At 47.2% G+C, this 144,179-nt stretch overlaps 3 protein-coding genes and 1 pseudogene across 3 annotated transcripts; 2 read left to right on the plus strand and 2 right to left on the minus strand.

Moving 5' to 3' along the window:
• The first annotated feature begins 23,142 nt into the window (after window positions 1-23,142).
• LOC130119862 (centriolar coiled-coil protein of 110 kDa-like) lies at window positions 23,143-28,512 on the plus strand (annotated as a pseudogene).
• A 1,589-nt stretch (window positions 28,513-30,101) lies between these two features.
• On the minus strand, window positions 30,102-67,958 carry LOC130119340 (nuclear GTPase SLIP-GC-like). The gene is made up of 19 exons (XM_056287801.1): window positions 67,787-67,958; window positions 58,933-58,956; window positions 58,730-58,825; window positions 57,518-57,623; window positions 55,605-55,827; window positions 55,160-55,363; window positions 54,730-54,933; window positions 53,444-53,607; window positions 53,320-53,362; window positions 53,099-53,203; window positions 52,462-52,543; window positions 45,538-45,668; window positions 45,224-45,391; window positions 39,333-39,487; window positions 39,131-39,242; window positions 35,016-35,124; window positions 34,697-34,830; window positions 34,387-34,471; window positions 30,102-31,419 (listed from the first exon to the last, which is right to left on the minus strand). The coding sequence occupies exons 2-19, from the start codon at window positions 58,943-58,945 to the stop codon at window positions 31,349-31,351; spliced, it is 2,205 nt and encodes a 734-aa protein (XP_056143776.1). The 5' UTR covers window positions 58,946-58,956; window positions 67,787-67,958; the 3' UTR covers window positions 30,102-31,348.
• Window positions 67,959-104,400: 36,442 nt separating this feature from the next.
• Window positions 104,401-127,317, plus strand: LOC130119863 (nuclear GTPase SLIP-GC-like). Its single transcript, XM_056288452.1, has 15 exons — window positions 104,401-104,572; window positions 107,518-107,541; window positions 107,649-107,744; window positions 108,851-108,956; window positions 110,637-110,859; window positions 111,101-111,304; window positions 111,533-111,736; window positions 112,859-113,022; window positions 113,104-113,146; window positions 113,263-113,367; window positions 113,908-113,989; window positions 120,782-120,912; window positions 121,059-121,226; window positions 126,952-127,106; window positions 127,197-127,317. The coding sequence occupies exons 2-15, from the start codon at window positions 107,529-107,531 to the stop codon at window positions 127,315-127,317; spliced, it is 1,815 nt and encodes a 604-aa protein (XP_056144427.1). The 5' UTR covers window positions 104,401-104,572; window positions 107,518-107,528.
• A 7,178-nt stretch (window positions 127,318-134,495) lies between these two features.
• Window positions 134,496-143,700, minus strand: LOC130119318 (centriolar coiled-coil protein of 110 kDa-like). Its single transcript, XM_056287777.1, has 14 exons — window positions 143,633-143,700; window positions 142,618-142,790; window positions 141,301-141,429; window positions 138,689-139,868; window positions 138,345-138,466; window positions 137,784-137,961; window positions 137,501-137,607; window positions 137,256-137,372; window positions 137,005-137,106; window positions 136,787-136,903; window positions 136,564-136,637; window positions 136,344-136,409; window positions 136,159-136,218; window positions 134,496-136,026 (listed from the first exon to the last, which is right to left on the minus strand). Exons 2-14 carry the CDS (start codon window positions 142,762-142,764, stop codon window positions 135,951-135,953), a joined length of 2,475 nt encoding a protein of 824 aa, XP_056143752.1. The 5' UTR covers window positions 142,765-142,790; window positions 143,633-143,700; the 3' UTR covers window positions 134,496-135,950.
• Between the last annotated feature and the right edge of the window lie 479 nt (window positions 143,701-144,179).

Raw genomic sequence — 144,179 nt, forward strand, 5'->3', positions numbered from 1 at the left:
GTCAAGCGGTTAAAAGCGAATGAAGCAATCCACCCCGAGTCTTTCCAGGTAACGTCTCTGCCGGTGAAGAATCCGTCGCTCCGGGGGCCCTTGGCAGGTTCAAAAGTTCAAGTCTCACGCGGTACCTGAACTAGATGACCTGCGGGGCTGCGGCTCCGCCGAGCGACTCGACAGCAGGAGAGCCTCTTGCGCTCGTGTATTCGGTGTTGGACGCCGAGGGCTCCTCCGGTGACCGGTACGACAGTATGGCAACGCGTGGCTGTACCGCAGGGTGTGTCGTGCCGATGACACGCCTCCCTGAACCTGCCGACCCCGGAGGAGATTATAATCTGGAGTGATCGTCACGTCTGGGCCTCACACTTGGGTGGGAAACGCAAGCGAGTCAGTCGTTTACCCCGAAAACCTTTGGTTGAGCTGTTAGCTAGCGTGCACACATGCATATGCATGTGTGTACGTGTGCACGTATGTATGTGTGTGTGTGTGTGTGTGTGTATGCGAGTGTGTATTCCTATGTGCATAGTCTGCTTACAGACATCTCTTGGTACCCCCCCCTTCTTCTTCTTCTTCTTCCACTGTTCATCAATGGAGTGGAAAGTCCATAAGTGGAAGCTGGAAACTACGACCACAGCCGGGTCTATGCACAGGACACTTGCGCGCACACACACACACACACACACACGCACACGAACACACACACTGGTCGGGAAGAGGGAGCAGTGGCAATGGCAGTAGCAGTAAATTGGTACAGGCATCTGTCAAAAGCCCCATGAGTCACCCACTGGAAAACCTTTGGGTCTCCCAAGCCAGAGTAGATATCCATCAAAAGTGATTGCGGCCTGTGCAGGGTCCTGCAAAAACATAGCTATATATATATATATATATATATATATATATATATATATATATATATATATATATATATATTGCATGTATGCATGTTCACATAGAGACACAGTGGGGACGATGGTGTGGAGTTCATGTTAAGGTGGAGGGATAATTTGCCAAACATGGGGCGGGGGGGGGGGGGAGGCGGAGAGAATAGGGCAGACATCTGCAGCCATTGTTTTGGAGTCCCCGGCCTGGGTTCACTAGAGTAAGACTCGCACAAGCCTGCACGCTTGGCACTATCGGCAGCGACTTGAGAACCGGCTCGTTCCGTCAAAGGTCCGACGGCGTTCTGCTCCACGTTTTGCGTGGAAGTGCTCAGAATATATACGGGAGACGGAGCACCGCCACCCGAGGTTGTGGCGGCGGACAACCATGCGGACGAACACAGAGCCGGTCACTTGTTGAGCCAACAGATTTCAGATGATGTAATCCACCACACAAAAGAGCCGCAGATCTCGCCAACCAGCCTCTGGCGAAAATAATTGGAGAGCAGTTTGATATGTAATGAGCACATGCTCCAAACCATATGTGCACGCGCACACACGCACACACACGCTCACAACCACAAGGAGTGGATATCCCGGCCCAGGCAATCCAGGCTCGTCCCGGGATGAAAGTGTTAAGGGTGCGATATGAAGAAAACATGCCTGTCTGGGTGGGAGGTGGAGGGCTGCTACGGGATTCACAGTAGTGTAGGTCTTTCCCGAGGGCTTTCTGCACTGCTCACCCTATAGCTTCATCCACCTCTGCTCGAACGCCGCAGGTCAGACCTGCCAGACGCCATTCTTGGATACCGACGCTTTGCATTTGAACAAGAGGACAGGAGCAGAGCCCTCTGCAGAGGTGCACGGGTAAGGAAGCGAGGGCTATTGCCCGTAACGTCAAAATCATACCGCTTCCAACTTGCACCCTGCTGCTCAGCTTGCAGAGACTCCTCTCTCTCTCTCTCTCTCGTCATTCTTCCTAACCCCCATTCTCACTTCCCCCCCCTTTTTTTTAAAGCGCCAACCGGTTTGGAGACCCCCACTGCAGACCCTGTGCGGTGCTGAGGGGCCGGGCAGGGTGGCGCTGGTCGGATTCCTGAGACGTCAGACATTCTGAGGCCGGTGGGGAGGCCGGGTCGGTGGCAGCAGCAGCAGCCTGCGCCTCACACATGACCTCCGCAAGGTCAGCAGGTCAGATGGTGCGATAATCCCGTCCGCATAGCTGCATGGCATGCCCCTATATGTTTGTCCTCTCCCGAAGCCGTAAAGCAGGGAGGATCATGTGCGAGTGTGCTTTTTATGTGTGGGTGTGTGTCTGTCTTGTCTGTGTGTGTGTGTGTGTGTGTGTTGAGCTTGTTGCTATTGTGGATCACTCCTTGGCCTGCCACCCCCATGGCTAACAGTTGTGAGTGGGAGTGTTTGCATCTAAAGTTTCTGTGTTTTTAGGTTTTCATGGTGAGGATGGAGAACACAGTGAACGCTTTATTTGGCACACAACTGCCTATCTCATCTCTCCACACCCACTCTATCCGCCCTCGGAAATCACGTCCGCGCCGTGTGTGCGGTGTGTGTGTGCGTACTAGCGTGCACGCGCTTGACAAACTAGTGCACACGCACATGCTTATGCATCCACTGCACATGTGCACACTGCACAAGCGAGCAAGCACGTAGGTATACTTGGTGCATACTGTGTGTGTGTGTGTGCGTGTGTGTGCGTGAGAGAGAGAGAGAGAGAGAGCCAGTATGCGTCCAGTTTGACTCCCAGTGGACTCCCAGCATCCCACACCTGCAGGAGATCCGCGGAGAGCATCACAGAAATCTGGAGGAGAGACAAACAGAGCGAAAGAGACAAAAGGTGAGGGAACAGAGGGGTTTCTCACGGCCCCCCCGGACAATATTAAAGTTTTTTTTTTTATCCTTGCACTAAAGGAAGACATGCATGTGCGCAAGATTACACAAACACACAAGCCTTAAGTTTGACACGGCGGATTCCCGTGGCCAGCACAGGCGGCGCTCTCGAGAGCCAGAGCGAGGGGAAGACGTAAAGACGAGGCTGAGGGAGAGATGAGGCGAAAGATGTTATTAGGCGGCGTTGCTGATAAAGTACCCTCATACATAAAGGCTATACCCTTCACCCCTCCTCTAATTTTACACCGGTTCGGTGCAAAACATGCAGTGACACGAACTGAGCTAGAGGCAGGTTTTTTGGTGCCTCCTTATTTTTCCTCCAATAGTTTCCCCCCCCCCACCCCCCCTCCTGTTTCTCTACAAAACATAAGAGACGGAAAGAAAAACAGACAGTGGAAACCGTCAAGAACATCCCAACACGTATCTGAGAACAAACCGCTGTCCCCGTCGTTCTGTATCATGCTAGAAATCGTATGCAAAAATAAAAAAATAAATATATATATATATAGATGCTGCATTGAGACTGCCATGGTGTGCACTTTTGCACCGTTTGGGTCGGAGTGAAACGCGGTTTCAACGGACCAAGTGCCCCCCCCCCCACCCCTCCCGCGCCAGCTTGGCAGCACGTCTCTCACCTTAGTGCAAACTGTATTTCCTAACATATTCAGAAACGTCCCTGTCAGTCTAACATTAACAATTACACTACTGTTGCTGCCCTGAGTCACAGAGATTTATTGTCTTCAATATATTGGCCCTTCCCAGGCACACTCACTTAGCTCATCTGCCTAGAATGGAAATAAATCACTTTTCAAATATAGTGGTCTCCAGCTATGACGTTTTTCCTCTCATGTCTCAATCCTTCTCTTCTCTCCCAACCCCTTGACCCCCCCTCACAGTTCTCCAGTTGTTAGGAAGGAATGCTTCTCTGGTAGATCCACGGAGGCAGTTGGGATGATTGATCAGGTGGCAAAGACACTAGAGCCATGATGGGGTTGACTATATATATATATATATATATATATATATATATATATATATATATATATATATATATATATATATATATATATATGTGTGTGTGTGTGTGTGTGTATGTATGTATAATTTACCCCGGTTCTTCTGCGCATCTGTACATGTGTGTGGCATATATACAGTATATATGTACAGTATATATGCATTTGCATATTCTTAAGCACTGTATGCATACCAGTCATATGCGTCTACTGTGTGTGTATTTTTGTGTACGTGTGTAGGTGCATGCACGCCTTATCTGTATGCGTTTGTGTGTGCACATGCCTTACGCACACATGTGTGCGTCAGTGTAGTTTTGGACACTTGGCACCACACTGATGTGACCCGACGCTCGACCCCCGCGGGACAGCACTGACAGTCCCCAGTGACAGATGAAGCGCACCACAAGAATAACAACAGGGAACCAGCAAACTAACACCAACTCCCTGGTCTACTGGACTCCATCAGCGTCGTGGGCTCCAACTGCATGCGTTCGTGCAAACATTTCACTGTGTTGATGAACAGATGTGGCCGACTGGAATGGAGAGCTGGTGGAGACGGTCCGCGTATCGAGTGGCTGACACCCTCTTGCAGACATTTTCATTTGTGCAGTCTTCCGAGGCTTACAGGTGTGTTGACGATTCACAAAAGCAACCCCCTTTGAACCTCAATAACTTTCCTACTGGGTAGAAAGAGAGAGAGAAAAAAAACACAAGCTAAAGACAACTTTGGGCGCTTGTGTAATAGACTGCAAGAAGAAACATGATATCTGTGCGCGCTTTCCTCTTGGGAGCCATCCAACGTTGAGTCGTTTTGATGCTTGTGCTCTTATTGGCCGCGATATGCTTCTGTGTACATAGTCTTCTCGACTGGCAGCCCTCCCTTCTGCTTCTACGAGTTTTTTCTCAAAGAAATATTTGTTGGCGGGGTTGAATTAGACCTTGAATAAGCTTCAATAGGCTTGGGATTTTGGCACGAGGCCACCGGGCTCAACTCGTCTTGGCATTTAACCCCCCTCTGTAGGAGAGCAGCGCTCGCCTGCTTCTCAAGGCTTTTACTGAGCAACACAAGCTGCACCGCTCGCATGTTTTGAAGCACAATGTCCCTTCCCCCCGGAGGTTTCGCCCTATAACGCCAGCCTCTCGCTGGCCATCTAGAGAAGGTCTGGTATGACGGACATCTGCCACCCTCCTGGTCAGTACTGGCACTCCTCCTGAAGATAATTTAAATAGGTATGGGGATGAGGACCTTGGACAGACTGTTTCAGGACATCTCCCCCCCCCCCCAACGCACTTCAACCCATCTACAAGAACTGACATTGACATTATTTCATTGACTACACACCAGCATCTCCATCTCTGAAGACTCATCTCCACCAACTACCCAACTCACCCAGCTACTGAAACCTTTTCACGCGTCAGAAGGATGCAAAGACCCCCGCACAGGAATGTTAGCCCTGTGGAGGAAAACGTCAGAAGTCTGTGATCACATACAGCAGATAATAAACACGTCTCCTGTTACATAATAATACATTTATATCAGTACTTATAAGAGACTTCTTAATAAGTTATAGACCGCCTAAGAACGTTAATAAAAGCCTTGAGTTTTTTTATAATTGTTTATAATAGCATTATAAACACATTTATTGAGTCTTACTAACTTACTAACTGTTAAACTCAAGCTTTTTTTTGTTGCTTTAGTAAGTTCAAAAACTCGGTTATTAATTTATTAGCAGTTAACTTACACTTATTAGAGGACCGTAATATAAAGCGATACCGTTTCATTCATTATGTCCCGTCACGTGACACCTGGGGGTATTATTGTTGTTATTTTTTCTTTATTGACTAATTGACAACAAGTTGTACACACGTCACGTTTTTACAACATGAGTGTCTACAGAACAAACAAACATGCCGGGGGGACTTGGGAGTGTTATGGCGCTCCCTGCCTTGGCTTTTTGAAATGACGTCGTCTGTTGTTCCTTGGTTACTCGTTTGCCGTTATAGGAAGAACAAAAAGAAAACGAGGAAGAAGAAGCAGAAGAAGAAGAAGGAGGAGGCGAAGAAGAAGCAGCAGCAGCAGAAGACACAGAAGAAGAAGCAGCAGAAGAAGACGGAGAAGAAGAAGCAGCAGAAGAAGCAGAAGCAGCAATGGAAGACGGAGAAGAAGAAGAAGAAGACGGTGAAGAAGACAGAGAAGAAGAAGCAGCAGAAGACGGAGAAGAAGAAGAAGAAGCAGCAATGGAAGACGGAGAAGACGGAGAAGAAGACAGAAGAAGAAGAAGAAGCAGCAATGGAAGACGGAGAAGAAGAAGAAGACGACAGAGAAGAAGAAGAAGCAGCAGAAGAAGACGGAGAAGAAGAAGAAGAAGCAGCAGAAGAAGCAGGAGAAGAAGACGGAGAAGAAGAAGCAGCAGGAGAAGAAGACGGAGAAGAAGAAGAAGAAGAAGCAGCAATGGAGAAGAAGAAGAAGAAGAAGCAGCAATGGAGAAGAAGAAGAAGACGGCGAATAAGACAGAGAAGAAGAAGAAGCAGGAGAAGAAGAAGACGGAGAAGAAGAAGAAGAAGCAGCAGAAGAAGCAGGAGAAGAAGACGGAGAAGAAGAAGAAGCAGCAATGGAAGACGGAGAAGGAGAAGAAGATGGAGAAGAAGGAGAAGAAGAAGCAGAAGACAGAAGAAGAAGCAGAAGGCAGTGAAGAAGAAGAAGAAGAAGAAGACGAATTGGGAGGAGGAGGAGGAACAAGAAGAAGAAGAAGAACTCGTGAACTTGTAAACCAAAATAATTCTGGGGATGATTAACCCTTTCCTTACTGACTCATGTCAGTCCAGTTATCCAGTCTTGTCGGTCGAAGATGTAGATGTCGGGATCGGTGAGCAAATAATGCTTGTCCCTGCCTGCTTTTTCTACCCCCCCCCCTCTCTGTCTCTCTCCCTCCCTCTCTCTCCCTCTCTCTCTCTGTCTCCCCCTCTCTGTTTTCTGTTTCCATTGCCTACCGTTGCTCCATGATGGCCCTGACATTTTCAAGCCCTGGGACAGTGCACTGATGGTTAGCTAGCAAGCCTAATGGGCTGTCAGCTAAAGAGCCAGTGTTTACAGAACCAAGCTTTATGACTCGTGCATTGATCCCACACACACACACACACACACACACACACACACACACACACACACACACACACACACACACACAGACACACACACGACTGTCTAAAGTGCAGCTGGCTGGACACGCTTAAGCTCGAATTTAGAAATATCCACTGAAACCGAGGGACAGGAGAGAGTGGGACGGGGGAGGACGCCAGGATGGCGGAAAACCTAAAACGAACAACCAAGATCTAAACAACAACATTAAAATCCCGCTGCGACGACACGACCGGATGTGTTTCACGGTGTACCTGTAGAGTCCCGTCCTCCCGTGTGACGCCAAAGTTTCCGCTCCCCGTCACTCCTCTACCCTCAGGCCGGTGAAAGGCCAACACCTCCCTGCCAGGAGGAACAACTCGTCTGAGTGTCTCCCTTCATTCGTCTCTTTCCTCACACCGATGGGTCGGTTTTTTAGCAGGGTTTAAAGATAGCAAGGCCTGCGGCGAGCGAGCGAGCGAGCGAAGCGGGCCGGCAGAGAGACAGCTCACCCACACAATAACAGGGAGGGAAGCCTGCACTGGTACAGCAAATATTGATACTGACCTGCGGGTATACTGGTTAGTGTGTGTGTGTGTGTGTGCGTGTGTGTGTGTGTGTGTGTGTGTGTGCGTGCGCGGTAACAGCTGATGCGGATTCCACATAAACTTTCCGCCCTCTCCTCTCTCTTTTTAACCCGTTCGCTTTCCTGCTCGCTTGGCTTTTTTTTCATGCCTCCTCTACTCACACATCCTCTCTTGTCATGTTTAGTTTTCCAGTTGGCTTGCACTCGGCCGCCGATCACCACCCTCTCACGACCCTCCTCCTCCTCCTCCTCCTCGCTCCCCCCCTCAGCAGAAACCATATCAAACACTTGGTCTTCCTTTAGGTCTCCTTTCATTTACGGAGGAGGAGGAGGAGGAGGAGGAGGAGGCCGCTGAAGCTGGCTACCCAGCACCCTGGCCCCCCGAGCCCGGCTTTCCCCTCGGCTAACACCGCTACTGTGCAGGGGACACACGCGGGACTCTGACGTCCCGAAAGGAGCTCCAGGGGCCGCATGTAGCTTTGAAAGGTTTACCCCGGGGGGGGGGGGTGAGAAGAGGGCTGCAGGGGGCTGCAGGGGGGGGGCTGCAGGTGCAGCGTATACCCGGGGTTTAATGCAGTGCAGTAAGTGTGTGTAGCCAAAGTGTGTTTGTCTTGTGTCCGTTAGTTTGCTGCCCACTGACCTTGTGAGTAATCTTTCCACTGACCTAATAATCTCCCTTTGTTTTTCTACCACACTACTGGAGGTGTGTGGCTGAAATCAACAAGGGTGTGTGTGTGTGTGTGCACGTGTGTGTGTGCACGTGTGCACTCATGCTTATGTGTATTTGTGTGTACTACGGGCTATTACAGAGCAAGAAGAGGGTCAGTGTTTGTCTCCCTGTGAGTCAACTTTCCCAGCAGATGCTGTGATGTGAGCAACACACTTTCTGACACACACACACACACACACACTACATTGTCATATTGACAGTCGTACCAGTGGCAGATTCTCTTTTGGAGATGATGCATTTATTTAAAAAAAAAAAAAGGGAAAAGAAATGGTCACATATCCTCAAACATACACACAAAGGCACATGGAGATAGTCCCTTCTGCACTTTCCCCTCGCACCGCTTATGGCGGCCACGACGATCTAACCGTGGGTTTCTGGCGCCATCTGTAGGCCATGAAAGATAAGTCAGTGAACGTCGGCGCAACCATTCCGTCCACTACCCCGACCCGCGCGTCCCGCTCTCGGGGTCGCGGGGATGCTTGGAGCCTATCCCAGCAGCCACCGGGCGGCAGGCGGGGAGACACCCTGGCCAGGGCCGTCCCCGCCGCCGCAGGGCCTTGTGGGCCAACTGGCTGCAACATCTGTCGCCCCGTTGATTCGGCTGGTCTGGCTGGCTAGGCAGGTGTCTCCCCCCCTACTCCCTCACCGCGCCATGTGCGTCCCTCCCGAAGCTCCGCGCTCGGCCGGTGAGGACGATCTCCCCCCCCCCCCGGGCGGACGAGCGTCGATCGTAGGCGTACTAGTGGAACCAGTGCTTATCATGGCACAAGTCTTAAGTCCGAGGGACAGGAGAGGATGGACTCTCCTCGCTTCTCCAGTGACGGTGGACTTGCAGTTAAATCGGATGCACTTCCGCCCTCAACCCCCCCCCCCCCCACCGCGCACCTTCACAAGGAGATATGATAGTAAAGGGCAACTTCCATACTGTGATGTAACGCGACACACACCGAGACGGACACACGAAGTTCTGCACAAACACAGCCACGCACAAGCACACGCAGTGACACACACACACACACACAAGACACGTGTGAAAACCCGCAAACGCAGTTGTTTTTCTGCACCGGTAAGGACCCTCATCCGCTACGCTCGCCCACCAGCCCCTGACCCTTCACCTTTGACCACCTGCGCCACACGGGCTAACCTTAACCCGACCCTGCTCCCAGCCGTAGCCCGGCCCCAAGTTAGACCCTGAACCCAAACGCCGAGTCTCGGCTCGAAAATAGTACCTCGAACCGGCCCAAAATGTCCTCAATTTGCAAAAAGTGTCCTCAATCTCAAATTGCTCCTCACAAATGAGCCGAACGCGCACGCGCGCGCGCACGCGCGCACGCAAATTTGCACCCGTGGGACGGTCCCAGGCAACACCCTCGTGCATATCTCACCCTGGCGCAGAAACTGGACGGAGGAGTCACTGTTCAAAGTCTGGCACCAGTTCGTGCCAGGCTTACCCTGTGCGCGCGCGCGCCCGAGCGAGACGGGGCAGAAACGCTTCCTCCCTCCCTCTCCCGACAGCTCGCGCGGCCCCACGGGCGAACGTGAGTTTTCCTCAAAACATTGACGCCGCCGATGGGAAAGTTCGAAACAAACCTCAAAATGAAGGCAAACACGGTCCCCCCCCCCCCGCTCCGGGACGGGGTTTTCCCCGGGAAAGGTGCCCGGGAGCCGGCCGGGCACCTTGTGCTTGGTGTGTCCTGTCCGGCGGTAAAGTTCCATATGCCTGCGTTTATGTTTTCCCACCGCGGGTAACTTGGGATTTGTTTTTGGCGTTAACGACGGCAGGGGAGGGGATGACAAGAGGGAGCGGGGGAGGGAGCGGGGGAGGGAGCGGGGGAGGGAGGGAGGGAGGGAGCGGGGGGAGAAAAGGTCAGGGAATGAATGGGGTCCTTAAATGCGTTTCTAAGCTGCACTGCTAATATTAGACATAGTGCCTTTTAAAGTATATTTTGGCTTTGGCGAGGTAGCCCATTTTAATATCCTTTAATAACGTGTCACATGTAACGGTTTATGGGTTGAATCGGGGTAAACCAGCCGGTTTCCCTCCCTCCCTCCCTCCCTCCCCCCCCCCCGCCTCTCCTCTCTCTCTCTCTCCCCCCCTCTCTTCCGTTCCCTGCCTCCCCTTCATCCATTTGTCAGGGGAGAGCTTTAATAAAGCCATCATTCAGGATGACCCGTAGGTCTCGCTCCTCCTGCTCCGCCCCTCTGGGGCGTCCGGAGCTTTTTCCGAATGTACAGCGATGCGACCCCCACCCCACCCACCCACACCAAGTCCCCGTGACCTCTACACCCCCCCCCCATCTCCACTGCCATCCTCGCGTTTACGAACCACGTTGAACCTGCCGTCAAAATGGCAAGCGCAGGGCAACGCTGCGCGTGCCGGACATGAACGCTAGGCGGCGTAGGCGGCTTTACAGCGTCCTCACAACCGAATGCGAGCCTTCCCGGTCGCTACTCCACCCCCCCCCCCCCATTTCTGCCGAGCCGGGGGGAGGGGGTGGGATGCAGACTACCACGTGCCTCCTCCGATACGTGTGGAGTCGCCAGCCGCTTCTTTTCACCTGGCAGTGAGGAGTTTCGCCGGGGGGGGGGACGTAGCGCGTGGGAGGATCACGCTATCCCCCCCTCCCAAACGGGCACCCCGACCGACCAGAGGAGGCGCTAGTGCAGCGACCAGGACACATACCCACATCCGGCTTCCCACCCCGCACACACCTTGCCCGACCAAGCCGGACGTCACACGGGGATTCGAACCGGCGATTCCATGTATGGAAGCTACTGACCACGTTAGCCCTCCCCGCCCCCCACCCCCCCCCTGGTGTCCGCTCGTGTCTCTGCACCGGTCAGTGTGTCTTGTCAGTGAACCCCCTGCAAGGTGGGCCGAAAGGTCTGGCAGACATCTCTTAACCGGAAGTGGCGCTGCCAGCTCTTCCCCCCGCGAGTCCCCCGGGGGGGGGGGAGAAGTGGGCTTGAAGGGGGATTTTCTTCCTTTCCTCCTTTGAGAAAAGAGAATTTTTTTTTAGTTTTTCGAGCGGTTGTCAGACGTCCCTTAAAGCGCCACGTGCTGCAGGTCCGAGCCTGTTGCAGAAATGCGGGCGTAGCGGGGGGGGGGGAGAGGGGGAAAAGCTCCCTTAGATCTGTTTTTTCTTCTTCTTCGCTTTTCCTCGATAAGAATTTTGTTTTTCACATTCTCGCTCCCCTCTTTTTACGCGCGCGCCTGCGCACGCGCACGCTCAGTAGCTGCTTTTTGCGTCTTCCGCATGTGAGTGAATATCCTCTGAAACATGTGGAAGATGAAATGTGGGAGCCCCGGTCCGGTGCGTCTGTTTCCACGGCTGGACGGAGGGAACTCTACCCTGCAGCACCTGTTCCCCCGTCACACTAATACGAGCCCCAACCCCGAATTAAAATTCCTCCGCAGCAGATTTAGGGAAATAAAAAACCTGAAGGCCCGCAGAAAAAGGGGAGACAGACGTGTGTGCGTGGGGAGGGGGGAGGGGGGAAGGGAGGGGGGAAGGGAGGGGGGTTCCTCTCCTATGATTATGCCCATGCAATCGAGTGGCTGTAGATCACTGACATCAGGGCGGGGTTTCGACCAACCGACAGGCGAGAGGAGAAGGGTGTCCCGCTGCGTCTCGCGCCCCCTGCGGAAGGCGAGCCGCATTTTCTCCCGTGTCTGAGTTACGACGCGGCTAAAAGAAGCGAACCGCGGCCGGGTGACGCCGCGCGGGTGCAGAGCTCGTGCCCTGCCGGACACGGGACGTCCCGTGACAACCACCTTCTTCTTCTTCTTCTTTTTCTTTTTCTTCTTCTTTTTCTTCTTCTTCTTCTTCTTCTTCTTCTTCTTCTTCTTCTTCTTCTTCTTCTTCTTCTTCTTCTTCTTCTTCTTCTCCTTCTCCTTCTTCTTCTTCTTCTTCTTCTTCTTCTTTTTCTTTTCTTTTTGCGGTGATCCGGCGCTGTTTCATCTCATTTAGTTCTGTTTCAGCAGCGGCGTTTGGTTTGAAAAGCACAGTATGGGCTTGTCCGGGGTTCGAGCCCCGGGGTCCTCTGTGTGGAGTTTGCATGTTCTCCCGGTGTCTGCGCGGGTTTCCTCCGGGGGCTCCGGTTTCCCCCCACAGTCCAAAGACATGTAGGTCAGGTGAGTCGGCCATATTGAATTGCCCCTAGGTGTGTATGTGTGTGTGTGGGGGGGGGGGGCTGTCCAGGGTGTCTCCCCGCCTGCCGCCCAACGACTGCTGGGATAGGCTCCAGCATCCCCGCGACGCTGAGAGCAGGGTGAGAGGTCGCATCATGGGTGGATGGATGGGATATGAGCTTACGGCACTTACAGTACACACCCGACAGACTCGACAGAGTCCCGTGACGGCGGGTGTGGCGGTACATTACAAAGCGACTGGAAGAACCCCGCTACAATGTAGCGGTTTGGTTCTCCACCCGTCTAAATGTCCCTCCTCTTCATCCTGCCAGCTAACCGCCTTCCCCCTGCCCCTAACCCCCCCCCCAAATGCTCAGAATCATCCGAAATGCCGAGAAAAGTGGTTTTTAGCCATTTTTAGAAAATGAATATTTTGCATAATTATGCATAATTATTTTCATTTTCTGCTATTTTTCTGGTCCTCTCTGGAACAATACCTACCACCTCCAAAAAAAATTAGGATCATAAGTGCATTTTTGCAAAAATGCATATATTTTGCATAATGCCAAAACATTTCTAAAGTCCCAGAAATTTTTTTTTTACATAGGTGAAAAAATCGAAGATGCTCAGAATCGTGTGAAATGCCGAGAAAAGTGGTTTTTAGCCATTTTTTTTTAGAAAAATGCATATTTTGCATATTTATGCATATTTATGCATAATTTTAATTGTCTGGGATTTTCCCCTTACTCTCTGAGACAATACCTACCACCTCCGAAAAGAATTAGGCTCATAAGTGCTTTAGTTTTCGGTCCCGCTATCCACACTAACACCACACACACACACACACACACATAGCCACGCTGGTGGGGTGAGAGAGCATCCCCGCTGCCAGGGGTGGAGGATGATGCGGTACCACGCGGGCGGCCCATAAGCCATTCTGCCTGCACTCTCGCTCCGGTTGGACACAGGCCACGTGGGACGATTGGTACCATACGGTAACGTGACGAGCGTGTGCATACGCGGACAGACGGGTGACAAGTTGAAGTGCAGCATTACGGGTCCTCGTGAGGTGCTGGTCCACCACGCGCCTTCCAGAACAGCTTCGGCGCTCCTTGTCGTAGATGCTGCAAGTCTCTGGACTCCTGATTTACGCCGCTCACCAAACCGTTCAGTGACCCCCTCGCGCCCCGCGGATGGAGGCACTGTCATCCTGGAAGAGGCCACTCCCATCAGGATAGAGATGTTTCGTCATAGGCGTCCGGGTGGCGCGGCGGTCTATTCCGTTGCCTGGCAACACGGGGACCGTCGGTTCGAATCCCCGTGTTGCCTCCGGCTCGGTCGGGCGTCCCTACACACACGATTGGTCGTGTCTGCGGGTGGGAAGCCGGATGTGGGTTTGTCCTGGTTGCTGCAATAGCGCCTCCTCTGGTCGGTCGGGACGCCTGTTCGGGGGCGGCGATAGCGTGATCCTCCCACGCGCTACGCCGCCCCACCCCCCCCTGGCGAAACTCCTCACTGTCCGATGAAAAGAAGCGGCCGGTGACTCCACATGTGTCGGAGGAGGCATGTGTGGTAGCCTGCAGCCCTCCCCGGATCGGCGGAGGGGGCGGAGCTGGGGAGGGCGGGGTACAACTGGGAGAAAAAGAGGAGGAAATCCAAAAAAAAAAGAAAAACTCATAGGCTAAAGGTGATCACTCAGAATAACTTTGTGCTGATTTGCAGCGACCCTTCCCTCTAAGGGAACAAGTGGACCCAAACCATGCCAGGAAAATGCCCCCCCCCCCCACAGCATAACAGAGCCCCCAGACCCCCCTCACATGCATTCAGGTTTTTCCTTTCATTTGTCACCCGTCTCTCTCTCTCTCTCTCTATATATATATATTAAAGAAAGGACCTGGGAAATGTATTTTGGATGGTAGATTCAAGGCGGGAGCTGGGGGTGGGGTGGGGGGGTATTGACCAGCCGTACGTCTCACGACCGTTGCTTGAATTTGGCTCCCCTCAAAAGAACTTTCCGGGAACTTGTAAATCAGAGCGCCCGGGGATCAACCGAGACGACAGTCATCGTGTGGGGGGTGGGGTGTGGGGGGTGGGGGTGGGGGTGGGGGGAGAAGCAGAGAAATTATCTATGTTCTGGGTAACCAGCGGCGGTGGGATGTGGCGGCGAGAAAAGGAAAAGATGCATTGATGTTGGGATGGGAAAGGGAGGGGTGGGGTGGGGGCGGGGGTGGGGGGGTTGTTAGTTTTCCTAGAATCCTGTGGAGCTGTGGGACAGCCTCGGCTCCATCAACACTTGTTAGTGGTGTGCGTGTGTGTGTTGTACGCATATATGTGTGGCACGCATGAATGCATGAATGCATGTGTGTGCGTGTGTGTGCGTGTGTGTGCGTGTGTATGCGTGTGTGTGTGTGTGTGTGTGTGTGCCCTTGGCTGTGTGTGCGGTAAGAGCTTTTCCACTCAGGGATATACGAGCTGTCAACCACACGGCACTCAACTCGTACAATCCCGTCCAGTCAGATTTATAGCACTGTTTGATATTAAATAAGCAGCAATACGGGAGGTGGAGGTCAGGCCGGGTCACGCCCACACGTCGGGCTGAATAGGGCCCTTGATTCCGTGCGGAAACGTAAAGGGCGGGCGGACCGGGTCCGTAAGTCGGCGCTCTGTTTCTGCGTCTCAGACGCCGTTCGGCGGCGTTATTTACTGCCTCCCCGGGCCTCCTCGCCGCCGTAACGTGCCGCCGGCGAGGAGGCCCGGGGAGGCGAGGCGAGGAGGCCCGGGGAGGCGAGGCGAGGAGGCGCTGCGTAACTCGCACGCACGGAAAGACGGGCTTTGCCTCGCTTTCGGCCCGCGGAGTTAGCGTGTGCATGCGGCCCGCATGCCCGGGGGTGGGGTGGTGGGGGGTGGTGGGGGGGTTCTGAGTCGGGATCAAACAGCTCGCTCGGTTTCCATATGAGGCAAAGAGCCGCGAGCGAAAGAGCCGGGGCACCGGCGCTTAATCTCCGCCGTAAAGAATGAGGCCGGTTGTAGATGTGCCGCCAGGGACGGGAGACTCTCGCTGCCTGCGGCCCGGTTGCCAGGGAGAAGTTGAACACGGTGAAAACAAAAACCGAGGTCCTGTCCCGGGGTCTGGATGTGGGGGGGGGCGTTGTGAGAACGGGGGGGGGGGTGAGTGATGTGTTTGCTCCGCGGGAGGAGAGGGGGGTCCCCCCCCCCCGTCTCCTCGGTACGTGGAGCTGAATGGAGAAACTGCAGGAGGCTGTACCGGTGGCACCGCAGCTCCCCGCTCAGTGACTGGACTCTGTTGTCCCCCTCCTGCCATCCATCACACACCATCCAGGCCCTTTTATGGTCGCGCAGAAGGGGAGCGCCGGTGAGGAAGGGACCGGAGAAGGAAAGAGAAAGAAATACACTCGGCTCTCTCCCGGGGCCTATCCCGCCACCTCGTCCTCTTGTTTTGCCGTTGCTGTCGTCTTGGTCGGAGTCATATGTAAAGCAGTGGAAGGGAACAAGAGACGTGTGAAAGAAAGTAACTCTCTCTCGAGCAAGTTGCCAGCGTGGGGTTTGTGGCGTTGGTTACCAGGTAACGGGGCTAATCACTTGAGCGGTAGGAGACGTCCTGAAGCTCCCTCCCCCCTCCCCTCCCCCCCGCAGTTAAGATCTCAGCCCCGGTGTCTCCTACATCCCCTCCCGCCGCCGGCTTTGTGGTAGCATCGTTCCGGTCGTGCTTAACAAGTCGGCATCCTCTGCGGTGCGTCTGTAGATGAGACCCCGGCTCACCTGGGAGACAGACGCCCGCTCAGCTTCCACTTACTTACACACATGCACACAGGAAAGGAATGACTGACATCCAGTTGGACAAGATGAACGGTAGAGATGAGGCGTAGAGAGGGGGGCTGGGGGTAGAAAAGAGAGATGGGGTGGGGGGGAGGAGGAGGGACAAAAGCACAAAAGGTTACAGAGGGCACAGAGAAAGGGTTAGGGTTAGGGTTAGAGTTAGAGTTAGGGTTAGGGTTAGGGTTAGAGTTAGAGTTAGGGTTAGGGTTAGGGTTAGGGTTAGGGTTAGGGTTAGAGTTAGAGTTAGAGTTAGAGTTAGGGTTAGAGTTAGAGTTAGAGTTAGGGTTAGGGTTAGGATTAGGGTTAGAGTTAGAGTTAGAGTTAGAGTTAGAGTTAGGGTTAGGGTTAGAGTTAGAGTTAGAGTTAGAGTTAGGGTTAGGGTTAGAGTTAGAGTTAGACGAATGGTAAAACAGCCGTGCCCAGAAGGCCGGATGTGCGGTCCTAAAACAAGCTAATCAGCCGTCAGGTTCCAGACAGGGTTGGTACGAGGGAGGATCCGTGTCCCGGGGGGCGAGGGACGGGAGGGTGTCTGATCCCAGCGATTAACTTTATGGAGACTGTTTAATCTCACTTTTACATCTGCCTCGTGGCACATCTGTGGCGTTTAATGAAGAGGTGTAGGAGGGATACCTGCGGCGGGCCTTGTGCCGCCGCCGCCGCAAAGCCAGCAATATGGACGGGGCCAGTTGTACTCGCCATTTTCTGAAGCGGTATCAGGGAGTACCAGTTTCCCTGATACACCGGCAAACTGCACGATGTTAGAACAGCGTCGTGCAGACAGACCGCCTGGGGGGGGGATAAAGCTAAACCCTGAACACCCCTCGAAAACACACGTCAACAGTCTGGAGCGAATATGAAATCTGCTCAACAGTGTAAAACTCTCTGCCTCCAAAGTGACTACTGGGCCGAATTAACACGGAACGTGAGGAATAGTCCAGGTTTTAGTATTTTGACAATTAAAGCGATGCAAAGGTGTGCCACTATGGGTATACGTCAACGTGACTGTCATCCATTCCACCCCTCCATTATCCAAGCCGCTTACCCCAGTTGGGGTCACGGGACGCTGGAGCCATCATGATTATCATTGATTATCAATGATAATCATCATGATAATCAATGATTCAACATCATGGGACATGATTATCAATATGTACCAATTACACTGAAATTATGTACTGTGACTATAGTATATACACACACACACACACACACACACACACACACATATATATATAGAGTTATATATAGAGTTATATATAGAGTTATATATATAACTATAACTATATATATACACATATAACTATATATATAACTATATAAATATATATACACACACACATATATAACTATATATATATAACTATATGTAACTATATATATACACATATATAACTCTATATATAACTATATATATACACACATATAACTATATATAACTATATATATAACTATATATAACTATAACTATATATATATATACACACACATATAACTATATATATATATATTTTTCTATATACACACATATAACTATATATAACTATATATAACTATATATAACTATATATATATAACTATATATATATACACACACACACACACACGCACATATAACTCTATATATAACTATATATATATAACTATATATATATATAACTATATATATAGCGCCATCCATCCATTATCCAAACCGCTTATCCTGCTCTCAGGGTCGTGGGGATGCTGGAGCCTATCCCAGCAGAGTAATGAGTAGATTTTGAACATGCTCAGATAAATTGAGAAATAAATAAATAAATGAGTAAATTAATTAACTACACAATGAATAAACAAAGAAGATGCTCGAATAAACGGGGAAACGAATGAGTGAACGAATAAAGAAAGCGCACAAAGAAATTCAGAAATGACTTTATAAAAGTGTACGTTTGTCTGTTCCACATTATCTATTTTGTCATCCTTCACCGTCGTCTCATCATTTATTTCCCCTCAGCAGGGTTCTCCTTGTGGGCGTGGCCTAATCTGTTTTACCTCCAACATGCAAATCATGCGTTGTCCCAGATTCGTGACTGGACGATCTATGGCACAATATTTGGTTCAGTTACTAATGCCCGGTTGTGATAACGCTCCCAAAAGAGAAAAACTTACCCTCCACAACGGTGTCCAGCTCGTTTGTGTCCATGTACGGCGTGGCCCAAATCAGAGACTCTGGGTATCGTAGCCTCATGTGGTGCAGCTCAGGTGTTGAGACTGGGGGCTGCAGAGCTTGCATGAGCAAGGGGCATGTTGCTACCTGCTAATCCTCATACTCCTATCTGGGCATTAGCCGTCGAGCCAGACCCTGGGCCACGGATCATCCAATCATGAATCTGGGACAACGCACAATTTGCATGTTGGTAAAAGTAACATAGACTAGGTGCCCCCCCCCCCAGCCCCAAGGCAAATCCTTCCGCAAGGGGAAAATAAATTCTGAGATGGTAGTGAATGAAAAAATATGAAGGACGTGACATAAATTATTTGACACATCTATCATTTCTCAATTTCTTCGTGCATTCTCTGTCATCGTTCACCTATATATCAATTAACTTATGTCCCAGTGTATTTAAGTATTTTATTTATTTATTCATTCGCCGTTCATTTATTTATTTCATCTTGAGTATTCTAAAATCGGTTCATTGCTTTTATTCATTCCCCAATAAGTCGGGTGCAGTCCTGCACAGTCGGGTCCAGAAACCCGTTTGCTTATTTACACCTCTTATAACTCCCGCCTCTTTTGTCAGAGCCGAGCATTATTGTCAGCTCATTCTAACGCGGCCAGGTTGACCACGGAGGTTATCGTCTGTTTTCCGGGATTTTCCCCATGATCCCAACTTAACCTGTCAACAGGGAAAATTTCCCCACCACTCAGCATCGGCTCACGATTACAAATATAGAGCATGAGCCTTGGGGAAATGAGGTGAAATGAGGTAAACAAGTGGTAAACAGGGGAGCCATTGTCCCGGGGTGACTAGCAGTCGGTCACACCTGGGTGGCTGGGGCTGAGTCAGGGCCCTGTCCGGCTCGAGGCAACATCTGCCCGCCTGTCCGTCCGCATGAGTGGTGGGGCCCGGTTCTGAACGGACTGTTGTTCGGCCCGACAGATGCCTCTTTAGGTGCTCCATGTGGGTTGGGTGCAGTTTTCACCGCTGACCAGGTCACAGAAAGGTCCAGTCAGCTGGGTCTGGGATCGGGAGACAAGTGAGAAAGAACACTGTGCCGCTGAGTCACCTGGACACTGGGAGTACACGTTCGACCCCGGAGGCCTGTCGCGGCCTCGCGGACTGGACCCACTACTTGCGTGTTTCTGCTTCCTCCCCCGCCCCTTTTCTCGTCCTCCCTTCCCCCAAAACTAGACACGGTATCGCCTCAACAGTGTGCGCACGACCCATCCGTTTTGGTATTTATTTATTTTTTTGCGTGGTCTCGATCGTTTAAAATAGCGTAGAGAATAACGCAGAAGCCCGGTATCGGTCCAAAACGTGAAGATGATTAAGAGCTTAGGCTCATCCTGTGCCCAACAAGTGACAGTATTCCTAAGTTCGTCGAGTCAAGCCGACAGTACAGCGGTACGGCGACGAGCCCTGCACTAGCTCTTCTGAACAGGAAACAGGCCCCGGCGGTACCGAGACAGATCTCTGGCTGCGGCATCGAGACTGCTTCCTGTCTGCTCTCTTCATACCTGCTCTAAAGATAAATCACAGACACTCTGACTGATTGGTGTTGTGCACCAGTGGATTCCAGCTGCTGGTGTTGGTTTTATTTTCGGCACTGTCTGTTTTATTTCAATACTGACGCTACTTGGATTAGGGGGGGGGATAAATCTCTAAGCACAAATATCTTATGTCCAGGCACAGGCTAGGGTAGGCACACACACACACACACACACACACACACACACACACACACACACACACACACACACACACATTATTTGTATATCCTCCGTATTGTTTGCATTCCATAACATGTACAGCTGGACGGTCCTGTCCCACTTCTCTGTTCCCCCTCCCTTCTTTGAGCTTTAATTCTGCTCTACCGCTCTTTCACCCTACTAAGTGTCCTTTCTCAGGCTCTGGAGAGATGCTGCACGCAGGCAACGTGTTTCCACGACGAGAGACGGATTTAACGGATAACTCGGCGGAGCAGCGGCGAAGGCAGTGCATTGGTTGGCGGGGTCGTAGCACTGCGATCTGTTGTCAGATCTTAAAAAGCACCATCCTGTGTTTTTTCCATCACGTTGTAATACAAATACTATACCAGGGCTCCTGTGTGTACCCAAAGTTAAAGAGAAGTCAGCTGGCGGCGGCAGGGCCTTTTCCTATCGGGCTCCGTTGTTGTGGAATAACCGGCCTGCCTGCCGTCAGAGCATCGGAGTCTGTTGAGTCCTTTAAATCCAAACTTAAAACTCATCTTTTTGCCTTAGCTTACAATTAGTTGCCTTTAAGTTGAGTGCTTCACAACCTGTACTGGATGGCGGGTTGGTTTGCTGTCTCAATGAATTTACCAACCACTCTTCTGCCGACCAGATTACAGAGTAGAGATTATGACGAATTGATGACTTCATTGATTATGGCTAATGACTATTGCAAACTGTTCTCTTCTCTAACATGTCTTTTCTCTCTCTCTGAACGACGTCTTCTCCTTTCTCTTTCTCTGTGTTTGAATGGTGCCATGTGAGTCTCTCTTGCGTGCATGTGCGGTCGGTTCTCCTCTCAGGTCTCCATGGTGATGGTGGCCATCATTTGGATGCTGCCTGCCCTTCCTCTCCTCACCTAAGTTTTTCTTATTACATGATGATGCTGGTCGCGTGGCTTGGGTCCTGGACTGCTCCGTTGGCACGTGGACACTGCTTTGGCATCCTGCGCATCACGTTCTTCATCAATTTTATGTCCATTACAATTCTGTTCTCCTCTTTCAATGTTGTATTATGTAAATTGCGTGAACACGACATCCATTGCACGCTGTACGTCTTGGGAGAGAGATCCCTCCTCTGTTGCTCTCCCTGAGGTTTCTTCCTGTTTTTTCTCCCTGTTAAAGGGGTTTTTTAGGGAGTTGTTCCTTATCCGATGAGAGGGTCTAAGGACAGGATGTTGCGTTGCTGTTAAGCCCACTGAGGCAAATGTGTAATTTGTGATATTGGGCTATACAAATAAAATTGATTTGATTTGATTTACTACTTCTACGGTGTAAAAAGTGCTCGTATTGTATTTACTGTAGGAATGTTGTGGTCCATACTAATGCCATGCTCATTTTCTATTTCTGTGTTTTTACTACAGTAAGAGTTCACCGGTTCCTCAGGTTGAGGATCAACTAAAGCCGTTTTGTACCTCTTACAGACAGACCTTTAGTTCTTCTCATAATTTGCACTGAAAGAGTTTCATTTTCTTTGTCATAGACTATTCTAACATATTCCCATCTTATGAACATGCTCTAGGGCAGTGGTTCTCAACCTTTTTGGGGTCCTGGACCCCCTGCGTATTTTTGATCTACCCTGAGGACCCCTCCACCTGATCTTGGGGGAGGGGGGTTTCAATTTGGTAGAAACAGTAGAAACTGCATTTTAAATTGCATTATAGCATTTATTCACTCTTTGGGGCAAAAATAAGAGCTTTCAGTTGTAACTTAAAACAGAATTCTTATGCAGTAACTTTCAGATATATGTAACAAAACAGAATATGTATTCAGTAACTTTCAGATATATGTAACAAAACAGAATATTTATTCAGTAACTTTCAGATATATGTAACAAAACAGAATATGTATTCAGTAACTTTCAGATATATGTAACAGAACAGAATATGTATTCAGTAACTTTCAGATATATGTAACAAAACAGAATATGTATTCAGTAACTTTCAGATATATGTAACAACAGAATTTTTATGCAGTAACTTTTAACAATGCAAACGGGAGCGAGATCTCATTAAAATACAATAAATTACACTTGTGAAACAGATGTAATTAGAGAAAAAGTGCTGTTACCCTTTATAGTTTAGGTAGATAAAGGTCTCAGTCACATTTGAGTAAAATAATCCTATTTCTATAAATGTCATAGGATCTTTTTTTTAAAAGATATTTTATTTTCACGGACCCCTTGCAATTACACCACGGACCACTAGGGGTCAGCGGACCCCCGGTTGAGAAACACTGCAGTAGCCTATTCTTTATAAAAGTCATGACGTTACTCACTCCGGTACAATAGGTGGCGGCATGCAACTTTAGTCCATCCCGTCAGTAAGAGAGAAGAAGAAGGAGGGACCCGCGCTTCTTTGCCGACCGCCAATAAACCACGAAGAAGAAGAAGAAGAAGAAGAAGAAGAAGAAGAAGAGCCCGCGATTCACTTCAAAATGGACCGTTGGTGAATTTCATGGCGCAGATTAAAACCACAAGTACGTTGAAACGTTAGCAAAGACATTTGCTGAATGTGCTGAGAACGTTGGGTCAAATTGGCACCATAACAGAAAGTGTCTGGACTAATTATTGTTCCATTTTATGTCAAAGAACATTAGCTGACATAGTCCGCTAGACTCTAGCGGACAAGCAGGCTAGCTTAGAGAGCTAACATTAGCCGATAACTGTTAGCTGGAAACGGTGCAAGCAGGCTAGCTTAGAGAGCTAAGGAGCTAGCTGATGTTACAGTGGTTTTATGGACAGTGGATTGAAGCGTTGCAACAAACCCCTGACTCGTTGGAAATGTCTGTTTTTTCATAGATGGATATACGGTTGTTTTTTTTAAAGGAGGACAGCCAGGTTCAGGTGAGAGAAACGTCAAAACGACATCTCATTGTATTGCCCACAGCAATCCATTCATCTTTTATAAGATTATAAATTCTCTTGTTTGGCTGTTACGTTTGCCTTTTGGTTGACAGCACAAAGAGGGGGAGAGGAGGATAGAGAGGGAGAGAAAGCAGGATGGAGTCAGCAGAAAGAGAGAGCAGGAAGAACCAGGTGAGAAAATGGGACAGGTAGTCAAGAAAGACCTTTTATAAATGCCAAGGCGGCTGCTGTTTTGTTCATATTCATTGCAGTGGACTCTACAATGAATTCACAAAACTAAGCAGTGTGTTGATATTCTGTTATTAAATGTGTATTCTCCCCAACCTCCCCTTACATTGATTTACACCACACATAGTCTGTTAATAAATAAACCAACGGTCAGGGTCAGGTATTTAGCAGACGCTTTTATCCAAAGCAACTAACAGACACAAACAAACAGAGTATAGGCCAATATCATTTTCTAGTTGAATACATTTTTGTGTGTGACTGTCAGTGCAAAGAGGGAGAGAGGAGAACCATGGGGCAAAGTAGACTAAAGCGCTTTGAGTGGCTGTTGCAGCTACAAAAGCGCTATTACAAAAAAACAACAAATTGATGATTGATTGACTCCAGCACTTGGCTATGATGTCAGTCGAGAACGAGGTGCTTGAGAGAGTCAGCTACCAAAAAGTGATAGATTTGCCACCCTCAAGGTGAGGCGACACAGCATAATGTTTAAGCGACATTGCACTTTAGGGTAGGATGGGTTGGGTTTTGGGGTGAATTGAGCCAATGTTAAAACAATCTTTTTTCAATTATTGTTTACCCCTCATTATCTTTTATTTTGATGCTGGTAGTTAATGAAGAAAGTGACTTTTTAAAAACTTTTTTTTCCATTTAGTCAATATTTTTCTACCTTTGTAAACTAAGTGATGGTTTTGTGGCTCAACATTAAAGTAAGTTTTCTCAGATTTGTTGTCTTTCTAGTCACATAATTGAATAATTGATGTATAAGAGGAAATGCTTTTATTAACAGGTCTAAAATGGTCAGCAGAGAGTAGCCGGACAAATTACAGTAACACACACGCAGTTGTCTGCATATTGGCAAGTCAGTTTGACCTCTATCAATTTGCTTGTACTGCCCTTCTATAAATAGCATTTTCCAAGTCTCAGAACAGACTCTTCCTAACATTCTAAACATGGCTTGAACTGTATCACTGCCACTTGAAGATTGAAGCGACAGAGTATAAATCTATTCTTCACTTTTGGGATTGGGGCATGTGGGTGATTGAACACTTTTGCAATGCACTGTATGCATGTTGGGAGGCACGGTGGCACAGTGGTTAGCACGGTCGCCAGCCTCACAGCAAGAAGGTCCTGGGTTCGAGCCCCGGGGGAGTCCAACCTTGGGGAGTTGTCCCGGGTCGTCCCTTTGTGTGGAGTTTGCATGTTTTCCCCGTGTCTGCGTGGGTTTCCTCCGGGGGCTCCGGTTTCCTCTTACAGTCCAGAGACATCTAGGTCAGGTGAATCGGCCGTACTAAATTGCCCCTAGGTATGAATGTGTGTGTGTGTGTGTGTGGGTGGGCCCTGTGATGGCCTGGCGGCTTGTCCAGGATGTCTCCCCGCCTGCTGCCCAATGACTGCTGGGATAGGTTCCAGCATCCCCGCGCCCCTGAGAGCAGGATAAATGGTTCGAATAATGGATGGATGGATGTATGCATATCATTCTCATAAGGGGCTGAGCCCCCCTGAAGGTCTGATCCTAGAATCGCCCCTGTCTGGAGAGCCTTTTGAGGAGGTCTAGGGAGTACGTAGAGAGGGAGCAGAGTCGGCAAGAGTCAAAAGTCAACATTGGGCTCACCCCTACGCCCCCACCCGAGAGCCTCTCTGACAAGGAGAACGAGAGTCGTAGTCCACTGGGAGAAAGCAGAATTGAGTTTGGATTCAGCCTGCGTCACAGCCCTGTGGGCCCACCTCACACCCAGACCCAGCAGTCTGGCTGCCTCTCACCTACTGTACCTGACCCTAATGGCAGCCTCCATAGTACAGAACCCAGCCTCAGTCCTCATGCACAGACCCCGCCCTGTCTCTGCTGGTAACATCCATTTCTGCTTCCCCGCTGACCCAGCAGACCTCATACCCAGAAGCCCAGTAAGGTCAGGGGAGCCTGCAGCCATGGCGGCTTGGGGAGAGTCACTGTTAGGGGGCACAAGGTCCTCAGGTCACTGGGGCCTGGTAGGGAGTGGTGGTGGTGGGGGTAGTGGGAGTAGCAGTCGTCGATCCAGCCACTGTGGTAACAGTCCGGTTCGGGAACTATGCAGCCCTGTCAGAGCCTCAGGATCCAGCCTGATGGGCCACTATGACCATCTGGCTTTAGGGTTTCACCGGCGCTGTCACACCCTTGACAGTCAGCTGCATCCCGCCCACTCCCCTTCTGGAGTTGATTACATAGACCGCAGCCAGGAGAGGGTTCCTCGCTTTATGGCGGGGGTTACTCGCTTGGCCCCTAACCGTCGGTCCCCTGTGGCCCCCTTGAACCAGTCATATGATGTAGAGAATCCCTCACCGTCTGTGCTAAGGCCCCATGTGACCCATGACCTCTCCCAGGTGAACCTCAGGATGGAGCCAAATGGTCTTCAGGAGCCAAACAATCGCAGAATGGCGCAAAACAAAAATGGAACTGAGCAGCTGGACAGGAAGAAAGGTAGGACTGAGAAAATATGAACATGGTGTTAAACTATTCATGAAAGCTCATTTGTTAAAAGTCTCATTCCCACTTATAAATCAATAGACATGTGAAAGGGGGATAGGGAAACAACAAATGTAAAAGATGGAAAGGTAAGGGTTGCATGCACGCATTCAGTCTTTGTGTGTGTGTGTGTGTGTACATGTACTTCCTCAGAGGACACTGAGCGGAGAGTGCAGGCTCTTGAGGAAATGCAGAGGCGTCTGGAGGAGGAGCATGCCTTGCAGATGTCTCTCCTGGCTGAGCAGGAGAAAGAGCAACAGCGCCTTCTACAGGTCAGCATATTGAGTTACACCAAATCTTTTGAAAAAATTTGGGGGGGGGGTAAAGGGGGGAGGGGTTTCCAAACACGCATATTGTTCCAGAGTGCCTTACATTTAACGCCTCACATATTTACCCACCCACACAGACACTCATACACCGATGGTGGTGTCAACCATACAAGGTAACGTTCAACTCATCGGGAGCAGTTACGGTTTAGGCGTTTTGCTCAGGGACACCTCGACATTTTTGCAAGGAACTGAGGATCGAACCAGCAACCATCCAAATACCGGATGACCTGCTCTACCTCCTGGGCCACTGACACCCTACCCCCTTTGAAAATACCCTTGATCTCATTTTGTTCTATTCTTTTCCAGAGTGTGAGAGACACTAGGATGTCGTTCTTTTCTGTGTGTGTGTGTGTGCTTAGGAACTGGAAGACAAAGAGAGGAGACCGAAGGAGCCCAGGTGTGACAGAAACATGAGTGAGGATACTGGGGGGCAGGAGCAAAGGTCTGTGAGTGACAGCTATGCTGTTGTAAGCCCCTCCTGCCCTAGACTCAGCCCTGCCCACACCCCAAGTGTACAGTCACCTGGACACAGTATAGGTAGTTTCATTACAGGTAATTATTTCTGTTTGTGTAAATGAAATAGCGGCGATGAAAGGTCAGTAAGCATGAGGGTCTTGATGCTGATGAAAATGTTCTGGTTGAACAGAAATTACTGTCCGTACAGAACAGTGAGTCGCCATCGAAGTGCTGCGTCTCTTTATTACCCTCTCCAGGTTCCCCCTCTCCTCTCAGTTCCTGTGTGTCCTCTCCTTCTGTCCAGCCCCCTGTCTATCTGTGGGGACCCAGCTGGGGGACTAAGCCCCGGGCAAGACTCAGTCAGGTGGGTACGCGCCGTCCGTCATATGTGTGGAAGCGGGTTGTGCGTGTGTTTGTTTGCAGATTCACCTTCCTCCTTTTTAAACGTCCTGTCTTTCTTTAGAAGTTATTTTACATTTACGCACCAGCCCAAAATTTTACTTTCTCCATCAGCGTCCCTGTGAAACATCCGTCTGAACTATATTCGCATGCCTTTGCTGTGTGCCCGCTGCTTTTGCTCCAGATTCTAACTGCAAAGCAGCAAAGGGCACTCTGTCGACTTGGTGCCATCACCCGCGGTTTCCTCACCCGCAGACTGCTGAAAAGGAGGTCAAACACCTACGTCAGACTGTGTCGGTGAGTGCGCACAGGCGAGCCTGCTCTCAACGTGCAACGTTATGCGCGACCACTTCAGAGAAGCGGTTCCCAGGTATTTAGAAAGTTATTTTATTTACGTCTCAAGCCGCTGATTAGCACACCCGTGTCCATGTGTTTTGCGTGCTCAGGACACACAGGAGTTCATCCACTCATTCAGGACTCACAGTCCACAGAAGAAAGGCGCTATCTCAGCACAAGAACTCTCCCTACAGGAGAGAGTCAGAGCCCAGGTACACACACACACACACACAAATAAAAATTCACACAAAGAAGAAAACTATCCATCTATATATGTGTGTGTGTGTGTGTTTGTGTGTGGTCAGTTACGAGCAGCCCTATATGACGTCCATGACATCTTCTTTGTGATGCCTCTGGAGGAGCGGTTAGCACTGCTGCAGCAGGACAGGGAGCTCTGCGCAGAGAGGAAACTGCGGGAGTTGGAAACCCCGCGTCTCTTGTTTACTTCGAAAAATCAGAACCTACTGCTTCACTCGTGTACTCTCAGCATCACTTGGAAGTGAACCACATTCTGCCGTAAAGTTTAAAAATACACTTGTTCTCTCATGGCATCAAACTCACAGGAGAAAGCCAAGTGCCCCAAGGAGAGAGTAGCGCTATCCTCTGCAACACGGAGGTCACTGGACAGAAAAAGGAGGTGAGATGAGCAGGGTGAGAGCTCCTATAAATGTGGATTTACTGATTTACTGCAACTGGATTTAGTGGATTTACAGTCTTTAGAGCTTATAGTTCTTATGGTATGGTAACCTTTTCATAACCGCCAGTCCTCTTATTTTGTGTTCTTGCTGTATCTTCAGGGTTGGGCAATCCCCGGCCCAGGTTAGGAAGACGCAGCAGAAGCCAAAAAGCCCAACTGCTAATAGGTACTGAACCCGGCTGGGCTTTTTAGTAACCCTGCTGTTTAGGAAATATCAGCGAGCTCCTTTTTCCTGCTCCGATTTGACCAAAAGCTAGTCTCCCTCACGCCCTCCCCCCCTCTCCTCTCTCAGGATCCTGAAACCGAGCCAAGGCCAAAATGCCCCTGTCCCGGGCCAGCTAAGTCGCCAAGGGTGAGTATAACCATGGCTTCTCCATACATGATGTATGTGCCTGAGCTTATTTTACATTGATTATGAAGTAATGAATATCGTCCAAAGTAGTTTTACTGGACGCCTTCAAACTTTTTGGGGGTTCCCTATCAGGAGCTGGTACAGAAAAACCCCAGAGGAAAGAGTGAGGCGTGCTGACAGCCTGAATAAACAGCACTCCCTGGGTTAAGAGGGGGCTCCAACACACCCCCACCTGTCAACTTGAAGCCGTCATTTTACCGGCAGAGTTACACCATCACAAATCCAATTAAAGCTGCCAACAGTACGATGGTCTGTAGTCTGCCTTCTGAGGTCCTACCGGCTGTAGTTAACACTAAACACTACCTTGGGGATCAATATCATGATGCCATTGTTGTTGGTTGTTTTGTTCTTTGTGTCAGTCTAGTTGTGGTTTGCCGAAATGATTTCTGTGTGCCATGGCTGTTCGTTGTCCGCAGCATTCACATGGTGCTGGAGGCCTCGTGTAGGGTTTTTAAATCGCCAGATAGCAGAACTTAAAGGTTTTAAACGGTAGGAGAACTTGTGAAATACTTGATGTACTTTCATGCAAGCTAGAGAAGAAAAAGTTTTTCAAAAAAGGAGGGGTGGGGGTAAAAAGACAAATCGGTGCCTAAGAGAAACGATGACGCCTTCCCTCCTGCCTTTAGTAACCTGACACGGACGCCTGTTGTGTTTCTGAATTGTTCCTTGCCTCCGGTGCAGCCGCCTTCACAAACACCAACGCCATGCTGGTAGTTACAAACTGTAGTTGAGTTTATTTGCATGTATAATTGATGACATATGAGAATCCCATTAAAGGGTTCTGGACTCCTCTCTGCAGCCCCTCCCGTACATAACGGTGCCGACATTCGATCAATTCATGTAAACACTTGCACAGATTTCAACATGCTTTAACTGTTTGGCATAGATCGATGCCAACTGTATAAAAAAATGAATATATTTATGCACATAGTTGAGTTCTGTTTTTGGAGATATTTGCTGATGGCAACCAGACTTCACGTTTTAATTATAGCAAGATGCACCGCTGACGGTGGATCTTAAATGTTGGTGTTTGGCGGGGAAAAAAAGAAGTTCAGATATCAAAACCATTCAGAATGCATGAAGAATTCACAGAAGTGTCCACTGTGTAACTGTCTAACAACGCTGTGCGTTAATAAAGCCAAAACTCAGAATACAGTTCAAATTGTAAAATTGACATTAATAAAAACACTTACTCGCTGCTGCGAAAGCACTCCTTTAGCCTTCTGCTGTGGTGGCACCATTACTGAGTTAGTGGAATCAGTCATCCATCAGAGGATGGTGGCAGATGTACTCTTAGCCCCCCCCCCCCCCCCATTTCCATCTATGTGAGGAGGGAACAACCATCCCTGACCCAAAAGAGTACATCTGTCACCATCTTACCGTGATTGCAACTATTCCCCAATCCTCTGTGAGTAGTACACATGGCCGTTGTAACTCTGGTTAATGGTCACGCCAATTTGCATATGAAACAGGTGGTTGGTTTGGGTCGTTATGCCACTGTATTGTTTATAAGGGTGGGGATACCTGCAGTCAGATGAGACTGGAGAGGTCACTTAGATGAGTGATGAGACGTTTCTCTCAATAAACGTTGTGTCCAGATGAACTGATTCAACTTTCTGTGGTTTCCTTACCTGGATTATTGAGCATGCATAAAGACATATTTATGTCATTTACTGTTATTGTTTTTCTTGTAAATTTCAAATGAAGGTTTTTTTTGGGGGGGGGTATTTCCCCCCCTTTTTCTCCCCAATTGTACTTGGCCAATTACCCCACTCTTCAGAGCCGTCCCGGTCGCTGCTCCACCCCCTCTGCCGATCCGGGGAGGGCTGCAGACTACCACACGCCTCCTCTGATATGTGTGGAGTCGCCAGCCGCTTCTTTTCACCTGACAGTGAGGAGTTTCACCAGGGGGACGTAACACGTGGGAGGATCACGCTATTCCCCCCAGTTCTCCCCACAAACAGGCACCCCGATCAACCAAAGGAGGCGCTAGTGCAGCGACCAGGACACATACCCACATCCAGCTTCCCACCCGCAGTCACGGCCAATTGTGTCTGTAGTGGGACGCCTGACCAAGCCGGACGTAATACAGTGATTCGAACCAGTGATACCCGTATAGGTAGACAATGGAATAGACCGCCACGCCACCCAGATACCCAGTCAAGAGGTTTAAGGAGCTTTCTCTTCACATAATATTTTCTGAACTGACCACAACTTTCAGAACACACGCTGACATTGGTTTACTAATAGAAGAGTACTGCCAACACGATAAACATAATAATGATAACAACGAGGATATTATTCTTCCTAGCTAAGCCATATAAGAGCATAATTGTAGGGATCAAACATGTTTTGGGACAGGCAGAATTGGGACATAATTAGATATAGATGAATCAAGAGGCATGTACATAAGTATGGAAGGTGCCGCATATGATTGATATATAGAGGGGCAGAATTTGGGAAAGCTGGATGAGAATGAGACCAAAAGGATCTGCATATGAGCATGGAATATAGCTGATGATGTCATCACACAGTAGTGAGCGCACACTTTGCAAAGCATACATAAGGTCAAAGTAAACACACAGACCCACTAAAAACCAGTACAGAAAATGTTATAAATGAGGAACTACCCCTCTTGATTTCAAAACTCTTGTAGGTTGTAGTTGCCCTTCGGCCTTTTTAGAAAGACCTCACAGCTACGATGCATTTAAATTGTCCTGCCGGCTGTTATAAATTCATGCCTTAATTTTTCTCTCAAAGTGCCAACAGGAAAAACTTTTTTTCCATTATCGTTCTGCTGATAAAATGCCAATTTGGTTGAGATTTGACACGTTTTAAGAAAAATGCAGTTTATTGTAGGCAATAAACTGCATTTTATCCATGAAACTACGGTGTCCGAATGAACCGATTCAACTCTCCTGGGATTCATACACCCGGATTACTGAGCACGCGCCGAGCTCGTCATTTCATGGGCGACCTTGACTTCACTGATGACTCTCGTCTCCCAGACAATCGTAGTACCTCTTCTTCATCTTCTCGTAATATTCATCGACATCTGCGGAAAAGAGAAGTCACCTTAAAAGATTCCTGTGTGGCCACATTGCACATGATTTACAAAACGGTTTGCAAAAAAACTGGTATTTTCACAGCTGCCGACAAAATCCATGATGCAACCATCATAATTCACAAGTGTCCCTGGATCATCTTTGTAGGTTATTATATTATAAGGTATATTGTTTTTGTATAAGAACATACATATTCCCAATTGACCAGTGAAACCTGTACTCTATATTATGAGTAACCAAAAGGGTACAGGTCCATTGTGTAGCTAGTAGTAACTTGTAACCAGCCCCCACCTGGCTATATTATGAGTAACCAAAAGGGTACAGGTCCATTGTGTAGCTAGTAGTAACTTGTAACCAGCCCCCACCTGGCTATATTATGAGTAACCAAAAGAGTACAGGTCCATTGTGTAGCTAGTAGTAACTTGTAACCAGCCCCCACCTGGCTATATTATGAATAAGCAAAAGAGTACAGGTCCATTGTGTAGCTAGTGGTAACTTGTAACCAGCCCCCACCTGGCTATATTATGAGTAACCAAAAGGGTACAGGTCCATTGTGTAGCTAGTAGTAACTTGTAACCAGCCCCCACCTGGCTATATTATGAGTAACCAAAAGGGTACAGGTCCATTGTGTAGCTAGTAGTAACTTGTAACCAGCCCCCACCTGGCTATATTATGAGTAACCAAAAGAGTACAGGTCCATTGTGTAGCTAGTAGTAACTTGTAACCAGCCCCCACCTGGCTATATTATGAATAAGCAAAAGAGTACAGGTCCATTGTGTAGCTAGTGGTAACTTGTAACCAGCCCCCACCTGGCTATATTATGAGTAACCAAAAGGGTACAGGTCCATTGTGTAGCTAGTAGTAACTTGTAACCAGCCCCCACCTGGCTATATTATGAGTAACCAAAAGGGTACAGGTCCATTGTGTAGCTAGTAGTAACTTGTAACCAGCCTCCACCTGGCTATATTATGAGTAACCAAAAGGGTACAGGTCCATTGTGTAGCTAGTAGTAACTTGTAACCAGCCCCCACCTGGCTATATTATGAGTAACCAAAAGGGTACAGGTCCATTGTGTAGCTAGTAGTAACTTGTAACCAGCCCCCACCTGGCCATATTATAATAAACCAAAGGGGTACAGGTCCATTGTGTAGCTAGTAGTAACTTGTAACCAGCCCCCACCTGGCTATATTATGAGTAACCAAAAGGGTACAGGTCCATTGTGTAGCCAGTAGTAACTTGTAACCAGCCCCCACCTGGCTATATTATGAGTAACCAAAAGGGTACAGGTCCATTGTGTAGCTAGTAGTAACTTGTAACCAGCCCCCACCTGGCTATATTATGAGTAACCAAAGGGGTACAGGTCCATTGTGTAGCTAGTAGTAACTTGTAACCAGCCCCCACCTGGCTATATTATGAGTAACCAAAAGGGTACAGGTCCATTGTGTAGCTAGTAGTAACTTGTAACCAGCCCCCACCTGGCTATATTATGAGTAACCAAAAGAGTACAGGTCCATTGTGTAGCTAGTAGTAACTTGTAACCAGCCCCCACCTGGCTATATTATGAATAAGCAAAAGAGTACAGGTCCATTGTGTAGCTAGTGGTAACTTGTAACCAGCCCCCACCTGGCTATATTATGAGTAACCAAAAGGGTACAGGTCCATTGTGTAGCTAGTAGTAACTTGTAACCAGCCCCCACCTGGCTATATTATGAGTAACCAAAAGGGTACAGGTCCATTGTGTAGCTAGTAGTAACTTGTAACCAGCCTCCACCTGGCTATATTATGAGTAACCAAAAGGGTACAGGTCCATTGTGTAGCTAGTAGTAACTTGTAACCAGCCCCCACCTGGCTATATTATGAGTAACCAAAAGGGTACAGGTCCATTGTGTAGCTAGTAGTAACTTGTAACCAGCCCCCACCTGGCTATATTATGAGTAACCAAAGGGGTACAGGTCCATTGTGTAGCTAGTAGTAACTTGTAACCAGCCCCCACCTGGCTATATTATGAGTAACCAAAAGAGTACAGGTCCATTGTGTAGCTAGTAGTAACTTGTAACCAGCCCCCACCTGGCTATATTATGAGTAACCAAAAGGGTACAGGTCCATTGTGTAGCTAGTAGTAACTTGTAACCAGCCCCCACCTGGCTATATTATGAGTAACCAAAAGAGTACTGGTTGTGTCTGGGAACACAGGCCGGGATAATCCCAGCCTGCCTTCCACCATGAAACATCCGCTCTGCACTCGCATGTTTGCCAAACTTGAGATCATTCTTCACCGTTATAAATCCATTTTTTTGTCAACTATACACAACCAATTTTATATTGTCTCAGTGAAGAGGGTTAAGGCCACAAATTTTCTGGAAAAAATGCAGTGTCCTTCGAGTTGTCTGGAATTCTGAATTTGGTATAACTGCATATGTTGTTAAAAAAATATACTCTAGAAAAGGTTAAACAAAGCAACAGGTTCTTATCTGGCATGTCGTACTGTTGTGCAGCCAAACTGCAGCACGCTAAACCAAGGGGGAGGACAAAGGATTCTAGGCTCCTTTGTCCTTGGAGGTCAGATGGATGCCCATTTCAGCACAGAGCTAGCCACCAAACTCTATGACCTCAGCTTGCCAGCACCAGCGTCACGCCGGGGAAAACACAATTATTGGGTTGTTGTCGATTAAAGGCCATTTCCTCGGCATCTCCTTTGTCATCGGGTATCAAGGACAATAATAAAGCCTCTTTAATGTCCTGGACTCTATTATGAGTTTATCACACATTTCAAATTGAAAATCCAATTCCATTTCAAAAGTTAAGTCAGAATCGGCAGTGTAATCCAAACGCAAACGTGATGCTGCCGATAGATCATATTTTCAATTCATACGAAAGCGATACCCTAAATCAGGCTATTTGGAGAGGCACGCTAAACTGAATGTTTGGAAGATCAGTCTGCCGCAGGCCTCCTTTACCTGGGAGACGCCAGTCGCTTGGGGAGCGGAGAGGCTGCCTCAGGGCTTCCATCAGGATATCCCTCATCTCATTCACGATGTAGATCTGATGGTTAAAATGAAAAACAATTGTAACAGTCATTTATTCCACTTTCATACACGCACCAAAAAAAAAAAACATGCCTGGGGAAATGCTGGTCAAATAACCCCCAAGGGACCAGTGTCAGGTGACTGGTGCACAACTCGTGTACCAATGTGTGATTTGTGGGTCAGAAATTGAGTATCTATAATTATGACCCTATCTAACAGTGGCGAGGTAGGGGATACTAACCTCAAGCTCGACAAGGCGTTTCAGCATCGAGTCCTTGGCTTCGAGGAACATGCTATCCTTGTTAGTCTCTATGTGGCTCAGAAGTATTTTCTGCATTTTCTGCATTGTTCCTTTGCCTGTCACTTCGGCAGCCTCTGAAAATATGGCATTGGTACGATATTTTTCCATCAGTCGTCATAATGCGTTATTACAGACTTTTTCTTCCATATATCTGAAACATGCCACAATGCCCTTTACAGCAAGAGCAAATCCCATATCAGTATGGCTGTGCAAACTGCCCTCATCGCCATTCAGCTGTATGGAAAACTGTCTTTCTTACTGTTGTAGGCAGGGAGCATGGTGCTCTGGATGGACTTTTGGATTGTGCGGTGGATTTCCTTCTTATGCGAGATGATCTTCTCTTTCAGTGTGTTTTTCAATATCATTTGCTGTTTAACACACAAATAGAAACATGAGCATGAAACAAATCTAGATGAGAGCTACAGGCTCACAGAATAATTAAGTCCATAAAAAGTTGTGCAGTCACTGCAAAATCATTTTCTGTGAACTTAGAGCTCGTCGTCCATGGAAGTGCCTGGCCGTAGCTAATGCACAGGACTTCCTCTTCTTACAAGTTTTGAGATGGCTGAGAGGGACGTTTTGGGACAACCACAGCAAATAGTTCCAAATCAAACCACGTCCGGCTCCTCTTCAAAACATATCATGAGTAAACATGAAATAAATAAAGATATGTACGACTGTACCATGCACTTCCTGTTAACACAAAAGGGAGATATTTTTTGAAGCCTTAAAAAACTACCCCATTGGAGTGTGTTGAAAGAAGGTTCAGCAAAGCGTTGAGTTTCTCAATACTGATGAGTTCGGAGACATTTTCATCTATACGACCCGAAATGGCGCATGACAACATTTTCATTGAGGTCCTGGCTCCAAAAGTAGAGAGCCTATCATTTAAGAAATCAAAAAGGAACTGAAATATGGAATAATTGGCGTATGATTCTCTGGCCTACGATTATCTCTCACCTGTCCCAGCAAAAAGGTTTCCAAGGAAATGGATCTAGAGGACTCTAGAACTTGGGGAGAAACCAAATGACGCTATCGTGATGCTGGATTTTGTTGTTGTTATTGAAAACCAACTACTACAGCCATAGCAGACTATTGGAAAGTGCTATTTGCCACGTTGCTTACTTCTCCAGAAACAAGCGTATTACAAAGCCTTTACACGTTCGCATGAAGGAGACCAGCCTAAGATGGAAAACAGTACTAACTCCCATTCTGGGTTTGATATGTTGGACTTGAGAGTACAAACTCACAAGATCTCAAGCAGGTAGAAAACCCGCAGTCAAGTTTGAGGTGAGGGGTACTTGCCAGTATTGCTCAACACTCTGAAAAAGTTGAAACAATTTTTTTTGGCATTACTTTCCTAAAAAGGGAGAATATTTGAAATCGACACCGTTGATCCCTTGCCACAGATTTGCCACAGATTTTCTCTGGGGTGAATTTGGCGATGGAATAAACAGTTGTTTTCCTGTACAAAAAATACAAGAACTTAACGGTGCGGTTGTGGGCTTTGTTTGCTGTATCAGTGGTTTTGCAAGTTTTAGCCTGTTTACCACCAAAAGTGTGTACTTGACATGACGTCTGACCATTTTATAAGCCTACCAAAGACATAGCGACCTGTTTCCAACACACGTTTTCACTGTTTTCAAACTGTTCTTCCTACTTTCAAGGGCTCCACTGTTCCGTGTGAAAATCACTTTGCGGAGACTCGTCACTTGCTTGAGATAGGTAATCCATCTGTTTTATTTTATGCATAAGTCACTTTAAGCGGGACATTGCTGTTGAGTTATGTGAGTTGATTCAAGAAGATTTCTGGAGCTCAGCTGCATTATCCTGCTTGATGCTGGGAGACTGAGGGGGGCATGACTGAAGATGGATCAAGGTCATCTTTTGGATGGACTTTCTGTGGCAGACAAAGCTGGCACATCTTTACTGGACAGAGTCTTTCAGTCATTTATAAACGAATTTCTTTTTAGTGGCTATCTATAAGATCTACAAGTGATGTTTACACTGCTATTTTACATTAGAGTCTATGGCAAGTGTCATTTGTTTTTTTCTTTACTTTATATACACTACCGTTCAAAAGTTTGGGATCACCCAAACAATTTCGTGTTTTCCATGAAAAGTCACACTTATTCACCACCATATGTTGTGAAATGAATAGAAAATAGAGTCAAGACATTGACAAGGTTAGAAATAATGATTTGTATTTGAAATAAGATTTTTTTTACATCAAACTTTGCTTCCGTCAAAGAATCCTCCATTTGCAGCAATTACAGCATTGCAGACCTTTGGCATTCTAGCTGTTAATTTGTTGAGGTAATCTGGAGAAATTGCACCCCACGCTTTCAGAAGCAGCTCCCACAAGTTGGATTGGTTGGATGGGCACTTCTTTGAGCAGATTGAGTTTCTGGAGCATCACATTTGTGGGGTCAATTAAACGCTCAAAATGGCCAGAAAAACAGAACTTTCATCTGAAACTCGACAGTCTATTCTTGTTCTTAGAAATGAAGGCTATTCCATGCGAGAAATTGCTAAGAAATTGAAGATTTCCTACACCGGTGTGTACTACTCCCTTCAGAGGACAGCACAAACAGGCTCTAACAGGTACTATTTAATGAAGATGCCAGTTGGGGACCTGTGAGGCGTCTGTTTCTCAAACTAGAGACTCTAATGTACTTATCTTCTTGCTCAGTTGTGCAACGCGGCCTCCCACTTCTTTTTCTACTCTGGTTAGAGCCTGTTTGTGCTGTCCTCTGAAGGGAGTAGTACACACCGGTGTAGGAAATCTTCAATTTCTTAGCAATTTCTCGCATGGAATAGCCTTCATTTCTAAGAACAAGAATAGACTGTCGAGTTTCAGATGAAAGTTCTCTTTTTCTGGCCATTTTGAGCGTTTAATTGACCCCACAAATGTGATGCTCCAGAAACTCAATCTGCTCAAAGAAGTGCCCATCCAACCAATCCAACTTGTGGGAGCTGCTTCTGGAAGCGTGGGGTGCAATTTCTCCAGATTACCTCAACAAATTAACAGCTAGAATGCCAAAGGTCTGCAATGCTGTAATTGCTGCAAATGGAGGATTCTTTGACGAAAGCAAAGTTTGATGTAAAAAAAATCTTATTTCAAATACAAATCATTATTTCTAACCTTGTCAATGTCTTGACTCTATTTTCTATTCATTTCACAACATATGGTGGTGAATAAGTGTGACTTTTCATGGAAAACACAAAATTGTTTGGGTGATCCCAAACTTTTGAACGGTAGTGTATATGTATATATATATATATACACACGCACACACACACATACACACAGCTGATGGTTGCTTATGGCATGAAACAGGCTTGTACTGTCTCATAAAGAATTTACTTGACTCATTGGATTATATACATATATATATATGTATGTGTGTGTGTATGTGTGTGTGTGTGTGTGTGTGTCTATATACACACACACACACACACACACACACACACACACACGTATATAATGTGTAGAATACACTTTTTTCTAGGGTTTAAACCAGGGGATAAAAATGTGTCTTATTTGAGAAAAAAACAACATAGTAAATAATGTATTTTAAGCATCCCCCCTTTTTTTCTTTTTTTCTCCCCAGTTGTAATTTGGCCAGTTACCCACTCTTCTGAGCCATCCCCGGTCATTGCTCCACCCCCTCTGCCAATCCGGGGAGGGCTGCAGACTACCACATGCCTCTTCCGATACGCATGGAGTCGCCAGCCGCTTCTTTTCCCCTGACAGTGAGGAGTTTCACCACGGGGACGTAGCGCGTGGGAGGATCATGCTATTCCCCCCAGTTCCCCCTCCCCTCTGAAGAGGCGCCCCAACCCACCAGAGGAGGCGCTAGTGTAGCGACCAAGACACATACCCCCATCCGGTTTCCCACCCACAGACACGACCAATTGTGTCTGTAGGGACGCCCGACCAAGCCGGAGGTAACACGGGGATTCGACCCGATGATCCCCATGATGGTAGGCAATGGAATAAACCGCTACACTACCCAGACACCCTGTTTTAAGTATTTCAAAAACACAAATACAAGCGCTTAAAGTACTTTGTTACAAATTCCATATTTTTTGGGCCTGTAAAATACAAATTACAAAATACTCAAAAGTTATTAAATATACATTTTAAATACATTGAATTGAAATACTGCCCATGTCTGATACAATAATACTGAGTTGATGGTGGCTGGCAAAGATCTGTAGAATTTTTAATTTGGGATAGTGTTTAAACCAATATTCTATCAGAAAATTCATAACGCATTTTAGAATTAGCCCTCACCCCTGATGTAGCACTTACTACATATTGTATAATATGTTGTAAAAACTATACAATTAAGTGGTTTCTCAACAAACCTGAGTTTTGATGAAATCCACATGTTGTTGAGACATGCAACTTTGCAGTGAATATGAGATGATGTTGAAGTCCTCAATCTTTTCAAAGAGGGATTTTTTATTCACCTCCATTCTAGGCAAAAGACAGAGCAAAGGATATGGCATCAGTGGTTGTATACGTTTTTATGGATATTAAAATTGACAAAAAATATCAAAAACTTACGAAAACACCTCATGGAACTTCTCACGGATTGCATCACACATAGTTGTGGCCAAAGTGACATTCAGATCTGTGGTGCCCCCATTTCTTGACATGCGAAATCCACCATTCCTGCATGCAGATTTCAGTGTCTGGTGATACCCCATCCAAGTTCCAGCCTAAATGAAGATAAAAGAAATCTGCAATATCACTAAAACACTCGACTGATTCATCCATTCACTGTATTGTAACAATGAAAGGATTTTATTTGCAATCACAAACATATTCTACACATTGGACCATGTTCTCAGTGAAGGGTGAAAAAGGGAAGAAGAATTCTTCCCAGAATTCTTCTTCCTGTGAGAAATTGATGTATAACATATTAAATTGATCTCGGTTACATCAATTTCTTGGTGGACATTACATTACATTTTCAACAACAAATCGCTGTATTCCAATGACAAGACCTCAAAAGAAAATACATAAATTCCTCCTAAATCAAAGAAAGGGGGTCATTCAAACTTGTGGACAGGGAGGAGACTGTATTCAGAGGAAGCTGAGGGGGCAAAAAAGAAAAAAAGGGACATAATGAACGCATAAAGGAAGACAATTAAAAACAAGCCTTTAAGAGCAGTGTGGAGGAAGTGTAAGGAAGGTGTGGGATAGGGATGATCACTGATAATTATCAGTTTTATTATAATAAAACGCCAAACCCGGTGGCAGAAGGGACCTGGCAGAGAGCTAAATAACTAAACACTAGCTTTAACGGGTTTGAGCAGGGCCAGCTCGAGACAAGGAAAACTTAAATCCTGCACAGTGACAGGACAGTCTTCTTGAATCTAAACTACCACTATGGATCCAATGTGTACCCCCCCCCCCAAGACGATCACTGGTTGGCTGGCTCCAACAAGTCAACCCCTATAATAATGAATCAGTCAATCCATGACTTCAGTAGCTCCTCACCACAACCCCACGAGAGGGTGGCTTCTAGGAATACAGGCTACCACATGGTCAGACTGTAACAGGAAGAGAAAGCAAGGGGAATACAAGAACCTGTTCTTGTAAAGCATTCCGTTATCTGATGCAAAGATAGCACCTATAGCTCAATGCTAGCAAGACAAAGGAGCTGGGAGCGGACTTCTGCGAGGAGGCGAATGCTGTTCAGTTCTAAAAATGTCTAGGAGTGCATATCAACAGCAAAGTGGGCTTATTGGACCATATATGCACTGTAAAAGAGAGGGCAAAGTAGACTGTAATTGATCTGTTCATATTTATTTTTTGGGGGGGGGGATGCCCCCCCTTTCTCCCCAATTGTATCCAGGCCATTACTCCGCTCTTCCGGTCGCCGTTTCACCCCCTCTGCTGCTCTGGGGAGGGCTGCAGACTACCACATGCCTCCTCAGATTTGATCAACTCATGTAAATACTTTCACAAATGTCAACATGTTTTAACTGTTTGGCATAGATCGATGCCAACTATATAAAAAAATGAAGGTATCTGTTTTTGGAGATATTTGTATATATAGTAAAAGCCTGTCTACCTTCACTAACCTCTTTAATAACTGATATCATACATTCCTCCCTTACCTCTGGTCTTGTTCCCTCATCTCTCAAAACAGCTGCAATAACTCCAATACTCAAGAAACCTGGTGCAGACCCCAACAATAATTTTCGCCCAATCTCAAATTTACCATTTCTTTCTAAAACACTTGAAAGAACAGTTGCATCTCAGGTACACACTCACTTGACTAACAACAATCTGTTTGAGTAGTTCCAGTCTGGTTTTCGCTCCATGCAGTGCGGAGACAGCATTGGTGAAAATCACTAATGATCTTTTGATGGCAGCTGACTCTGAGCTCTTAACCATACTTGTCCTCCTTGATCTGAGTGCAGCCTTTGATACCATCTCACACAACATTCTCCTAGAAAGACTAGCTTCCATTGGAATAACTGGCACCCCCCCCCCCCCTTGACTGGTTTAGATCATATCTCTCTGGCTGCACTCAGTTTGTCCAACTTAAAAATTTGAGATCTCAGTCCTTTCCTGTTACTACCGGTGTTCCCCAGGGTGTCTGTGAATGTTCTCATTCATCCAGGTCATGGTTGTCCAAAGGAGTTGAATAAAGTGCAACTGGACTTGGTATATATCCGTGAAGACGTTTCGCCTCTCATCCAAGAGTCTTCCTCAGTTCGTGCCTTTCTGACTAGACCAAGCTAGTCTGACTGGCTGGTGATGAGAGTCAGAATTTATCCTCTAGGAGTCGTTGTCAGAGCTATTGATATGCGTGGCTCTTTGTGATCAGATGTTTACCAACGCCCGTCGCTAACAGAGCCATAGATATGAGTGGCTCTTTTGTGTACCGATGTTTGGCTGTGCCCGTCGTTGTCGGAGCTAAAGATATGCGTGGCTCTCCTGTGCTCCGATGTCCAGCCGATTTGCATTTGTTTAGCAGCGACGGCCGTTGGGGGTGTTAGTTTCGACTTCATTATTCAGTGGTCATGAGAGTCGTTGGAGCCGTTAGTGACCGACTGTTGTTCTTGGAGGCTAGGCTTCTTGAGTCTTCTGGGTAGAGATGAAAGGACGGCATTGTAAGTGGGAGATAGGTGGTGTCGCAGACCTCCTCCTCTGTTGAGGGATGGTTTTTCCAGTTTCGCATAGATGGCTTCCTTCACCCCTCTTTCAAACCATCTATGTTCTCTGTCCAAAATGTGTACGTTGCTGTCCTCGAAAGAGTGTGTCTTCTCCTTTAGGTGTAGATAGACTGCCGAGTCTTGTCCTGAGGAGTTTGGCCTTCTGTGTCGGGCCATCCGTTTGTGTAGTGGTTGTTTGGTTTCTCCTATGTATAGGTCAGTGCAATCCTCATTGCATTGTACAGCATACACCAGATTGCTTTTTCGGGTGTGTGGTACACGGTCTTTGGGATGAACCAGTCTTTGTCGGAGTGTGTTGCTGGGTTTGAAGTATACCGGGATGCGGTGTTCACCAGGGCTCTTTATAGGGACCCCTCCTATTTATTATTTACCTACTACCTCTTGGCCACATTTTCAGGAAATCTGGCATTAAATTTCACTGCTACGCGGATGAAACCCAGCTTTATCCATCCACCAAACCTACCTCCACTCTTTCGCCCACTTCCCTTTCTGACATTAATCCTGGTTTTCACATCACTTCCTCAAACTTAATAGTGATAAAACTGAGGTCCTTTTAGTTGGCACTAAATCTACTTTGGCCAAAACTGATCGTTTTTCTCTTACTATTGACAATTCTATAGTTCCCCCATCACCTCAGGTTAAGAGTCTGGGTGTAATCCTGGACAACATATTATCTTTTGAAGCCCACATCAACAATGTGGGCTTCAATAGTCTAAAAATAATCTCGGTCTGCATACTTCCACATACGCAATATTAATCATCTTCGGCCGTCACTTACACCTAAAAACACGGCCATACTCACTCACACCCTGGTTACATCCTGTATTGACTACTGTAATTCTATCCTCTTTGGTCTTCCACTCAAGTGTCTTCATAAGCTTCAATTGGTCCAGAATTCAGCTGCCCGTATCATTATCAGAACGCCTTCCATCGATCATATCACCCCTGTTCTTCAGCAACTCCACGGGCTCCCTGTTAAATACCGTAGTGACTTCAAGATCCTGCTGCTCACCTTTAAGGCCCTTAATAACCTAGCTCCTTCATATCTTTCCGAACTCCTTCATATCCGCACGCCCTCCCGCACTCTCAGATCCTCTTCTGCTCTCCAACTCATTACACCATCGGGCCCGCTTGACTACCATGGGGACTAGAGCCTTCAGTCGTTCTGTCCCCCGCCTATGGAACTCTCTCCCACAAGAAATTCGCAACATTGACTCTCTTTCAACCTTCAGATCCCATCTCAAAATGTACCTTTTCAAACTGGCATATTCAGTCTGATATACACTTCATGGAGTTTTGTGCAGATGTTGATTTTATACTTATCTGTTGTGTTAACTTTTTATTGTCTACCCTGCTTTGTTTTGATTTTACGCTGTCTGATACAGTGCAGCTTGTTTTTTTTTTTTTTACTGTGTTCTTTAAGGTGTCCTTGAGTGTTTTGAAAGGCGCCCACAAATAAAATGCATTATTAATAATAATAATAATTATTATTATTTGCTGATGGCAACCTGGCTTCACATTTTAATTATAACATGATGTACCGCTGACAGTGGATCTGAAATGCTGGTGTTAGGCAGGAAAAAAGGTTCAGATATTAAAACCTTTTAGAATGCATGAAGAATTCACAGAATTGTCCACTGTGTAACTGTCCAACAACCCTGTGTGTGAATAAAGCCAAAACTCAGAATACAGTTCAAATTGTAAAATTGACATTAATAAAAACACTTATTTGCTACTGCTATAGTACTCCTTTAGCCTTCTGCTGTAGTGGCACCATTACCGAGTTATGTTTCTGTATCACAGAAAGTGGAATCAGTCATCCATCAGATGGTGACAGATGTACTCTTACCCCCCCCCCCCCCCCCCGCCCGGTTCCGTCTAGTATGTGAGGAGGGAACAACCATCCCTGACCCAAGGGGGGCGGGGGGGGGGGGCTAAGAGTGACATCTATCACCATCTTAGGCCCAATTTATACTCCAAATGTCGGCTAGCAGACAGATGTCTCTTGACAATTTTGACGTCATGAGAGACACTTCTTGTGTCTTTTTGTGTCTCCCAGGGCTGTCGTGTACATGACACATTTTCATGACATTTGGAGCATAAATTGGGCTTTACTGTGATTGCAACTATTCCCCAATCCTCTGTGAACAGTACACATAATCGTTGCAACTCTAGTTAATGGTCACGCCAATTTGCATATGAAACTGGCCGTTGTTTTCGGTTGTTATGCCACTGCATTGTCTATAAGGGTGGGGATACCTGCAGTCAGTTGAGACTGGAGAGGTCACTTAGATGAGCGATGAAACAAACATTGTGTCCTGATGAACTGATTCAACTTTCTGTGATTTCCTTACCTACTACTTTACTATTTTTACTACTTTTTTTTTCTATTAATCCCCGTGGGGCAATTCTTCCTCTGCATTTAACCCATTTTAGCTGTGTAGCTAGGAGCAGTGGGCAGCCGCCATGCAGCACCCGGAGACCAACCCCAGTTCTTCTTTCTATTGCCTTGCTCAGGGGCACAGACAGGAGTATCAACCCTAACATGCATGTCTTTTTGATTGTGGGGGAAGCTGGAGCACCTGGAGAAAATCCACTGCACACATGGGGAGAACATGCAAACTCCACACAGAGGACGACCTGGGATAAACCCCAAGGTTGGACAACCCTGACGTTTGAACTCAGGACTTTCTTGCTGTGAGGTGACAGCGCTAACCACTGGGCCACCGTGCCGCCCAACCCATACCTGGATTATTGAGCATGCATAAAGATATGTTTCTGTAATTTACTGGTATTGTTTTTCTTGTAAATTTCAAATCAAGGTTTTTGTTCTTTTGATTTGCCCCCTCCCCCCCTTTTTCTCCCGAATTGTACTTGGCCAATTACCCCATTCTTCCAAGCTGTCCCAGTCGCTGCTCCACCGCCTCTGCTGATGCAGGGAGGGCTACAGACTACCACACGCCTCCTCGGATACATGTGGAATCGCCAGCTGCTTCTTTTCACCTGACAGTGAGGAGTTTCGCCAGGGGGACATAGTGCATGGGAGGATCATGCACATACCCACTTACGGTTTCCCACTCACAGACACGGCCAATTGTGTATGTAGGGACAGCCGACCAAGCTGGAGGTAATGCGGGGATTCTAACCGCCGATCCCCATGTTGGTAGGCAATTGAGTAGGCCGCTACGCCACCCGGACACCCTGATCTGTTCATATTTCTCTCCAATTCTCTAATGAATCCTGAAATTGTCCTGTAACACTTACCGGTGCAATCACGTTCAACATCCTCTCCGCACATAAGTTCGCTGATGTGGCTGTTGCCAGTTTAAGGATGTTATCAAAGGTCTCCTTGGTGTTTAACATAAATTGCCTTATGATTTGTAGCTCTGGTTCCAGAATCCTTGCAAAGGTTTGCTCCATTTCCAAAATAGTCTTCTCAAGCCAAAGAACAAAATATATGAGATAGAAGAACAGGAAAAAATGATGAGTTTCTACTGTATTCCCAAAGGCATTTGATTTGCAGTCATTTCAAATGTATTGTACTGACAGGTTAGCAAGTTAAAATGAGAAGGACTTACCTTTTTTTGAGCAGAGTTTTTCACTCTTATCAGTGAGATGATTCCAAAAGCATCGAGAATGTAGCTTTTTGTCCGTTTGTCTGACTGTTCGGCATTTAGTTTTTTCAGCAGGGCTCTCAGCTGGGGAATCTCTACATTTTCAATGGGGAAAAAGACTGTCAGACGATGTTCTTTGAAAAAGGTCTGTCTACGACCATCTATAAACCCATTTAAGGCGAGAAAGGATAAGACAGACTTTATTCATTCACAAAGGGAAATTGTTTTAAATGAAATCTACTAATTCGAGAGTCAGTTATGAATGCAGGGTTTGCATTGAGTGTTTGCTCTGTGGAGTAAAAATGTCCTCATACTTGACCATGATGAAAATGTTTCTACCCAACTATGGGCAGCACAAACTTGTTCTCAAAAACTAGTAGTGGGATTTTTAAAGGGATAGTTCACCCACAAAATGAAAGTTCTGTTATTATCTACTCACAGTCATGCCAGTTGAAACCTGAGTTAGTGTTTTGTTTCCATACAACACTGCAGGAGGTAGCCAACAAAATATTGGAGCAACTTTATTCTCATCAAGTGTAGTGAATGGTGGCCAGCTCATTAAGTTTCAAAAGTGGCAACAAATGACCACAAACATACCCTAAACAGCCTCTGCAAAACAAGCCAAGTCCCCTGAAGCCACACGATAACTCTGTGAGTTGAAAAGACTGAAATCTAGACTGTTATTTACAGCAAATTTTAACTTCCTTCCTTGCTTTCAAAAAATTCATACATCTGAGCATCCAAATCTGGGTTTGGGTTCTCAAGTGGATCCTGAATGTACCCACGCAAGGACCCAAACCCAAACATTTAAACCCAAATCCAGAATCTCTTGATGCATGATCAATAATCCAGGTAAGGAAATCACAGAAGGTTGAATCAGTTCATCTGGAGACTACGCTTACTGAGAAAAATGTTTCATCACTCACCTAGGTGCCTTCGTCAGTCTCAACTGACTGCAGGTATCCCCACCCTTATAAACAGCACAGTTTACCGTGTCCATTAATTAGAGTTACAATGGACATGTGTATTATTCACAGAGGATTTGGGAATAGTCGCAATCCCAACACAGACCTCAGCAGCGCAACTGGCGGAAGACATCTTCAGGTCACAATGCCAGTGAAGGTGGATGAAGGCTGCAACAGAGGGTGGCCCCCAATCGTCTTGGTTCTCCATGCCTTTAGACTGTGACCATCCCCTGCCAAGGACCGTATGGTGGCTGCAGGCTCATCATCCTCTCCACGTAAAAAGCTGTCATGCACAGGCATCCTCCTTCAAGGATCACCCCATAAACATCCTTGGGTCAAAGCCCTGTGCCCATCAGGAAGAGGTGACGGGGACAGGACAGTGAAGTCTGGCAGCCCCTAGCCACAACCTGACACACAGGCAGTGGGTGTATGATCAGTTGCTAAGCCTTGGGACTGAAGCAGAGGGGCTTCTTGGCTTTTGCACTCACAACTGAGCTGCCCTATATAGGATCTGCTCTGCTCAACCCAGTTGGGGAGGGGGCTAGAACAGGTGCCCTAAACATAGTCTGCCTCAAACCTTCTGTGTTGGCCACCTCGTCCTGAGGGACCACCACCATGTGGTCAAAAACTGAAACTCGTATATTTTGGAGCCTGGAACATACAAACCCTCACGGACAATCTATCCAGCAATCAACCTGAACGGCATACTGCCATCATCGCCTGAGAGTTGAAAAAATTCTGGATTGTCATTGCCGAACTCTCTGAAACTCGATCGGCTGACCAAGGGCAGCTGAAAGAGGAGAAGGGTGGTTACACTTTCTTCTGGAAATTAAAAGCAGCTGATGAGCTGAGGATCCACGGTGTGGGCTTTGCCATCAAAAACAGCCTCATTTGCCACCTTGCTGAGCTTCGACGACACCATGGCCACCATGAATGACAACCTTGATGAAGGAGATGGCAAAATATTGGACTCAGTCGAGAAAAACAATAAAGATATCATGAAAGCCATAATGTCCTTGAAAAGAGGACTCAAAAGGAAAATTGATGTGATGCAAGCAACAATTATCAATATAAGAAAGCAGGTACAGGAATGCACAGGGCGCATTGCACATGTGGAACAACGGATTTCTGACACTGAAGACAACGTTAATGGGCGAATATCCAAAGTCAGCACGTTGAAAAGCACCATTAAAACTCTTAACAAAGTGGAAGACTTGGAATGCAGAAGCTGACTGTACAACATAAGAATGGTAGGCCTACCGGAGAAGGTAACGAGCCGGGATACAATTACATTCATTGAAAAGTGGTTACTGAAAGTTCTGGGGCTTGAACCGTGGGAGGTCTTAGTAATTGAGCGAGCTCATACAATCAGCGCCCTGCCAAACAACAACTCGCACAAGACATGTCCGACAACAATTATTATGAAGATCTTTAAGTTTGAAGACAGGGAGCGAGAATTTTATGCTAACCTGAACAATGCTCTCACCAAGTCCCCAAAGAAGATAAGCTAATCCTGCTTGGAGATTTCAATACCAGAGTGGGACAAAATTCCAACTTGTGAAGAGGCATAATTGGCAAGGAAGGAGTTGGAAACGCAAACTCCAATGGCATCCTGCTGTTAATAACATGCTCAGAACACAGCCTAATCATCACCAACACACTCTTCTGCCAGAAGAACCAAATTAAAACAACCTGGAGGCACCCTCGCTCTAACATCTGGCACCTCACTGACTACATTATCGTCTGTCAAAGAAACTGACACAAGGTACTTAACACCAGAGTGATGATCAGTGCAGATGATTGCTGGACTCACCACCACCTTATCCGCTGGACTCACCACCACCTTATCCGCTCCACTCTGTTCATCCAACTTCACCGGAAAAGAGGGATGCAGAAAAAGCACAGCCGCCCAAAGCTCAACCTCGAAAGACTTACTGATACCTCCTCTCGTCAACAGTTCTAGGCCATGCTCAGTACATCAATGCCCAAGCAGTATCCAGATGACATTGAAAGCCACTGGGATATTCTCAGGACTGCAATCACTGGCACCTGTAAAACCACTCTTGGATATATGATGAAAAACCACTAAGATTGGTTTGATGAGAATGACCTGGAAATCCTGCACTTAATCAACATCAGGAGGCAAGCCTTTACCATCTGGCAGAATAAATCAACTGCCAAAATAAACGAGCTGCCCATGCAAAAGCAAACTCAGCCGTCCAAAGCCGGATCAGGGAATTAAAGGACCGGTGGTGGACAAAGAAGGCCCTTGAGATCCAGCACCTTGGAGATGCTGGGGATACCAGAGGCTTCTTCGATGCCACTAAAGTAATATAGGGTCCCAGCCATCGCCGTCTAACCCCCCTTCACTCCAAAGATGGGTACACACTGCTAACAGACAACAAGTCAATCAAAGACAGGTGGAAAGAGCACTACCAGTACCTTTTAAACTGGGACTCTAGCCCTGAGATGGATGCCCTCCAACAACTCCCTCAACAACTCAAGGAGGAGGATGTGTCAGCACCATCTCGTCTAAAAGAAGTTGAGGATGCCATCAGGGAGATGAAACTCAGTCGATGCAGTTGCCCACTGGGGACCGGGGTTTGCGCCGCGGTCTTGTCAGATCTGACTATGGCCAGACTCGATGAAGCAGCAATACTTGGCAACGCTGTCTTCGGGAGGTGGTGGAGTCGGCTTGTGTTCATCGCATGAATGCGTCTCTGTGTGTGTTGGAAAAGCAGTGGTTCGGCCTGGATTTGCCTTGTCATGAAAGTGGGGAGGCGTCTCCTTCAACACTGCTGGCCGGAGAGATGCAGTTGGCGAACGCATGCGGTACGAGGGTGGGTGTTTGAACTAAAATAGGAATCGACTGGCCACTAAATTGGGAGAAATCAGAAATGATTTATTTAAAAGAAAAGAAAAGAAAATTTTTAAAAGAAAGGAAGATGAAACCCAACAATGCTGCGGGTCCTGATGGAATACCAGCAGAAGTACTGAGGGCAGGTGGATCTACACTCCTTAGACATATCCATGCCCTGCTACTTAAAATATGGGAAAGAGGAAATCCCTGTGCAACTTAGGGATGCACAGAAACCACCGTGGCATTTTCTTGCCTTCCAACACAGGGAAAGCCCTGGCTAGAGTCTTGGCCAACAGACTCCTCCCAATAGCAGAAGAAATTCTGCCAGAATCCCAGGGCGGTTTTCATCGTAACAGAAACACCATGGACATGACTTTTACTGTTCGCCAACTCCAAGAAAAAGCCCAGGAACAGAACCAACCATTATACATAGCCTTCATAGACTTAACCAAAGCTTTTGATTCCATAAACCGCCAGGCCCTCTGGCTAGTTCTGTCAAAAATAGGCTGCCCTGACAAATATATCAGAGTACTATGACTACTACATGATAATATGTCAGCTAGAGTACTCAGCAGTTATGGAGAGGAGACACAGTCCTTCAATGTCCATACAGGCGTTAAACTAGGTTGTGCTATTGCCCCAAACCTTGTCTCTGTCTTTATTGTCTCCATCCTCCACCTTACGGGTCCCAATCTTCCCCAGGGAGTCAAAATCATATACAGGACTTACGGGAATCTTCTGAATATTAATTTTTTTTGAAAACTGCAACCTTCAGGCCAGAACAAAAACTCTGGTGTACAAAGCGGTAGTGCTGCCCACCCTACTGTATGGGTCAGAAACATGTACCACATATAGCAGGCGCCTTAATACACTTGAGGCATACTAACAGTGATGTCTCAGGAAGATCCTTGAGATCATCTGGAAGGATAAACACATCAACTTCAGCATCCACAAGGAGGCCAACATGCATACTGTAACTGCAACCATCGCATAACATCAGCTGAGATGGACTGGCAATGTCCTCCGCATGTCTGACTCTCGCCTCCCGAAACAAGTCCTTTACTTTCAGCTCATGACAGGACGCCGTGCCCCAGGAGGACAAAAGAAGTGATATAAAGATATCCAGGCCCACATCAAAAGATTTGGCATTGACCTTGATCAAAAGATGGCAACAGATGTACTCTTAGCCCCCCCCCCCCCTTGGTTCAGGGATGGTCGTTCTCTTTTCACATAGATGCTCTCTTTGACTCCCCATTCAAACCAATGTTCCTCCCTATCAAGGATGTGCACATCCTCATCCTTGAAAGAGTGGCCACTGGCCTGTAGATGGGTGTAGATGGCAGAGTCCTGGCCTGATGAGGTAGCTCTTATATGTTGTGCCATCCTCTTCGCTAGAGTCTGTTTGGTTTCCCAGATGTACAAGTCACAGCAATCCTCCCGGCACTTAACAGCATACAATATATTGCTTTGTTTGTGCTGGGGGACCCAATCCTTGGGGTGGACCAACTTCTGGCGCAGCGTGTTTTGGGGTTTGAAAGCAACTGAGAAGCAGTGTTTGGAAACTATTCATCTCAACTGTTACGACACTCCCACCACATACAGAATCCCCACTGGTTTACGCTTAGACAGCTGTTGTCCTTCTCTCTTCGATCGGCTGGTGCACTGTTTGGACAGCTTCCTGGCTTTGCCAAACGTCCAGTTAGGATAACCGCAGTTACCCAGGACCTGTTTAATGTGGGATTTCTCCCCTTTCCCAGCCGCTGTGTCGGCAGGGATGTGGTCATCTCGGTGAGACGGCGTCCTGATGACTCATAGTCTGTGCTCCAGTGGATGGTGAGAGTCAAACCTTTAAGTACTGATCAGTATGTGTTGGTTTACGGTAAACATCAACAATCAAATGTCCCCATCACCAATTGCAATTTCACAGTCTAAGAAGGCTAACTTGCCATTTTTCACATCCTCCCTGGTGAACTTAATATGGCTGTCCACGGAGTTAATGTGTTTGGTGAAATGTGGTACATCCTGAGATTCAATGTTAACCTAGCCGTCGTCCACAAATCTGAACCAATGGCTAGGTTGTGTCCCTGGATAGGACATCAGAGCCCTCTTTTCCACTTCCTCCATATACATGTTGGCCACTGTATGTGAAAGTGGGGAACCCATAGCACACCCACGCTTCTTCCTGTAATACTGCCTCCTGTATGTGAAGTACATGGACTGAAGACAGCTTCAAGGGCAGACACACTTGGCCAGAGTTAAGGGTGGTCCTATTGCTAAGGGTGGGGTTGTCCTATAATTTCATACGGACTACCTCCACTGCTTCATCAACAGGAACGCACGTGAACAGAACCACTTTCTTCCCATCAGTTGCTGCGAATGGTGGCCAGTTCATTAAGTTTCAAAAATGGCAAAAATGACCATAATCATACCCCAAATGGCTTCTGCAGCACAAGCCAAGTCTCCTGAAGCCCCACAATAGCTCTGTGAGTTGAAAAGACTGAAATCTAGGCAGCCAAATCCAGTATTTAGCAGTCTAGATTGGTTTCAATTTAAATACTTAATACTTTAAATACTTCCTGTTAATGTGCGTGAAAAGGTCCCACAACCCAAATAAATATACATATGCTGTCATTCTGACTGTCATATAGGTAGGCTGCATTGTATGCTTGACTGACCTGATGAGGTAGATTTCTCTCAATTTGACGGTCACAGAAAATGGAAAAGCACTAGGTAACATGGATTATAACCCAGAGACAAACATGGCGGGTGGTTGTTTTTTTTACAATAATATCTTCTAGTAATCAGGCTATATGGTAACTGGTAATTCATCATCACTACTGAGGCAAATTTCTAATCTGTGATATTGGGCTATACAAATAAATGGACTTGACTTCTATGAACTCACTTTGTCGACAGGGTAGTGAATGCAGGTGAAAGTGTTTGGTGATTCTTGATTAAAGAGTTTTGATTAGGGAAAAGATTGATGACTCAGTCACAAAAGTAACCAGAAACTATTGTACACTGAATAACTTAAAAAGACACTTGAGTATGAACCAAACTTGCCGGTTTCCTCGGGTCTCAGGACTGAATCAGGTTTCCGGAATTCCTCAGCACTCACAGTGAACACCTCAATTTTCCCAAGTTGCTGAAAATTTTAAAAAACAACATTTGTGACAAAACCATGGACATACTCAAATTGATAGAAGACACCTGCTATATTGTACTGTCTGATATGACATGATCTTATAGGCTTTTATGGTTTCATCACTGGACAATTACAATCTTTTTCTTTTGTTGCTCCACTTGATTGTGTCCCTTGATGATCAGTTGTGGTCTGAATATTTCAGAGATAACCTACTTACTACTGTTCTGAAAGTAACCACAGTAATTCAATTTAGACAGATGTAGGATGTACGTTGGCACATAGGGAACCTTCCCATTTCTAGCTGATGGTGGTATTTTTCTATGTTCTTCTGTAATCTATGTTTATCCATTTTATAACTGTGGTTGACCTTTTGGTGCCAAATCTTAATTTGTCGGGAAAATGCATTGTGTATTTACCGTACAGAAAACAGTCTCTGAGGGGAGAAAAGGGACCAAAATAGAGCCTTACCTTTGCATGATTACTGACAATTAACACCACAACATAATTGAAAACTAACTTTTTTTCCTAGGAGATGCAAACATTAAGATGTCTTACCTCATACTGGTCACACACATCATCTTCAATGATCTTCTTCGCTCGTATGTTTCTGTCCAAAATGCAAGCTCTTTTCCACTGCTCTCTCGTTTGGGCAGATGTGGCCTTTGGTGTATGAAATCACAGAGAGAATATGAAAAACCAAACAATTATATTTATCACATTTTTGTCTTGTTTCTTTTTTTAAAATTTTAGCTTTATTTTCATTTGATTTCACACACCTCTCCGTCTGTAACACAGTCCTCATCTTCTAGTTCATATGAGCTGCAATGTTGAATATTTGCCATTAACAACAGCACAGCGGACCAGCATGGGAAATACAATGGTTAGAAATGAGTTAGTGACCTGCTGATGTTGTCTGTTTTGGTGCAGATGAAAGAAATACTTTGACACTGTCCATTGGGTCCAAGGTAGTTGATGCTGCTGTCCAAGATGTTCCACGCATCTCTGTCTGCGGCAGCGCGGTCAATGTCTGCTACAACCCACACAGAGGAACAACTACAGATGCTCTAAAACAACACAAAAACACAAAAACACTCTTACAGCTACACATATATATTTCCCCCCCTTTTTCTCCCCAGTTGTGCTTGGCCATTTACCCTATTTTCCGAGCCATCCCGGTCGCTGCTCCACCCCCCCTGCCAATCCGGGGAGGGCTGCAGGCATGTCTCCTCCGATACATGTGGAGTCGCCAGCCACTTCTTTTCACCCGACAGTGAGGAGTTTCACCAGGGGGACGTAGCGCGTGGGAGGATCACGCTATTCCCCCCAGTTGGGTGACCAGGGGAGGCGCTAGTGCAGCGACTAGGACACATACCCACATCCGGCTTCCCACCCGCAGACACGGCCAATTGTGACTGTAGGGATGCCCGACCAAGCCGGAGGTAACACGGGGGATTCGAACCAGCGATCCCCGCGTTGGTAGGCAACGGAATAGACCGCTACGCTACCAGGACGCCAGCTTCACTGATATTTGATTGTACAGACACACGCTAATATGGAAAGCCAGGATGCAAACATGTAGTTTTTGTTTAGAAGTTAGTGCGTATTCTATATTGTGGATCATAAACGGAAGGTCAGGTCATTTTGTCACGTGACTTAAGTTATCTCGCTGCTGCCAATTCAAATTTTGGAGGACCAACTATCTGAAAAACCTAACCTCCTTTTCTCAAATAAAAAACTCGGTTCACATGTGGTCCAGGTCACTGTCATTCAAATGGAGGAAAGCCTCCCTAATTATTTACACTTTTAAAAGTTAAGGACTCACACTGCACATTTTCATGCAGTACAGCTTTGTTAGGTGTCTAAATTTAAAAATAGTGTTGCACAGATTAGCGGAGAGGCCGTGGTGTCATTTAATGTCTTCGCCGCAATGCAATACTGAGCTCATCTTGTGCTATGTTATCCAGTATCATCAAACATGTGGGTTTTTGGTTGTTGTTTTTTCTTTCAATAACTTGGAGGAATCTGAAGATTGCCGCCATGCTTGAAACGCCGTTCTTTCAATCTGACATGAAAAACAAATAATTGCGATGTATTGTGTCTGCGAAATGTGTGAGAGTCACAACATGCCTCAGTTTCCCTGATTCAACAAGGCTTTAAATGACAGACTAATTTGTCAGGATCGTTACCGCTTCCCACATCTTGTCCCGGGCCTTGTTCCAGTCCCCTGATCCTGGAACGTCCACCAAGACAAGGTTTCCCAGGAGGTCTTGAGCATTGGGCACTTTGATGATCACACATTTTACTAGAGGCCAGTATTGTGTCGTATATCTCCTTTTAATGCTGGTTCCACCGTATACAAAATTTCTAATTTGGGCAGAGAACTCCGATACCTGAAATCGTAATCACAATCAGTAAAAGTATGGTCAGTATATAAAATGTCAAGGTCTTTTCTTCTTCTTTTTTTTGACAGAAAGTAAAATGTGCTACCCTCCTCTTGTGTATTTTTTCAAATGTGTGTGTGTGTGTGTCAATACATATGGGTGGCATGTACTCATTTGTGCATATTAACACCTTTGTTCCTATCATAGAAGCACGAGACAAAAACAAAACACTTACGTTGTCAGATGACAGATATTCTTTCCCAGCTTCAAAAAGATGGCTGAAGTTCTGCATCTCCATCAAGATTTCTACATTTTTACCAACTCCATCGTTCCCATACAGAGCCCGGATTTTACTTTTTAGCATCTCTGCTGTCTGCTTATCCATATCCTTCTCATCAGATAACAGCTCATCGATAGACTGTAGCTCCTGCCTCCAGTCCTTGATAGGATAAATTGGTTCGTGTTAACTTTCAACATAACTTGTAAAGGTACATTCATGTTTCCTTTGTGATTTTTTCCCCCCTACTTTAGTAAACTCTCACTCCCTATGTTTTGCAGTGCTCTTTGATAACCGGTCGTCTTAATTCAGTCCACTGTATAACATTAGACACGGGTCGACAATAGCAGAGAACATATTCTATCGTCACAAACTAAATATAGCATATTTTGGGAATATATACCGCTTCAGGTATGAATTCAATCTCTGCCTCGTATTTGGAATTGGCCATGTTGGCTTCCAGCTGTATGATGACTGAAGTGCATGCGTTGATAGTACAACACGGCAGCAGCTTCTTCTCTCCCAAGATGGCATTCAGCAGGGAGCTCTTGCCGGCTCCCGTTCTCCCCAATACGGTCACGACAAATTTCTCCTTGTAAAGACCCTCCATGGCTTCCTTTTTTTTCCTGCATACAAAGGAAAGACAGAATATTTGAAAATTCATGCTCTTTTCTTTAATGTTATCATTTTTGGGTATCCCTTGACGGGACTTCCTAAACCAACCACCATTAATATTGGTACAAGATGAAGATGACACACAACCCACATATGTCAAATCAACAACATTAGTCATTTCATTCGTCTCTCCTTTGAGGTTATTCTCAAGGTGATATACACCAATCAGCCAAAACATTAAAAACACTCACAGGTGAGGCAAAAAAAACAAACCGTTAATTATGTCATTACCACCCACAGAAGAGCTACCGTGGCTCAAATGGCTGAAAAAGTTCATGCTGGCTATGATAGACAGGTGTCAGAACACGGTGCTTCACAGCTTGCTGCGTACGGGGTTGCTGCCAGTCAGTGTGCCCATGATTCTGGTGATGAGTCAGCCCACAACAGTCCAACGGAAAAGATAAAAATATATATCTAAAATTTCCCTAAAAACGACACCACTAAAAACATAAAAACAGAGAGAACAAAAAAAAAAAAAACCACAAACACAAACAGTTAACAACACAATCCATTAAAGCGCAATTTCAGTTCAATGCTGACGGCTGGTGTCTGTCAACGGGTAACCAGCACTGATGGGGCGGCGGGGGGGGGGTGACCATTGGGGTGACACAGCTTGTTAATGACCCTGACTGCTTGTGGGTAGAGGCTATTTAGCACAGATGCTGCTGTACCTCTTCCCAGACAGCGGGGGGGGGGGGGGTAGGTTATGAGAAGGGTGGTGGGGGATCCTTAACGATGCTGGAGGCTCTGCGAAAGGGGGAGAGGGGCACCAATGATCTTGCTGGCTGTCTTCACTATCCTGTTCAGCTGATGTTGATCGGTCGCTTTGCAGTTACTGAGCCAGGAAGTGAGACCGTAGGTTAGAGAGCTTTCAATGGTGCCCCTGTAAAAGGTGGTGAGGGCCGGATTGGGGAGACTTGCCCTTTTAAGTCTCCAGTGGGGATGGAGCCACTGTTGGGCTTTTCTTTCTTTTCTTTTTTTTAACCTTTTTCTCCCCAGTTGTATCCGGCCAATTACCCCACTCTTCCGGGCTGTCCCGGTCATTGCTCCACCCCCTCTGCCGAGCCGGGAAGGGCTGCAGAGTCGCCAGCCACTTCTTTTCACCTGACAGTGAGGAGCTTCGCCAGGGGGACGTAGCGCCTGGGAGGATCACGCTATTCTCCCCAGTTCCCCCTCCCCCCAAAACAGGCGCCCCCGACCGACCAGAGGAGGCGCTAGTGCAGCGACCAGGACACACACCCACATCTGGCTTCTCACCCGCAGACACGGACAATTGTGTCTGTAGGGACGCCCGACCAAGATGGAGGTAACACGGGGATTCGAACCGGCGATCCCCATGTTGGTAGGCAATGGAATAGACCTACACTACCCAGTTGCCCCTGTTGGGTCTTTTTAGCTATGGCCAGGGTTAAATCTGCCCCTGTTTTACCATCTGTCATCATGTGTAGACTTGGGTGTGGTATTATATGTCTTCTGAGGTAGTTCCTACGGAAAGCACTCAGAAGGGTTGCTCTTCTCTCAGTGGCAAAACAATATGACGACATTGATCTTCATGACTATTGGTATTATCAATTATTGCTCAACAATAATTATACCAAAGACGACTGTGAAGCAGATTTGTCTCTGCATTTGAACACTTACTTGAGGTCATTAATAAACGCCATGCCTTCCTCTGACTGTGGCATTTTGTCTATGTCGGTGAAGATTTGTTCAAGCAAGTTCCTGGCCTCCCGAATGCCATCAGGCTCTGTGAATGGGAGGCATTTTAAAACACATTTTACATTCACTCATATTCAAGAAATTCACACTTATTGAGAAGAAAGTACGTGTATCATGCTGTTGTAATGACAACTAATTAATAACTTTTTTCAATATCAACGAGCCATGAAGTTATGTCTTTATTTTCTGTGATTGATTTGAATAGAAAAACAAAACAACACCAACAACACAACAACCAGGCCATGGCGTGACTGAGCACACAGCAGGGGTTAAGGGTCAGTGGCAGGGGTTAAAGGTCATTGGCCGGGGCTGAAAACAGTTAGCTTATAAACAGCTCATGTGTTTATGTGTCGGCTTACAGTAAGACCAGGACCAGAGTCTTGACCAGACATGGACAGGAACAGCAGATCTTTGGAATGGAGTTGCCATGTTGTATTATTTGAGGAACTGTTTTATGCAGGCCTGTGTGTTTGTGCATAATAAACGACCACTGCACCTGCATCTAAAGATATTCACCGTTCACCTTTCCATCCAGGACAAATGCATCCGCCACACTTTTCCTTACACGCCAAACAATTCACAATTTAGTGAAAAGCAATTTCATTCATATCTGGTATAAATATAAAATGATGCCATGTTGCCCTATCATATCTGACTGTGTCAAAAACACAGAACATAAAAGATCAGCAATGGAGGCAGGGGGTGTTTATTGATAAACACAAGACGTGCAGAGAAGGTGACTTCCACATCTGTCAGCATCTGGTTGCGATCTTGCGTGGTTGACACCACCATCGGCGTGTGAGTGTGCATGGGTGGATGTGAGGCCTTAATCATTAAGCGCTTTGAGTGGCTGCTCCATGCGCTATATAAAAAGCAGTCCATATGAAGGAGCTACTACGAGTCTGCTTCAAGAGGAGACTGTATGTCTTAGCAAACTGCGGTTCACTTTGTGTGATGCCTGAGTTTTAGGCCGCGAACTGCAAAACAACTGTTTTTTGGGTTTTTTTTAAACACGTATATTGTCAGCTCATCCAGATTGGGTGCCTAAAGTGCATGACGAACAAATCATATCAAACAAATCAATTTTGAACTTGAAGCAGAAAAAAATTTAATGGCATTTTAGAATATGCTTACCATTACTTGCACTGGCATTTCTAGAGTAATTACTCGTATCACTCGTAGACTGCCGATTGTCTGATGTAGGTGAACCTTCAGCAGCTCGCTTGTTGCCTTTAAGTAAACAATAATAATAAAAATAGCAGTTATTTCAAACAAAAATGTAGTATTTATGAATCAATACTGGAAAAAAGTGCATTATATTTATCTATTGCACATACCTTGCATGGCCATGGGTCCTTTGACTGGAAATACAGGAAAACGAAGGTCACTGACTGATATTCAGAGCAAGAAATCATCACACTGTAAAGTATCTCATCACTCAGTTTCAATTTGACCACAGTTTACTTTGTTGGAAAGGCGTCATCATAGATGGTCCATCCATCCATCCATTATCCATGCCGCTTATCCCAATTAGGATGGCGGGATACTGGAGCCTACCTATCCCAGCAGTCACTGGGCAGCAGGTGGGGAGACACCCTGGACAGGCTGCCAGTAGAGGGGCCTTTTTGAAAATCTATATAATTTTTTTTGCCAATTGGGCGCCCTTATCAAGTAAAGTTTGCTTTGTTATGAATCTGTATCAAGGAGTACTGCGACCATGTTCTGAAATATGCGTTTAAGTTTTATTCCTTGTTGGAAAACGTGCAGGAAAAATAGATTGGGGGGGGGGGGAAACGTTTGCGAGTGAGTGCATCTAAAATATATGCTGATTTAACAGCTTTAGTTTGGGTTTCTTTTTCTCTGCTTAACATTATAATCCTCGGCGATAAGAAATAACGTGTGACGTTGGTGACTCAGCTGGAAATACTAGGCATACGTCCAAATAACAAACTCAAGACAGTGATCCTGTTTTGGTCTGTTCACAACAAGGTCACAAACCAGTTGCCTTTCATACCTGTGGCAGTGATTTTACGAAATTCTCTTCTTGTGAGAAACACTTTGTTCTGGATCAAGAGCCAAAAGAGACATTCTGTCCTTTGTTGGAAGTCAAACCGTCTCAACTGAAAGTATTCAACATCGCATGTAAGGACCAGCCAGCTCCCCTAGGTGTGGCATTATTGAGAGAAGAGAGGTGGGTAGGTACATACCAATCACCACTTTCATTTTTTTCCCCCCCAAGTGCTGCTGCAGTGACTGACATAAATGATATAAAAGTCACCAATATAAGATCATTTTGAAATATAAGATATATTTTTCATAAAAAGAAATCAACATTATAAGAAAATACAACTTATATCAGTCATACAACTTATACAACTTATATCAGTAAATTCAGGTATCCCAGAGGCGGGTAATCTTAAGAGAAAACCGGGGAAAGCGAGATAGGCGCGGGTGTTGATTAGTTGGAGCTTCTCAATAATGAGGAGAACGGTTGTACCTTCAAACTCAACGTTTTATGTCTGTAATGCTGCGGTAATTCACAGGAGGTATGAAAAAGGTGGACCTGTCTTACAAATCTAGCAGCGCGTACACACACGCACACACACAAACATCAAGCTAGCCTAACAAAACACAACGTCACTTCCGTTTTTTCTCTTCAAAATAAAGCATGTGTCTAACTTAAACCGAGACCTTTCAGAATAAAATAAATCTGTGGCAATACCGAAATATCAGCATCACTGCAGCTCTTATGTCGCCCTCTGTCAATATGACAACTGCGACTATTGTAAACAGAGCATCCCAACTGCAACAATGTATTTTCATGCCTCTTTTACTTAAACATGAATTAACATATTTGTCTATTTATTCAAATAAAAATTTCTCAACAGCGGATGGTCCATAATTTGTAAATTCAAGATTTTCATTTCAGCCTTTGTTCTTGATGCACCTCAGCTTTTAAATCAAATAGCAATTCCAGCCGAGCACCTTTTTCCAGTCTGTCCTCTCCTCTGACTAGTCAATGGCCTCTAGACCTAAATGATTGGTTGCATCCATGGTGACGTTTGCGGCGCTGTGGAGCCCTGTTGCCAACCCATCTAAGGCGAGACCAAGTCCACATAAACACTTTCTGAAGACAAGCTGGGTCAAGCCCAAAAATGAAGCTTCTTGAGTCTGAGTCAAGTCCAAGTCTTTAAGGGCCCAAGGGCTCAGGGGTCCCCTAAGCCAGAGTCTCTGCATGAAGTCGTTATTATTAACTTTGCATTTCTTGTCGCATAGTCAAAGGGCTTAGTCATTCATGTCAATTACTGTTAAGGTTTGTAGAACGAACCCAATAGCGACAACACAAGACAAAGTAAGGCACCAACCTGGCAGGACTCGTGGAGGAGAGCCGGCCGGGCCTGGACAGAAGGGGGAGGCGCTTCAGGCGGAACTAGAGAATAGCTTCTTAAAAATGGGAAAACGTAAACTGCCCCCTTAATCCGAAAGGGAAAAAAACACAAACTGCTCCTTTAAAGTCCGAAAGGGGAAAAAAAACACAAACTGCTCCTTTAAGGTAGAAGTCCAACCGAGTAATAAGATCCACAGTGAGAGAGGAGAAATTAGAATATCAAAAACTTGATCTCAACTAGAAAATCACGATGGGAAAATCCAATGGGGAAAACACAAAGAGAGTTCTTCTCCGAACAAGCTCTCAAGGAGAACTGACACAAGGGAATAATCAAACAAGCAAAAAACACGGAGAATACTACAATCTGTACTCCACCGGGAGACACAGAAATGTCACAAAACTCGAGACGAAGAATTTACTCACGGGACTGTTCAGGACGAACTCGCGACGAGTTCTGGAAAGCAAACAAACTTATACTAGAGTGGTTAACGAGTAGGTAGGCTGCAGGTGTTTCAGACGCGCTCTTCCCCCGCTCTCATTGCTGGTTGCCAGGTTGGTCAACAGACCGAGCCCTAACAGTACCCCCCCCCCCTCTACGGGAGCCACCAGGCGACCTGCCAGGCTTGTCAGGGTGACGGCGATAGAACTCAGCGAGCAGACCAGGGTCCATGATGAGCTGGCGGGATACCCAGCTTCGTTCCTCCACCCCATAGCCCTCCCAGTCAACCAAATACTGGAACCCCCGTCCCCTGCGTCGGACGTCCATCAGCCGACGGACCTTCCACTGTGGATGCCCATCCACAATCTCAGGGGGAGGCGGAGCTGGGGCCGGAGGCATAAGGGGGCTCTCGGAGACAGGCTTTACTCGGGACACATGAAAAACCGGATGGATCTTCATGGAGGCCGGGAGCTTAAGACGCACAACTGCAGGACTGGGTACTTCCTGGATCTCGAAGGGTCCAACGAACTGGGGATTCAGCTTCTTGGCAGAGGACTGAAGGGGGAGATCCTTGGTGGACAGCCAGACTCTCTGTCCGGGTTGGTAAGCTGGTGCTGTGGATCGGCGACGGTTAGCTCCTCGTCTGGCACGTTCCGTAGCACGGAGCAGCGCAGCCCTGGTGATCTCCCAGACACGACGACAGCGGTCCAGATGAGTCTGCACGGAGGGAACCTCCACTTCGGACTCCTGTGCAGAGAAGACGGGCGGCTGGTAACCCAGGGATGCCTCAAAGGGCGAGAGGCCGGTGGCGGAGCTGACCAGGGAGTTGACCGCATACTCGACCCAGGGGAGAAACTGACTCCAGGAGGTTGGCTTCTTGGCAGCGACGCAACGGAGAGCAGATTCCACACTCTGGTTCATCCTCTCAGTCTGTCCGTTAGTCTGCGGATGATATCCCGACGAAAGGCTGACCGAGGCGCCCAACCCCTTGCAGAAAGCACGCCACACACGGGAAACAAACTGGGGCCCTCTGTCTGACACAATGTCCTTGGGAAGTCCATGCAAACGGAAGACGTGGCTCATCAGGAGGTCAGCGGTTTCTGAAGCAGAAGGAAGCTTAGGCAAAGCCACCAGGTGAACACCCTTGCTGAAGCGATCCACCACCGTCAGGATCACTGTGTTGCCCTGAGACGGAGGAAGTCCAGAGACAAAATCCAACGCCACATGGGACCAGGGCCGACTGGGAATAGGAAGGGGCTGCAGCAGACCAGCCGGTGCCTGGTGAGAGGCCTTGCTGCGGGCACAGATGGTGCAGGCCATGACGAACTCCTTGACGTCCCTCCTCATAGTGGGCCACCAGAACCGTCGAGCTATGAAAGTGAAAGTGCGGTGGACTCCAGGGTGGCAAGCGAGCTGACTGGTGTGGCCCCATTTGAGGACCCGAGACCTCACTGAGTCCGGAACAAACAGTCGGCGAGGCGGCACGTTGCTCGGGGCTGGACTGGAGCGCAAGGCGCGCTTGACCACCGTTTCAAGGCCCCAGGTCACCACGCCAACGACCTTGGTCTCAGGGAGGACGGGACTTGGCTCCACCGTTACAGGTTCCTTAAGGTGTTGACGAGACAGAGCATCTGCCTTGGTGTTGCGGGAGCCAGGACGATAAGTCAGTGTGAAGTCGAACCGACTGAGGAAACTGGCCCACCGTGCCTGCCGACCATTGAGACGTTTGGTTGCCCGGATGAACGTCAGGCTCTTATGATCAGTCCAGATGGTAAATGGATGCTCTGCCCCCTCCAGCCAATGGCGCCATTCCTCAAGTGCAGCCACTACAGCGAGAAGCTCCCGATTACCAACATCGTAGTTCTCCTCGGCGGGAAGGAACCGGCGGGAGAAGAACGCGCAAGGATGAACCTTCTGGTCGGTCTCTGATCGTTGGGAGAGCACAGCCCCCAATCCGGTGTCCGAAGCGTCCACCTCAACTATTAACTGCCTCTTGGGATCGGGATGGAGTAGGACGGGGGCACTGGTGAACCTCTCCTTGAGCGACAGAAATGCAGAGCGAGCAGCTGGGGACCAGACGAACGGCTGAGAGGGGGAGGTTAGACGGGTGAGGGGTTCTGCTACAGAGCTGTAGTTTCGGACGAACCTCCTGTAAAAGTTCGCGAACCCGAGGAAGCTCTGCAGTTCCTTACGTGACTTAGGATCCGGCCATTCCACCACCGCTTTGATCTTGCGAGGATCAGCTCGAGTCTTGCCTCCCTCCACGATAAAACCTAAGTAGTCCACTGACTCAGAATGGAACAGGCATTTCTCAGCCTTGACGAACAGCCGGTTACGAAGGAGGCGTTCGAGAACCTGCCGCACGTGCTGGACATGCTCCTCGAGGGACCTGGAGAAGATGAGGATGTCATCAAGGTAGACGACAACGAATTGGTCGAGCATGTCGCGAAGGATGTCATTCATGAGTGCCTGGAACACCGCCGGGGCGTTGGTGAGGCCGAACGGCATTACCAGGTACTCATAATGACCACGGGGAGTCTTAAAGGCTGTCTTCCACTCGTCCCCTTTCCGGATCCGAACGAGATGGTAGGCGTTCCGGAGATCCAGCTTAGTGAAGACAGTCGCCTGGGTCAGGGGTTCGAGGGTGGAGCTCATCAGAGGCAGGGGGTATTTATTCTTGATGGTGATGTCGTTGAGTTGGCGATAATCAATGCAGGGTCGGAGACCACCATCCTTCTTCTTAACGAAAAAGAAACCAGCTGCCACCTGGGAGGATGAGGGTCGGATGAGCCCTGCCGCCAACGATTCTGAAATGTAATCGTCCATAGCAGCCTTCTCGGGAATGGAAAGGCTGTAAAGACGACTGCTAGGGAGAGAGGCCCCAGGACGGAGGTTGATAGCACAATCATATGGCCGATGCGGAGGGAGAGACTGAGCCCGCGTCTTGCTGAAGACCTCCCCGAGATCATGATACTCGGGAGGAACAGAGGAAAGATCGGGAGGAGGGGCAATCGGAACAGTCTGGACTGCTGGACCAGGTGCGGCCTGAAGACACCGGGCGTGACAGGAGGAGCTCCACTCCAAAATGTTACCAGACGACCAAGCAATGTGTGGCTCATGCTGAGCCAACCAGGGACGCCCCAAGATCACAGGAACTAAGGGAGACTGGATGACGAAGAACTGAAGGCTCTCCACATGGTTTCCAGCAATAGTGAGAGACACGGGACAGGACTGTCGGGTAACACTGGCCAGGCGGCGCTCATCCAGAGCAAAGGCCTCTATTGGCCTCTCCAATTCCTCACATGGAATGTTAGCTTGAGCAGCAAACGTAGAGTCCAAGAAACACCCATCAGCTCCCGAATCGATGAGTGCTCCTACAGTGAGCCGCTGGTCTGCCCAAGCCAGGGTAACGCTCACAAGATGGTTAGCCGGAGCAGGATGGCGGGAACAGGAAAGACGGCTCACTAGGATCTCCCGGGGTCCCAGTGAGCCTAATCTTTTGGCCGCGTAGGACACTCGCTGATCCGGTGTCCCTTAAGACCGCAGTAAAGACAGAGACCTGCCTTGAACCGGGCCTCACGTTCAGCGGGAGTCAGTCGTGTACGCCCAAGCTGCATAGGTTCCTCCTCTGTCACTGTCTGGGAGGAGGAGAGGCTTGCCACAGGGGAAGTGGAGTGCGACGAAGAAGAGCCCCCTTCGGAGGCTCTGGATGGCTGAGAGGTAGAAACGGTTCCCCGTAGACCTCGCTCGCGCCTTCTCTCGCGGAGACGTCCATCGATGCGGATGGCAAGGCTGATAAGGTCGTCGAGAGAGGTAGGATCCTCCCGGGTGGCTAGCTGATCCTTGACGGCATCGCTGAGGCCCCTACGGAAGGTTACCCGAAGTGACTGGTCGTTCCAGCCACTCTCAGCCGCAGCCAGCCTGAACTCGACTGAGTAGTCAGTGACACTGCCACTGCCCTGCTGGATCCTGCTCAGTCGGACACCCGGATCCTGACCGTACACTGGATGATGGAATACCTTCCGAAGCTCAGCCACAAAGTCATCGTAGGAAGAGCAGAAACTGGCCCCCATGGACCAGGAAGCAGTGGCCCACTGAGCAGCGCGGCCAGTCAGCAGGTTAGTCACGTAAGCAACTCTTGCAGCATCTGTGGTGAACCCCCTGGAATGGTGGGCGAAGACAAGCTCACACTGCATGATGAACGTGGCACAGGTCTCAAAGTTGCCATCAAAAGGCTTGGGATTGGAGATACTGGGCTCCCGGAAATCCGAAGCATAAACGGTAGGATTGTCTAAGGCAACGGCTGCGGGCACTGCTGGAGGAGGGGCGGCCGGAACTGGTGGGACAGCTGGCTGGATGGTGATAGCCGCTGTGAGAGTTTGCAACTGCTTAAGAACCTCCTCTTGTTGGCTCGCGAGCGCCGCTTGCTGGGCCGAAAGAGAATCCACCGAAGCCTGGAGGGGTTGCACCTGAGCCCGGAGGCCCTGCATGGCAACAGCGGCCTCTTGTAGTTGCTGGCCGTGGGAGGCTGTAAGCTGAATCTGCTTATAGAGAGCAGCCTGGACAGGATTGGCGTCTAGGTTGTCTGGGTTCATAGTGAGCGGCGAGTTCGTACTGTTAAGGTTTGTAGAACGAACCCAATAGCGACAACACAAGACAAAGTAAGGCACCAACCTGGCAGGACTCGTAGAGGAGAGCCGGCCGGGCCTGGACAGAAGGGGGAGGCGCTTCAGGCGGAACTAGAGAATAGCTTCTTAAAAATGGGAAAACGTAAACTGCCCCCTTAATCCGAAAGGGAAAAAAACACAAACTGCTCCTTTAAAGTCCGAAAGGGGAAAAAAAACACAAAGTGCTCCTTTAAGGTAGAAGTCCAACCGAGTAATAAGATCCACAGTGAGAGAGGAGAAATTAGAATATCAAAAACTTGATCTCAACTAGAAAATCACGATGGGAAAATCCAATGGGGAAAACACAAAGAGAGTTCTTCTCCGAACAAGCTCTCAAGGAGAACTGACACAAGGGAATAATCAAACAAGCAAAAAACACGGAGAATACTACAATCTGTACTCCACCGGGAGACACAGAAATGTCACAAAACTCGAGACGAAGAATTTACTCACGGGACTGTTCAGGACGAACTCGCGACGAGTTCTGGAAAGCAAACAAACTTATACTAGAGTGGTTAACGAGTAGGTAGGCTGCAGGTGTTTCAGACGCGCCCTTCCCCCGCTCTCATTGCTGGTTGCCAGGTTGGTCAACAGACCGAGCCCTAACAAACAGAGCCCCAAAAGTCCTACCGAAAAACTGAAGGAAGCTGCAGGTGTGCCTTATTTAATGTGCCGTTGGTGTTAATTGTGCGTATGTGCACTGTGAATCCTGTTACGGTACAAGTGAATATAGTTATTGTGCTGTTGGCTGCAAGTCAGTGTACCTGCCCTTCTGGGGGGAAGGGGGGGCTTTTACACATCCGTGCCCTGGGGCCCATTGAGTCATGATCCGCCCATGAAAACAGCCGTTGCTTTTTCATACATCACCGGACTAATTTGCCTGCTTTTCGTGGGTACTTAGGCCACAATGGAAATGCAGAGAACAATGGGCTGAGGGAACATTTTATTTCCCTATAAAGTAGTTCCTGGGACAAAAAGTTCTGGGTACTTTGGGTGGAAATACGGCTCAAGTCATCTTAATACTTGATACTTAATACTGTTCGGAACCACTCTGGGCCTAAAGCTTTGGAATCGACATTGCCGTACAGAATGTAGCCTGAAGATGACACATGATACTATGTGTGTGTGTGTTATCCAAAGGAGTTGAATCAAGTCCAGTTGCACTTGATTCAACTCCTTTGGACAACCCTGACCTTGATGAAGGAGAACATTCACAGATACGTGTGTGTGACACAAAACGTTTTGAATGGATGGATGGATTGATCTGTATCATTTAAGCTTTTGGTTTTCATTTTGCCCAAAATAAAGATTACATGCTGATGAAATCCAACACTTATCTATAGATAAGTGGCAATGAACACCTCTGATCAACTTGGTTTAAACGGCCTTACAAAACAAAGGTCAAACAGTTTCTCACAACTTCCTCATTCATGTATTACGTTCTTGGATTTGCTTCTTATCTGTATCCACAAGTTAGAGACTTGCATATGTGCCTCTTTTTCCAATTAGTTTCCCCTTTATCTTACACAGCACACATTTACTGTAAACATTGCCATAGAATGTTTTATTCAACAGTTTTAATATTCTGATATTCTGACCACCAAACATTATAACTACAAATAGCTGTAATAAAACACCCTGTTGCTCTGTTCATAGTTTACATATGTGATATAGACACACAAAAAAAAATCACTTACGTTTTGCTTGGATTGTGGAAAGATCCAGGATGATCAGTTTCAGATCAGTCTCTACTGAAGCACGCCGGCATAAGATAATAAAACGGCGCGTGCACACCTCTCTCTGCCGCTCTCGTTTTCTCGAAAGCTGTGCTTTTGATTTCCGGTCGGACCCAGTCGCCCGCCAATAGACAGGCCGTAGCACATAACAGGATGCAGAAGGGAGCGAGTAGCCGCTAAGTTTCAGTTTCTGGTTCCTGGAATTTAAGCGCCGCGTCGTCGAAGAGGGAGGAACACAGGGTGACGTACAAGAGTGGAGGAAAGTGCACACAGGTGGACTATATCTTATGTAGAAGGCACTATCTAAAAGGGATTGGAGACTGCAAGGTGGTGACAGGGGAGAGCGTAGCCAGGCAGCATCGGATGGTGGTCTGTAGGATGACTTTGGAGACCAAGAAGAGGAAGCGAGTGAAGACACAGCCGAAGATTAAATGGTGGAAGTTGAAGAAGGAAGACTGTTGTGTGGAGTTCAGGCAGGAGTTAAGACAGGCACTGGGTGGTAGTGAAGAGTTGCCAGATGGCTGGAAAACCACTGCAGAAATAGTGAGGGAGACAGCTAGGAAGGTACTTGGTATGTCATCAGGACAGAGGAAGGAAGACAAGGAGACTTGGTGGTGGAATGAGGAAGTACAGCAAATTATACAGAGGAAAAGGTTGGCAAAGAAGAAGTGGGATAGTCAGAGAGATGAAGAAAGTAGACAGGAGTACAAGGAGATGCAGCGTAAAGCAAAGAGAGAGGTGGTGAAGGCAAAGGAAAAGGCATATGGTGAGTTGTATGACAGATTAGACACTAAGGAAGGAGAAAAGGACTTGTACCGATTGGCTAGACAGAGGGACCAAGCTGCAAAGGATGTGCAGCAAGTTAGGGCGATCAAGGATAGAGATGGAAATGTGCTGACAAGCGAGGAGAGTGTGCTAAGAAGGTGGAAGGAATACTTTGAGGGGCTGATGAATGAAGAAAATGAGAGAGAGAGAAGGTTGGATGATGTAGGGATAGTGAATCAGGAAGTTCAGCGGATTAGCAAGGAGGAAGTGAGGGCAGCTATGAAGAGGATGAAGAATGGAAAGGCAGTTGGTCCTGATGACATACCTGTGGAGGCATGGAGATGTTTAGGAGAGATGGCAGTGGAGTTTCTAACTAGATTGTTTAACACAATCCTGGAAAGTGAGAGGATGCCTGAGGAGTGGAGAAGAAGCATACTGGTACCGATTTTCAAGAACAAGGGCGATGTGCAGAACTGTAACAACTACAGAGGTATAAAGTTGATCAGCCACAGCATGAAGATTTGGGAAAGAGTAATAGAAGCTAGGTTAAGAGGAGAGGTGACGATCAGCGAGCAGCAGTATGGTTTCATGCCACGAAAGAGCACCACAGATGCGATGTTTGCTTTGAGAATGTTGATTGAGAAGTATAGAGAAGGCCAGAAAGAGTTACATTGTGTATTTGTGGATTTAGAGAAAGCTTATGACAGAGTGCCGAGAGAGGAGGTGTGGTATTGTATGAGGAAGTCAGGAGTTGCAGAGAAGTATGTAGGAGTGGTGCAGGATACGTATGAGGGAAGTGTGACAATGGTGAGGTGTGCGGTTGGAATGACAGATGGGTTCAAGGTGGAGGTGGGATTACATCAAGGATCGGCTCTTAGCCCTTTCTTGTTTGCAATGGTGATGGACAGGTTGACGGACAAGATCAGGCAGGAGTCTCCATGGACGATGATGTTCGCGGATGACATTGTGATCTGTAGCGAGAGTAGGGTGCAGGTCGAGGAGAGCCTGGAGAGGTGGAGGTATGCACTAGAGAGAAGAGGAATGAAAGTCAGTAGGAGCAAGACGGAATACCTATGCGTGAATGAGAGAGAGGACAGTGGAATGGTCAGGATGCAAGGAGTGGAGGTGACAAAGGCATCTGAGTTTAAATACTTGGGGTCAACTGTCCAAAGTAACGGGGAGTGCAGTAGAGAGGTGAAAAAGAGAGTGCAGGCAGGTTGGAGTGGGTGGAGAAGTGTGTCAGGAGTGATTTGCGACAGAAGGGTACCAGCAAGAGTTAAAGGGAAAGTTTACAAGATGGTTGTGAGACCAGCTATGTTATATGGTTTGGAGACAGTGGCACTGACGAAAAGACAGGAGGCGGAGCTGGAGGTGGCAGAGTTGAAGATGCTAAGATTTTCACTGGGAGTAACGAAGAAGGACAGGATTAGGAACGATTATATTAGAGGGACCGCTCAGGTTGGACGGTTTGGAGACAAAGCAAGAGAGGCAAGATTGAGATGGCTTGGACATGTGTGGAGGAGAGATGCTGAGTATATTGGGAGAAGGATGCTGAATATGGAGCTGCCAGGGAAGAGGAGAAGAGGAAGGCCAAAGAGGAGGTTTATGGATGTGGTGAGGGAAGACATGCAGGTGGCTGATGTGACAGAGGAAGACGCAGAAGACAGGAAGAAATGGAAACGGATGATCCGCTGTGGCGACCCCTAACGGGAGCAGCCGAAAGTAGTAGTAGTAGTAGTCGTGGAGGCTTTTCAAGCACAGTCGCGCTGAGGGAGCTGCAGTACACCGTTCCACGTACAGGGGGCAGCCTTTGGCCAAAGACAAGAAGAGAAAAATGGCAGTTTATGGGTACAACCGGTGTAGATACATTATTCGATTTGAATGACCCACGAAATGCGTACACGTTATTCCTCTGCCGTGTCAATTATTGAATTCCTCCCTGACAATAAACGAGGGGCGAGCTTTACAGTATTGTCCCTCGTTCATATTGGAGCGTTCACCGCCATTACGGATCACACTTACAGACTGAGAACCGAACGCCGTCTTTACTCTCGACTGTTGTCGGCCACAGCCACGACGTACAGACCGTCAGTATCTCAACAACTCACAGGTCGCCTAGTAACCAGCGAGCCAGCGCCCCGCCCCCTCCCCGCTCCACAAACCATGGTGGGCAGACAGCAGGGGGAAGATAGACCATCTCCATCCATCCACCCATCGTCTTAACCGCTTATCCTGCTCTCAGGGTCGCGGGGATGCTGGAGCCTCAGAACTCCCAGCAGTGCAGGGTCGCCACAACATGTTCATGAACACATGCACAAAGCACACCTTTTTTCCCCGCCTCTTTTATTTTATATGAAATACAACATGCACGTGTTAAACCAATAGGGAAATGAAATATTTCCCAAACCCGTCAAACTCTATAGAATCAAAGAGGGTAAGAATTACAAATTAAAACACAGGTAGACAAGGCAGAAAACACTGAGGTAACCTGTAGGCTATGGCATGGCTTCCAGCCTACAGACCCCCACCAATTTTATATATATATATACACACACACACACAGCTCAAAAAAATAAAGGGAACACCTAAAAACACAATATAGACCTCGATGAATGAAATATTTCAGCTGAAAATCTTTATTTATTAGACAGAGGAATGTGTTTAGAGCAAAATAACCTAAGAATGATCAATGGAAATCAAAATCATTAGCCCATTAAGGTCTGGATTCAGAATCATACTCAAAATCAAAGTGGAAAATGAGAACATAGGCTGATCCAACTTCTGTGGAAATTCTTCAAGACGATTCAAAATGAGGCTCAGTAGTGTGTGTGGCCTCCGCGTGCCTGTATGCACTCCCTACAACGTCTGGGCATGCTCCTGATGAGACGACGGATGGTCTCCTGAGGGATCTCCTCCCAGACCTGGATCAGGGCATCGGTCAACTCCTGGACAGTCTGTGGTGCGACATCGCGTTGGCGGATGGTACGAGACATGATGTCCCAGAGGTGCTCGATTGGATTCGGGTCTGGGGAACGTGCAGGCCAGTCCATAGCATCAATGCCCTGGACATACAGGAACTGCTGACACACTCTGGCCACATGAGGACGAGCATTGTCATGCATGAGCAGGAACCCAGGGCCCACTGCACCAGCATATGGTCTGACAATGGGTCTGAGGATCTCATCCCGGTACCTAATGGCAGTCATGGTACCTCTGGCTAGCACGTAGAGGTCTGTGCGGCCCTCCAAGGATATGCCTCCCCAGACCATCACTGACCCACCGCCAAACCGGTCATGCTGGAGGATGTTGCAGGCAGCAGAACGTTCTCCACAGCGTCTCCAGACTCTCTCACGTCTGTCACATGTGTTCAGTGTGAACCTGCTCTCATCTGTGAAGAGCACAGGGCGCCAATGGCGAATCTGCCAACCAAGATGTTCTCTGGCAAAGGTCAATCGGGCTGCACGGTGTTGGGCTGTGAGCACAGGCCCCAATTGTGGACGTCGGGCCCTCATACCATCCTCATGCATTCTGTTTCTCACTGTTTGAGCAGAAACCTGCACATTAGTGGCCTGTTGAAGGTCGTTTTGTAGGGCTCCGGCAGTGCTCCTCCTGTTCCTCTTTGCACAAAGGACCAGATAGCGGTCCTGCTGTGGGGTTGTTGTCCTCCTGCGGCCCCCTCCACGTCTCCTGGTGTACTGGCCTGTCTCCTGGTACCTCCTCCATGCTCTGGACACTGTGCTGGGAGACACATCAAATCTTCTTGCCACAGCACGCATTGATGTGCCATCCTGGATGAGCTGCACTACCTGAGCAACTTCTGTAGGTTGCAGATACCGCCTCATGCCACCTCTAGTGGTGAGGGCACTAGCAAAACGAAAAACTAACCAAAGATCGGCCAGAAAAGATGAGGACAGGCAAATGATCTGTGGCCACCACCTGCAAATCCATTCCTTTTATAGGGGTTGTCTTGCAACTTGTCTAATTTCCACCAGGTGGAAATTAGACAATTTACCAACAGGTGAAATTGATTCACAAATCAGTGTTGCTTCCTAACTGGACAGGTTGATATCTCAAAAGTGTGATTGACTTGGAGCTACATTGCATTGCTTATGTGTTCCCTTTATTTTTTTGAGCAGTGTATATATATATATGTATATATATATACACACACACACACCTCTCCTGTTCTCTCTAAAATATAACTTCTTTAGAGTTATTTAGAAATGAGACTCCTGTCTTGTTTTGGCTTTCTCTTTCATTCATTTGGTGTTCTTTTTTTGTCTTTCTGTCTTCCATTCTCTTTGCTTCTATCCCTCCATCCGTTATCCAAACCGCTTATCCTGCTCTCAGGGTGGCGGGGATGCTGGAGCCTATCCCAGCAGTCGTTGGGCGGCAGGAGGGGAGACACCCTGGACAGGCCGCCAGGCCATCACGGGGCATGTGTAAACATACCGACTCAGTCTTCAATAGGAATTAAACGCCCTCGTGTTTTACTGCACACCCTCCATGGCGTCATCAGAAAGCGGCCTTCAGCACGCACTGGGGAGGATAACAGCTGATGCTGCAGCAATGCGCCTGTCAAGTCTCCCGCTCCGTCCTACCCTCACTCGTGAACAAGACCCCGAGATACTCGAAGTCCTTCACTTGAGGCAACAACTCATCCCCAACCCGGAAGGAGCAATCCACCGTTCTCCGGTAGAGGGCCATGGCCTCAGACTTGGAGGTGCTGACTCTCTCTGCTTCTAACAGTGTTTAATTTTGCAGAAATGATCAAGCCCCCCCCCCCTGCCTTTGCCTCTGTCTCTCTCTCCATCTCCCACAGACTCATAGACTGTTTTTTTGGTCATATAACAAGCTCATTAATGCTGATTGTTACGACCCTCGGTCTGGAGAGGGTGCAACAATTAGTGTACTGAGGTGAGGGTGCAACACAGTGAGACAAACGTTTAAATATATCAATATTTATTAACACAATGACAGGACCTTGACGGTGCTGAAAAGCACCAAACCTAAAGACAACAAGTGGCACCCGCTGCTAACCTGGTGTGTCTAACAGAGGTAAGCTACGTGATGGGGTGTTCGCCCATAGGCGTCCTACCTTGATCCCCTCGCCCAAAAGAGCCAAACAACTGAACATAACTCAAAATAGTCCAAATGCAAACTTCACCAAAAACGGGGCCAGACGTTACAAACGCAAAGTGGCTCCAACACACAAACTAAACCAGCTGGCCGCTGAACTGAAGACATGTGGGGGTTCAAATGGGAGACTGCACAGCTGATGAAGACTGGATTGGTTGACCGGTTGATTAGGTGATGAGGAGCACTTGGCGGATACCTGAATGTAGAGTCAGAGTTACATACAGGAGGCAACACAAAACTAATCATGAATGTTATTAAATAGGTACTCGATTTTGTGTGATGCATTCTATTTTTCTGACGTTTCTGAAAATGGGTCTAAATAAAAAGAATAAACACTTGCGGGCCTTAGATTAAAGCTTGAATACAACGCACATGTAACCCACATGATTACACGTACCCTGTGACGTATGTAAGTTCCACGAGTAGCCTCTAGGAGGCACACGAGCTACAGAGTTTAAACCATACAGACAACCGTCAACAATAGAGAAGAGAAATACGGACATTTAGAAATACGGACAACTTTGACTATGGATATGTAACCCGCACTTGGCGTTGGGCCGTCGTCTCCCTACACGCCCTGGGACTCTGCGTTGTGTTTGTTGTGGTATGACGTTTGCGTGGAAAAGGAAGGAGGCGGAGGCTTGGGATCGTGGCTGAGACCTGGACACTTTACTGGCACTCGCTTACACTTCACCTCTCATCAATCAGCTGGCCGCTGGCCTCATCATACTCACAGCTTCCGGCAGAAGAAACAAAAAAAAACATTTTTCTTTCTCAATAAAATTAAAATAAAAAGTGCAAATAAACACATCTCATATCAAAATGCTACCTTACGGCAAAACCAAAGCAAATGTCATCCATTACAAATTAAATAAGGCACTTATTACCCATAAAATTAAACAACAAAAAAACCATGGATTTTCTGCTCAAATAACACTGCATCCTGCGTTATATGCCATGCTAATGCTCAACAGGCTAGCCAACACTTTTTTGTCACATTTCTCTTGCCAAGTACAATGTTCGACATCAAACTTTAACTAGGTTATAAGCAAACTTGTCTAGTAACACCACAGAATAAACAGTTAGACAATATGTGGGATATAAATCAATATTTTTATGATAATGCAGACCGCCAGTAACACTGCTCACCTTCCGGCAGAAGAAACAAAAAACATATGATCAACGTAGCCTTTTGCCCGGGACAAGAACTAGGGGTACGGTGTTGCAAAAGGGACAAACCTCGCCATTTGCGGCATTCCCAGGGGAACATACAGCGTAACAGTGCCACCCTGTGGCGGACTTACATTACTACCTTACAGATACTTGAATTATTGATATTTGAACTACGGATATTTGAGCTACAGGACATTTGAACTACGACAAAAAAGATCCCTCCCACGAAGCTTCCTTGGTGAGCCGCTAGCCAAAGCTAAAAAGTAAACAGCTTTCTGTGTTCCATGTAATCATAGCCATTCACGTAGGATATCTTGATTTTATCCAAAGACAGGTGATCTCCTGTTGAAGGAAGAAGGAAGACTCTTTTCTCTTGTGTTTTGTACGCTGCTGGAATCCTGGTAAGATAAGAGTTTAAAATCTTGAAATCTAAAGACTGACAATTTTCCATTGGTTGCTAATCTAAGCTAACCCAGCTAAAACGTATATCTATGATCCTTAGCAGTTCCCATATGATTCAGAGCTTTAAAACCAGTCAGGACACCCGGTCCATAGGGTTTATTTGATGTAGGAATGTTAGACATTTTAATATAATAATATGCTTGTTGTTAAAAAAAACTAAGCTCCAGTTGCCCCTAGCCACCGAGCCAACTCGGGCTACATGGCATCCATGGAAACCATAGCAGCCAGCCAGACGTGAATTCACGTTGATAGTGCCGCAGCCTGGCTGCGATGACATTGTTTTTAACTGTTCTTACAGCAACAGGCTGTTGTCATTCAGCCGCATATTAGTTATACGTAGGAAATGATTTAATTCTGAGAATTGACTCTAGATTTGGGTATTTTTATTTTGTTTGTAATTGTTTGATAGAGATTGCAATTAATAAGGAATCTGTACAATTTTGTGCAGACTGGTTTTTTTAGTACCTCGAACAACCCCCCTTGCTACACCTTTTGGAACCCTTGGATACCCCCTTCGGATTGCCCCCATCATCGCCCTGGATTTGGATTCATCATCATCGCCTCTACATTAACTTGCCCCTGTGATTGTGGTAGGATCTGGACATTGCACCTTGCACAGATTGGAAGACTGAATCATTCCCCCTTTTCAGTCAGACGACTTCTTGCTGGTTCGTGTCATTTTATTGGCACACAACAAATAGTTCACAGGTAATGCTGCAGCGCTGGAGACGTACCCTCGGTGCAACCGGGAGTCGTCTGCCAAATAACAGAAACACATAGTGATATATACTAAAACAACAAGGCGTGGTTCTTTTTCAGAGACAGGCGTGATCTTCTTCTTCTTGGTTTCCTTTCGTCACTGTCGGTCCCGTTTCCCTCATGTTGTCTTGCAGGTGTAGCGCGTGTCCTAATCAGGTTTATGTGCATGGCGTTCCTGCTCCAAGGCCGTCCTAATGAGGTGGGTGCACATTGTGTTTCTACTCCAAGGCCGTCTCTATCAGGCCGGCGTACAATGTTCCTACTCTCAGGCCCAGCTCCTTTAGTCCCCAGCACCTCCCAAGGGGCAGGGAGCGCCCGACGGCGCCTCTGATGCCATCTGCTGGTAGACTGGCAGCACGGCTCTGCACTTCCCCGGTCACTCATTCCCTCAGCTGTGCCCCATCTACAATCATCTCAGCTGTTCCCCATCTGCAATCCTTTCAACCCCCATAAGAACCTGGTCCTCTCCCTCTTCGTTTCCAGATGTTTTCATAGCATTCCTCTGATCTGTTGCGCAGAGCCGGCTCGCTTGCCAACCAACCTCCCCGGACTACCGCTTTGGTTTTGAAGTCGGACTACTTCCCGATTCCCCTTTGCCTTCGGACTGGTATTTTTGCTGGTAAGCGCACACTTACACAACATCCAACGCCCCATTCACACATTACACACACTTAGGATAATTTACACTAACACACAGCTAGACACATTATGCCTGTCACTACACATCGCATATTGACACACCCCACAAACAAAACTATCTCAGCACCATAGACATTCCGCATTTCTCTCTCCCTTATTTTTTCTCCCTTTTATTTTTCAGTAAACGTCACTGAGAGTCCTCCGCCTCCCAAGTGGTCGTCTGGATCCTCCTGCACGACCCGTAACAGAAGATCTGACCAAGATGGACCCAGCCCACTCGGAGACTCAACCCGGAGGAAAACAAGCGGACACGGTGCGCCGCGCCCTCTTCAAGCAAGTCCAGTCTCTCACAGCTCAGGCTGGGCAGCTCCGGGAGATGGTCACGGCCCACCAAGCTTTGCAAGACCAGGTACAGGAGCCCCGGTCTTTTCCGGACGAAATCCGCTCTTTGGTAATCCTGCAACTACAGACTATCGCCAGCCAGGTAGGCTCACTTGAAGCAGATTATCCAGGAGCTCTCCTCCGCACCGCTGCCTCCGCTCGACCCGTCGTCGCAGCCACTGCCACAGCTCCCGGCCCCGCTCTCCTGTCGGCCTCGTTCCATTGGGAGCCGTTCGTTGCCGCACCGGAGCGTCATGACGGCGACTGGGGGGGGGTGGTGCTGTCGAGCCTTTCTGACCCAGTGAACCCTGGTGTTTGACTAATAACCCCTTTCCTATTCCACTGACCGCTCCCGCATCGCCTGTTTTGTGGGCTGTCTGAGGGGTTACGTGCTCATCTGGGGTAGCTCTGAACTGGAGAGGGAACGGCTGCTTGTGTCACGTACGAGGCTTTCACCACGGAGATGAAGAAAGTCTTCGATCACCCCGTCTGTGGCAAGGAGGTCGCCAAACGTCTCCTCACGCTCCGACGGGGCGCACGCAGCGTGACGGAGTTCGCCGTGGAATTTAGGACCCTCGCTACGCAAAGTGGGCAGAACGAGGCGCTCCAGGCAGCGTTTCCACAATGCACTAAGCGAGGTTATTAAGGATGAGGTGGTATCTCGCGATTCACCCCGTCACCTTCAACGGACTCAGACCCTGAGGTCACCAGCACCTCCCAACGGGCACGGCGCCTCTGCTGGCAGCACGGCTCTGCACTTCCCCTGTCACTCATTGCCCCATCTACAACCCCTACAAGAACCTGGTCTCCTCTCTCCTCCATTGCCAGATCTTCCCGTAGCATACCTCTGACCTGTTGCGCAGAGCCGGCTAGCCTGCCAACCAACCTCCTCGGACTACTACTTTAGCTTTGAACTCGAGCTACTCCTCGATTCCCCTTTTCCTTTGGACACGTATTTTTGCTGCACACGTAACACAACAGCCCATTCACATATTACACACACTTAGGATAAGATACACATTACCGGAACATGTCTGTGAATGTTCTCATTCATCCAGGTCATGGTTATCATATATCAAGTCCAGTTGCACTTGATTCAACTCATTTGGGTAGACACATTACCGCCTGTCACTATACATGGCATCCAAAGGAATTGAATCGAGTGCAACTGGACTTGGTATATATCCGAGAAGACGTTTCGCCTCTCATCCAAGAGGCTTCATCAGTTCGTGCCTTTCTGACTAGACCAAGCTAGTGTGACTGGCTGGTGATGAAACTCTGATATTTATCTCTTTGGAGCCGTTAGCTCGATGGTGTACTACCTTTTAAACTTATCCGTGCAGGACAGAGTTTACTTAGTAATGGGCTAGCAGTTGGGGCTAGCTAAGTTCTACGCAGCCAATTAATTTTTTGGGTGGTTATGACAGCGACTGAGTAGTGCTATTGCGATGTAGTTGGGCATTAGCCGATGTCTCCCAGTTTGCTTATTTAAACACCTACGAGACAACCTAGTTTTAAGTGAGCTGCACAAAGGCATGGTTGAGTGGGTGTCTTTCCAAAACTCCTTTAGGCATCCAGTTGTAAGACCTCTAGATATAGCAGCTAAGTAAGTTAAAGCAAAACTGTCACCAAAATGCAGTCTAGGGTCTTTTTGTGAATGTACACGAGTCAAACTTTCGTTTAAAAGGGTATTTACGTCAAAAGCTGCACTTTTAAGATTGACCTTTGTTTGAATCGAACTCCTTCACTGCACAAGGAGGGAAAAAGTTGAAATCGAGCGCCAGTGCTGCGATTGGCTGGAACTGTAGGGGGCGAGAAGTGCCTTCCATGCAGCGCTGCCTCGAAGAGTACGTTGGGGGCTTAAAGCACCGTCGAGCGAGTCGTTATCAGAGCTAATGTCCATAAGCAGCGACGGTCGTTGGGGGCGTTAGTTTCGACTTGGTTAGTGCTCCATTCAGTGGTCTTGAGGAGTTGGAGCCGTTAGTGACCGACTGTTCTTGGAGGCTAGGCTTCTTGAGTCTCCTGTGTAGAGATGAAAGGACGGCGTTGTAGGTGGTGTCGCAGACCACCTCTGTTGAGGGATGGTCTTTCCAGTTTCGCATAAGATGTCTTCCTTCACCCCTACTTAAAACCATCCATCTTCCCTGTCTAAAATGTGCACGTTGCTGTCCTCGAAGGAGTGTCTTCTCCTTTAGATGTAGATAGACTGCTGAGTCTTGTCCTGAGGAGTTTGGCCTTCTGTGTTGGGACATCCGTTTGTGTAGTGGTTGTTTGGTTTCTCCTATGTATAGGTGAGTGCAATCCTTATTGCATTGTACAGCATACACCAGATTGCTTTTTCCGGGTGTGTGGTACACGGTCTTTGGGATGAACCAGTCTTTGTTGGAGTGTGTTGCTGGGTTTGAAGTATACCGGGATGCGGTGTTTATTAAAAATTCTCCTGAGTTTCTCGGCGACCCCAGAAACATACGGGATGACTTTCATTCCTTTTCTCATCGCTCACCCGGTTGGTCTTTTTGGAACGTGTTGCAGTTTTCACAAAGGTCCAACTGGGGTAGCTGCAGGTTTTTAAAGCTTCCTTCAGGCGTTTGTGTTCTTCCCGTTGGGCCCGAGTGCTGCTGGGCACATTGTCAGCTCTGTGTTGCATTGTATTGATGACGCCCAGTTTGTTCCAGAGGGTGGTGTGAGTCAAAAAGTAGAGTTGGTCTGTGTGTAGGTTTCCTGTAAACCCCAAATGTTGACGTCACAGACCAAGGAGGGCAAACTGTTCTTTACGTCTTCCCTTGTGAACTTCATGTTTTTGTCCACTGAGTTGATGTGTTTGGTCAAACGCTTGCACTTATGTTTGGATTTGACCCATGTGTCGTCCACATATCTGAACCAGTGGCCCGGAGGTGTTCCTCTGAAGGAGTTCAGGGCCCTGTGTTCCACCTCTTCCATAGATAAGTTGGCCACAATGGGAGATACTGGTGAGCCCATTGCACAGCTGTGTTTCTGTGTAAAAAGTGGCCCCTAAATTGGAAGTATGTAGTACTCAGGCAAAGGTCCAGTAGTTGGCAAATCTGGGCTGAGGTTGGTCCTATCGTGGAGGGTGTCGTCCCGTAGCAAACGTTGCCTCAGAATTTCGGAAGCCTCCATGGTTGGGATGCAGGTGAATAACGAGGTCACGTCGTAGGGTAGCATGGTTTCATTAGGTTCTAGTTTTACGCCTTGGACCTTGTTCACAAAGTCAATAGAGTTTTGGATATGGTGAGGTGTTTGGCCCACTAAAGCAGTCAAGGTGGGGCGTCCGGGTAGCGTAACGGTATACTCCGTTGCCTGCCAACTCGGGGATCGGCGGTTCGAATCCCCTATGGGCTTGGTCGGGCGTACCTGCCATGGCTGTATTATACTAGAACTGGATACCGGATCAAAAAAAAGTTTTTTAAAAAAAGGGGGTCAAGATGTCGGCTATATGTTTGGCAATGTTGTACGTGACCGAGTTTATGCTGCTGACGATGGGCCAGAGGGGGGGTTCCATCTTTATGGATCTTAGGGAGTCCACATATGCATGGAATGTTATCTTGTGTGTTGAGACGGTGGTATTGTATCCGATCAATGGTGCCTCCTTTCTGTAGGTATTCCACCATTCTCCTCTTGTAACCACTTGTTGGATGGCCTCTCAAAGGTTCATAGGTCTCGGTGTCGCTGAGTAATGACGTGATCTTGGCGTGGTAGTCTGTTGTGTTAAGGGTAACCGTGCATCCCCCCTTGTTTGCTGGAAGGATAGTGATCTTTTCATCCATGCTCAGGGCTGTCGAGGCTTTCCTTTCCTTCACGGTTAGGTTGGAAGGACAGAGTTTTGCATTGGAAAGAGCTGCTTGATACCTTTTAACCTAAAATGTTCCGCTTAGGTTTCCGTTAGATTGTATTCCTTATAGCTGATTTTGTTGATTTGATGATGTCAACTTGTTTGGGTGTCATGGCGAATTCAGTCCTTTGGCTAAGACCACCTTCTCTGATTGGTTAAGTACCTCGTCCGAACAAGGTACTTACCCAAATCAGAGAAGGACGTCTGACTAAGACGTACTTCTCTGATTGGGTACCCAATCGGAGAAGTACGTCTTAGTCGGACGTCCTTCTCTGATTGGGTACCCAATCGGAGAAGTACGTCTTAGTCGGACGTCCTTCTCTGATTGGGTACCCAATCGGAGAAGTACGTCTTAGTCGGACGTCCTTCTCTGATTGGGTACCCAATCGGAGAAGTACGTCTTAGTCGGACGTCCTTCTCTGATTGGGTACCCAATCGGAGAACTACGTCTCAGTCGGACGTCCTTCTCTGATTTGGGTACCCAATCGGAGAACTACGTCTCAGTCGGACGTCCTTCTCTGATTTGGGTAAGTACCTTCTCCGGACAAAGTACTTAACCAATCAGAGAAGGTGGTCTTAGCCAAAGGACTGAACTTCGCCATGACACCCAAACAAGTTGACATCATCACATCCACAGAATCGGCTATGAGGAAAAACGATCTGATGGAGATCGAGGAGGAACAGCTTGGGTGAAGGGTATCGGCAGCTGTGTCCAATGCGACACTCCCTCCTTTCAACCTAACCATGGAGGAAAGGAAAGCCGTGACAGCCCTGAGCATGGGTGGAAACATCACTATCCTTCCGGCAGATAAGGGGAGTTGCACAGTTATCCCCAACACAACAGACGTCACGCCAAGACCACGTCATTACTCAGCGACACTGACGCCTATAAACATCTGAGACGCGGTCCAGCTAGTGGTTGCAAGAGGAGAATAATGGAATGCCTGCAGAAAGGAGAAACCACTGATTGGATGCAATACCACCGTCTCTACACACAAGACAACATTCCATGCACATATGGACTCCCTAAGATCCATAAAGAGGGAACCCCCCCTCAGGCCCATCGTCAGCAGCATAAACTCGGTCACATACAACATTGCCAACATCTTGACCCCTTTAGTGGGTGAAACGCCTCACCATATCCCAAACTCAATTGACTTTGTGAACAATCATCGGATCACAAAGAGCCATGCACATAAATAGTGTAACCGGTTATTTTCTTGCCCGGTGCGGGATTCGAAAGGGGTGTACTGCACCACAAGGCGACATCACTAACCGCTCGGATAAAGGGTGAGGCCCGTTAGTTAGGGACTAACGTGTCTTATTAGTAGTTTACAATAGCTCTAACGACGGGCGTTGCTAAACATCGGAACACAGAGACATGGACATTAGATATCTATCGTCTTTGGAGTGGTTATCAGAGCTGAGTTTCATCACCCGCCAGTCAGACTAGCTTTGTCTAGTCAAAGGCACGAACTGATGAAGCCTCTTGGATCAGAGGCGACATGTCTTTACGGATATATACCAAGTCAAGTTGCACTCGATTCAATTCTTTTGGATAACCATGACATGGATGAATACAGTGGCGCCACCCTGATACTATCCCTGGCCCCCCCAGCCACGAGTTGCATATGCAGAATATGCTTCTGATTATGCATAATATGCTTCTATCTGATATTTTGCATTAGGTGCTGTTCATTTAGTAAAGTATATTTTTCTTAACTCTCATTGACAGTTTTCCACTAGCCTATAGAGTATACTACAACAGCATCATAGAATTCCCGAAATTCAGTCATGGGTTTTGGTGTGCCACCCCAAGATTTTCAGTGGCCCCATTTGGCCACCCCTATGAAAAATTTCTGGGGGCGCCACTGGATGAATGAACATTCACGGGCATGTTGTGGAACAATTTGGATCTGACACCCTTAAAAGGGTAAGGGAATATGAAAGGATGGCTCGGAAGACTGCAGACTACAGAAACCACTTGTGATTCAATCTGAGATGCAGACAATACAGGCTCATACCCACTAGCCTGCGCCTGTGTATCACAATGAAAGGACATAGAGCAGGCAGAATCATAGAAGGCACAGAATGAATCAACTCCTGGATGAAAGGGTGAAAGGTCAATTTCACTATTGAAGGGCTGAATGAGAAATCTGATCAACTACTTCAACGATTAACATCCCACTTGCCTGGTGCAGTCTTGGAGAGGATCACTGATTTCACCAAGAAAGCCCAACTATCTCAAAACCAGAGGCAGACGAGGAATTTTCAAAACATACAGCGATGAACCAACACTAGCCAAGCGGATATACTTGCCTGGAGACAAAAGACAAAACATCCCACGCAGAACAGATGGATCAAGAATCTGTCGGACAAGGTACTTAACCAGTCAGAGAAGGAGGTCTGAGCCAAAGGACTGAACTTCGCCATGACACACAAACTATCTATAGTTGACCTCATCACATCCACAGAATCAGCGACAAGGAAAAACAATCTAACGGAAACCGAGGCAGAACAGCTTAGGTTAAAGGTATCAGCCAATGCGACATTCCCTCCTTCCAACTTAACCATGGAGGAAAGGAAAGCCCTGAGCATGGATGAAAACATCACTATTCTAACGGCAGATAAGGAGGATGCACGGTTATCCTCAACACAACAGACTACCACGCCAAGATCGCGACACCGACACCTCTGAGACGCGGTCCACCTAGTGGTTAGAAGAGAATAATAGAATACCCTACAGAAAGCGGGAACCATTGATCGGATACAATACCACCGTCTCTACTCTTAAGAAAACATTCCATGCATATATGGACTCCCTACGATCCATAAAGATGGAACCCCCCTCAGGCCCATCGTCAGCAGCATAAACTCGGTCACGTACCACATAGCCAACATCTTGACTCCTTTAGTCGGCGAAACACTTTACCATATCCAAAACTCCATCGACTTTGTGAACAAGGTCCACGGAGTAAAACCTGAACCGAATGAAACCATGGTATCCTACGACGTGACCTCGTTATTCACCTGCATCCCAACCATGTAGGCTTTGGAAACTGAGGCAACGTTTGCTACGGGACGCCACCCTCCACGATAGAACCAACCTCAGCCCAGATTTGCGAACTACTGGACCTCTTGCCTGAACACCATCTTTCCAATTCAGGGGCCAGTTTTACAGACGGAAACACGGATGTGCAATGGGCTCACCAGTATTTTCCATTGTGGCCAACTTATATATGGAAGAGGTAGAACACAGGGCCCTGAATGTTGTGGTCCAGACGCAAGGCGTGTCTCCGCCTGAGTCTACCGGCTGGGTTCAATCAACGCGCTCGTTGAGAGCGCAGCTACGCACCAGAGGCTCAACGGTGATCAGCGCAGCTGAAGCCAATCTACAGCCAGCTATAAGAGAGGACGCTGACGTGCAGTCGTTGCCAGATTGTGCCATCTAGTACGGTAGTTACCCAGTAGATCGCTAGACTCGTTGGCTGTTTCCTCTTGCAATTCCTATGTCGTGATTCCTGAGTCTAATTCTGTCTCTCTCCCCCCGTCCTTCCAGAACCCCGGTGCTTCTTCGGGCTCCGTCTTCCTCGCGTCCCTTGTATTCCTCGGACCCCTCCCTTGTGCTCCCACGCTGCCTCCCGCAGAACCCCTACTCCCGGACTTGCGCTTCACCAACACGCACAAACACCCTCCAGTCTTATATTCCTGCACACACGCACCACACTCGCCCTGCACACTAACGGTCTTTTACACACCCCACATCCAGGACTCTAGTTGCACCATACACATCCCGCATTTCCCTTCCCTGAATGAGAATAAACGTGCCTACGGGCTTGACCCTGCCGGACCCCTGCACTGGTTCCTTTCCGACGTACAATCTGGCCACGATGGAACCGGGTCCAGCAGGAACTCCGGCGGCTACTCCCAGCGGATCTGGCGATCCTCCGCTCATCGTAGGACTCAACGCAGCAGTCCAACAACAAGACACACGGATGACTGCGCTGGAGTTTATGGCGGCGTGTATCACCTGCGCCCGGAGTAAGACCTCCCATCACCCCCCTGCTGGTCTCCTGCGTCCCCTCCCGGTCCCCAGTCGCCCCTGGTCACACATCTCCCTGGACTTCGTGACTGGACTCTCGGGGTAACAGTCATACTTATCATTGTGGACCGTTTTTCCAAGCAGGCCCATTTCGTGGCGTTCCCGTCCTCCGCTGAGACCGCCGAACTGCTGGTCGTCCACGTGGTCCGTCTCCATGGCATTACCCTGGACATTGTTTCAGACCGGGGTTCCCAGTTCTCTTCCCAGGTGTGGCAGCCCTTCTGTAGGGGAATTGAGGCTACGGTCAATCTCTCTTCTGGTTACCACCCTCAGACAAACGGACAGGCGGAGCACACCAACCAGAGCCTGGAGTCTGCCCCGAGATGTGTGACCACCAGCAGCTCCTCGACCTAGATCAAGCGCCTCGCCTGGGTTGAGTATGCTCACAACACCATGACTAGCTCCGCCACTGGAATGTCTCCTTTTGAATGTTCACTGGGTTACCAGCCCATGTTTCCCAAGCAAGAGACTGAGGTGGCGGTCCCGTCAGCCAGGGATCATCTCCGCCGATGCCGCCGCATGTGGAGGTCTGCTCGTGCTGCCCTGCTGCGAGACAACGACCGGTCCCAACGCTCCTCTAACCGGCTTCGCGTCCCAGCCTCGGTCTACCAGCCTGGTCAGCGTGTCTGGCTCCTGGCCAAGGACCTCCCCATCCCGACGACCTCTCGCAAGCTCGCCGCTCGCTACGTGGGACTCTACACTGTGGAGAGGATCGTCAACCCCACTGCGGTGCGTTTGTCTCTCCCTCTTTCTCTTCGTGCACATCCCGTGTCTCATGTTTCCAAGCTGAAGCCTGTCTGTCAGTGCCCTCGCCCCACCTGTCGCAGCCCCGCCGCCTCCCCGTGTACTCCAGGACGGCGACCCGGTCTGGAAGCTGTTGCGTGTCCGCCGCCGTGGGAGGGGCTTCCAGTACCTGGTGGACTGGGAGGGCTACGGTCCGGAAGACCAGAGCTGGGTGCCCCGGTCTTACATCGCCGACCCCGCCCTCCTGTCGGACTTCCACTTAGAACACCCTGATGCCCCTGGACGGTCGCCCGGTGGCTGCCGTAGGAGGGGGGGTACTGTTGTGGTCCAGACGCAAGGCGCGTCTCCGCCTGAGTTCAATCAGCGCGCTCGTTGAGAGCGCAGCTACGCACCAGAGGCTCATCGGTGATCAGCGCATCTGAAGCCAATCTGCAGCCAGCTATAAGAGAGGACGCTGACGTGCAGTCGTTGCCAGATTGTTCCATCTAGTACGGTAGTTGCCCAGTAGATCGCTAGACTCTTTGGCTGTGTTTCCTCCTGCAATTCCTATGTCGTGATTCCTGAGTCTAATTCTGTCTCTCTCTCCCCCCGTCCTCCCAGAACCCCGGTGCAATCTGGCCACGATGGAACCGGGTCCAGCAGGAACTCCGGCGGCTACTTCCAGCGGATCAGGCGATCCTCCGCTCATCGTAGGACTCAACGCAGCAGTCCAACAACAAGACACGGATGACGGCGCGTATCACCTGCGCCCGGAGTAAGCTGCTGATACCTAAGCTGTTCCGCCTAGGTTTCCGTTAAATCGTATTATTTATAGCTAATTCTGTGGATGCGATGATGTCAAATTGTTTGGGTGTCATGACGAAGTTCAGTCCTGTGGCTAAGACGCACTTCTGATTGGGTAAGTACCTTGTCCGGACAAGGTACTTACCCAATCAGAAGTGCGTCTTAGCCAGACCACCTTCTCTGATTGGGTACCCAATTGGAGAAGTACGTCTTAGTCAGACGTCCTTCTCTGATTGGGTAAGTACCTTGTCCGGACAAGGTACTTACCCAATCAGAGAAGGAGGTCTTAGCCAAACTACCTATAGTTGACATCATCACATCCACAGAATCGGCTACAAGGAAAAACGAGGCGGAACAGCTTAGGTTAAAGGTATCAGCAGCTCTGTCCAATGCGACACTCCCTCCTTCCAACCTAACCATGGCGGAAAGGAAAGCCGTGACAGCCCTGAGCATGGATGAAAACATCACTATCCTTCCAGCAGATGAGGGGAGTTGCAGTTATCCTCAACACAACAGACGCCACGCCAAGATCACGTCATTACTCAGCGACACCTATGAACCTCTGAGACGCGATCCAGCTAGTGGTTACAAGAGAATGCAATGCCTACAGAAAGGAGGAACCATTGATTGGATACAATACCACCGTCTCTACATATAAGATAACATTCCATGCATATATGGACTCCCTAAGATCCATAAAGATGGAACCCCCCTCAGGCCCATCGTCAGCAGCATAAACTCGGTCACGTACAACATAGCCAACATCTTGACCCCTTTAGTGGTCGAAACACTTAACCATATCCAAAACTCCATTGACGTTGTGAACAAGGTCCACGGAGTAAAACTGGAACCGAATGAAACCATGGTATCCTACGACGTGATCTTGTTATTCACCTGCATCCCAACCATGGAGGCTTTGGAAACTGAGGCAACGCTTGCTACGGGACGACGCTCTCCACGATAGGACCAACGTCAGCCCAGGCCAGATTTGCGAACTACTGCACCTCTTGCCTGAACACTACATATTTCTAATTCAGGAGCCAGTTTTACAGACGGAAACACGGCTGTGCAATGGGCTCACCAGTATTTTCCATTGTGGACAACTTATATGGAAGGGGTAGAACACAGGGCCCTGAATGTTGTGGTCCAGACGCAAGGCGCGTCTCCCCCTGAGTCTACCGGCTGGGTTCAATCAGCGCGCTCGTTGAGAGCGCAGCTACGCACCAGAGGCTCATCGGTGATGGGCGCACCTGAAGCCAATCTGCAGCCAGCTATAAAAGAGGACGCTGATGTGCAGTCGTTGCAAGATTGTGCCATCTAGTACGGTAGTTAGCCAGTAGATCGCTGGACTCTTTGGCTGTTTTCTCTTGCAATTCCTATGTCGTGATTCCTGAGTCTAATTGTCTCTCTCCCCCCGTCCTCCCAGAGCCCCGGTGATTCTCGGGCTCCGTCTTCCTCGCGTCCCTTGTATTCCTCGGACCCCTCCTTTGTGCTCCCACGCTGCCTCCCGCAGAACCCCTACTCCCGGACTTGCGCTTCACCAACACGCACAAACACCCTCCAGTCATTTACATTCCTGCACACACGCACCACACTCGCCCTGCACACTAACAGTCTCTTACACACCCCACATCCAGGACTCTAGTTGCACCATACACATCCCGCATTTCCCTTCCCTGAATAAGAATAAACGTGCCTACGGGCTTGACCCTGCCGGACCCCTGCACTGGATCCTTTCCGACGTACAACAGTACAATCTGGCCACGATGGAACCGGGTCCAGCAGGAACTCCGGCGGCTACTCCCAGCGGATCTGGCGATCCTCCGCTCATCGTAGGACTCAACGCAGCAGTCCAACAAGACACACGGATGACTGCGCTGGAGTTTATGGCGGCGTGGATCACCTGCGCCCGGAGTAAGACCTCCCATCGCCCTTCTGCGTCCCCTCCCGGTCCCCAGTCGCCCCTGGTCACACATCTCCCTGAACTTCGTGACTGGACTCTCGGGGTAACAGTCATAGTTAGCATTGACGACCGTTTTTCCAAGCAGGCCCATTTCGTGGCGCTCCCGTCCTCCGCTGAGACCGCCGAACTGCTGGTCGTCCACGTGGTCCGTCTCCATGCCATTCCCCTGGACATTGTTTCTGACCGGGGTTCCCAGTTCTCTTCCCAGGTGTGGCAGCCCTTCTATAGGGGAATTGGGGCTACGGTCAGTCTCTCTTCTGGTTACCACCCTCAGACAAACGGACAGGCGGAGCGCACCAACCAGAGCCTGGAGTCTGCCCCGAGATGTGTGACCACCAGCAGCTCCTCGACCTGGAGCAAGCACCTCGCCTGGGTTGACAACACCATGACTAGCTCCGCCACTGGAATGTGTCCTTTTGAATGTTCACTGGGCTACCAGCCCCCCATGTTTCCCCAGCAAGAGACTGAGGTGGCGATCCCGTCAGCCAGGGGTCATCTCCACCGATGCCGCCGCATGTGGAGGTCTGCTCGTGCTGCCCCGCTGCGAGCCAACGACCGGTCCCAACGCTCCTCTAACCGGCGTCGCGTCCCAGCCCCGGTCTACTAGCCTGGATAGTGTGTCTGGCTCCTGGCCAAGGACCTCCCCATCCCGACGACCTCTCGCAAGCTCGCCGCTCGCTACGTGGGACCCTACACTGTGGACAGGATCGTCAACCCACTGCGGTGCGTTTGTCTCTCCCTCCTTCGTGCACATCCCGTGTTTCATGTTTCCAAGCTGAAGCCTGTCTGTCAGTGCCCTCGCAGCCCCGCCTCCTCCCCGTGTACTCCAGGACGGCGGGCCGGTCCGGAAGCTGTTGCGTGTCCGCCGCCGTGGGAGGGGCTTCCAGTACCTGGTGGACTGGGAGGGCTACGGTCCGGAAGACCAGAGCTGGGTGCCCCGGTCTTACATCGCCGACCCCGCCCTCCTGTCGGACTTCTACTTGGAACACCCTGATGCCCCTGGACGGTCGCCTGGTGGGTACTGTTGTGGTCCAGACGCAAGGCGCGTCTCCCCTTGAGTCTACCGGCTGGGTTCAATCAGCGCGCTCGTTGAGAGCGCAGCTACGCACCAGAGGCTCATCGGTGATCAGCGCAGCTGAAGCCAGCTATAAGAGGACGCTGACGTGCAGTCGTTACCAGATTGTGCCATCTAGTACGGTAGTTACCCAGTAGATCGCTAGATTCTTTGGCTGTGTTTCCTCTTGCAATTCCTGAGTCTAATTCTGTCTCTCTCTCTCCCCCCAGAACCCCGGTGCTTCTCGGATTCCGTCTTCCTCGCGTCCCTTGTATTCCTCGGACCCGTCCTTTGTGCTCCCACGCTGCCTCCCGCAGAACCCCTACTCCCGGACTTGCGCTTCACCAACACGCACAAACACTCTCCAGTCATTTACATTCCTGCACACACGCACCACACTCGCCCTGCACACTAACAGTCTTTTACACACCCCACATCTAGGACTCTACTTGCACCATACACATCCCGCATTTCCCTTCCCTGAATAAGAATAAACATGCCTACGGGCTTGACCCTGCCTGACCCCTGCACTGGTTCCTTTCCGACGTACAACAGTACAATCTGGCCAAGATGGAACCGGGTCCAGCAGGAACTCCGGCGGCTACTCCCAGCGGATCTGGCGATCCTCCGCTCATCGTAGGACTCAACGCAGCAGTCCAACAACAAGACACACGGATGACGGCCCTGGAGTTTGTGGCGGCGTGTATAACCTGCGCCCGGAGTAAGACCTCCCATCGCTCCCCTGCTGGTCTCCTGCGTCCCCTCCGGGTCCCCAGTCGCCCCTGGTCACACATCTCCCTGGACTTCGTGACTGGACTCCCGGTGTCTCAGGGGAACACAGTCCTACTTACCATTGTCGACCGTTTGTCCAAGCAGGCCCATTTCGTGGCGCTCCCGTTCTCCGCCTAGACCGCCGAACTGCTGGTTGACCATGTGGTCCGTCTCCATGGCATTCCCCTGCACATTGTTTCTGACCGGGGTCCCCAGTTCTCTTCCCAGGTGTGGCAGGCCTTCTGTAGGGGAATTGGGGTTACTGTCAGTCTCTCTTCTGGTTACCACCCTCAGACAGACGGAGCGCACCAACCACAGCCTGGAGTCTGCCCTGAGATGTGTGACCACCAGCAACTAACTCTGCCACTGGAATGTCTCCTTTTGAATGTTCACTGGGCTACCAGCCCCCCATGTTTCCCCAGCAAGTGACTGAGGTGGCGGTCCCGTCAGCCAGGGATCATCTCCGCCGATGCCGCCGCATGTGGAGGTCTGCTCGTGCTGCGAGACAACGACCGGTCCCGACTCTCCTCTAACCGGCGTCGCGTCCCAGCCCCGGTCTACCAGCGTTTCTGGCTCCTGGCCAAGGACCTCCCCATCCCGACGACGTCTCGCAAGCTCGCCGCTCGCTACGTGGGACCCTACACTGTGGAGAGGATCGTCAACCCCACTGCGGTGCGTTTGTCTCTCCCTCCTTCTCTTCGTGCACATCCCGTGTTTCATGTTTCCAAGCTGAAGCCTGTCTGTCAGTGCCCTCGCCCCACCTGTCGCAGCCCCGCCTCCTCCCCCCCCGTGTACTCCAGGACGGCGACCCGGTCCTGAAGCTGTTGCGTGTCCGCCGCCGTGGGAGGGGCTTCCAGTACCTGGTGGACTGGGAGGGCTACGGTCCGGAACACCAGAGCTGGGTGCCCCGGTCTTACATCGCCGACCCCGCCCTCCTGTCGGACTTCTACTTAGAACACCCGGATGCCCCTGGACGGTCGCCCGGTGGCTCCCGTAGGAGGGGCTGTTCTGTGTTGGTCCAGACGCAAGGTGCGTCTCCGCCTGAGTTCAATCAGCGCGCTCGTTGAGAGCGCAGCTACGCACCAGAGGCTCATCGGTGATCAGCGCACCTGCAGCCAATCTGAAGCCAGCTATAAGAGGACGCTGACGTGCAGTCGTTGCCAGATTGTGCCATCTAGTACGGTAGTTACCCAGTAGATCGCTAGACTCTTTGCTGTTTTCTCCTGCAATTCCTATGTCGTGATTCCTGAGTCTAATTGTCTCTCTTTCCCCGTCCTCCCAGAACCCCGGTGCCGGTGCTTCTCGGGCTCCGTCTTCCTCGCGTCCCTTGTATTCCTCGGACCCCTACTCGCCACTGGTCACACATCTCCCTGGACTTCGTGACTGGACTCCCGGTGTCTCGGGGTAACACAGTCATACTTAACATTGACGACCGTTTTTCCAAGCAGGCCCATTTCGTGGCGCTCCCGTCCTCCGCTGAGACCGCCGAACTGCTGGTCATCCACGTGGTCCGTCTCCATGGCATTCCCCTGGACATTGTTTCTGACCGGGGTCCCCAGTTCTCTTCCCAGGTGTGGCAGGCCTTCTGTAGGGGAATTGGGGCTACGGTCAGTCTCTTCTGGTTACCACCCTCAGACAAACGGACAGGCGGAGCGCACCAACCAGAGCCTGGAGTCTGCCCTGAGATGTGACCACCAGCAGCTTCTCGACCTGGATCAAGCACCTCGCCTGGGTTGAGTATGCTCACAACACCGTGACTAGCTCCGCCACTGGAATGTCTCCTTTTGAATGTTCACTGGGCTACCAGCCCCCCATGTTTCCCCAGCAAGAGACTGAGGTGGCGGTCCCGTCAGCCAGGGATCATCTCCGCCGATGCCGCCGCATGTGGAAGTCTGCTCGTGCCGCCCTGCTGCGAGCCAACGCTCCTCTAGCCGGCCTGGTCAGCGTGTCTGGCTCCTGGCCAAGGACCTCCCCATCCCGACGACCTCTCGCAAGCTCGCTACGTGGGACCCTACACTGGAGAGGATCGTCAACCCCACTGCGGTGCGTTTCTCTCCCTCCTTCTCTTCGTGCACGTTTCATGTTTCCAAGCTGAAGCCTCAGTGCCCTCGCCCCGCCTCCTCCCCGTGTACGCCTGGAGTCTGCCCTGAGATGTGACCACCAGCAACTAACTCTGCCACTGGAATGTCTCCTTTTGAATGTTCACTGGGCTACCAGCCCCCTATGTTTCCCCAGCAAGTGACTGAGGTGGCGGTCCCGTCAGCCAGGGGTCATCTCCACCGATGCCGCCGCATGTGGAGGTCTGCTCGTGCTGCCCTGCTGCGACCCAACGACCGGTCCCAACGCTCTAACCGGTGTCGCGTCCCAGCCCCGTTCTACCAGCCTGGTCAGCGTGTCTGGCTCCTGGCCAAGGACCTCCCCATCCCGACGACCTCTCGCAAGCTCGCCGCTCGCTACGTGGGACCCTACACTGTGGAGAGGATCGTCAACCCCACTGCGGTGCGTTTGTCTCTCCCGCCTTCTCTTCGTGCACATCCCGTGTTTCATGTTTCCAAGCTGAAGCCTGTCTGTCAGTGCCCTCGCCCCACCTGTCGCAGCCCCGTGTACTCCAGGACGGCGACCCGGTCTGGCCGGTCCTGAAGCTGTTGCGTGTCCGCCGCCGTGGGAGGGGCTTCCAGTACCTGGTGGACTGGGAGGGCTACGGTCCGGAAGACCAGAGCTGGGTGCCCCGGTCTTACATTGCCGACCCCGCCCTCCTGTCGGACTTCCACTTGGAATGCCCCTGGACGGTCGCCCGGTTGCTCCCGTAGGAGGGGGCGTACTGTTGTGGTCCAGACGCAAGGCGCGTCTCCGCCTGAGTCTACCGGCTGGGTTCAATCAGCGCGCTCGTTGAGAGCGCAGCTACGCACCAGAGGCTCATCGGTGATCAGCGCACCTGAAGCCAATCTGCAGCCAGCTATAAGAGGACGTTGACGTGCAGTCGTTGCCAGATTGTGCCATCTAGTACGGTAGTTACCCAGTAGATCGCTAGACTCGTTGCTGTGTTTCCTCTTGCAATTCCTATGTCGTGATTCCTGAGTCTAATTCTGTCTCTCTCTCCCCGTCCTCCCAGAACCCCCTGGTGCCGGTGCTTCTCGGGCTCCGTCTTCCTCGCGTCCCTTGTATTCCTCGGACCCCTCCCTTGTGCTCCCACGCTGCCTCCCGCAGAACCCCTACTCCCGGACTTGCGCTTCATAAACGTCCAGTGCGAGCTGGTATTCCGCCACCAGCCCAGCCGTCACACCTCAGACGGCGCTAAGGTCGCCTTTATCGTGTCCTTGCTTTGCGCTTCATAAACGTCCAGTGCGAGCTGGTATTCCGCCACCAGCCCAGCCGTCACACCTCAGACGGCGCTAAGGTCGCCTTTATCGTGTCCTTGCTTACGGGTAAGGCTATCAGATGGGCCACGGCTGCCCTAGACCAGAAACCCGCCCTGTCTTATTATGCAGCCTTTTGCAGGGAATTCAAGTGTATTCGATCAGCCCATTGGTGGCTGTGAATACAAACATACTGCATACACACACATGGACTGTTTCCCAAGTGGAACGCGCGTATACACACGCATGGACTTCTGCAAAAGCCGAGTGCTGACACACACGCATCCCCATACACTCGTGGACTTTTGAGAAAGCGGAGTGTTAATACCCACAAACACACTTATTCTGGACTGTTGAAGCGGCTGAGACCTGCCATACACACATGTTGCACACACTCAAGCACTTTGGGATAGGCTGAGTGTCTACATACGAACTATTGGAATATCTGGATTGTATGCCATGCAACTGTCTTAATCATTCAATGTCGAGGACGACATCTATGTTAAGTGGGAGAGTGTAATGGTTATAAATGTGCCGTTAATATGCTAATGTTTGTGAATATGCTAAGAACAGTAAGCAAAAGAATGCTTAATTCTTGACAGTACATGGTTAAAAAGAAAACATAATTCATTACAAAGGTAAAAACTAAGGTGAAATCCATTGTGATCTGCTGGTCAAGTGGTCGGTAATCTACTACTCTGGTCTCCCAGGCAAATAAGTGTAGCGCTATCTATCCCGTTTTACTGTCAAGGACAATGCTCCGGAGTTCTCTATACAACTCTGTATCCAATAAACTATTGAAGTATGTTAACATCGCTTGTGTTTAAAGGCTCTAAATGTCTTAGTGTCATCTGGTAACTCCAACTGAAAAGGTTGACTACCCCTTTAAGGCGCTTAAATATGGCATATGATCCCTTTAAGGCAATGTGTCACTGAGTAACTTAAATTAAAACGGTGGATTAGCCCTTTAAGGTTATATACTATGGTCTACACCTCTCTGGGTGTCTTCCAGTAAAAAGGTGGACTAGCCCTTTAAGGTTGTAAAACTGGTGGACGGCCCTTTTTAAGGCTAACTCAACATGTCACTTACCATAGCCTAGACACCACAGGAATAATCCACACTCACACTGGTACATAAAATTATATATACAAATGTATTAGTAATTATTAGATGAAAAAGTAATAAGCCTCAATGGCTAACAAGCATCAGCATTCGTATACGCACAAAACACATTAGCATACAGCTCAACAACCCTATAACTAAGCCGGCAATAAAAATAAGTCAACCCCCAGTTGCAGGCCTGTTTCTTTACCGGGTACGCTGGGACCCTAAACAGCCCTCTTCGCTCCCCTTGGAAGCCCGCACTTCCAGCTTGTACCCGCAAAGAATGAATGCTCCTCTTCGTCTCGCGCTTCCCGCCGCAGCGCAGCAGCGAACGTCAGGCCGGCAGCCATCCTAGCTAACTGGCTAGTTAGCCGTTAGCACCATCTCACGGTCGAACCGTGCGCTCGCCTCGGCAGCACAACACGGCAACAGACGACGACTCCTGCGTTCCTCGATAGTCGCATGAACCCACCACTACACTAACTGATGACGTTACTTCGCTAAACTAGAAGACGGCCCGACTCACTGTGGGGAGAGCCCCTCACCGCATCCAGTCCATTCGTACGTCTTGCTGTGCTAGCAACGAACACCGACTGGCTAGCTCGCTCCGTAACGTCGCTGGGTCCACATATGGGACTGACGAGTAGTCCGTTTGTCTCCCCAGTCCACACAAACAGTTCCCGGGATGGGTCTCGGTCAGAAACCCGCACACGTCACTGTTCACTAAACTTCAATTACATTTCTCTCACCGCAAAATAGCATATAACAACTCGACATCACACTGCTCCGTTTGGCTCACACAAGGGACGAGTGACCTACTTTCTCTCCCAGTCCAGTCTGCTCGCGCTGACGTTCCCCGCTGCCCTCTCAACCAATCACATTCAAGGTAAGTTATTCTCTCCACAGCCAACCAATCGCAACAATGGTAAGTTTTCAACAATAAAAGTAAATGCGTTTCACATTGGTAAACAACTGTTTTGCAGAATATAATATATGCCTATTCAAAAGGTAAACAAAATAACAAACATAGGCCAAACTCTTATCTAATAGTGCAATATAATATATTGTAGCGAAGTCGGGGGACAACGCAACCACAGGAAGTGCCGCGGCCGGGAAGCGAACCCGTGTCGCCCGCAACGCAGGAGGCATCGCTAACCGCTAGACTAAAGGGTCATACCCGCGAGGCCTGCGTGTCTACTAATCCATGCACGTTACAATATCTAAGGCCTATAACCACAGGGTTACATGGTGTTGCCAGTACAATGTTATTTTTCTGAGTAATATTCTCGTATAACAGTTGATTGTATAACAAACGCATCCGTGTTTTTCCCAATCAAAAGCAATGGATGACCTCAGAAGTACGCAAACTTCTCAATGCATGGGACAGGGCCTTCGGGTCAGGGGACAGAGTTTTATATGCCACTGCTAGGGCTGACCTGAAGAGGGGCATCAGGGCCGCCAAACTGGCCTATAAAAGGAAAATCGAGGACCAGGTTATGTCTGCACACATTGACAGTGCTGCATTTGATTTGGTGCTGTTCTATTGTGCTGGGATCGATTGGTGATGCCTGCGGGCTCTGGGTTGTTTGATCGGGTCTGCCTTTGATGCTGTGTCAGTCTAAATAAAGAATGCCACGGAGAGGTTGTGTCGAGCGACAGCGCTGTGTCCTGACGTGATTTCTGAATACAATACAGGTCTCGGATAACAACCCAAGACGAGTGTGGCAGGGGCTACAACATCTCACTAACTACAAAGGCAGCAAAAAACTGATTACAACAAATGGAGCCCTGCTGGCAGAGGAGCTTAATAACTTCTTTGCCCGCTTCGAGATCAGGAGCGTCTCTTCACGCCCCTTGGTCACTGACACTCCTGCTCTCACTGTTCAACAGCATGAGGTGAGACAGGCCTTCAAAGCAGTGAATCCAAGGAAGGCTGCTGGCCCTGACGGGATACCCGGAAAGGTGCTCGGAGCATGCTGCCACGAACTCTGGTGTTTTTACCAACATCTTCAACCTATCCCTCTCGCAGGCCTCTGAAATCAGCAACTATCGTCCCTAAGAAACCATCCTCAAGCAGACTACAGACCGGTAGCCCTCACCCCTCTGGTTATGAAGTGTTTTGAGAGACTAGTACTCAAACATATACAGTCTACCTCCTTCCCTGGGCCCCCATCAGGTCGCATTCGGGCCAAACGGATCCACAGAAGACGCATTGTCCACCACCCTTCATGCTGCCATGAGCCATCTCGAACAGAGGAACGGCTACGTCAGGATGCTCTTTGTGGACTACAGCTCCACCTTTAACACAATCATTCCTGACATCCTGATAAACAGAGTTACTATCAACTGCTTGATTGCACATCTGGAGGCAGCATGAGGTTCAATATGATTTCTGTCCATATTAGAATTTTCTGTGCAGTTAAAACCCCCTCCCAAGAATAAAAACTCCTCAGGTCCACACTGATTTAAAATCACACTGAGGTCAGTTAAAAACTGAACTCTGTCAGGCCCTGCATTTGGAGCATATACATTTACAAACAGCAAAGTAAAAGACTCCTATTTGGCTCTAACTACCATCAATCCACCGCTCACTATTTCCTCTGCCACATAAGATTGTGGTAAAAAGTTTTTAGAAAAGAGGAGCGCCACTCCTCCACTAGATTTACTCAAATGACTTAAGACAATGTCACCATCCCACTCCTTCTTCCAGCCAGTGTCATTCATGATATCACTATGTGACCAACATGACGTCACTGAGCTTTAGTTTTACTAATTCAAAATGACATGCTCTCTTTCTCACATCTCTTGCTCCATTCAGATTAAGTCTAGAGACTTGGAAGTTGGCCACCGAGACTGACGTGAGAAGAAACACACGATAAAAGAACAACATTAACCAGAATGGGAAATGATTTGTCTTCTACTGCTTCTGACTCTTCATGCTGTAATTCTTGTCTGTTTTCCAGAACCATTTTCCTTAATCTGTACATCTCGTGACCAGTGTAGCCCCCTTCTTCTTCTTCTTCTTCTTCTTCTTCTTTTTCTCATCTGAATTTTAACAGAGTACATAAACAATTCTTTGTCTGCAAAAAAAATCTTCAATTTTGACAATTCTCCAATTTTTTGTCTGTTGCAAGAATTTCTTAATTTGGCATGCCTCATAGCACTGTTGCTTTGTTGCACCTGACAACTGGGAGGTAGTGTGAGTCTTGGCTGTCTACACCAGTGGCTCTCAACCTTTTTGGGGTCCTGGACCCCCTGCGTATTTTTGATCTACCCTGAGGACCCCCTCCACCTGATCTTGGGGGAGGGGGGTTGCAATTTGATGGAAACAGTAGAAACTGCATTTTAAATTGCATTATAGCATTTATTCACTCTTTGGGGCAACAATAAGAGCTTTCAGTTGTAACTTAGATATAGTTAACAAAACAGAATTCTTATGCAGTAACTTTCAGATATATGTAACAAAACAGGATATGTATTCAGTAACTTTCAGATATATGTAACAAAACAGAATATGTATTCAGTAACTTTCAGATATATGTAACAAAACATAATATGTATTCAGTAACTTTCAGATATATGTAACAAAACAGAATATGTATTCAGTAACTTTCAGATATATGTAACAAAACAGAATATGTATTCAGTAACTTTCAGATATATTGTAACAACAGAATTGTTATGCAGTAACTTTTAACAATGCAAACGGGAGCGAGATCTCTTATTAAAATACAATAAATTACACTTGTGAAACAGATGTAATTAGAGAAAAAAGTCCTGTTACCCTTTATAGTTTAGCTAGATAAACTACCGCTCAGGGGGTCATCATGGGCACTCTGACCGGTCTGCAGCTACGCAGCCCCATACACAGCAAGCTGTGATGCACTATGTGATCTGACACCTGTCTGTCATAGCCGGCGTTAACTCTTTCAGCAATCTGAGCTACAGTAGCTCTTCTGTGGGACCAGACCGGACGGGCTAGCCTTCTCTCCACTCGGACGACTTTTGGTAGGTACCTAGCACTGCATACCGGGGACACCCCACAAGACCTGCCATTTTGGAGATGCTCTGACCCAGTGGTCTACCCGTCACAATTTCACCCTTGTCAAAGTCACTCAGAACCTTACGCTTGCCCACTTTTCCTCCTTCCAACACGTCAACTTCAAGAACTGACTGTTCACTCGCTGCCTAATATACCCCACCCCTCGACAGGCGCCACTGTAACGAGATAATCAATGTTATCCCCTTATCTGGCAGCGGTATTAATGGTTTGGCTGATAATATAGCAAAGTATAAGAGAAAAATGTATATATACATTTATATATGTATATATATATATATTTCTCTTTTCACATATACGTATATCTTTTCATTATCTTAATCTGTCCCAGCGTCATAGGTATACTGTATGTCTCCAATGTTTCCACCCGGATGACAGCTGTATACCGGGGGGGGGGGGGGACTGTGGACCCGAGAGGACACCGAGAGGGGGTCATCACAATCCTGAGTCTTCCGGGAAAATCGGGAGAGTGGGTAAATATGGTCCCGTCTCTCCCGCCAGCCCCCTCACCTGTCTTGGGGGGCTGACTGGCCGCCCAAGCCCCCAGCAGACACAGCAGAGTGGCCGCTGTCGCCAGGCAGTCCATGGTTGTCCTGGGATGTGCTGCGTCTGTCAGTCTTGTCGAGCCGTCCCGGTTACCTTAGCACGCGGGGCCTCAAAGTGGACACCTAAGAGGCAGAAATGTACCGTTTCAGCGCGGTTTATTGAATTCTGTCTGACTCTGAAGCCTCAACTAACGATCTGTGACCCTTTCCCATTAAACATTTTTGACTATATGTGGGGAAAATAAACAGGACGGCGTTGCGTTGTATCGCCAATGACGGCGCACTTTCGACGCAGGACGGGACGTGTTACGTTGGCCCCATCTTGTGGCCATACCGCATATCGCAGCGAATTCAGCGGGGGGGGGGGGCGCCGCTGCCCCGCTGAATCCGCTACAGCAGTGTTTCTCAACCGGGGGTCCGCGGACCCCTAGTGGTCCGTGGTGTAATTGCAAGGGGTCCGTGAAAATAAAATATCTTTAAAAAAAAGATCCTATGACATTTATAGAAATAGGATTATTTTACTCAAATGTGACTGAGACCTTTATCTACCTAAACTATAAAGGGTAACAGGACTTTTTTCTCTAATTACATCTGTTTCACAAGTGTAATCTATTGTATTTTAATAAGAGATCTCGCTCCCGTTTGCATTGTTAAAAGTTACTGCATAAGAATTCTGCTGTTACAATATATCTGAAAGTTACTGAATACATATTCTGTTTTGTTAGATATATCTGAAAGTTACTGAATACATATTCTGTTCTGTTACATATATCTGAAAGTTACTACATACATATTCTGTTTTGTTACATATATCTGAAAGTTACTGCATAAGAATTCTGTTTTGTTAACTACACTGCTCAAAAAAATAAAGGGAACACATAAGCAATGCAATGTAGCTCCAAGTCAATCACACTTTTGAGATATCAACCTGTCCAGTTAGGAAGCAACACTGATTTGTGAATCAATTTCACCTTTTGGTAAATTGTCTAATTTCCACCTGGTGGAAATTAGACAATTTGCAAGACAACCCCTATAAAAGGAATGGATTTGCAGGTGGTGGCCACAGACCATTTGCCTGTCCTCATCTTTTCTGGCCGATCTTTGGTTAGTTTTTCATTTTGCTAGTGCCCTCACCACTAGAGGTGGCATGAGGCGGTATCTGTAACCTACAGAAGTTGCTCAGGTAGTGCAGCTCATCCAGGATGGCACATCAATGCGTGCTGTGGCAAGAAGATTTGATGTGTCTCCCAGCACAGTGTCCAGAGCATGGAGGAGGTACCAGGAGACAGGCCAGTACACCAGGAGACGTGGAGGGGGCCGCAGGAGGACAACAACCCCGCAGCAGGACCGCTATCTGGTCCTTTGTGCAAGGAGGAACAGAAGGAGCACTGCCGGAGCCCTACAAAACGACCTTCAACAGGCCACTAATGTGCAGGTTTCTGCTCAAACAGTGAGAATCAGAATGCATGAGGATGGTATGAGGGCCCGACGTCCACAATTGGGGCCTGTGCTCACAGCCCAACACCGTGCAGCCCGATTGACCTTTGCCAGAGAACATCTTGGTTGGCAGATTCGCCATTGGCGCCCTGTGCTCTTCACAGATGAGAGCAGGTTCACACTGAACACATGTGACAGACGTGAGAGAGTCTGGAGACGCTGTGGAGAACGTTCTGCTGCCTGCAACATCCTCCAGCATGACCGGTTTGGCGGTGGGTCAGTGATGGTCTGGGGAGGCATATCCTTGGAGGGCCGCACAGACCTCTACGTGCTAGCCAGAGGTACCATGACTGCCATTAGGTACCGGGATGAGATCCTCAGACCCATTGTCAGACCATATGCGGGTGCAGTGGGCCCTGGGTTCCTGCTCATGCATGACAATGCTCGTCCTCATGTGGCCAGAGTGTGTCAGCAGTTCCTGTATGTCGAGGGCATTGATGCTATGGACTGGCCTGCACGTTCCCCAGACCTGAATCCAATCGAGCACCTCTGGGACATCATGTCTCGTACCATCCGCCAACGTGATGTCACACCACAGACTGTCCAGGAGTTGACCGATGCCCTGATCCAGGTCTGGGAGGAGATCCCTCAGGAGACCATCCGTCGTCTCATCAGGAGCATGCCCAGACGTTGTAGGGAGTGCATACAGGCACGTGGAGGCCACACACACTACTGAGCCTCATTTTGAATCGTCTTGAAGAATTTCCACAGAAGTTGGATCAGCCTATGTTCTCATTTTCCACTTTGATTTTGAGTATGATTCTGAATCCAGACCTTAATGGGCTAATGATTTTGATTTCCATTGATCATTCTTAGGTTATTTTGCTCTAAACACATTCCTCTGTCTAATAAATAAAGATTTTCAGCTGAAATATTTCATTCATCGAGGTCTATATTGTGTTTTTAGGTGTTCCCTTTATTTTTTTGAGCTGTGTGTGTGTGTGTGTGTGTGTATATATACTGCTCAAAAAAATAAAGGGAACACCTAAAAACACAATATAGACCTCGATGAATGAAATATTTCAGCTGAAAATCTTTATTTATTAGACAGAGGAATGTGTTTAGAGCAAAATAACCTAAGAATGATCAATGGAAATCAAAATCATTAGCCCATTAAGGTCTGGATTCAGAATCATACTCAAAATCAAAGTGGAAAATGAGAACATAGGCTGATCCAACTTCTGTGGAAATTCTTCAAGACGATTCAAAATGAGGCTCAGTAGTGTGTGTGGCCTCCACGTGCCTGTATGCACTCCCTACAACGTCTGGGCATGCTCCTGATGAGACGACGGATAGTCTCCTGAGGGATCTCCTCCCAGACCTGGATCGGGGCATCGGTCAACTCCTGGACAGTCTGTGGTGCGACATCGCGTTGGCGGATGGTACGAGACATGATGTCCCAGAGGTGCTCGATTGGATTCAGGTCTGGGGAACGTGCAGGCCGGTCCATAGCATCAATGCCCTCGACATACAGGAACTGCTGACACACTCTGGCCACATGAGGACGAGCATTGTCATGCATGAGCAGGAACCCAGGGCCCACTGCACCAGCATATGGTCTGACAATGGGTCTGAGGATCTCATCCCGGTACCTAATGGCAGTCATGGTACCTCTGGCTAGCACGTAGAGGTCTGTGCGGCCCTCCAAGGATATGCCTCCCCAGACCATCACTGACCCACCGCCAAACCGGTCATGCTGGAGGATGTTGCAGGCAGCAGAACGTTCTCCACAGCGTCTCCAGACTCTCTCACGTCTGTCACATGTGTTCAGTGTGAACCTGCTCTCATCTGTGAAGAGCACAGGGCGCCAATGGCGAATCTGCCAACCAAGATGTTCTCTGGCAAAGGTCAATCGGGCTGCACGGTGTTGGGCTGTGAGCACAGGCCCCAGTTGTGGACGTCGGGCCCTCATACCATCCTCATGCATTCTGTTTCTCACTGTTTGAGCAGAAACCTGCACATTAGTGGCCTGTTGAAGGTCGTTTTGTAGGGCTCCGGCAGTGCTCCTCCTGTTCCTCCTTGCACAAAGGACCAGATAGCGGTCCTGCTGCGGGGTTGTTGTCCTCCTGCGGCCCCCTCCACGTCTCCTGGTGTACTGGCCTGTCTCCTGGTACCTCCTCCATGCTCTGGACACTGTGCTGGGAGACACATCAAATCTTTTGCCACAGCACGCATTGATGTGCCATCCTGGATGAGCTGCACTACCTGAGCAACTTCTGTAGGTTGCAGATACCGCCTCATGCCACCTCTAGTGGTGAGGGCACTAGCAAAATGAAAAACTAACCAAAGATCGGCCAGAAAAAATGAGGACAGGCAAATGGTCTGTGGCCACCACCTGCAAATCCATTCCTTTTATAGGGGTTGTCTTGCAAATTGTCTAATTTCCACCAGGTGGAAATTAGACAATTTACCAACTGGTGAAATTGATTCACAAATCAGTGTTGCTTCCTAACTGGACAGGTTGATATCTCAAAAGTGTGATTGACTTGGAGCTACATTGCATTGCTTATGTGTTCCCTTTATTTTTTTGAGCAGTGTATATATATAAAATTGGTGGGGGTCTGTAGGCTGGAAGCCATGCCATAGCCTACAGGTTACCTCAGTGTTTTCTGCCTTGTCTACCTGTGTTTTAATTTGTAATTCTTACCCTCTTTGATTCTATAGAGTTTGACGGGTTTGGGAAATATTTCATTTCCCTATTGGTTTAACACGTGCATGTTGTATTTCATATAAAATAAAAGAGGGGGGGGGGGAAAGGTGTGCTTTGTGCATGTGTTCATGAACATGTTGTGGCGACCCTGCACTGCTGGGAGTTCTGAGGCTCCAGCATCCCCGCGACCCTGAGAGCAGGATAAGCGGTTAAGACGATGGGTGGATGGATGGAGATGGTCTATCTTCCCCCTGCTGTCTGCCCACCATGGTTTGTGGAGCGGGGAGGGGGCGGGGCGCTGGCTCGCTGGTTACTAGGCGACCTGTGAGTTGTTGAGATACTGACGGTCTGTACGTCGTGGCTGTGGCCGACAACAGTCGAGAGTAAAGACGGCGTTCGGTTCTCAGTCTGTAAGTGTGATCCGTAATGGCGGTGAACGCTCCAATATGAACGAGGGACAATGCTGTAAAGCTCGCCCCTCGTTTATTGTCAGGGAGGAATTCAATAATTGACACGGCAGAGGAATAACGTGTACGCATTTCGTGGGTCATTCAAATCGAATAATGTATCTACACCGGTTGTACCCATAAACTGCCATTTTTCTATTCTCGTCTTTGGCCAAAGGCTGCCCCCTGTACGTGGAACGGTTTACTGCAGCTCCCTCAGCGCGACTGTGCTTGAAAAGCCTCCACGACGCGGCGCTTAAATTCCAGGAACCAGAAACTGAAACTTAGCGGCTACTCGCTCCCTTCTGCATCCTGTTATGTGCTACGGCCTGTCTATTGGCGGGCGACTGGGTCCGACCGGAAATCAAAAGCACAGCTTTCGAGAAAACGAGAGCGGCAGAGAGAGGTGTGCACGCGCCGTTTTATTATCTTATGCCGGCGTGCTTCAGTAGAGACTGATCTGAAACTGATCATCCTGGATCTTTCCACAATCCAAGCAAAACGTAAGTGATTTTTTTTTGTGTGTCTATATCACATATGTAAACTATGAACAGAGCAACAGGGTGTTTTATTACAGCTATTTGTAGTTATAATGTTTGGTGGTCAGAATATCAGAATATTAAAACTGTTGAATAAAACATTCTATGGCAATGTTTACAGTAAATGTGTGCTGTGTAAGATAAAGGGGAAACTAATTGGAAAAAGAGGCACATATGCAAGTCTCTAACTTGTGGATACAGATAAGAAGCAAATCCAAGAACGTAATACATGAATGAGGAAGTTGTGAGAAACTGTTTGACCTTTGTTTTGTAAGGCCGTTTAAACCAAGTTGATCAGAGGTGTTCATTGCCACTTATCTATAGATAAGTGTTGGATTTCATCAGCATGTAATCTTTATTTTGGGCAAAATGAAAACCAAAAGCTTAAATGATACAGATCAATCCATCCATCCATTCAAAACGTTTTGTGTCACACACACGTATCTGTGAATGTTCTCCTTCATCAAGGTCAGGGTTGTCCAAAGGAGTTGAATCAAGTGCAACTGGACTTGATTCAACTCCTTTGGATAACACACACACATAGTATCATGTGTCATCTTCAGGCTACATTCTGTACGGCAATGTCGATTCCAAAGCTTTAGGCCCAGAGTGGTTCCGAACAGTATTAAGTATCAAGTATTAAGATGACTTGAGCCGTATTTCCACCCAAAGTACCCAGAACTTTTTGTCCCAGGAACTACTTTATAGAGAAATAAAATGTTCCCTCAGCCCATTGTTCTCTGCATTTCCATTGCTGTTTTCATGGGCGGATCATGAATCAGTGGGCCCCAGGGCACGGATGTGTAAAAGCCCCCCCTTCCCCCCCAGCCAACAGCACAATAACTATATTCACTTGTACCGTAACAGGATTCACAGTGCACATACACACAATTAACACCAACGGCACATTAAATAAGGCACACCTGCAGCTTCCTTCAGTTTTTCGGTAGGACTTTTGGGGCTCTGTTATTGACATGAATGACTAAGCCCTTTGACTATGCGACAAGAAATGCAAAGTTAATAATAACGACTTCATGCAGAGACTCTGGCTTAGGGGACCCCTGAGCCCTTGGGCCCTTAAAGACTTGGACTTGACTCAGACTCAAGAAGCTTCATTTTTGGGCTTGACCCAGCTTGTCTTCAGAAAGTGTTTATGTGGACTTGGTCTCGCCTTAGATGGGTTGGCAACAGGGCTCCACAGCACCGCAAACGTCACCATGGATGCAACCAATCATTTAGGTCTAGAGGCCATTGACTAGTCAGAGGAGAGGACGGACTGGAAAAAGGTGCTCGGCTGGAATTGCTATTTGATTTAAAACCTGAGGTGCATCAAGAACAAAGGCTGAAATGAAAATCTTGAAAAAACAAATTATGGACCATCCGCTGTTGAGAAATTTTATTTGAATAAATAGACAAATATGTTAATTCATGTTTAAGTAAAAGAGGCATGAAAATACATTGTTGCAGTTGGGATGCTCTGTTTACAATAGTCGCAGTTGTCATGTTGACAGAGGGCGACATAAGAGCTGCAGTGATGCTGATATTTCGGTATTGCCACAGATTTATTTTATTCTGAAAGGTCTCGGTTTAAGTTAGACACATGCTTTATTTTGAAGAGAAAAAACGGAAGTGACGTTGTGTTTTTGTTAGGCTAGCTTGATGTTTGTGTGTGTGCGTGTGTGTACGCGCTGCTAGATTTGTAAGACAGGTCCACCTTTTTCATACCTCCTGTGAATTACCGCAGCATTACAGACATAAAACGTTGAGTTTGAAGGTACAACCGTTCTCCTCATTATTGAGAAGCTCCAACTAATCAACACCCGCGCCTATCTCGCTTTCCCCGGTTTTCTCTTAAGATTACCCGCCTCTGGGATACCTGAATTTACTGATATAAGTTGTATAAGTTGTATGACTGATATAAGTTGTATTTTCTTATAATGTTGATTTCTTTTTATGAAAAATATATCTTATATTTCAAAATGATCTTATATTGGTGACTTTTATATCATTTATGTCAGTCACTGCAGCAGCACTTGGGGGGGGGGGAAATGAAAGTGGTGATTGGTATGTACCTACCCACCTCTCTTCTCTCAATAATGCCACACCTAGGGGAGCTGGCTGGTCCTTACATGCGATGTTGAATACTTTCAGTTGAGACGGTTTGACTTCCAACAAAGGACGGAATGTCTCTTTTGGCTCTTCATCCGGAACAAAGTTTTTCTCACAAGAAGAGAATTTCGTAAAATCACTGCCACAGGTATGAAAGGCAACTGGTTTGTGACCTTGTTGTGAACAGACCAAAACAGCATCACTGTCTTGAGTTTGTTATTTGGACGTATGCCTAGTATTTCCAGCTGAGTCACCAACGTCACACGTTATTTCTTATCGCCGAGGATTATAATGTTAAGCAGAGAAAAAGAAACCCAAACTAAAGCTGTTAAATCAGCATATATTTTAGATGCACTCACTCGCAAACGTTTCCCCCCCCCCCAATCTATTTTTCCTGCACGTTTTCCAACAAGGAATAAAACTTAAACGCATATTTCAGAACATGGTCGCAGTACTCCTTGATACAGATTCATAACAAAGCAAACTTTACTTGATAAGGGCGCCCAATGGGCAAAAAAAATTATATAGATTTTCAAAAAGGCCCCTCTACTGGCGGCCTGTCCAGGGTGTCTCCCCACCTGCTGCCCAGTGACTGCTGGGATAGGTAGGCTCCAGTATCCCGCCATCCTAATTGGGATAAGCGGCATGGATAATGGATGGATGGATGGACCATCTATGATGACGCCTTTCCAACAAAGTAAACTGTGGTCAAATTGAAACTGAGTGATGAGATACTTAACAGTGTGATGATTTCTTGCTCTGAATATCAGTCAGTGACCTTCGTTTTCCTGTATTTCCAGTCAAAGGACCCATGGCCATGCAAGGTATGTGCAATAGATAAATATAATGCACTTTTTTCCAGTATTGATTCATAAATACTACATTTTTGTTTGAAATAACTGCTATTTTTATTATTATTGTTTACTTAAAGGCAACAAGCGAGCTGCTGAAGGTTCACCTACATCAGACAATCGGCAGTCTACGAGTGATACGAGTAATTACTCTAGAAATGCCAGTGCAAGTAATGGTAAGCATATTCTAAAATGCCATTAAATTTTTTTCTGCTTCAAGTTCAAAATTGATTTGTTTGATATGATTTGTTCGTCATGCACTTTAGGCACCCAATCTGGATGAGCTGACAATATACGTGTTTAAAAAAAAACCAAAAAACAGTTGTTTTGCAGTTCGCGGCCTAAAACTCAGGCATCACACAAAGTGAACCGCAGTTTGCTAAGACATACAGTCTCCTCTTGAAGCAGACTCGTAGTAGCTCCTTCATATGGACTGCTTTTTATATAGCGCATGGAGCAGCCACTCAAAGCGCTTAATGATTAAGGCCTCACATCCACCCATGCACACTCACACGCCGATGGTGGTGTCAACCACGCAAGATCGCAACCAGATGCTGACAGATGTGGAAGTCACCTTCTCTGCACGTCTTGTGTTTATCAATAAACACCCCCTGCCTCCATTGCTGATCTTTTATGTTCTGTGTTTTTGACACAGTCAGATATGATAGGGCAACATGGCATCATTTTATATTTATACCAGATATGAATGAAATTGCTTTTCACTAAATTGTGAATTGTTTGGCGTGTAAGGAAAAGTGTGGCGGATGCATTTGTCCTGGATGGAAAGGTGAACGGTGAATATCTTTAGATGCAGGTGCAGTGGTCGTTTATTATGCACAAACACACAGGCCTGCATAAAACAGTTCCTCAAATAATACAACATGGCAACTCCATTCCAAGGATCTGCTGTTCCTGTCCATGTCTGGTCAAGACTCTGGTCCTGGTCTTACTGTAAGCCGACACATAAACACATGAGCTGTTTATAAGCTAACTGTTTTCAGCCCCGGCCAATGACCTTTAACCCCTGCCACTGACCCTTAACCCCTGCTGTGTGCTCAGTCACGCCATGGCCTGGTTGTTGTGTTGTTGGTGTTGTTTTGTTTTTCTATTCAAATCAATCACAGAAAATAAAGACATAACTTCATGGCTCGTTGATATTGAAAAAAGTTATTAATTCGTTGTCATTACAACAGCATGATACACGTACTTTCTTCTCAATAAGTGTGAATTTCTTGAATATGAGTGAATGTAAAATGTGTTTTAAAATGCCTCCCATTCACAGAGCCTGATGGCATTCGGGAGGCCAGGAACTTGCTTGAACAAATCTTCACCGACATAGACAAAATGCCACAGTCAGAGGAAGGCATGGCGTTTATTAATGACCTCAAGTAAGTGTTCAAATGCAGAGACAAATCTGCTTCACAGTCGTCTTTGGTATAATTATTGTTGAGCAATAATTGATAATACCAATAGTCATGAAGATCAATGTCGTCATATTGTTTTGCCACTGAGAGAAGTGCAACCCTTCTGAGTGCTTTCCGTAGGAACTGCCTCAGAAGACATATAATACCACACCCAAGTCTACACATGATGGCAGATGGTAAAACAGGGGCAGATTTAACCCTGGCCATAGTTAAAAAGACCCAACAGGGGCAACTGGGTAGTGTAGGTCTATTCCATTGCCTACCAACATGGGGATCGCCGGTTCGAATCCCCGTGTTACCTCCATCTTGGTCGGGCGTCCCTACAGACACAATTGTCCGTGTCTGCGGGTGAGAAGCCAGATGTGGGTGTGTGTCCTGGTCGCTGCACTAGCGCCTCCTCTGGTCGGTCGGGGGCGCCTGTTTTGGGGGGAGGGGGAACTGGGGAGAATACGTGATCCTCCCAGGCGCTACGTCCCCCTGGCGAAGCTCCTCACTGTCAGGTGAAAAGAAGTGGCTGGCGACTCTGCAGCCCTTCCCGGCTCGGCAGAGGGGGTGGAGCAATGACCGGGACAGCCCGGAAGAGTGGGGTAATTGGCCGGATACAACTGGGGAGAAAAAGGGTAAAAAAAAGAAAAGAAAGAAAAGCCCAACAGTGGCTCCATCCCCACTGGAGACTTAAAAGGGCAAGTCTCCCCAATCCGGCCCTCACCACCTTTTACAGGGGCACCATTGAAAGCTCTCTAACCTACGGTCTCACTTCCTTGCTCAGTAACTGCAAAGCGACCGATCAACATCAGCTGAACAGGATAGTGAAGACAGCCAGCAAGATCATTGGTGCCCCTCTCCCCCTTTCGCAGAGCCTCCAGCATCGTTAAGGATCCCCCACCACCCTTCTCATAACCTACCCCCCCCCCCCGCTGTCTGGGAAGAGGTACAGCAGCATCTGTGCTAAATAGCCTCTACCCACAAGCAGTCAGGGTCATTAACAAGCTGTGTCACCCCAATGGTCACCCCACCCCCCCGCCGCCCCATCAGTGCTGGTTACCCGTTGACAGACACCAGCCGTCAGCATTGAACTGAAATTGCGCTTTAATGGATTGTGTTGTTAACTGTTTGTGTTTGTGTTTTTTTTTTGTTCTCTCTGTTTTTATGTTTTTAGTGGTGTCGTTTTTAGGGAAATTTTAGATATATATTTTTATCTTTTCCGTTGGACTGTTGTGGGCTGACTCATCACCAGAATCATGGGCACACTGACTGGCAGCAACCCCGTACGCAGCAAGCTGTGAAGCACCGTGTTCTGACACCTGTCTATCATAGCCAGCATGAACTTTTTCAGCCATTTGAGCCACGGTAGCTCTTCTGTGGGTGGTAATGACATAATTAACGGTTTTTCTTGCCTCACCTGTGAGTGTTTTTAATGTTTTGGCTGATTGGTGTATATCACCTTGAGAATAACCTCAAAGGAGAGACGAATGAAATGACTAATGTTGTTGATTTGACATATGTGGGTTGTGTGTCATCTTCATCTTGTACCAATATTAATGGTGGTTGGTTTAGGAAGTCCCGTCAAGGGATACCCAAAAATGATAACATTAAAGAAAAGAGCATGCATTTTCAAATATTCTGTCTTTCCTTTGTATGCAGGAAAAAAAAGGAAGCCATGGAGGGTCTTTACAAGGAGAAATTTGTCGTGACCGTATTGGGGAGAACGGGAGCCGGCAAGAGCTCCCTGCTGAATGCCATCTTGGGAGAGAAGAAGCTGCTGCCGTGTTGTACTATCAACGCATGCACTTCAGTCATCATACAGCTGGAAGCCAACATGGCCAATTCCAAATACGAGGCAGAGATTGAATTCATACCTGAAGCGGTATATATTCCCAAAATATGCTATATTTAGTTTGTGACGATAGAATATGTTCTCTGCTATTGTCGACCCGTGTCTAATGTTATACAGTGGACTGAATTAAGACGACCGGTTATCAAAGAGCACTGCAAAACATAGGGAGTGAGAGTTTACTAAAGTAGGGGGGAAAAAATCACAAAGGAAACATGAATGTACCTTTACAAGTTATGTTGAAAGTTAACACGAACCAATTTATCCTATCAAGGACTGGAGGCAGGAGCTACAGTCTATCGATGAGCTGTTATCTGATGAGAAGGATATGGATAAGCAGACAGCAGAGATGCTAAAAAGTAAAATCCGGGCTCTGTATGGGAACGATGGAGTTGGTAAAAATGTAGAAATCTTGATGGAGATGCAGAACTTCAGCCATCTTTTTGAAGCTGGGAAAGAATATCTGTCATCTGACAACGTAAGTGTTTTGTTTTTGTCTCGTGCTTCTATGATAGGAACAAAGGTGTTAATATGCACAAATGAGTACATGCCACCCATATGTATTGACACACACACACACACACATTTGAAAAAATACACAAGAGGAGGGTAGCACATTTTACTTTCTGTCAAAAAAAAGAAGAAGAAAAGACCTTGACATTTTATATACTGACCATACTTTTACTGATTGTGATTACGATTTCAGGTATCGGAGTTCTCTGCCCAAATTAAAAATTTTGTATACGGTGGAACCAGCATTAAAAGGGGATATACGACACAATACTGGCCTCTAGTAAAATGTGTGATCATCAAAGTGCCCAATGCTCAAGACCTCCTGGGAAACCTTGTCTTGGTGGACGTTCCAGGATCAGGGGACTGGAACAAGGCCCGGGACAAGATGTGGGAAGCGGTAACGATCCTGACAAATTAGTCTGTCATTTAAAGCCTTGTTTAATCAGGGAAACTGAGGCATGTTGTGACTCTCACACATTTCGCAGACACAATACATCGCAATTATTTGTTTTTCATGTCAGATTGAAAGAACGGCGTTTCAAGCATGGCGGCAATCTTCAGATTCCTCCAAGTTATTGAAAGAAAAAACAACAACCAAAAACCCACATGTTTGATGATACTGGATAACATAGCACAAGATGAGCTCAGTATTGCATTGCGGCGAAGACATTAAATGACACCACGGCCTCTCCGCTAATCTGTGCAACACTATTTTTAAATTTAGACACCTAACAAAGCTGTACTGCATGAAAATGTGCAGTGTGAGTCCTTAACTTTTAAAAGTGTAAATAATTAGGGAGGCTTTCCTCCATTTGAATGACAGTGACCTGGACCACATGTGAACCGAGTTTTTTATTTGAGAAAAGGAGGTTAGGTTTTTCAGATAGTTGGTCCTCCAAAATTTGAATTGGCAGCAGCGAGATAACTTAAGTCACGTGACAAAATGACCTGACCTTCCGTTTATGATCCACAATATAGAATACGCACTAACTTCTAAACAAAAACTACATGTTTGCATCCTGGCTTTCCATATTAGCGTGTGTCTGTACAATCAAATATCAGTGAAGCTGGCGTCCTGGTAGCGTAGCGGTCTATTCCGTTGCCTACCAACGCGGGGATCGCTGGTTCGAATCCCCCGTGTTACCTCCGGCTTGGTCGGGCATCCCTACAGTCACAATTGGCCGTGTCTGCGGGTGGGAAGCCGGATGTGGGTATGTGTCCTAGTCGCTGCACTAGCGCCTCCCCTGGTCACCCAACTGGGGGGAATAGCGTGATCCTCCCACGCGCTACGTCCCCCTGGTGAAACTCCTCACTGTCGGGTGAAAAGAAGTGGCTGGCGACTCCACATGTATCGGAGGAGACATGCCTGCAGCCCTCCCCGGATTGGCAGGGGGGGTGGAGCAGCGACCGGGATGGCTCGGAAAATAGGGTAAATGGCCAAGCACAACTGGGTAGAAAAAGGGGGGGAAATATATATGTGTAGCTGTAAGAGTGTTTTTGTGTTTTTGTGTTGTTTTAGAGCATCTGTAGTTGTTCCTCTGTGTGGGTTGTAGCAGACATTGACCGCGCTGCCGCAGACAGAGATGCGTGGAACATCTTGGACAGCAGCATCAACTACCTTGGACCCAATGGACAGTGTCAAAGTATTTCTTTCATCTGCACCAAAACAGACAACATCAGCAGGTCACTAACTCATTTCTAACCATTGTATTTCCCATGCTGGTCCGCTGTGCTGTTGTTAATGGCAAATATTCAACATTGCAGCTCATATGAACTAGAAGATGAGGACTGTGTTACAGACGGAGAGGTGTGTGAAATCAAATGAAAATAAAGCTAAAATTTTAAAAAAAGAAACAAGACAAAAATGTGATAAATATAATTGTTTGGTTTTTCATATTCTCTCTGTGATTTCATACACCAAAGGCCACATCTGCCCAAACGAGAGAGCAGTGGAAAAGAGCTTGCATTTTGGACAGAAACATACGAGCGAAGAAGATCATTGAAGATGATGTGTGTGACCAGTATGAGGTAAGACATCTTAATGTTTGCATCTCCTAGGAAAAAAAGTTAGTTTTCAATTATGTTGTGGTGTTAATTGTCAGTAATCATGCAAAGGTAAGGCTCTATTTTGGTCCCTTTTCTCCCCTCAGAGACTGTTTTCTGTACGGTAAATACACAATGCATTTTCCCCACAAATTAAGATTTGGCACAGTTATAAAATGGATAAATATAGATTACAGAAGAACATAGAAAAATACCACCATCAGCTAGAAATGGGAAGGTTCCCTATGTGCCAACGTACATCCTACATCTGTCTAAATTGAATTACTGTGGTTACTTTCAGAACAGCAGTAAGTAGGTTATCTCTGAAATATTCAGACCACAACTGATCATCAAGGGACACAATCAAGTGGAGCAACAAAAGAAAAAGATTGTAATTGTCCAGTGATGAAACCATAAAAGCCTATAAGATCATGTCATATCAGACAGTACAATATAGCAGGTGTCTTCTATCAATTTGAGTATGTCCATGGTTTTGTCACAAATGTTGTTTTTTAAAATTTTCAGCAACTTGGGAAAATTGAGGTGTTCACTGTGAGTGCTGAGGAATTCCGGAAACCTGATTCAGTCCTGAGACCCGAGGAAACCGGCAAGTTTGGTTCATACTCAAGTGTCTTTTTAAGTTATTCAGTGTACAATAGTTTCTGGTTACTTTTGTGACTGAGTCATCAATCTTTTCCCTAATCAAAACTCTTTAATCAAGAATCACCAAACACTTTCACCTGCATTCACTACCCTGTCGACAAAGTGAGTTCATAGAAGTCAAGTCCATTTATTTGTATAGCCCAATATCACAGATTAGAAATTTGCCTCAGTAGTGATGATGAATTACCAGTTACCATATAGCCTGATTACTAGAAGATATTATTGTAAAAAAAAACAACCACCCGCCATGTTTGTCTCTGGGTTATAATCCATGTTACCTAGTGCTTTTCCATTTTCTGTGACCGTCAAATTGAGAGAAATCTACCTCATCAGGTCAGTCAAGCATACAATGCAGCCTACCTATATGACAGTCAGAATGACAGCATATGTATATTTATTTGGGTTGTGGGACCTTTTCACGCACATTAACAGGAAGTATTTAAAGTATTAAGTATTTAAATTGAAACCAATCTAGACTGCTAAATACTGGATTTGGCTGCCTAGATTTCAGTCTTTTCAACTCACAGAGCTATTGTGGGGCTTCAGGAGACTTGGCTTGTGCTGCAGAAGCCATTTGGGGTATGATTATGGTCATTTTTGCCATTTTTGAAACTTAATGAACTGGCCACCATTCGCAGCAACTGATGGGAAGAAAGTGGTTCTGTTCACGTGCGTTCCTGTTGATGAAGCAGTGGAGGTAGTCCGTATGAAATTATAGGACAACTCCACCCTTAGCAATAGGACCACCCTTAACTCTGGCCAAGTGTGTCTGCCCTTGAAGCTGTCTTCAGTCCATGTACTTCACATACAGGAGGCAGTATTACAGGAAGAAGCGTGGGTGTGCTATGGGTTCCCCACTTTCACATACAGTGGCCAACATGTATATGGAGGAAGTGGAAAAGAGGGCTCTGATGTCCTATCCAGGGACACAACCTAGCCATTGGTTCAGATTTGTGGACGACGGCTAGGTTAAAATTGAATCTCAGGATGTACCACATTTCACCAAACACATTAACTCCGTGGACAGCCATATTAAGTTCACCAGAGAGGATGTGAAAAATGGCAAGTTAGCCTTCTTAGACTGTGAAATTGCAATTGGTGATGGGGACATTTGATTGTTGATGTTTATCGTAAACCAACACATACTGATCAGTACTTAAAGGTTTGACTCTCACCATCCACTGGAGCACAAACTATGAGTCATCAGGACGCCGTCTCACCGAGATGACCACATCCCTGCCGACACAGCGGCTGGGAAAGGGGAGAAATCCCACATTAAACAGGTCCTGGGTAACTGCGGTTATCCTAACTGGACGTTTGGCAAAGCCAGGAAGCTGTCCAAACAGTGCACCAGCCGATCGAAGAGAGAAGGACAACAGCTGTCTAAGCGTAAACCAGTGGGGATTCTGTATGTGGTGGGAGTGTCGTAACAGTTGAGATGAATAGTTTCCAAACACTGCTTCTCAGTTGATTTCAAACCCCAAAACACGCTGCGCCAGAAGTTGGTCCACCCCAAGGATTGGGTCCCCCAGCACAAACAAAGCAATATAGTGTATCCTGTTAAGTGCCGGGAGGATTGCTGTGACTTGTACATCTGGGAAACCAAACAGACTCTAACGAAGAGGATGGCACAACATATAAGAGCTACCTCATCAGGCCAGGACTCTGCCGTCTACACCCATCTACAGGCCAGTGGCCACTCTTTCAAGGATGAGGATGTGCACATCCTTGATAGGGAGGAACACTGGTTTGAATGGGGAGTCAAAGAGAGCATCTATGTGAAAAGAGAACGACCATCCCTGAACCAAGGGGGGGGGGGCTAACAGTACATCTGTTGCCATCTTTTGATCAAGGTCAATGCCAAATCTTTTGATGTGGGCCTGGATATCTTTATATCACTTCTTTTGTCCTCCTGGGGCACGGCGTCCTGTCATGAGCTGAAAGTAAAGGACTTGTTTCGGGAGGCGAGAGTCAGACATGCGGAGGACATTGCCAGTCCATCTCAGCTGATGTTATGCGATGGTTGCAGTTACAGTATGCATGTTGGCCTCCTTGTGGATGCTGAAGTTGATGTGTTTATCCTTCCAGATGATCTCAAGGATCTTCCTGAGACATCACTGTTAGTATGCCTCAAGTGTATTAAGGCGCCTGCTATATGTGGTCCATGTTTCTGACCCATACAGTAGGGTGGGCAGCACTACCGCTTTGTACACCAGAGTTTTTGTTCTGGCCTGAAGGTTGCAGTTTTCAAAAAAAATTAATATTCAGAAGATTCCCAAAAGTCCTGTATATGATTTTGACTCCCTTGGGAAGATTGGGACCCGTGAGGTGGAGGATGGAGACAATAAAGACAGAGACAAGGTTTGGGGCAATAGCACAACCTAGTTTAATGCCTGTATGGACATTGAAGGACTGTGTCTCCTCTCCATAACTGCTGAGTACTCTAGCTGACATATTATCATGTAGTAGTCATAGTACTCTGATATATTTGTCAGGGCAGCCTATTTTTGACAGAACTAGCCAGAGGGCCTGGCGATTTATGGAATCAAAAGCTTTGGTTAAGTCTATGAAGGCTATGTATAATGGTTGGTTCTGTTCCTGGGCTTTTTCTTGGAGTTGGCGAACAGTTAAAGTCATGTCCATGGTGTTTCTGTTACGATGAAAACCGCCCTGGGATTCTGGCAGAATTTCTTCTGCTATTGGGAGGAGTCTGTTGGCCAAGACTCTAGCCAGGGCTTTCCCTGTGTTGGAAGGCAAGAAAATGCCACGGTGGTTTCTGTGCATCCCTAAGTTGCACAGGGATTTCCTCTTTCCCATATTTTAAGTAGCAGGGCATGGATATGTCTAAGGAGTGTAGATCCACCTGCCCTCAGTACTTCTGCTGGTATTCCATCAGGACCAGCAGCATTGTTGGGTTTCATCTTCCTTTCTTTTAAAAATTTTCTTTTCTTTTCTTTTAAATAAAACATTTCTGATTTCTCCCAATTTAGTGGCCAGTCGATTCCTATTTTAGTTCAAACACACACCCTCGTACCGCATGCGTTCGCCAACTGCATCTCTCCGGCCAGCAGTGTTGAAGGAGACGCCTCCCCACTTTCATGACAAGGCAAATCCAGGCCGAACCACTGCTTTTCCAACACACACAGAGACGCATTCATGCGATGAACACAAGCCGACTCCACCACCTCCCGAAGACAGCGTTGCCAAGTATTGCTGCTTCATCGAGTCCGGCCATAGTCAGATCTGACAAGACCGCGGCGCAAACCCCGGTCCCCAGTGGGCAACTGCATCGACTGAGTTTCATCTTCCTGATGGCATCCTCAACTTCTTTTAGACGAGATGGTGCTGACACATCCTCCTCCTTGAGTTGTTGAGGGAGTTGTTGGAGGGCATCCATCTCAGGGCTAGAGTCCCAGTTTAAAAGGTACTGGTAGTGCTCTTTCCACCTGTCTTTGATTGACTTGTTGTCTGTTAGCAGTGTGTACCCATCTTTGGAGTGAAGGGGGGTTAGACGGCGATGGCTGGGACCCTATATTACTTTAGTGGCATCGAAGAAGCCTCTGGTATCCCCAGCATCTCCAAGGTGCTGGATCTCAAGGGCCTTCTTTGTCCACCACCGGTCCTTTAATTCCCTGATCCGGCTTTGGACGGCTGAGTTTGCTTTTGCATGGGCAGCTCGTTTATTTTGGCAGTTGATTTATTCTGCCAGATGGTAAAGGCTTGCCTCCTGATGTTGATTAAGTGCAGGATTTCCAGGTCATTCTCATCAAACCAATCTTAGTGGTTTTTCATCATATATCCAAGAGTGGTTTTACAGGTGCCAGTGATTGCAGTCCTGAGAATATCCCAGTGGCTTTCAATGTCATCTGGATACTGCTTGGGCATTGATGTACTGAGCATGGCCTAGAACTGTTGACGAGAGGAGGTATCAGTAAGTCTTTCGAGGTTGAGCTTTGGGCGGCTGTGCTTTTTCTGCACCCCTCTTTTCCGGTGAAGTTGGATGAACAGAGTGGAGCGGATAAGGTGGTGGTGAGTCCAGCGGATAAGGTGGTGGTGAGTCCAGCAATCATCTGCACTGATCATCACTCTGGTGTTAAGTACCTTGTGTCAGTTTCTTTGACAGACGATAATGTAGTCAGTGAGGTGCCAGATGTTAGAGCGAGGGTGCCTCCAGGTTGTTTTAATTTGGTTCTTCTGGCAGAAGAGTGTGTTGGTGATGATTAGGCTGTGTTCTGAGCATGTTATTAACAGCAGGATGCCATTGGAGTTTGCGTTTCCAACTCCTTCCTTGCCAATTATGCCTCTTCACAAGTTGGAATTTTGTCCCACTCTGGTATTGAAATCTCCAAGCAGGATTAGCTTATCTTCTTTGGGGACTTGGTGAGAGCATTGTTCAGGTTAGCATAAAATTCTCGCTCCCTGTCTTCAAACTTAAAGATCTTCATAATAATTGTTGTCGGACATGTCTTGTGCGAGTTGTTGTTTGGCAGGGCGCTGATTGTATGAGCTCGCTCAATTACCAAGACCTCCCACGGTTCAAGCCCCAGAACTTTCAGTAACCACTTTTCAATGAATGTAATTGTATCCCGGCTCGTTACCTTCTCCGGTAGGCCTACCATTCTTATGTTGTACAGTCAGCTTCTGCATTCCAAGTCTTCCACTTTGTTAAGAGTTTTAATGGTGCTTTTCAATGTGCTGACTTTGGATATTCGCCCATTAACGTTGTCTTCAGTGTCAGAAATCCGTTGTTCCACATGTGCAATGCGCCCTGTGCATTCCTGTACCTGCTTTCTTATATTGATAATTGTTGCTTGCATCACATCAATTTTCCTTTTGAGTCCTCTTTTCAAGGACATTATGGCTTTCATGATATCTTTATTGTTTTTCTCGACTGAGTCCAATATTTTGCCATCTCCTTCATCAAGGTTGTCATTCATGGTGGCCATGGTGTCGTCGAAGCTCAGCAAGGTGGCAAATGAGGCTGTTTTTGATGGCAAAGCCCACACCGTGGATCCTCAGCTCATCAGCTGCTTTTAATTTCCAGAAGAAAGTGTAACCACCCTTCTCCTCTTTCAGCTGCCCTTGGTCAGCCGATCGAGTTTCAGAGAGTTCGGCAATGACAATCCAGAATTTTTTCAACTCTCAGGCGATGATGGCAGTATGCCGTTCAGGTTGATTGCTGGATAGATTGTCCGTGAGGGTTTGTATGTTCCAGGCTCCAAAATATACGAGTTTCTGTTTTTGACCACATGGTGGTGGTCCCTCTGGATGAGGTGGCCCACACAGAAGGTTTGAGGCAGACTATGTTTAGGGCACCTGTTCTAGCCCCCTCCCCAACTGGGTTGAGCAGAGCAGATCCTATATAGGGCAGCTCAGTTGTGAGTGCAAAAGCCAAGAAGCCCCTCTGCTTCAGTCCCAAGGCTTAGCAACTGATCATACACCCACTGCCTGTGTGTCAGGTTGTGGCTAGGGGCTGCCAGACTTCACTGTCCTGTCCCCGTCACCTCTTCCTGATGGGCACAGGGCTTTGACCCAAGGATGTTTATGGGGTGATCCTTGAAGGAGGATGCCTGTGCATGACAGCTTTTTACGTGGAGAGGATGATGAGCCTGCAGCCACCATACGGTCCTTGGCAGGGGATGGTCACAGTCTAAAGGCATGGAGAACCAAGACGATTGGGGGCCACCCTCTGTTGCAGCCTTCATCCACCTTCACTGGCATTGTGACCTGAAGATGTCTTCCGCCAGTTGCGCTGCTGAGGTCTGTGTTGGGATTGCGACTATTCCCAAATCCTCTGTGAATAATACACATGTCCATTGTAACTCTAATTAATGGACACGGTAAACTGTGCTGTTTATAAGGGTGGGGATACCTGCAGTCAGTTGAGACTGACGAAGGCACCTAGGTGAGTGATGAAACATTTTTCTCAGTAAGCGTAGTCTCCAGATGAACTGATTCAACCTTCTGTGATTTCCTTACCTGGATTATTGATCATGCATCAAGAGATTCTGGATTTGGGTTTAAATGTTTGGGTTTGGGTCCTTGCGTGGGTACATTCAGGATCCACTTGAGAACCCAAACCCAGATTTGGATGCTCAGATGTATGAATTTTTTGAAAGCAAGGAAGGAAGTTAAAATTTGCTGTAAATAACAGTCTAGATTTCAGTCTTTTCAACTCACAGAGTTATCGTGTGGCTTCAGGGGACTTGGCTTGTTTTGCAGAGGCTGTTTAGGGTATGTTTGTGGTCATTTGTTGCCACTTTTGAAACTTAATGAGCTGGCCACCATTCACTACACTTGATGAGAATAAAGTTGCTCCAATATTTTGTTGGCTACCTCCTGCAGTGCTGTATGGAAACAAAACACTAACTCAGGTTTCAACTGGCATGACTGTGAGTAGATAATAACAGAACTTTCATTTTGTGGGTGAACTATCCCTTTAAAAATCCCACTACTAGTTTTTGAGAACAAGTTTGTGCTGCCCATAGTTGGGTAGAAACATTTTCATCATGGTCAAGTATGAGGACATTTTTACTCCACAGAGCAAACACTCAATGCAAACCCTGCATTCATAACTGACTCTCGAATTAGTAGATTTCATTTAAAACAATTTCCCTTTGTGAATGAATAAAGTCTGTCTTATCCTTTCTCGCCTTAAATGGGTTTATAGATGGTCGTAGACAGACCTTTTTCAAAGAACATCGTCTGACAGTCTTTTTCCCCATTGAAAATGTAGAGATTCCCCAGCTGAGAGCCCTGCTGAAAAAACTAAATGCCGAACAGTCAGACAAACGGACAAAAAGCTACATTCTCGATGCTTTTGGAATCATCTCACTGATAAGAGTGAAAAACTCTGCTCAAAAAAAGGTAAGTCCTTCTCATTTTAACTTGCTAACCTGTCAGTACAATACATTTGAAATGACTGCAAATCAAATGCCTTTGGGAATACAGTAGAAACTCATCATTTTTTCCTGTTCTTCTATCTCATATATTTTGTTCTTTGGCTTGAGAAGACTATTTTGGAAATGGAGCAAACCTTTGCAAGGATTCTGGAACCAGAGCTACAAATCATAAGGCAATTTATGTTAAACACCAAGGAGACCTTTGATAACATCCTTAAACTGGCAACAGCCAAATCAGCGAACTTATGTGCGGAGAGGATGTTGAACGTGATTGCACCGGTAAGTGTTACAGGACAATTTCAGGATTCATTAGAGAATTGGAGAGAAATATGAACAGATCAGGGTGTCCGGGTGGCGTAGCGGCCTACTCAATTGCCTACCAACATGGGGATCGGCGGTTAGAATCCCCGCATTACCTCCAGCTTGGTCGGCTGTCCCTACAGACACAATTGGCCGTGTCTGTGAGTGGGAAACCATAAGTGGGTATGTGCGTGATCCTCCCATGCACTATGTCTCCCTGGCGAAACTCCTCACTGTCAGGTGAAAAGAAGCAGCTGGCGATTCCACATGTATCCGAGGAGGCGTGTGGTAGTCTGTAGCCCTCCCTGCATCAGCAGAGGCGGTGGAGCAGCGACTGGGACAGCTTGGAAGAATGGGGTAATTGGCCAAGTGCAATTGGGGAGAAAAAGGGGGGGAGGGGGCAAATCAAAAGAACAAAAACCTTGATTTGAAATTTACAAGAAAAACAATACCAATAAATTACAGAAACATATCTTTATGCATGCTCAATAATCCAGGTATGGGTTGGGCGGCACGGTGGCCCAGTGGTTAGCGCTGTCACCTCACAGCAAGAAAGTCCTGAGTTCAAACGTCAGGGTTGTCCAACCTTGGGGTTTATCCCAGGTCGTCCTCTGTGTGGAGTTTGCATGTTCTCCCCATGTGTGCAGTGGATTTTCTCCAGGTGCTCCAGCTTCCCCCACAATCAAAAAGACATGCATGTTAGGGTTAATACTCCTGTCTGTGCCCCTGAGCAAGGCAATAGAAAGAAGAACTGGGGTTGGTCTCCGGGTGCTGCATGGCGGCTGCCCACTGCTCCTAGCTACACAGCTAAAATGGGTTAAATGCAGAGGAAGAATTGCCCCACGGGGATTAATAGAAAAAAAAGTAGTAAAAATAGTAAAGTAGTAGGTAAGGAAATCACAGAAAGTTGAATCAGTTCATCAGGACACAATGTTTGTTTCATCGCTCATCTAAGTGACCTCTCCAGTCTCAACTGACTGCAGGTATCCCCACCCTTATAGACAATGCAGTGGCATAACAACCGAAAACAACGGCCAGTTTCATATGCAAATTGGCGTGACCATTAACTAGAGTTGCAACGATTATGTGTACTGTTCACAGAGGATTGGGGAATAGTTGCAATCACAGTAAAGCCCAATTTATGCTCCAAATGTCATGAAAATGTGTCATGTACACGACAGCCCTGGGAGACACAAAAAGACACAAGAAGTGTCTCTCATGACGTCAAAATTGTCAAGAGACATCTGTCTGCTAGCCGACATTTGGAGTATAAATTGGGCCTAAGATGGTGATAGATGTCACTCTTAGCCCCCCCCCCGCCCCCCTTGGGTCAGGGATGGTTGTTCCCTCCTCACATACTAGACGGAACCGGGCGGGGGGGGGGGGTAAGAGTACATCTGTCACCATCTGATGGATGACTGATTCCACTTTCTGTGATACAGAAACATAACTCGGTAATGGTGCCACTACAGCAGAAGGCTAAAGGAGTACTATAGCAGTAGCAAATAAGTGTTTTTATTAATGTCAATTTTACAATTTGAACTGTATTCTGAGTTTTGGCTTTATTCACACACAGGGTTGTTGGACAGTTACACAGTGGACAATTCTGTGAATTCTTCATGCATTCTAAAAGGTTTTAATATCTGAACCTTTTTTCCTGCCTAACACCAGCATTTCAGATCCACTGTCAGCGGTACATCATGTTATAATTAAAATGTGAAGCCAGGTTGCCATCAGCAAATAATAATAATTATTATTATTATTAATAATGCATTTTATTTGTGGGCGCCTTTCAAAACACTCAAGGACACCTTAAAGAACACAGTAAAAAAAACAAAACAAGCTGCACTGTATCAGACAGCGTAAAATCAAAACAAAGCAGGGTAGACAATAAAAAGTTAACACAACAGATAAGTATAAAATCAACATCTGCACAAAACTCCATGAAGTGTATATCAGACTGAATATGCCAGTTTGAAAAGGTACATTTTGAGATGGGATCTGAAGGTTGAAAGAGAGTCAATGTTGCGAATTTCTTGTGGGAGAGAGTTCCATAGGCGGGGGACAGAACGACTGAAGGCTCTAGTCCCCATGGTAGTCAAGCGGGCCCGATGGTGTAATGAGTTGGAGAGCAGAAGAGGATCTGAGAGTGCGGGAGGGCGTGCGGATATGAAGGAGTTCGGAAAGATATGAAGGAGCTAGGTTATTAAGGGCCTTAAAGGTGAGCAGCAGGATCTTGAAGTCACTACGGTATTTAACAGGGAGCCCGTGGAGTTGCTGAAGAACAGGGGTGATATGATCGATGGAAGGCGTTCTGATAATGATACGGGCAGCTGAATTCTGGACCAATTGAAGCTTATGAAGACACTTGAGTGGAAGACCAAAGAGGATAGAATTACAGTAGTCAATACAGGATGTAACCAGGGTGTGAGTGAGTATGGCCGTGTTTTTAGGTGTAAGTGACGGCCGAAGATGATTAATATTGCGTATGTGGAAGTATGCAGACCGAGATTATTTTTAGACTATTGAAGCCCACATTGTTGATGTGGGCTTCAAAAGATAATATGTTGTCCAGGATTACACCCAGACTCTTAACCTGAGGTGATGGGGGAACTATAGAATTGTCAATAGTAAGAGAAAAACTATCAGTTTTGGCCAAAGTAGATTTAGTGCCAACTAAAAGGACCTCAGTTTTATCACTATTAAGTTTGAGGAAGTGATGTGAAAACCAGGATTAATGTCAGAAAGGGAAGTGGGCGAAAGAGTGGAGGTAGGTTTGGTGGATGGATAAAGCTGGGTTTCATCCGCGTAGCAGTGAAATTTAATGCCAGATTTCCTGAAAATGTGGCCAAGAGGTAGTAGGTAAATAATAAATAGGAGGGGTCCCTATAAAGAGCCCTGGTGAACACCGCATCCCGGTATACTTCAAACCCAGCAACACACTCCGACAAAGACTGGTTCATCCCAAAGACCGTGTACCACACACCCGAAAAAGCAATCTGGTGTATGCTGTACAATGCAATGAGGATTGCACTGACCTATACATAGGAGAAACCAAACAACCACTACACAAACGGATGGCCCGACACAGAAGGCCAAACTCCTCAGGACAAGACTCGGCAGTCTATCTACACCTAAAGGAGAAGACACACTCTTTCGAGGACAGCAACGTACACATTTTGGACAGAGAACATAGATGGTTTGAAAGAGGGGTGAAGGAAGCCATCTATGCGAAACTGGAAAAACCATCCCTCAACAGAGGAGGAGGTCTGCGACACCACCTATCTCCCACTTACAATGCCGTCCTTTCATCTCTACCCAGAAGACTCAAGAAGCCTAGCCTCCAAGAACAACAGTCGGTCACTAACGGCTCCAACGACTCTCATGACCACTGAATAATGAAGTCGAAACTAACACCCCCAACGGCCGTCGCTGCTAAACAAATGCAAATCGGCTGGACATCGGAGCACAGGAGAGCCCCGCATATCTTTAGCTCCGACAACGACGGGCACAGCCAAACATCGGTACACAAAAGAGCCACTCATATCTATGGCTCTGTTAGCGACGGGCGTTGGTAAACATCTGATCACAAAGAGCCACGCATATCAATAGCTCTGACAACGACTCCTAGAGGATAAATTCTGACTCTCATCACCAGCCAGTCAGACTAGCTTGGTCTAGTCAGAAAGGCACGAACTGAGGAAGACTCTTGGATGAGAGGCGAAACGTCTTCACGGATATATACCAAGTCCAGTTGCACTTTATTCAACTCCTTTGGACAACCATGACCTGGATGAATGAGAACATTCACAGACACCCTGGGGAACACCGGTAGTAACAGGAAAGGACTGAGATCTCAAATTTTTAAGTTGGACAAACTGAGTGCAGCCAGAGAGATATGATCTAAACCAGTCAAGGGGGGGGGGGTGCCAGTTATTCCAATGGAAGCTAGTCTTTCTAGGAGAATGTTGTGTGAGATGGTATCAAAGGCTGCACTCAGATCAAGGAGGACAAGTATGGTTAAGAGCTCAGAGTCAGCTGCCATCAAAAGATCATTAGTGATTTTCACCAATGCTGTCTCCGCACTGCATGGAGCGAAAACCAGACTGGAACTACTCAAACAGATTGTTGTTAGTCAAGTGAGTGTGTACCTGAGATGCAACTGTTCTTTCAAGTGTTTTAGAAAGAAATGGTAAATTTGAGATTGGGCGAAAATTATTGTTGGGGTCTGCACCAGGTTTCTTGAGTATTGGAGTTATTGCAGCTGTTTTGAGAGATGAGGGAACAAGACCAGAGGTAAGGGAGGAATGTATGATATCAGTTATTAAAGAGGTTAGTGAAGGTAGACAGGCTTTTACTATATATACAAATATCTCCAAAAACAGATACCTTCATTTTTTTATATAGTTGGCATCGATCTATGCCAAACAGTTAAAACATGTTGACATTTGTGAAAGTATTTACATGAGTTGATCAAATCTGAGGAGGCATGTGGTAGTCTGCAGCCCTCCCCAGAGCAGCAGAGGGGGTGAAACGGCGACCGGAAGAGCGGAGTAATGGCCTGGATACAATTGGGGAGAAAGGGGGGGCATCCCCCCCCCCAAAAAATAAATATGAACAGATCAATTACAGTCTACTTTGCCCTCTCTTTTACAGTGCATATATGGTCCAATAAGCCCACTTTGCTGTTGATATGCACTCCTAGACATTTTTAGAACTGAACAGCATTCGCCTCCTCGCAGAAGTCCGCTCCCAGCTCCTTTGTCTTGCTAGCATTGAGCTATAGGTGCTATCTTTGCATCAGATAACGGAATGCTTTACAAGAACAGGTTCTTGTATTCCCCTTGCTTTCTCTTCCTGTTACAGTCTGACCATGTGGTAGCCTGTATTCCTAGAAGCCACCCTCTCGTGGGGTTGTGGTGAGGAGCTACTGAAGTCATGGATTGACTGATTCATTATTATAGGGGTTGACTTGTTGGAGCCAGCCAACCAGTGATCGTCTTGGGGGGGGGGGTACACATTGGATCCATAGTGGTAGTTTAGATTCAAGAAGACTGTCCTGTCACTGTGCAGGATTTAAGTTTTCCTTGTCTCGAGCTGGCCCTGCTCAAACCCGTTAAAGCTAGTGTTTAGTTATTTAGCTCTCTGCCAGGTCCCTTCTGCCACCGGGTTTGGCGTTTTATTATAATAAAACTGATAATTATCAGTGATCATCCCTATCCCACACCTTCCTTACACTTCCTCCACACTGCTCTTAAAGGCTTGTTTTTAATTGTCTTCCTTTATGCGTTCATTATGTCCCTTTTTTTCTTTTTTGCCCCCTCAGCTTCCTCTGAATACACTGTCTCCTCCCTGTCCACAAGTTTGAATGACCCCCTTTCTTTGATTTAGGAGGAATTTATGTGGTTTCTTTTGAGGTCTTGTCATTGGAATACAGCGATTTGTTGTTGAAAATGTAATGTAATGTCCACCAAGAAATTGATGTAACCGAGATCAATTTAATATGTTATACATCAATTTCTCACAGGAAGAAGAATTCTTCCCAGAATTCTTCTTCCCTTTTTCACCCTTCACTGAGAACATGGTCCAATGTGTAGAATATGTTTGTGATTGCAAATAAAATCCTTTTCATTGTTACAATAGTGAATGGATGAATCAGTCGAGTGTTTTAGTGATATTGCAGATTTCTTTTATCTTCATTTAGGCTGGAACTTGGATGGGGTATCACCAGACACTGAAATCTGCATGCAGGAATGGTGGATTTCGCAGGTCAAAAAATGGGGGCATCACAGAGCTGAATTTCACTTTGGCCACAACTATGTATGACGCAATCTGTGAGACGTTCCATGAGGTGTTTTCGTAAGTTTTTGATATTTTTTGTCAATTTTAATATCCATAAAAACGTATACAACCACTGATGCCATATCCTTTGCTCTGTCTTTTGCCTAGAATGGGGGTGAATAAGAAATCCCTCTTTAAAAAGATTGAGGACTTCAACATCATCTCAGATTCACTGCAAAATTGCATGTCTCAACAACATGTGGATTTCATCAAAACTCAGGTTTGTTGAGAAACCACTTAATTGTATAGTTTCTACAACATATTATACAATATGGAGTAAGTGCTACATCAGGGGTGAGGGCTAATTCTAAAATGCGTTATGAATTTTCTGATAGAATATTGGTTTAAACACTATCCCAAATTAAAAATTCTACAGATCTTTGCCAGCCACCATCAACTCAGTATTATTGTATCAGACATGGGCAGTATTTCAATTCAATGTATTTAAAATGTATATTTAATAACTTTTGAGTATTTTGTAATTTGTATTTTACAGGCCCAAAAAATATGGAATTTGTAACAAAGTACTTTAAGCGCTTGTATTTGTGTTTTTGAAATACTTAAAACAGGGTGTCTGGGTAGTGTAGCGGTTTATTCCATTGCCTACCATCATGGGGATCATCGGGTCGAATCCCCGTGTTACCTCCGGCTTGGTCGGGCGTCCCTACAGACACAATTGGTCGTGTCTGTGGGTGGGAAACCGGATGGGGGTATGTGTCTTGGTCGCTACACTAGCGCCTCCTCTGGTGGGTTGGGGCGCCTCTTCAGAGGGGAGGGGGAACTGGGGGGAATAGCATGATCCTCCCACGCGCTACGTCCCCGTGGTGAAACTCCTCACTGTCAGGGGAAAAGAAGCGGCTGGCGACTCCATGCGTATCGGAAGAGGCATGTGGTAGTCTGCAGCCCTCCCCGGATTGGCAGAGGGGGTGGAGCAATGACCGGGGATGGCTCAGAAGAGTGGGTAACTGGCCAAATTACAACTGGGGAGAAAAAAAGAAAAAAAAGGGGGGATGCTTAAAATACATTATTTACTATGTTGTTTTTTTCTCAAATAAGACACATTTTTATCCCCTGGTTTAAACCCTAGAAAAAAGTGTATTCTACACATTATATACGTGTGTGTGTGTGTGTGTGTGTGTGTGTGTGTGTGTGTGTGTGTGTGTGTGTGTATATAGACACACACACACACACACACACACACACATACACACACACATACATATATATATATGTATGTATATAATCCAATGAGTCAAGTAAATTCTTTATGAGACAGTACAAGCCTGTTTCATGCCATAAGCAACCATCAGCTGTGTGTATGTGTGTGTGTGCGTGTGTGTGTATATATATATATATACATATATATAAAGTAAAGAAAAAAACAAATGACACTTGCCATAGACTCTAATGTAAAATAGCAGTGTAAACATCACTTGTAGATCTTATAGATAGCCACTAAAAAGAAATTTGTTTATAAATGACTGAAAGACTCTGTCCAGTAAAGATGTGCCAGCTTTGTCTGCCACAGAAAGTCCATCCAAAAGATGACCTTGATCCATCTTCAGTCATGCCCCCCTCAGTCTCCCAGCATCAAGCAGGATAATGCAGCTGAGCTCCAGAAATCTTCTTGAATCAACTCACATAACTCAACAGCAATGTCCCGCTTAAAGTGACTTATGCATAAAATAAAACAGATGGATTACCTATCTCAAGCAAGTGACGAGTCTCCGCAAAGTGATTTTCACACGGAACAGTGGAGCCCTTGAAAGTAGGAAGAACAGTTTGAAAACAGTGAAAACGTGTGTTGGAAACAGGTCGCTATGTCTTTGGTAGGCTTATAAAATGGTCAGACGTCATGTCAAGTACACACTTTTGGTGGTAAACAGGCTAAAACTTGCAAAACCACTGATACAGCAAACAAAGCCCACAACCGCACCGTTAAGTTCTTGTATTTTTTGTACAGGAAAACAACTGTTTATTCCATCGCCAAATTCACCCCAGAGAAAATCTGTGGCAAATCTGTGGCAAGGGATCAACGGTGTCGATTTCAAATATTCTCCCTTTTTAGGAAAGTAATGCCAAAAAAAATTGTTTCAACTTTTTCAGAGTGTTGAGCAATACTGGCAAGTACCCCTCACCTCAAACTTGACTGCGGGTTTTCTACCTGCTTGAGATGTTGTGAGTTTGTACTCTCAAGTCCAACATATCAAACCCAGAATGGGAGTTAGTACTGTTTTCCATCTTAGGCTGGTCTCCTTCATGCGAACGTGTAAAGGCTTTGTAATACGCTTGTTTTTGGAGAAGTAAGCAACGTGGCAAATAGCACTTTCCAATAGTCTGCTATGGCTGTAGTAGTTGGTTTTCAATAACAACAACAAAATCCAGCATCACGATAGCGTCATTTGGTTTCTCCCCAAGTTCTAGAGTCCTCTAGATCCATTTCCTTGGAAACCTTTTTGCTGGGACAGGTGAGAGATAATCGTAGGCCAGAGAATCATACGCCAATTATTCCATATTTCAGTTCCTTTTTGATTTCTTAAATGATAGGCTCTCTACTTTTGGAGCCAGGACCTCAATGAAAATGTTGTCATGCGCCATTTCGGGTCGTGTAGATGAAAATGTCTCCGAACTCATCAGTATTGAGAAACTCAACGCTTTGCTGAACCTTCTTTCAACACACTCCAATGGGGTAGTTTTTTAAGGCTTCAAAAAATATCTCCCTTTTGTGTTAACAGGAAGTGCATGGTACAGTCGTACATATCTTTATTTATTTCATGTTTACTCATGATATGTTTTGAAGAGGAGCCGGACGTGGTTTGATTTGGAACTATTTGCTGTGGTTGTCCCAAAACGTCCCTCTCAGCCATCTCAAAACTTGTAAGAAGAGGAAGTCCTGTGCATTAGCTACGGCCAGGCACTTCCATGGACGACGAGCTCTAAGTTCACAGAAAATGATTTTGCAGTGACTGCACAACTTTTTATGGACTTAATTATTCTGTGAGCCTGTAGCTCTCATCTAGATTTGTTTCATGCTCATGTTTCTATTTGTGTGTTAAACAGCAAATGATATTGAAAAAACTGCTGAAAGAGAAGATCATCTCGCATAAGAAGGAAATCCACCTCGCAATCCAAAAGTCCATCCAGAGCACCATGCTCCCTGCCTACAACAGTAAGAAAGACAGTTTTCCATACAGCTGAATGGCGATGAGGGCAGTTTGCACAGCCATACTGATATGGGATTTGCTCTTGCTGTAAAGGGCATTGTGGCATGTTTCAGATATATGGAAGAAAAAGTCTGTAATAACGCATTATGACGACTGATGGAAAAATATCGTACCAATGCCATATTTTCAGAGGCTGCCAAAGTGACAGGCAAAGGAACAATGCAGAAAATGCAGAAAATACTTCTGAGCCACATAGAGACTAACAAGGATAGCATGTTCCTCGAAGCCAAGGACTCGATGCTGAAACGCCTTGTCGAGCTTGAGGTTAGTATCCCCCACCTCGCCACTGTTAGATAGGGTCATAATTATAGATACTCAATTTCTGACCCACAAATCACACATTGGTACACGAGTTGTGCACCAGTCACCTGACACTGGTCCCTTGGGGGTTATTTGACCAGCATTTCCCCAGGCATGTTTTTTTTTTTTGGTGCGTGTATGAAAGTGGAATAAATGACTGTTACAATTGTTTTTCATTTTAACCATCAGATCTACATCGTGAATGAGATGAGGGATATCCTGATGGAAGCCCTGAGGCAGCCTCTCCGCTCCCCAAGCGACTGGCGTCTCCCAGGTAAAGGAGGCCTGCGGCAGACTGATCTTCCAAACATTCAGTTTAGCGTGCCTCTCCAAATAGCCTGATTTAGGGTATCGCTTTCGTATGAATTGAAAATATGATCTATCGGCAGCATCACGTTTGCGTTTGGATTACACTGCCGATTCTGACTTAACTTTTGAAATGGAATTGGATTTTCAATTTGAAATGTGTGATAAACTCATAATAGAGTCCAGGACATTAAAGAGGCTTTATTATTGTCCTTGATACCCGATGACAAAGGAGATGCCGAGGAAATGGCCTTTAATCGACAACAACCCAATAATTGTGTTTTCCCCGGCGTGACGCTGGTGCTGGCAAGCTGAGGTCATAGAGTTTGGTGGCTAGCTCTGTGCTGAAATGGGCATCCATCTGACCTCCAAGGACAAAGGAGCCTAGAATCCTTTGTCCTCCCCCCTGGTTTAGCGTGCTGCAGTTTGGCTGCACAACAGTACGACATGCCAGATAAGAACCTGTTGCTTTGTTTAACCTTTTCTAGAGTATATTTTTTTAACAACATATGCAGTTATACCAAATTCAGAATTCCAGACAACTCGAAGGACACTGCATTTTTTCCGGAAAATTTGTGGCCTTAACCCTCTTCACTGAGACAATATAAAATTGGTTGTGTATAGTTGACAAAAAAATGGATTTATAACGGTGAAGAATGATCTCAAGTTTGGCAAACATGCGAGTGCAGAGCAGATGTTTCATGGTGGAAGGCAGGCTGGGATTATCCCGGCCTGTGTTCCCAGACACAACCAGTACTCTTTTGGTTACTCATAATATAGCCAGGTGGGGGCTGGTTACAAGTTACTACTAGCTACACAATGGACCTGTACCCTTTTGGTTACTCATAATATAGCCAGGTGGGGGCTGGTTACAAGTTACTACTAGCTACACAATGGACCTGTACCCTTTTGGTTACTCATAATATAGCCAGGTGGGGGCTGGTTACAAGTTACTACTAGCTACACAATGGACCTGTACCCTTTTGGTTACTCATAATATAGCCAGGTGGGGGCTGGTTACAAGTTACTACTAGCTACACAATGGACCTGTACTCTTTTGGTTACTCATAATATAGCCAGGTGGGGACTGGTTACAAGTTACTACTAGCTACACAATGGACCTGTACCCCTTTGGTTACTCATAATATAGCCAGGTGGGGGCTGGTTACAAGTTACTACTGGCTACACAATGGACCTGTACCCTTTTGGTTACTCATAATATAGCCAGGTGGGGGCTGGTTACAAGTTACTACTAGCTACACAATGGACCTGTACCCCTTTGGTTACTCATAATATAGCCAGGTGGGGGCTGGTTACAAGTTACTACTAGCTACACAATGGACCTGTACCCTTTTGGTTACTCATAATATAGCCAGGTGGGGGCTGGTTACAAGTTACTACTAGCTACACAATGGACCTGTACCCTTTTGGTTACTCATAATATAGCCAGGTGGAGGCTGGTTACAAGTTACTACTAGCTACACAATGGACCTGTACCCTTTTGGTTACTCATAATATAGCCAGGTGGGGGCTGGTTACAAGTTACTACTAGCTACACAATGGACCGGTACCCTTTTGGTTACTCATAATATAGCCAGGTGGGGGCTGGTTACAAGTTACCACTAGCTACACAATGGACCTGTACTCTTTTGCTTATTCATAATATAGCCAGGTGGGGGCTGGTTACAAGTTACTACTAGCTACACAATGGACCTGTACCCCTTTGGTTACTCATAATATAGCCAGGTGGGGGCTGGTTACAAGTTACTACTAGCTACACAATGGACCTGTACCCTTTTGGTTACTCATAATATAGCCAGGTGGGGGCTGGTTACAAGTTACTACTAGCTACACAATGGACCTGTACCCTTTTGGTTACTCATAATATAGAGTACAGGTTTCATTGGTCAATTGGGAATATGTATGTTCTTATACAAAAACAATATACCTTAGAATATAATAACCTACAAAGATGATCCAGGGACACTTGTGAATTATGATGGTTGCATAATGGATTTTGTCGGCAGCTGTGAAAATACCAGTTTTTTGCAAACCGTTTTGTAAATCATGTGCAATGTGGCCACACAGGAATCTTTTAAGGTGACTTCTCTTTTCCGCAGATGTCGATGAATATTACGAGAAGATGAAGAAGAGGTACTACGATTGTCTGGGAGATGAGAGTCATCAGTGAAGTCAAGGTCTCCCATGAAATGACGAGCTCGACGCGTGCTCAGTGATCCGGGTGTATGAATCCCAGGAGAGTTGAATCGGTTCATTCGGACACCATAGTTTCATGGATAAAATGCAGTTTATTGCCTACAATAAACTGCATTTTTCTTAAAACGTGTCAAATCTCAACCAAATTGGCATTTTATCAGCAGAACGATAATGGAAAAAAAGTTTTTCCTGTTGGCACTTTGAGAGAAAAATTAAGGCATGAATTTATAACAGCCGGCAGGACAATTCAAATGCATCGTAGCTGTGAGGTCTTTCTAAAAAGGCCGAAGGGCAACTACAGCCTACAAGAGTTTTGAAATCAAGAGGGGTAGTTCCTCATTTATAACATTTTCTGTACTGGTTTTTAGTGGGTCTGTGTGTTTACTTTGACCTTATGTATGCTTTGCAAAGTGTGCGCTCACTACTGTGTGATGACATCATCAGCTATATTCCATGCTCATATGCAGATCCTTTTGGTCTCACTCTCATCCAGCTTTCCCAAATTCTGCCCCTCTATATATCAATCATATGCGGCACCTTCCATACTTATGCACATTCCTCTTGATTCATCTATATCTAATTATGTCCCAATTCTGCCTGTCCCAAAACATGTTTGACCCCTACAATTATGCTCTTATATGGCTTAGCTAGGAAGAATAATATCCTCGTTATTATCATTGTTATGTTTATCGTGTTGGCAGTACTCTTCTATTAGTAAACCAATGTCAGCGTGTGTTCTGAAAGTTGTGGTCAGTTCAGAAAATATTATGTGAAGAGAAAACTCCTTAAACCTCTTGACTGGGTGTCTGGGTGGCGTGGCGGTCTATTCCATTGTCTACCTATACGGGTATCACTGGTTCGAATCACTGTATTACGTCCGGCTTGGTCAGGCGTCCCACTACAGACACAATTGGCCGTGACTGCGGGTGGGAAGCTGGATGTGGGTATGTGTCCTGGTCGCTGCACTAGCGCCTCCTTTGGTTGATCGGGGTGCCTGTTTGTGGGGAGAACTGGGGGGAATAGCGTGATCCTCCCACGTGTTACGTCCCCCTGGTGAAACTCCTCACTGTCAGGTGAAAAGAAGCGGCTGGCGACTCCACACATATCAGAGGAGGCGTGTGGTAGTCTGCAGCCCTCCCCGGATCGGCAGAGGGGGTGGAGCAGCGACCGGGACGGCTCTGAAGAGTGGGGTAATTGGCCAAGTACAATTGGGGAGAAAAAGGGGGGAAACTACACCCCCCCAAAAAAAAACAAAAAACAAACCTTGATTTGAAATTTACAAGAAAAACAATAACAGTAAATGACAGAAATATGTCTTGATGCATGCTCAATAATCCAGGTAAGGAAACCACAGAAAGTTGAATCAGTTCATCTGGACACAACGTTTATTGAGAGAAACGTCTAATCACTCATCTAAGTGACCTCTCCAGTCTCATCTGACTGCAGGTATCCCCACCCTTATAAACAATACAGTGGCATAACGACCCAAACCAACCACCTGTTTCATATGCAAATTGGCGTGACCATTAACCAGAGTTACAACGGCCATGTTTACTACTCACAGAGGATTGGGGAATAGTTGCAATCACGGTAAGATGGTGACAGATGTACTCTTTTGGGTCAGGGATGGTTGTTCCCTCCTCACATAGATGGAATGGGGGGGGGGGGGCTAAGAGTACATCTGCCACCATCCTCTGATGGATGACTGATTCCACTAACTCAGTAATGGTGCCACCACAGCAGAAGGCTAAAGGAGTGCTTTCGCAGCAGCGAGTAAGTGTTTTTATTAATGTCAATTTTACAATTTGAACTGTATTCTGAGTTTTGGCTTTATTAACGCACAGCGTTGTTGGACAGTTACACAGTGGACACTTCTGTGAATTCTTCATGCATTCTGAATGGTTTTGATATCTGAACCCCCCCCCCCCGCCAAACACCAACATTTAAGATCCACCGTCAGCGGTGCATCTTGCTATAATTAAAACGTGAAGTCTGGTTGCCATCAGCAAATATCTCCAAAAACAGAACTCAACTATGTGAATAAATACATTCATTTTTTTATACAGTTGGCATCGATCTATGCCAAACAGTTAAAGCATGTTGAAATCTGTGAAAGTGTTTACATGAATTGATCGAATGTCGGCACCGTTATGTACGGGAGGGGCTGCAGAGAGGAGTCCAGAACCCTTTAATGGGATTCTCATATGTCATCAATTATACATGCAAATAAACTCAACTACAGTTTGTAACTACCAGCATGGCGTTGGTGTTTGTGAAGGCGGCTGCACCGGAGGCAAGGAACAATTCAGAAACACAACAGGCGTCCGTGTCAGGTTACTAAAGGCAGGAGGGAAGGCGTCCTCGTTTCTCTTAGGCACCGATTTGTCTTTTTACCCCCACCCCTCCTTTTTTGAAAAACTTTTTCTTCTCTAGCTTGCATGAAAGTACATCAAGTATTTCACAAGTTCTCCTACCGTTTAAAACCTTTAAGTTCTGCTATCTGGCGATTTAAAAACCCTACACGAGGCCTCCAGCTCCATGTGAATGCTGCGGACAACGAACAGCCATGGCACACAGAAATCATTTCGGCAAACCACAACTAGACTGACACAAAGAACAAAACAACCAACAACAATGGCATCATGGTATTGATCCCCAAGGTAGTGTTTAGTGTTAACTACAGCCGTTAGGACCTCAGAAGGCAGACTACGGACCATCGTACTGTTGGCAGCTTTAATTGGATTTGTGATGGTGTAACTCTGCCGGTAAACTGGCGGCTTCAAGTTGACAGGTGGGGGTGTGTTGGAGCCCCCTCTTAACCCAGGGAGTGCTGCTTCTTCAGGCTGTCGGCACGCCTCACTCTTTCCTCTGGGGTTTTTCTGTACCAGCTCCTGAGAGGGAACCCCCAAAAAGTTTGAAGGCGTCCAGTAAAACTACTTTGGACGATGTTCATTACTTCATAATCAATGTAAAATAAGCTCAGGCACATACGTCATGTATGGAGAAGCCATGGTTATACTCACCCTTGGCGACTTAGCTGGCCCGGGGCGGGGGCATTTTGGCCTTGGCTCGGTTTCAGGATCCTGAGAGAGGAGAGGGGGGGAGGGCGTGAGGGAGACTAGCTTTTGGTTGAATCGGAGCAGGAAAAGGAGCTCGCTGATATTTCCTAAACAGCAGGGTTACTAAAAAGCCCAGCCGGGTTCAGTACCTATTAGCAGTTGGGCTTTTTGGCTTCTGCTGCATCTTCCTAACCTGGGCCGGGGATTGCCCAACCCTGAAGATACAGCAAGAACACAAAATAAGAGGACTGGCGGGTTATGGAAAGGTTACCATACCATAAGAGCTCTAAAGACTGTAAATCCACTAAATCCAGCTGCAGTAAATCAGTAAATCCACATTTATAGGAGCTCTCACCCTGCTCATCTCACCTCCTTTTTCTGTCCAGTGACCTCCGTGTTGCAGAGGACAGCGCCACTCTCTCCTTGGGGCCCTTGGCTTTCTCCTGCGAGTTTGACGCCGTGAGAGAACAAGTGTATTTTTAAACTTCACGGCAGAATGTGGTTCACTTCCAAGTGATGCTGAGAGTACACGAGTGAAGCGGTAAAGCAGTAGGTTGTGATTTTGCGAAGTAAACAAGAGACGCGGGGTTACCAACTCCCGCAGTTTCCTCTCTGCGCAGAGCTCCCTGTCCTGCTGCAGCAGTGCTAACCGCTCCTCCAGGGGCATCACAAAGAAGATGTCATGGACGTCATATAGGGCTGCTCGTAACTGACCACACACACATACACACACACACACACACACAGACATATAGATGGATAGTTTTCTTCTTTGTGTGAATTTTTATTTGTGTGTGTGTGTGTGTGTACCTGGGCTCTGACTCTCTCCTGTAGGGAGAGGTCTTGTGCTGAGATGGCGCCTTTCTTCTGTGGACTGTGAGTCCTGAATGAGTGGATGAACTCCTGTGTGTCCTGAGCACGCAAAACACATGGACACGTGTGTGCTCATCAGCGGCTTGAGACGTCAATAAAATATCTTTCTAAATACCTGGGAACCGCTGCTCCGAAGTGATCGCGCGTAACGTTGCACGTTGAGAGCAGGCTCGCCTGTGCGCACTCACCGACACAGTCTGACGTAGGTGTTTGACCTTCTCCGTTTTCAGCAGTCTGCGGGTGAGGAAACCGCGGGTGATGGCACCAAGTCGACAGAGTGCCCTTTGCTGCTCTGCGGTTAGAATCTGGAGCAAAAGCAGCGGGCACACAGCAAAGGCATGCGAATATAGTTCAGACGGATGTTTCCCAGGGACGCCGATGGAGACAGGGAGATTTTGGGCTGGTGCGTATATGACGGACGGCGCGTACCCACCTGACTGAGTCTTGCCCGGGGCTTAGTCCCCCAGCTGGGTCCCCACAGATAGACAGGGGGCTGGACAGAAGGAGAGGACACACAGGAACTGAGAGGAGAGGGGGAACCTGGAGAGGGTAATAAAGAGACGCAGCACTTCGATGGCGACTCACTGTTCTGTGCGGACAGCGATTTCTGTTCAACCGGAACATTTTCATCAGCACCAAGACCCTCATGCTTACTGACCTTTCATCGCCGCTATTTCATTTACACAAACAGAAATAATTACCTGTAATGAAACTACCTATACTGTGTCCCGGTGACCGTTCGCTTGGGGTGTGGGCAGGGCTGAGTCGAGGGCAGGAGGGGCTTACAACAGCATAGCTGTCACTCACAGACCTTTGCTCCTGCCCCCCAGTATCCTCACTCGTGTTTCTGTCACACCTGGGCTCCTTCGGTCTCCTCTCTTTGTCTTCCAGCTCCTAAGCACACACACAGAGAAAAGAACAACATCCTAGTGTCTCTCACACTCTGGAAAAGAACAGAACAAAATGAGATCAAGGCTATTTTCAAAGGGGGTAGGGTGTCAGTGGCCCAGGAGGTAGAGCAGGTCATCCGGTATTTGGATGGTTGCTGGTTCGATCCTCAGTTCCTTGCAAAAATGTCGAGGTGTCCCTGAGCAAAACGCCTAAACCGTAACTGCTCCCGATGAGTTGACACCACCATCGGTGTATGAGTGTCTGTGTGGGTGGGTAAATACGTGAGGCGTTAAATGTAAGGCACTCTGGAACAATATGCGTTTTTCAAATCCCCCCCTCCCCCCCTTTTCCTCCAGATATTTTCAACAGATTTGGTGCATGCAGACCTGTAGGAGGCGCTGCTGCTCTTTCTCCTGCTCAGCCAGGAGGAGAGACATCTGCAAGGCATGCTCCTCCTCCAGACGCCTCTGCATTTCCTCAAGAGCCTGCACTCTCCGCTCAGTGTCCTCTGAGGAAGCACATGTACACACACACACACACACACACACACAAAGACTGAATGCGTGCACGCATCCCTTACCTTTCCATCTTTTACATTTGTTGTTTCCCTATTCTCCTTTCACATGTCTATTGATTTATAAGCGGGAATGAGACTATTAACAAGTGAGTGTTCAAGGAACTGAGCTTTCATGAATAGTTTAATGCCATGTTCATATTTTCTCAGTCCTACCTTTCTTCCTGTCCAGCTGCTCAGTTCCATTTTTGTTTTGCGCCATTCTGCGATTGTTTGGCCCCTGAAGACCATTTGGCTCCATCCTGAGGTTCACCTGGGAGAGGTCATGGGTCACATGGGGCCTTAGCACAGACGGTGAGGGATTCTCTACATCATATGACTGGTTCAAGGGGGCCACAGGGGACCGACGGTTAGGGGCCAGGCGAGTAACCCCCGCCATAAAGCGAGGAACCCTCTCCTGGCTGCGGTCTATGTAATCAACTCCAGAGGGGGAGTGGGCGGGATGCAGCTGACTGTCAAGGGTGTGACAGCGCCGGCGAAACCCTAAAGCCAGATGGTCATAGTGGCCCATCAGGCTGGATCCTGAGGCTCTGACAGGGCTGCATAGTTCCCGAACCGGACTGTTACCACAGTGGCTGGATCGACGACTGCTACTTCCACTACCCCCACCACCAGCACTCCCTACCAGGCCCCAGTGATCTGAGGACCTTGTGCCCCCTAACAGTGACTCTCCCCAAGCCGCCATGGCTGCAGGCTCCCCTGACCTTACTGGGCTTCTGGGTTTGAGGTCTGCTGGGTCAACGGGGAAGCAGAAATGGATGTTACCAGCAGAGACAGGGCGGGGTCTGCGTCTGTGTGCATGAGGACTGAGGCTGGGTTCTGTACTATGGAGGCTGCCGTTGGGGTCAGGTACACTAGGTGAGAGGCAGCCAGGCTGCTGGGTCTGGGTGTGAGGTGGGCCCACAGGGCTGTGATGCAGGCTGAATCCAAACTCAATTCTGCTTTCTCCCAGTGGACTACGACTCTCGTTCTCCTTGTCAGAGAGGCTCTCGGGTGGGGGCGTAGGGGTGAGCCCAATGTTGACTTTTGACTCTCGTCGACTCTGCTCCCTCTCCACGTACTCCCTAGACCTCCTCAAAAGGCTGTCCAGACTTATGTCCTCCTCCATACTCTTCTCCTCCTTGAGTTCCTTCTCCTCCTTGTAGTCACTGAGGACAGAGGTAGGCTCAGAACAAGGGGTGGTGGGCTGATCGTTTCTTTTAAGGCCACACCCTGGGTCCCTGGGAAGGTCAGGTGAGTCAGTTACCAAGGTGTAACCATTAACCATCTCAGGCTTAGGGGAGGGACAGTATGGAGGAGCTGGTTGTTTATCAAGCTCATCAGGTCCACTGTGTACCTGTTGATGATTAGTAATAAATTATCAGTTTTAAGAACATACGTGCTCCCTAATCAGCCGCCATGCCTCATTATATAATTGCTAAAACCCTAAATTGACAGGATCACCAGCTAGTAGATAAATTTGCCCCGTGTCACTAAATGTGCAATACTTCATTTCTCACATGCTTACAAACTAGCCAAGCTCCCTCTATGAATTCAATGGCTTCCCTTTCTCTTTGAAAAAAAAAAAACTCAGTCCGGACCCCTTACCCATCTTTTTTATGTCAATTCATCTCCTTGTAGTTTGTGAAAAAATGTTACATATGCAGTGGTGACAGTCACTCCATATTAACTCTATTGAGAGACTAAATTCTTGAAAGTAGGGTTGATTTCTATGTAGGTGGTTTTGCATTAGACCTTGAGGGGGCAGGACAGGGTTGTCCTCAGTTAAAAATAGCACAACCTACTTCAGCAAGAGTCAGACAACTGGTATTCAAGACTGTCAATGCTAGTAGAAACTCCAGCTCTGTAATTCACGTTCTGTGCCATATTTTCAGTCTGACACACAGTTAGGGTATATTTAAAAATATCTGATTCATTAGTTTATAAAAGGATTTCCAAAAGCTTAACATTAAATCGTGCAGTGTGGACTAAAACCAAGTCCATATGACCCCTGCAAGTCTATAAATGTAGTACATATATGTAATGACTATTCCAAATACAAGTACCATAGGGGGAGTCCAGGTGAAAGTTGTAATCTGATTTTGATTTTGTGTGAGAAATCTATTTTTATAATAAAGCAGAGATGTGGACAAAGGGGGGAAATTAGTAAAAGGGGGATAAACTAAACTCGGGGCCATCTGAGGCATGGATTATGGAAAATTGAGGTACAATTAAGAATTAAAATCATGTTCATAATAGAATGTACACTGGATTTTGAAATAATAGCACATTTCTAATGCAATGCATCCAATAGAGACTTTTGTTTTATACAAACAACACACACAGCGCACATCAGTATCTTACTACGTCACTTGCAAACCTCGTCACGTGATGTAAAGCTGTATTCCAAACCAATTTCTAAACATCTTGTTTACCATTAATCAGGTGGTCATGTAGAGCATCTTTAAAAATCTTGTAATAATGGAGTGGGACTGTCTTCCCAGTTCTGTAGTATGAGGCACTTGGCAGTTATTAAAGCAGCGAGAAAACAATTTCCTAAGAGCTAAAGTCTAAATGATGACTCCAATCTAATATGACCAATTTCAAGCCTGACTTTATAATCTCCTTTTAGAATAATTCTATTTGCTCCCAGAGAGATTTGAATTGAGGACTATGTTCGGTTTTTTTTCTTCTTCTTCTTTTTAATGGCTGTTAGGATCGACCACAGAGTATGACGGCTCACTGGACCAGTTCCACATCTGCATTCAGGGCCAGACTGTGCTACTGACCTGAGCTGTGTCCAAGATGTCCTGAACCCTGGCCAATACGCTGTTCCTCTTTTGGCGCCGCCGCTCCACTTCCAGTTGAACTGCCCTTTGTCTGTAGTCACACATCTCACTGCGCTGCTCTGGGCTTAACTGTCAGGCACATGAACGTATTCATACATGCAATATATTTCAAAATGGATTCAAATTACTTCAGCTCCCTGACGTGCTCTTCGTATTGTGTGATGGCATCAAATATGAGAAAAAAGGTGCATCAGTTAAGGCCTGCTCACTATTTTGTGGCATTTGTTTAAATACACTAAATGTTTTTGTTATTTGGAGGACTTGAATTTCTAGCTACGTTCTATTTCATATGCGACCTACAACCCCCCACTGGCCTCTCTGACACCCTGTCACAAGACCTTTTCCTCCATCTGGCTAGCTGCGTAGACTGATTTGGTCAGCAATCAGCCATAAATGGATCCTCCTGACTGACACGAATCAGCATTGCTGTTCCTCCTGAACAACTCAAAATGCCAATCCAGGCCTAAGTTTCACCCGTTTCCCTACATATTTTAGAAACATTTTGTTTATCTCTTAACCCCCCCCCCAAAATACTGTTGTCGGATAGACTGCGATCAGCAGTACATCTGTGAACTCACACCCGTGTTGTATTGCATGCAGATCTACTGGGACATTCTCCTCTATGCTACAATTTCACACAAAAAAAGAACAAGTGAGGAATGCATTTTGATAACAGGCAAATTGGAGCTGCAAAACCACAGCACTTAGCCTAAGTAGCCAGTCACACATAGCCTTCCATGGAAACCTTCCAAACATGTGGTCATTATAAAGCAGTATATTAAAGAGACTCCATCCTCACGACATACCACTCTCATTGCTCTGACTGCCAGAGTGTAACCTTGAGAAAAAACAAACAAACTTAGAACCACTTGATAAGCAAACGTTCATAGTCTTTGCCTTACCCCTGTCTTTGCTAAGCAAATTTAATTTTCAGCCCAGGATTCTACAGTACAGCATTTTCACCTTGATTTTCTAAATTGTGACGCTGCGTCGTCGAAAGTTGATCTGGTCGAAATCTGACCATGCGTCCCATGCAAATGTCGAAGACCAGGTTGAAACTCAAAACCACAGCTGCTTTTTGGGGCCTCCTCAAAGGACACGAACCTTATACAGCTGGATTGGAACGGCACTAACTGGAAACGTCTATGATTATCTGGTTCGAAGAAATGTAATGTTAACCTTACCTACCGCATTCGTAATTCTGCAGACACTTGCTTCAATGTTAGTTAATCACACCTTCTTCTTTTTTTTGCTTACCAGAGGCGAAAGAACAGTCCTTCCATGAAAGCGGATGACAGAGAGAGCTTTCAAGGGCCAGTAGGGCTCAGATGCCGGCTCGTTGAATCTCCCCTCTTCCTTCAGTACGGCCAGAGTCCTCAGACAGAACTCCTCATAGGTTTCCATCTCCGGATGCCCACCACCCCCCGACACTAATGAATAAACACACAGCACGGTGCCTCGTCACAAAACTGTAAAAGTTCAATGGGAAAAAAATTGAATTAAGATAAAAAATTTGCAAGATGAGTGAGCGTGGGTTTCGGTGTCAACACACTGGAAGGGGGGGGAAGGGGGGGGGGCAACAAACCTTTGTGGCGTGGTGATGACGCGGGTAACTAAGGCAACCCTATCTGTCAAACTACGAGCAACTGGGAGAGCAAGACAAACACAAAAGAGGGTCTGTCTGCCCTTAGCAACTGTATCTCACTCATCACATTCCTGCCCGTCCATTCTATGAGGCCAGGCTGCCCATTTGCACCTCTGATGGAAATGGGCAAGGAAGCGTGTCTAAATCGACAAGAGCTGCTATTTCAGCAAAATGACAGTCTGTACACATAAAACGATGTTTGACGTAAGCCCTGGTTTATTATTGCTGTTATACCAAAAAATAAAATCCTTACGTTATTATGACGTTATTGATGTGCCACAACACGACGTCATCTGCCCCAGGTAAAGGATGAGGATGCTTTGCAGCGGATCAGCGTCGCTATCCGGAGATGTCACGTGTAGGCGTGGTTATTACCGCTGTGACCGCTCCTATGAGCTGGTGACACCGGTGGACGACGCTTCTCTGAGCCTTCGATTAGCCTAGCTGCCCCCGACCGGCCGCGGACGAACCCCCCCCCCCCCCCCATGTGACCCCCCTCAGACGGGGCGCGATTCGTTCGGCATTGCGATGGATGAACGCTGTCTTCGCAGCATCCTTCGGAATCCCGAAGCCCCACGCTTTTAACGCCGCAGCCGCGTCCCCCGCCGGAACCTTGTTATTCCTTACCTCGGCTCAGCGCAGCAGCCACGCACCAAAACGGCGACGGCTCCCTTCGTCCCTCTCGACGCCGAGCAGCTCGCAAGACAAACGCATGCTGGTACACCACCAGCGGCGGGTTTGAGGAATTCTCCTCCTCCTTCTTCTTCTTCTTCTTCTTCTTCTTCTTCTCCTTCTTCTTCTTCTTCTCTTACTCTCCTCTTCGGTCTTAGGTTGCCCCTCGGTGCCGTCCGCTCTTCCGGGACGCAGCAGCGCCTCCTAGCAACGGGACGCGCGCTCGGCTCCATTTTGAAACGTGCCCGACTCACAGCGCGGGTGATTCTTCCATTTGGGGAAACTTTCCGCTTTGGAAATTTCGGGGGGGGGGGGGGGAATATACATTTCTTTCAAATCTGTATCTCTCCCCCCCACCCCCACCCCCACCCCCAAAAAAAGGCTCTATTAAGTGGTCCGGAACTAATATCATAGCACAGCTTTGATCGTCCTACAAAATAAGTTTGATATTTTGATGCTTTTTTTTTCTTCTTTTTTTTCAAAGTTGTTCCAGCAAAACGCG

The sequence above is a fragment of the Lampris incognitus genome, chromosome 10 (genome assembly GCF_029633865.1).
Source record: "Lampris incognitus isolate fLamInc1 chromosome 10, fLamInc1.hap2, whole genome shotgun sequence".
Lineage (NCBI taxonomy): Eukaryota > Metazoa > Chordata > Actinopteri > Lampriformes > Lampridae > Lampris > Lampris incognitus.

Bases quoted from the DNA above. Each gene is read 5' to 3' on its own strand.
- LOC130119863 (XM_056288452.1), top strand. The intron at 111,737-112,858 runs GTAACGATCCTG...GTGTTGTTTTAG, and splicing joins GGGACAAGATGTGGGAAGCG to AGCATCTGTAGTTGTTCCTC. The intron at 113,147-113,262 runs GTGTGTGAAATC...CATACACCAAAG, and splicing joins ACTGTGTTACAGACGGAGAG to GCCACATCTGCCCAAACGAG.
- LOC130119340 (XM_056287801.1), bottom strand. The intron at 55,364-55,604 runs GTATATATTCCC...TATCCTATCAAG, and splicing joins TTGAATTCATACCTGAAGCG to GACTGGAGGCAGGAGCTACA. The intron at 54,934-55,159 runs GTAAGTGTTTTG...TTACGATTTCAG, and splicing joins AATATCTGTCATCTGACAAC to GTATCGGAGTTCTCTGCCCA.
- LOC130119318 (XM_056287777.1), bottom strand. From the start codon at position 142,764: ATGGAAACCTATGAGGAGTTCTGTCTGAGGACTCTGGCCGTACTGAAG. The intron at 137,962-138,344 runs GTCTGCATGCAC...GTGTGTGCTTAG, and splicing joins AGCAGCAGCGCCTCCTACAG to GAGCTGGAAGACAAAGAGAG. The intron at 137,373-137,500 runs GTGGGTACGCGC...CTTTTGCTCCAG, and splicing joins CCCGGGCAAGACTCAGTCAG to ATTCTAACCGCAGAGCAGCA.